This window comes from Centruroides vittatus, unplaced genomic scaffold (genome assembly GCF_030686945.1).
Source record: "Centruroides vittatus isolate TY-2023 unplaced genomic scaffold, ASM3068694v2 contig_374, whole genome shotgun sequence".
Classification (NCBI taxonomy): Eukaryota; Metazoa; Arthropoda; class Arachnida; order Scorpiones; family Buthidae; genus Centruroides; species Centruroides vittatus.
In genome coordinates this window covers 141,160-282,764 of record NW_027122196.1, presented here as the reverse complement: position 1 = coordinate 282,764, position 141,605 = coordinate 141,160, and the positions used below count along the sequence as shown (strand labels likewise).

Here is a 141,605-nt window from a genome sequence, read left to right as displayed (position 1 = left end):
AGCATAATATATAGTTTATATCTTCATATTTTTTAAAGTTAAGTTTGTATTTGTAGGGATTATAAGTTTAATGTTGTCTGCTCTATCATCTTCCAAGTTTATTGTACATTACAGTATATTTTGTTAATTAATATATATATAAAAAAAATAATTTTTTACATCAGTTTATCAAAGTTATATAACTAAGGGCATTATGAATATAGAAAATATATATATTTATATTAAATCTTATTTACAAATAAGTAAATAAATGAATTTTTGAATGAATTCCTTAATGTAAAACTGTATTTTCTGCTGAATTTAATTTTTAAAAATCTCAAAAAGTATAAAAAATACAATTGTATTTTTATTTTAATGCCATTTTTATAGACCTATATGCTTTTAAGTATACGAATTAATGAAATTAAATTGTAAGAAATAATTGAGGCAGACTGTATCATTTAAACAATAAAAAAAATTTATATAGAAATCATAATATTCAAAATAGCATTGATATCAAGTAGGATATCTTTATTAATTAAGAATGAATGAAAAAGTTCCACTGTAAATTGTATGTATGATGTATATTATGACATAAAATATTAAAATGTGCCTGTTATTTGCTAGTATGTAAATTAAATGATCATATAAGGGTATAAATACACACAGTTACTAGTGTGTTGTTCATGTACATTTATTTCGTTTGAAATAAAAGAAAAAATTTATATATATATATATATATCTATATATAGTTTGTATGTATTAAATGAATACAATTTTATAATTTTTAAAAAATAATTATAAAAAATTATATATGAGGTTCCATTGTTTGGAGCTAATTTTAAATTATATATGTAATAAATATATTTTTAAATTATTTTTTATTAAAATTTATATATATATGCTTCAAATATTAATTAAAAATTAATAATAATAATAATAATAATAAATTAAAATTTTATTGTTTGTTTATTAAAAAAATATTTTAAATATATAAATCAATATTATATTTATTGTATTCAATAAAATTCATATAATTAAATTTTATTATTGCAATCAATTAAGTTTAAATGAGTTTTTTATATTAAAAAAAATAAGAAAACTAGTAATTAAAATACATAAATATATTGGGGATGGCCCAATACTCAGTTAGCCAAGATATAAGAAAGTCTCTTGATTCGGTTAACTTACTTTTGAACCATTATTATTTTATACAATTTTATTCATTTATATTATTCGTTTTAATACAGAAAATGAATTTTATAAATGACATTTTATAAAATTAAAAAAAAAAAAATAGTTTGTTTCTTCTACTCGTTAATAAATGAGTGGCCTAAAAGTCAATTGAGAGAATTAACTGACTTTCTTACAGCGTGGTTAGCTGATTTTTGGGCTAACTCGTACATTAATGGAAAGACGAAGTAAACAAGTAAAATTTTTCTTCTATACTGACTGCATACTATGTGACCTACAAGTATAACCCCGCGTTTCTTTATGCAGCGCTCGAGAAGCGCTTTACAGCGAACACACTGAAACTGGTTTCTAATTGGCCAACATTGTTCGTGACGTCATTTCATTACATTCTCGCTGCATAGAGAAACACGGCCTAACAGAATTTACTGATATTTATGTAATGCGTTTAACCGACCTTTCGAGCCATCCTGTGCATTAACGAGTGGAAGAAAAATTTTATTTGTATATTTCTTCTTTCTATTAATGTACGGGTTAGCCCAAAAATCAGTTAAACGAGCTATAAGAAAGTCAATTAATTCTGTTAATTGACTTTTAAAACGCTCCCATATATTAATGAATAGAAAAAAAAATTATTATTATTTTTGTAATTAAATTTTGTAAAATGTAATTTTAAAATTGAATTTATTCTGAAATTATTCAATAAAATAAAGCAAAATTTTTAGGTTTATAATACAAAATAAAAATAACATATCTGGAAAATGATCTACGATTTATATTATTTTTCTTTCTATAAATATATAAAAATAAGTTACTGAATGATAATTATGAAATATATTATTTAAATATTATATTAAAGGTTATTTTTAACTATTTAAAATGTTCGTAAAATATTTAAAAACTGAAATTTTTTATTATTTTTATAATTAACTTATAAAAATTTTACCGTATGTAATTCGAATTACAGTGGACTCTCGATATAGTGAATGGTTTAGTCCCTTGAGAGTTCATTATATCGGGGGGGGGTTTGCGGTCGGTATTCAGTGGTCCTCTATGACCCCATTTTATATTTGTAAAATGTAACAGAAATGAATAAATAAATAATGTACTTTTAATAATTAATACGTAGTAGAAAAAAGTACATAAACTGTGGCTAGGGTCTTCCTGGTCCTTCTATCCTTCCTTTGACGTGGATATATGGATTGAATAAGACAACGTAACATCGTGGGCGATCTGCCAAGGGGAAACCTTATATAAGAAACTGGTCTCTATTTCGCGATTACACACAAAAACCCGTTTTCCGGGTTTTCTTCACGTTTATAACTCCTAAATAGGGGCCACTTTCCTATAAAAAGTCATTCCGGGAGTTATCCTTCCTCGGCAGATCGTCCACGTGTCGCGTTGCCGTATATAAACAAACACGATTTCGACATGGCACTCTACGCTTATTACATTTATTTATCCCGCTTTTTATCCGCTTAAAATCACATAAATTTTATAATTAAATCTTATTAAACGGATTCGGTCTCGGACCCTTCCATATGCTCGGGTACTAGAATTACAGTCTAGTGGTGAGATAAGGCCCGAGCCATTCACAAAGTAGGGAGGATCTCTCTCTCTCCTGTCCACCACATAAATCCAAATATATTATTTTCAGTTATTAAAAAAAAATGTGAAAATATAAATGTAATATTTACGTACTGAACGCAAGAACAGTAACTAAAAAATGCATTCACACTGGGAATTTATAATGTCAGTTCTTATCAACATAGATGCGAATTTCAGCATTAAATCTCCACGTAAATATTAGTCATGTATTTTTCAACAGACAAGTTAGAAAAATACGCGACAGGAATACTGTTTATTCTTTTTCTCCTTTCGTTAGGGAGGGGGGAGAGAGAGAAGTTGACACAAATGTAATTCAACGGCTCTCACGTGAGTCATTTTCGTGTCTCTCTGCTTTCCAGTAACACCTGTCGTGAATTTAAATAAGTTACTTCTTTTATTAAATCATTCATTAAGATTTATTATATGTTATTATAAACGTGAGACACTAATACTATTTTTTTGACAAGTGATACTAGGATCTTATTTTAAATATTAAAAATATATACTTAGTTATGATTCGAATTTTGTGAAATAAATTATCGTTTAATAAAATTTAATTTATATTTTGTAATATAATATATATTCTATATATTTGCAGTGCATTCTCGATATAGAACTCTCAAAGGACTCACAAATCAGCTAAATCACTCGCTGTCAAGGGTTCGTTCGCTACATTCACAAAAGAGAGGTACGACTACAGAATTATTCATTGTATCTGAGGTTCACTATATCGGGTGATTATTATATCGAGTCCACATTTATTATATGTATACAGTCAAACCTCCGATAACGGGCGCCTCTAAAAGGAGGATGTATAAAATTCGAATTATTAAAATTATTCGAATATCGATGCAGATTTTTCTATATACAGTGAATTATACATATAGTGAATGATTTAGCCCTACCGTTCGAAAGTTCGCTATATCGAGAGTCCAATGTTTATAAATGTACTGTACGTGCATGCATACATACGTACGTATGTACATTAGTACAGTACATATACAGCGAAAAATCTGCGTCAATTTTCAAATAATAGATTCCTTTAAATATTTTAAACTGATTCTCTTGAAAGTATTCTTTGGTCTTCCCTTCCTCTTGCCATTGGGGATTCATTTGAGCACTTGTTTCAGCAGTCGATCATCATTCATCCTCATTATGTGTCCACTACAATAATATTAAGAGCAGGATAATTGTGATATTACTTTATAAATATTAGAAATTAATTAAAGGCACAATGATAAATACAAAAGGAAACTTTTCTTGACGACAAAAATCTTATAGCAAACGTTTCCTGACATCAGAATCCAGTCGTGTAATCTTTCAAAACTAAAATTGATTTATTTATTTTGACGTAAGAGTAAAAACAGAGTTCAAAATATAATTATATTGCAGAGATTCAATTTTATTTCAATTACGGAAGATAAAGTTTTGTTTTTCTGCAATAAAATTTATATAAAAATAAATAAATAAAATGAAATATTGGAATTAAACTGTATGAAATGAGGAATATATGAGAGCTGAAAAGGCAGGAAAAGATGGAAAATTGTGACTAATCAAGTAGAAAGCCACATGATTGACTTCTGCTACTTAACCATTCTTTGTACTGACTTACTAACGATGAAGATAACGATGCACTTTTTATATAATAAAAAAAAAATTCAAAAAACAGTTTTCCATTCAGAATTTCGGGAATATTTCAATTTAGAAATACGTTTAGTAAATTTCAAGATGTAACAAATTCTGGCGTGAATAAACCACCCACTGAACACTTATCGTGGGTTCGCGCCTGGACAACGGCAAAGTTTCGGGTTTTCTTCACGTTAATAACACCTAAATAGGGGCCAGTTTCCGATAGAAAGTCCTCCCGTGAGGCATTTCCTTCAGCAGATCGCTTCAGCATCCGGGAGAACCAATGTAATGAAGTTCGTTAATCTGGCCCCTATGGGGACCAGAGTGGTGCCGGATTATCGAAAGTGCCCGCTCACCGGACTTTTGTTTTGTATTTTCCCAAAATCCCATAAGTTATATTCGATCCGAAAGTTGTCGATGCTATGGTACAATACATCTTGTACTAGCGTACACTGTATGCTTCCAATTTATTTGCTCACGCTCTTTACGATACAGAATAAAAATATAAGTTATGGGCAGTGAGATGAGGATCTAAGAAGGCGAGACCCACGCCATAGAGGAGTATGCTTATAAGTTAATGCGGTCCCGGAAATAACACATTACATAAACATTTTGCACACAGTTGCGTACAAAAATCAGATTTGATGTTATCTCTCTGCTGAAAAATCAAAAAATAATCATATTTAATTATATAACAACAAAAATAACTTGCGTATATAAATTTCAATAAACGATAATTAAATCACTTATAGGAAGAGTTATATAATCATCTATCTAATGATGTACTGTACTTGAGAACCTTGAACTTCTGTTGATTTCTTGTGAGATCTTATCCTTGAACTTCTCATCCTCCATTTCCGTATATGCGATCCTTAACAGTTCTGTTAAAAATTAAAAAATGCATATATATTAAACTGAAATGTTTAGAAATACTTATTATATTCTGAAATTCGAATAATTAAAATTATAAACATTTTAAATAAAATAAAGAAATTAATCTTTATATCAATCTACATTTTCTCTTGTTTGCTTTGACAATCATTCTCAAATTTGTTTATAAATCTTCTGAAAATTAATTAAAATTTTCACTTTCTACTTGAAGCTGTGCTCTAATTAATTAAATTTCTTCATTTTGCATCATTTTTTAAGCTTTTAAACGTAGTAAATGACAGAAAATGCTGAGAATAAGAAGAAAGGGAGGTCGGATGGTTTGTGTATTAGGAGAAAATGTTTTTAGAAATTTTCAGGAAAATCAGACCATTGGTTCGGGAGAAATGACCTCAGCTCCTTAATATCTCCCGAACTAATCTGAAGACTTAAAGGTAATGGTAGCAATTATTAGGGTGAAAACAAATAAAGAATGCCGGAAAAGTTTAGCAACAATGTTACTAGCTTCTTTCCATTGAAACTTGAGTTTTTCTTAAAATATTATCTTAATAAAAAACTACCGATATTAAAATTTATTATAATTGTATAAAATTTATATAAAATGTATTAAAATTTAAATAAGTGCATAATTATGTATTTCTTTCTTGTTATAAATCCCAAAATTTTTTATACTGATGAATGGGCACAGATGAATATTTTCCCCCTAATTGCTTAACCTGCAACTAAAGTTAGGCTAAAATACACGTGAAAAAATTGTATCCGCAGTTGTATGTATCCGTTAATAAAATTTAACGAATTTTTCATGGGGATGCGAGAATGCTTTTTAAATTTTAAGAGAATAAAAGATAAACTTTATGTAAAACACAATTTTATCTTCCTAAAATACAATAAATATACAGAATGACTTCAAAAAATAAATATAAAATATAGAAAAGTAACTTGTGCGTGCTGCTTCATGGCGGATAAGTTGTAACACTGTATGAGGTAAGAGAAACACAACGGGTTCGCAAACTCCTGATAAGATCACCTAAGGCGTGAAGGCTACTTACTTTTATCCAGTTATAGCACGTGCACAAATGTAACAGGAGAGGGAGAACACCAGAATTTCCAAGACGACTCAACTCCAGTGAATGAGAAAGTAGAGGAGTATACAGTCGGGTGCTTAATTTCTGTTCATGATTTATACACAGTTGTCAAAAAATTTGGTGGCACTCATGATCATTCCTGATTCTAAATCAAGAATGATCATGAGTACCTCCAAACTCACAAATGGTGAGGAACGAAATCAAACATTACTGCGTCTATTCACTCATTAAATGTCTGAATCGATTGACAGAATTGATTAGAAAGAGAAGCTGGGATTATATCTTAAGAGTCCGAGACCGAATCTGTATAATACAGTGGCGTGCCGTGACATTTGATGACCCGGAAGCTGTGTTTCTGTAAGAAGCCGACTTCCAGGGGCAATCAGTTAATTGCGCGTCAGTGATGGTCTAGGGCAGTGGTTCTTAACCTTTTTATACTCGCCGCCCACCAAATATTTCATAATTTTTTTGTGACCCCCATTTTTTAATAATAATTTATATTTGATAATTTGATAATTTATCTATAATAAATTGATTTTTTATTATTGCTTTATTTTTTATATAATAAATGTAAATCATAACTTTATTATTTCATTATCTATTTAAATAACATTCAAACTTCACAATTAAACATGAAAACTCATTAATTTTTAACAGAAAATAAAATAAGAAACATGTCGATAAATCGATCCAATGTCGATGCTAAAACTAAACTAAAACTAAAACGCCCACTTGTGGTAAGGATTTTGCATATCTTTTGCAAAAATATTTAAATTTTCAAAGCCTACTATTTTTCCTAATTATTTTAAAAATTCCAAGCATTAATAGTTTCTTAAAATTGCTTTGGAATAAAAGAAGTAAATACTGCGGTGTAAGTAGCATATTTACATTTATTTCTTCTGTACTAACAAAGTTGTATGTAGGAAGAAATACAAAATAAATAAATAAAAACTAAATAGGAAAACTTTATCTTTCTTATTTCACTTTTCAATACGATATTCGGATTATACATCAATTTTCTTTTTATTATATTCCGAAGGAAATTTTGCATAATTTGGCGGCCCCCGGCAAACTTCTTATGGACCCCCAGGGGCCGCGGCCCCCTGTTAAGAATCACTGGTCTAGGGTCCATTCGTATTCATTTGTTCGATAAGCCAGTAAAAACTGTAGACTTCTCTAAATGTATTTTTAATATCACAATTACATTCTGAATCGCTAGCCACGATATAAGGGCTAAAATTAAAAATAAATTATAAAAACTTACTCGGTGAAATAAAATGTGCGATGGATATACATACCTGGTACAATGTATTGTTCGATTGTATTATTATACTTTTAAAGAAAATTATAATTAAAATATAGCTTTGTAAAGAAACGTACATAAAAATAACATAAAATATTCTTTACTTTTTAAATCTTAAAACAATCCACTTAGTCAAATATCTTGATACGAGTAGCTAATGGATGGAACTAGTGACGGTCCAGGTAGGTGTGTAGTGAGTGTGTGAGTGCCAAATCCCGAGGGTGCCGATACCGGTCAATGTCAAATGCCTCTTTTGTCGCATCACTAGTATATCTCAAAGGACGCCACAGGGCTGTTGTAAATTTTAAACGTTTCTCACCGTAGCTGTAAAAATCTAACTATGTTAAACTTAATAGTCATTCGTTTTCTAACTAATTCGTTTTAATACCAGGTGTACACGGAAATCAGTTTCCCACTGTACTGAGCGAGTGATTGGTTCTGTTAAGCTTTTGTTGAAGCAAAATTCTGGCTCTTTCAACAGGGTTTTATTTATGTCCCCATTCCCTAATCTCTTAATTATTTAAGTCACTTCTTAAGTGGAAATAAGTCGAAACCAGTTACTTTGTACCTGAATATCTGTAGTCTTGGGAAAACAGTGAAAAGACAAATTTTTATGACAACGGATCGCGATGGTCTAGGGCAGTGGTTCTTAACCTTTTTATACTCGCCGCCCACCAAATATTTCATAATTTTTTGCTCATGATTCACATAATCGGGCGAGGGTGGCCGAATATCTAGCAGGCGGCTAACAGCCCACAACCGCTCCGGGATATAAAATTGGATGCTTTATGCGTGTGTCGCTTCTACCAGCTAAACCGTGACGTTGGTGCTCTGTAAAGCGCATGCGCCAATCGTAAATTTAAGGAAAATAAATTCTAGAGCTTTTTTTTGTACCATTGTATGTACTGTACGTCTCATTCATTAAATTTGGTTGTAAATGATGCTGCCAAAGTAACAGTTAATTTTTAACACTGTACTAGAATTGTACACGTTTTTTCTGCATCCCCTTACAGATGGGACATACTAAATCGTAATATCACCGGTTTAACATTGAAATCCGTAAGTAATATAAGATGGGAGAGCAGAATAAACGCAGAATAAATATATCAAATATTTTAATGGAGTTTTTTTAAACTCCTGTCAACTATACAGAACTATCATAAAAACATGCCAGTAAACTCCTATCGGTTGGGTTGTTCTTGTCTAGAGTGGGCAACCTTTTTTATAACGTGGGCCAGAATAAATTTTGTTTTTTCTGCGAGCCGTAGTAGTTAATTGACGCCTTCTTGTGACTCGTAATTTTTTTAGTCTGCAAATATGAAATAAATAAATAAAAAGTTAATTACTACATTTATTTTTTTTATCGTTTTCGAAAATTACAAAGAATTGGAAAAAATAACTATTAATTAGTTATTTTTCCAATTTAATAATCTATTAAAGATCTCGCGGGCCGGATAGAAACTTTTCGCCAGCCGTAGCTGGCCCGCGGGTTGTCCGCCGTTGATCTAGTCTGCTCATGATTCACATAATCGGGCGAGGGTGGCCGAATATCTAGCAGGCGGCTAACAGCCCACAACCGCTCCGGGATATAAAATTGCGACTCTTTATGCGTGTGTCGCTTCTACCAGCTAAACCGTGACGTTGGTGCTCTGTAAAGCGCATGCGCCAATGCCTATAATCTGGCTGCTTGGAAGTTGACAGGCAGGCGGCTAACAGCTCAGAACCGGTCCGGGTTATAAAGTTGGACTCCGTACGCGTGTGTCGCTTCTACCAGCTAAACCGGGTGAGGTTGGTGCTCTGTAAACCGCATGTGCTAATGCCTATATAATCTGGCTGATTAGAAACTGACCCGGTTTCGACATTCCTTCTGCCACCGAATTATTCGAATATACAATAGCAATCTTATCGTTTTTTTTTTTTTTTTTTCACATGTAGTATAGAAATTTGTAAAAGATACATAATGCAGTTATAATAAAATATTCATTTTAATTAATTCAAAGTACGTTAAAATATGAAAATTTATATTTTATAAAATACAAGGGAAGGTCATTGGAAGGTGGAATCGGCGCTTCCATCGCTTCCAATGACGGCACGCCACTGGTATAATAAAATCTTAATTAGAGTCTAGAAAATCAATTTATGTATTTTCAAGTGCATGAAGGGAGAAGCAATAAGGCCTAGCATTAGTGATTACTCTCCGAGATCATGCCCTGGAATCAGTAGAGGTGCAATATGAATGTCTTGAGTGCGAACCAATAACATTTCCTGATGAAGTGGGAAATAGCACTTAACTTTTTCTGACTCAATCTGCGGGATGATAGTTTTTTCACCATTTAAACAAAGAAACAGAACCTCTAGGGTCAAGGGCGTCGCCGGGGAGGGGGGCAGAGGGGCAACTGCCCTCCTCTAGAAATTCGAAAAAATTATTTAATTGCTAAGTTTTAATTAAAATAATCTTCTTAGGCTTCTTGTAAGTTAAAAAATGTTTTAATTAAGATATTTATTTTCCGGTACATAGTAAATGATTAAAACTTTATGAATCGTTTTTATTTTACCTACATACAATTCATATCCTCTATCAATTTATATCATCCTGCTCTCCCCGGCCCATTGGCTGGCGTCGTCCTTGTCTAGGGTGCTTAACCTCTTAACAGTGGAACAATCAGACGTGGCGCTACCAGTAGTTGTGGAGTAGAAGCGTGGGAAATTTTTTAAGAATTTTCCCACGCGTTTTTCTCGTTTCCGTTTAGGAAAAAAAATTTTTAAACAGTTACGTCTTGTAAAGAAAAAATCGTTCTTTATTGTCACATAATTTTTTTATATATGAATTTTTTTCGCGGTATTTGTTTGCTAAAATTTTTTTTTTCAAATTTATATTAAATTCTTTTTTGATTTTTTATCCGATACGATTTTTTCAAAACTTTTGAATTTATTTTCAATTTTATAAAATTTTTTAAAGTTTTAGGCATTTAAGTAATGACGATTTTTTCCAACCTGCGAATCAAATTCAAGAAAATGTAATTGACAGTTAACGAATTTCATCCACAACAATAGAAGACGTAAAGGTTGTTATGACTACAACTGGCGGCCTTTCCCCCAGACTGAAATGTGGGTGAAGGTCGTCTCGTGTTCTACTTTCTGTAGAAGTGACGTAATCATTGTAAATAAAAGAAAATTTCAGTATATCGTTTATTTAAAATTTTAAAATTCCTTGTTCAAATTTACGCCGAAATATTAAAGCGAATTAAAATATTAGCATTTTGTAAATAAACTTACTTGACATATAATAAATTTAAATAAATTAATCTTTAAGAAACAACAAAACAATAAAAAAATGTAGAAATATTTTTATATTCATCTTCACATTTATAACATATGTTATCGTCATTGACCGATATTTAATTTTAAAAACAATTTTCATCATTGGCATGCATCAGAAATGAAAGCATAACTTCCCTAAAACACTTCACTGAGTGGGTTCGCTTCACTCTGAAAAAGCTGACAGTTTTATCTCAGAAATCCAATGTGTGACCTACTTTCTCGAACATAGTAAAACAAACTAAGTTACAGTACAAAAATACACATAAACGCAAATAAATTAGTAACTCAATAATACATACCTTCATTTATATCCATATGTTATATCCAAAGGTCAGTTATCCCAAATTGTCGAAAAATAAATTATTTTCAACTTTTCTTTCTGAATTTAGAAGTAATTCACAGTAAACTTTATGCCTTAAAATATCCATTGCAATCAACGCAAAATGTATGAATCCACGTAATAAAAAATTATCGCAGTGAACTTCGAAAAAACGAGAAACACAGAATTATTAAACCGCACTTTACGAAATCTGGCGCGAACTGTCGTATACAATAAACAAAACGAAAATGCTCTTGTCCAATGTCATCACGTGACAAAAAGTTTCTAAATAAACGCTAAAAGTTTTAAAGAATTCTTTCACAAAAACCGATGAATTTAATTAATACACAATAACTAAATCTGCTTAATAAAGGTTAATAATTTTCCATTATAATTATGCAAATTAGATATAAAAAAGATCATCGCGCAAATTCTCCCGCGAACCATGGATGACTCTTACGTCATCTGGATTGAAGTTTCCTGCAAAATACTGAAAATTTTTATATAATTATTTTACTAATCCAGCCAAATTTAAATAATATAAAATGTCTAGATCTGTTTAATAAAAATTAGTAATGTACTATCACTAATATGCAAATTAGATATGACAAAGATTACTGTGGAAAAATTCCCGCCAAGATAAAAATAGCTTTCGGTCACGTGATCACCAAGAAATACGCGTTAAATTTAATGTTTGTGTACAAATTAATACATTTTAACTAATGTCATCGTTTAAAATTTAATGTTTCTGTAAAAATTAGTAAATTGTAACAAATTTCATCAAAGACAACAGAATAATTTTCAGCTTATAAAAACTCTACAATAAATGATTATTTCTTCGAAAGACGTCGATATGCACGAATAAATAATAAATATACAATAATGCATTTATCCCTTTTAAGTGGATATTGTAAACATTAAGCTATTTAATTTGTTTGGCTTTTATAATTTAGTTTCCGAATATTTTACTGTGAAATTCCATTTAGTAAACAGAAACAAAGACAAGCTATTAGTTATAAACAGGACAATAGAATAATTTTTACGTAAATTGAGTGAAAATACAGAAAAAAACGAATTATATCAAAGATGGGGACAAACAAGCTTACATCCCCAGAACAGAGCTTATAATTCGTTGTTATTTTCAGCCTGTTTCTACTTCGACTGTTTTTTGTTGGTAAAAAGTTAATGTTTTAAGATGTTCTTAGTGAAGAAACATAAAAGTATCGAAATATAATATTCACACACACAAAAATATTCATGTATGTCGACATTAGAAATTTGAAATCAATTATAGAATGTCCTGGATAGAGATATCGTGTGATTGTCTGTTTCTTCTGTCTTATTTTGTTTTTCTACGTGAAAATAAGATATCTTTTATAACTATTGATAATATAAACATTTTGTTTCTTTATATATTACTTCAATTACAGCTGCAAACTTTAACACATGGAGCATGTGAGAAAGTATTATTGTATAGATTATTACATTTTTATGAATACACCTGAGACTCGTGACAATATAGGCCTATATTAACCTACTTTAAGTGTCAATATTTTATTTAGAATCATTTTAAACGTTATTATTACATCAAATTATGAAATGGAATGTTCCAAGTATAGGAGTAAGAGGGAGGGGAAAGAAGCCATGCGTGGGGAAAAAATGAGTTTTTATCTAAATTATAATAAAATTTACTTATATTTACGAGAAATATCGATAATTTTCTTCTGGAGAAATGTATCTTGATAAAATTAATTATCTATATGAATGAAACTTTCAATAATACATTAGTTACAATGACTGACGTTCCTTTCTTACCCTTTCTGTAGTATGACTTGTGTATTAACATAGTTTCCTAGATTATAGCATAATAATGTGTATAAAAACGGAAAATTCTGTTAATTTGTAAACGCAGATAACTATCACATAACAAGCATACTGTAACCTCTGTATATTTAAAGTCAGTTATTCGCGATTGAATGTTTCTAAATAAGCCTGTTTAATCCGTAATTTATTTGACAGAAAGAAATTGTTTATGACCCGTATTTCATATACCTAATATTTTTCTCGTGATATTATTTCTAATATCAGAAAAAAATATACATTAATAATATGGACATACATCAATATTTTTAATTCTGAATATTATATTTCGATACTTTTATCTTTCTTCACTAAGAACAAAGTACTTCTATTTTGAAAAAATAAGTTTTTACCAACAGAAAACAGTCAAAGTAGGAACAGGCTGAAATTGACAACGAATTATAATCTCTGTTCTGGGGATGTAAGCTTGTTTGTCCCCATCTTTGATATAATTCGTTTTTTTCTGTATTTTCACTCAATTTACGTAAAAATTATTCTATTGTCCTGTTTATAACTAATAGCTTGTCTTTGTTTATGTTTACTAAATGGAATTTCACAGTAAAATATTCGGAAACTAAATTATAAAAGCCAAACAAATTAAATAGCTTAATGTTTACAATATCCACTTAAAATGGATAAAAGCATTATTGTATATTTATTATTTATTCGTGCATATCGACGTCTTTCGAAGAAATAATCATTTATTGTAGAGTTTTTATAAGCTGAAAATTATTCTGTTGTCTTTGATGAAATTTGTTACAATTTACTAATTTTTACAGAAACATTAAATTTTAAACGATGACATTAGTTAAAATGTATTAATTTGTACACAAACATTAAATTTAACGCGTATTTCTTGGTGATCACGTGACCGAAAGCTATTTTTATCTTGGCGGGAATTTTTCCACAGTAATCTTTGTCATATCTAATTTGCATATTAGTGATAGTACATTACTAATTTTTATTAAACAGATCTAGACATTTTATATTATTTAAATTTGGCTGGATTAGTAAAATAATTATATAAAAATTTTCAGTATTTTGCAGGAAACTTCAATCCAGATGACGTAAGAGTCATCCATGGTTCGCGGGAGAATTTGCGCGATGATCTTTTTTATATCTAATTTGCATAATTATAATGGAAAATTATTAACCTTTATTAAGCAGATTTAGTTATTGTGTATTAATTAAATTCATCGGTTTTTGTGAAAGAATTCTTTAAAACTTTTAGCGTTTATTTAGAAACTTTTTGTCACGTGATGACATTGGACAAGAGCATTTTCGTTTTGTTTATTGTATACGACAGTTCGCGCCAGATTTCGTAAAGTGCGGTTTAATAATTCTGTGTTTCTCGTTTTTTCGAAGTTCACTGCGATAATTTTTTATTACGTGGATTCATACATTTTGCGTTGATTGCAATGGATATTTTAAGGCATAAAGTTTACTGTGAATTACTTCTAAATTCAGAAAGAAAAGTTGAAAATAATTTATTTTTCGACAATTTGGGAGAACTGATCTTTGTTTGGATGTAAATGAAGGCATGTAAATTTATTTGTGCATATAATTATCTAGTTCTAATTTCGAAACATTTATGGCATTTAGTGTTTATAAGCGTGTTATTTAGACATGTCTACTAATTTAGTGCTAAAACGTAGAACTACGTCAAAGAAGAATACAAACTTTAATTAGCAAGTAGTATCTTTATTAGAAAACTTATTTGTTGGTAGATTTTTTTACATTTAAAGTGTAATTAGATGAAACTAAATGGATGTGAACATAGAAAGTTGAATATGGCAAGAGTAATAGATAAAACTATTATTACATATTACTCGATCAGAAAAATTTATACTTGAAGAATTTTGTTTTGATAATTATTGCCTAGGGTTTATGTCGAAAATATTTTTCAGTTATATTTGTAATTACAGTTAATTCGAATAGTAATGGCGCTTAAATATTTATAGAATTAATTGAAGTTTTCGAATTTTGTTTTGAGGAAACTGAGGAAGGCAAGAGTATCTACAGTTGTATAATGAACTGAATTTAAGTAAATTAGTTGATTTTGTATGTTTCGATGTAGTTTTTTATAATATTACGATATACGAACTTTCGATTTTGTAAATTGTATTATACTAAAAAATAAAGTTTTTTGTTATTCTCTTACTTAATGATGTATTTATAATGTTTCTGAACTAAATAATACTTATTAAATTGAAATCCAAGCTTTACAAAGTACTATGAATATTAGAGAAGACCGTTTTACTATAAACTACTATGTCTTACTACGGCTTACTCTAATGTTGACTTTACGAAAAGTAGGTCAGACAAGGACCGTTAGACTAATGACATAGGCTGTTTACATTTTCGGTTGCATCGGTGCTCTCGCGATAGCGTCATCTACAGAAGTCACACCTACTTTTTTCTGACGCGAGCCAATTAGGAATATTAATTTTTTTAACCAATCGGATGACGGCGGGAAATTTAAATTCGATTTATGTCGATAGATGGCCGTCTAAAATTTCATATTAATTTTAATTTTCTCTCTTTTATTGTAATTTCTCGAGAACTAAAGGATATTCCAAAACAAAGTTGGAGAACCCAACTACTCGTGAAAATTCTACGACTTCACGAAATGGTCCAGGTATTTTATAAAAATTTTTTAACGACTATAGTCGTCCTTCACCACTGCCACTCGATCGCCTTGGACGACTATTCTCGTCCTTCACTGTTAAGAGGTTAATGAATACCGACGATGTAATCTCGAAATATCTTTAGATAAAGTAGAAAATGGCGCAGCGAGGTATTAATGAAGTACAGTAGAGAGTCGAAAGTCGGAATCAATTGGGGACTGGGGTTGTTCAGATTAGTGATTTGTTCCGATTACCGATTATGTACGAAAAAATATATTAACCTGTCCGATGTTCAAATTTTTCTCCGTTGCGTGTCGCTTCGTGTTGAATTTTCGTCGATTTTAAGCCTAACGAAAATTTTTATAATAATAATCGAGGCTATCGTATCGTTAAAAATTATTTCTTCATTTTGTACAAACAAAATAAATATATTGAAGAATATAAAAACATAAAAATTATACTTTAGAAGTAAATCTAGTATCAAAAACGTTCGATTCAGCACGACACAGTCTGACTGAAAATCGTTCCGATAACCGGCGATTCCGATTACCGGGGTTTCGATTACGACTCTCTACTGTAATACGATAATATATTGCACTGAAGAAAAATAATCTATCTTAAATAACTGTAAATGATGCAAAATTTTAATAAGAATGAACAATAAAAGAATTAAAAAACCTCTAGCAACGATTTGCGTAACTTTCCCGGCTGCTATGAGATTTTATATTAGAAAATAAGTTTTATGATATCAAATATTATAAGTAAATAAAACTCTGTAACGACCGCCATCGTTATGGGATTTCGTTATAAAGAACTTTTTATATTATTAATTATTATAAAATGGTATAAATCTTAATTTAAAGGTAGTGGTGAGTTTTATAAAAAAATTGAAAATGCTAAAAATGCTAAAACCGTGTTAATTTCTCTCGGGATTTGGCTGTAATTCCCTTCATTTGTCCACCACCTCGACATTTACTCACTTTACTTTTCAAAATCTAATAGCATCAATCGATAACATGAATAATTAGAGAAGTATTAGAATTTTGCAAATCTCCACAAAATAACTTTTATATTATTAAACATAATAAATAAAATTGCATGTGGCACCATCTATTATGAAATTTTGTTATGAAAACGTTTTATATTTTTAATTAACTGCACACGAACTTCCATTCTGGACCGGAAGTCAGATAATTTAGTTTTAAATTAAAAGATTATTAAAAATTTCAGCTCGGCATTGTGATGATGTCACGATAAATAATTTCTTGTTTCATTGTATTTACTCTACCCTGTGAGCACTAAGAAGGCAATTTTCAAGTACGAAAAAAGGCCCTTTTGAAAACACAAGAAACCCATGGGTTTGTCATCATTCCATACTCATCATTAGGGCCAGGTCCACAATGGAAGTGGTGATAAAGGACAAGATTCACGCATATTACGTTTTTCAGGTTAAGATTAATATCTCACCTTTCAATATGCAAAAGTTAAATTAAAGAATATCAATTTAGCAAGCACGCAGAGGAATGACTATACAAATGGACTAGTTAAATAAATGTTTGATTCTCCTCATCCCATTTATTTTTTAATGAGATACATTTCGAATCATGAAAGTTTTTCGGGTCTTATTTACATTAAAAAATAAACCTTGATAAAGATTTGTTTAAATTTTATTGCAAATTAAATAAAAATGGAATATTTTAATATTAATTCTTAAAATTTGTCATCAAAATCTCAATGGAAATTCTTAAACCATCGATTACAGATTGAAAACGTCGACAATTTACGTTCCGAAATATCGATTCAAGATGTAAATAATTGAAAATTCCGATATTAGAAATGTGAAAATTTTGATAATTTGAATGGATTTCTTATTTATATTCCTCTATTTATAATATTAATTAAAATTGATTAAGAAGTTACAAGTAGTAATAATGACGAACGTTTTCGTGCATAGTTTGTAAATTTTCCAAGTAGTTATCAATTTGATATCATTTTACTTGAATTTAAAACAAATTTAATAATTGAAATTGTTATTAAGACGAAATTAAATAATTACAAAAGTGTAAATTTATATGATTTGTTTAATCACCCCATTTAATTAAATCGTTTATCTTCATAAATATTCTTAAGAGTTAATTTTATATTTTCGTTCGATATTATTGTAATTAAGAGTAAATTTATCGGATTTCATTAATGCAAAAATAAATTTACATATATTGAAATGGTTATAATTAGCCATTAATTTCTTTTTCGTTCCTTCCTTCTACTCTTCTATTTTTTCTTTTTTCTTATCTATTCGCTTCCTTCTCCATCCCCACTTCCTATTCTTCTCTTCTTTTCTCCACAGCCACTTCTTTTCGCCTGCTCCTCCTCCTCTTCTTCTTTTTCTATTTCTCCTCCTCATTTTCGTCTTCTTCGTCTCCTACTCCTTCTCCTATCCTCCTCTTCTATATCGTCTTCTTCTTTTCCTCCTCCCTCTTCTCCTCCTAATCTTCCTTTCCTTTTCTTATTCTCCTTCTCACAACTGTCGATTTAAATTATGAATTATTTATATCTCTTGAATATCCGAAAACATTAAATATCACATAATATAGTTTCATTTTATTCAATATTTCTCCAACAGTGAACTAGCTAAATAATTCATAATTCATTATATGTCCACTTTATTATGCATATTCTATAACTTTAATGAAAATAAATTGATCAAAGTCACCCTTGACATTTACAATGTATCAATTAAAGTTGTCAGTTTAGAAATTATTATCCAAAATGGATTTCTAATCGTGGAAAATAGTTTCAGAATGGCAATATCGTATTAAATTATTAAAAATAAACAAAATAAAATCTCATTTTAACATTATATTTTTTAAACTAAAAAATAATTTAAATACATTTTATAAATCAAAATTTATTTTTATCTTTTTAAAATTAATTACAGCTACAGTTGAAGCTGTCTATCTCGAAATTATTTTCCGAGATAGACAGCTTCAACTGTAGCTGTATCTGAAATTTATTTATCTCAAATAATTTTCTCCCAAAATGTTTTATTTATATCTAATACAGGTAATAACTGCACTTTCTGTTGTATTAATAAAATATCGCGCCTAATCACGCCTAATGGCGCCTATCTAATCAAACCTAATGCTGTTTACTGTGTAGGAACCTCTGTATCTCGAAAGCCTGTCTATCTCGATTTTTTTTCCTTGTTCCCGTGAGATTCGAGATAGACAGGTTCAACTGTATATAATATTATATACAGTTGAACCTGTCTTTATTATAATAACTTATAATAAAAGTACAGCAGAAAAAGTAAATGAGATACAGTTTAAGACCAATACTACGAAGCACTACGTAAGGCCTTGTATTTCTAAATGTAATTTTATTTGATGGAGAGGAAGAGCATCTTACACGTTACAGTTTAATGCTACATTGTCAAGGACTCGGCGGCGGACCTAGGATTTGTAAGGTCATTTTTAAAAACATTAGAGAGATTGAGGCCAAAGTTTTAAACGCGAAAACGTGTACGTCGGACGTTCAGTGCAATGACGTTTAAATTAAACGCCATTGTCAAACTTCTAGGCTTACAGGAAAGCGGCGCTGAACGTCCGACGTACACGTTTTCGCGTTTAAAACTTTGGCCTCAACCTCGCTATTTTCCGTCTTCTAGATGTTAAGAAAGCCTTTTTAGCATGCCCATTATGGGTTCGTTCGGGTCCACAGTGGGGTAATGAGAGACGGGACCCGACATATCCGGACAGATCCGGAAAATTCCTTGGAGTTTTTGACCCGTCCGGATCCGATTCCAGATCTCATGAGCAGTAGGCTGCTACCTTAACTGCTCGGCCATCCGACCGTCATTCGTGAGGTCTTAGACAAAATTTATTTTTAAAGCCTATTGAAAGAGCGATAGCGGTAGAGAGTGAATGTAGTAGGTCTACTTAGGTCTACAATAATATGAATATTTTAAATACAGAATCAAACAACAGAACATACGATAAACTAATAAAAATGCGCACGACAGTTTTAGAATGAATTGGAAAATTTTATAGGTGTACACAAATTCACCTGCAAAACTAGGCCTACTACTGTTTTTAACATTCCTGAATTCCCCAATTACAAGGAAAAAACGACTTGTTACCGAAATTACAGAAATCTCAAGTAGCATGTCTCCATAGATTAGTCTCAGGTATATTTTTGAAAAGGCTTTGCGATTACTAGCGGCGGCCCTACCCTATCCACAATAGTCTCATATCTCAATTAATTTCATCTCAAGCTTACAGAGAACTGAGATTAATTTCTGGTGTTCAAGTATCCGAGAATTTTTTGTGACTTATAACTCTCAAACGGACGACGGCTTGAGAGTAATCTCGAGATTTAATCACAAGTGTACACTTAATTTTAGACACTAGTAAACTCATATGATAACGTTAGTCACTATTTTAAAAATCTTTAGCACCATCTAGTGTCGACAAATCAAACTACATTTTAACAAACGAATAAATAAATAAAATAAAATAATCATAATTATAAGAATTTACTTGATATCTATGTTATAAGTACATTGCATACTTCTTTCTTCTCTTCATTTTTAAATTTTTATTTTAAACTTTACTTTCCCAGTTGTTATGTATAGATAACATGGGAAAGTAATATTGGAATCGTGACAAATTTGACAAATCTCCACGTTTTGAGACCTCTGAACCCCTCCAAAGTCAAAAAATTGGGAAAAAATCCATAAAGTACGTGTTGGCATCTATTTCGTTTAATATCACAAAATGAGATAAAGGTTAAGAAACCAAATTTGGCTTGGTAGCTTGAATATAAGGGGACAAGGGCGCTATTAAATTTTGGTGGGTAAAAGTTGAAGGGCTGGGGAGCTAGAGAGGTATTGTATCTTACAAATTCTAACATTTTCAACTCTCTTTCATTTACGGCATTTAAGAAAATAAAAACACGTTATTTATTTCCTTGAAAGCGAGGGCAAGTCTTCTTCACCTTTTTGAAATGGTTACTTAATAATTTTTCAATTTGCAAACAAAATTTTTATGCTATCGAGAAAGATAAATAAAAATAATTATATTTAAATATACCTAGAATCCACATATGACAGAAAGAGGATTGCCATATTGTGAGAATGAACAACAAATGGAGTTTTGGACATTGACACGTTTAGAAAATTTGGCTAATCATCAATGTTGTCACTAGGAATGGCTTCTCCGGCACACTTCCAGTGACACATTGGCATCATTGCGAGATCAGTAACGGTGGCAAAAGGTTAGTAGGTTGTTCTACCGTTTACAAGCTTTTTTTTTTTGTTTTGTTACTTTTTCTGCGAGAAAAGAAAACGAGAATGCCGAATAAATGTTTGTGACGGGTGTAAATCTGACTACTGCAAATCTGGTGAGGAGTGGCATATTTTTACACCACTTTCAAACCATTATCTGTCGACTCTGATTTTATCCATTTGGTTGGTAGAGAGTTTTGCTGTTTTCAAGTAGTTTTGTAATTTTTTCTACTGTTTTGTCAAGAAAGGTCTTATTCGTAATTACATTTTTAAACTTTTATATCATGTATAAAGAAAGAAAAAGTATATTTGATTTTAAGAAAAATTTAATAGATAATTTCAAATTACAGATGAGGATGTAGCTAAATCGAAAGTAATTATATTTTCGATTTAATTTATCCAGGTTTTAAATAGAGATCTGTTTAAAACTTATATTGCTACATATTGTGAATGAAAGTTTTGTACACAATGTTCTGTGTATAATATATCTATTTAATAAATAGATAATGATAAAATAAGTAAATAAATTTGCATTTTTCTGTTTTATTTTATTACATATGTATGAAAATGTAATTAGGAAAACCATAGCTTATTCTCTGATACATTTAAATAGCCATAGAAATTTAATCTAGATAAAGACAAACTACAGCATATTTTTAAATAGTTTATTAACTTTAACACTACATAAAGTGTACTATACAATTTTACTTGATTTAGTATAGTGAGAAATAGTATTTGGGATAGAATAGTTTTGTATTTTTGACATGAAAAATTACATTTCTTATGACACAAACGCCTATCAGAATACGGCTACAATGAATAGGGCTTATCGCATCAAGACGAGAAAGAACTAGACTCAAATTGTTCAAATAATTCTAATTAAGTACGCTTCTAGCCCAAAATTTCATTTAATTTAATTTTTGGCTAGAAGCGTACTTAATTTAGTCGCTTAAAATATTTGCAAAATAAAATATTTTTAGTCACCAATTAAAATCATGGTTTCACGATAGACTCTTTTTAAGTAATTTGCAAAAAATAAATAAGGATTGGTCTGCTACGTGAGCAGTTGAAACACGTTTGTTTATAGTACTATCGTAAGGCGGCCATAATGTTTTTGATGACAGAATATGGAAGCTTGCACAGATGTCAGTCTAAAAATACAAGGTTAGGATTAGATACCGTGATAAATTGCGGCAGTTACCATATTGGTTCCTTTTGGTAGTGTATATGGTTTCAATAATAATGAGCAATTAAGCAATTTTGGTCATTTTAAATCTTTATTCTTTTAAAAATTCTTTTAAAAAATTTTTAAATGTGTAAATAATCCTTGGGCCGATAATTAGTGTATATGGTGTTTGAAGAGCGAAATTGGCTCCCTTTTTTTTTTTGTCTTTTATTTCAGTTAGCTGGATTTTTTGTCATTTAATTTTGTTTTAAATGGTTTGGTGTTCTGCACGGAATTGTAAAAATTCTTCAGTAAAACATGTAAGACTGTCCGGGCAACGAGTTGTGTAACTTTCCCGGCGAAAAATATGTTTATGAAAAACATTAACAGTTAAAAATTGTGTTTGGCGCCATCTGTTATGAGAGTTTATTAAAAATTAACTTATATTATTAACGAACAATTATTTATTGTGAGATCGTCACAATGCCGTCCTACAATTTTTTATCATGTTTTTAATTTAAAATATATGCTCTCCAATTCAAATTAGTACTGTAGTGATCCTGTACATCATACTTTTCCTTTAACAATAGAGTCGTCTGGTCTTCTATTAACTACTTTCAGGAGAAAAGTCTTGAACTGAAATAGCGTAACATCCAGTTTACATCGGAAGTTCATATACAGTTAATCGGGGCTTCCTGCTCCTATGATTTCCATACCCGTCTCGTCTATCTAACTCCGTTCTCGAGAAAGACAAACGGACAGACGGTTTAAGGAAAGACAAACGAACAGACGGTTTAAGGAAAGACAAACGAACAGACGGTTGGAGGGACGACAGTGGGAATTTATAGACCTACAATTTTTTTTAAATTGCAGCCCAATTATAATGAAAAGGAAAAACGGCCTGATTTTGAGGATAGAAAGTTTTTAAAAATGCTGTAAATACCAATAACGATTTAGTTGTGCCCACGGTTTGCGTACCACCGCGAGGGAATATTTCCTTAATGAACCGAAGTTATGTCATGTAAATTGTGCGAACATGCATTTGTATACCTCACCTTCAGTGTGTGTTAAATGTTCAATAAGCTATCCTGTTTATCTTGTGAGTAGTCTCGTTTTTAGATACGATTCAACTCTACGATTTCGTCAACCCAAGATTTGGAAATTCTTAACTGCCACATCGCCACTAAGAAAAGATGTGGCAGTTTTTTGTTGGACTAATTTTTGTTTTCCAGCAATGTACCAAGTTTCATCAGTTAGATGTAATATGTCAGTTAGAACCAGTCCCAGTGGGCTTTGAGTAGAGTCGGTTTAATTAAAACCATTCTATTCAGTTATATGAAGGAACAAGCCCAGGGTAATGCCAACAAAACTATTTGATCTGGTCTCAAACGCAGAGAAGTCCCAAAATTTAATCTTATATATATAGCATAATAAAACGTACTTTTTCATAGCTTTCAGAGAAATGTGTGAATCTTCCACATTTGTAATTTTCTCACCATTCTCGGGTTGTCCGATAATAATATGTGAGGTCCCCGAAGCGCGCTTATCGACAGGGTGTCGAACATGAGAATAATCCTTTAAATGCAAAAGTAGCACATTCAAAAGCACGAGAGAGAAGCTCTCCGCCCCCCCCCCGAATTCGAATTTTTATAGCTTTTGTTTTGGGTCCCAGATCGAACATTTCGATAGATTGATTCCGACTCGTCTCCGCTTTCCGATTGGTCCTCATTCGCTACAAAACGTCACGAGATCAGAACCCAGGTCGCGGGATGAGTCAACACCGACTGACAATTCGATCTTAGGACTTACATTATTCTTTTGTCTTAATTTGAGAAGTACGTTTTTGTAAGAATTTTCTTCAAACATGCCCTTTTATGGACATGAAATTTTCCATTTTCCCTTTGTTTTTTGCCGATTTTTACAAAATATAATTATTATTATTTGTTTTTCCTTTTACACAAAGAACAAAATTTAATTTTTCTGTGTGTGGTCCCGGCCACTTAGGGAGCCTCGTAAATGTATATTGTTGCTATGAAATTATGTAGTTTCTTTTGTTGGTTTATAATGATCTAGTGCATGTATTTCCCGTGTCATTTAAAACTGTGCAATTAGGAAAATTCCTTCTTTACGAACAATGAAGTCGTTACGTTCTATAGCATTGGTATAGAACGTAACGATGTATAGAGTATACTGTAATTGACGTAGAAGAGTAAAAGTAATGCTTTTAAAACGGACAAATATGTGAAGTATAGTTTGTTAAGTGTGTCAAAGTACTGGTATATACAAATGGGTATAGAAATTAAGAACCTGTTGCGTTACGAATTTGTTCAGTCAAATTAAATTCAGAAAAAAAATCTCGTTTTGAGACCTCATGAACCAAATAAATAAATAAATAAATAAATAATAATAATAATAAACACAAGGATAAAATGCGTGTGTGTTGGCATCTATTTTGTCTAATATCTCAGGATGGAATAAAGATTAATAAATCGAAGTTTGACGTGGTAACTAGTTTTTAGGAGGTATTGATGCAATTAAATTTTGATGGTTAAAGTTCGAGGGGTTAGGAAGATTGGGGAAAGTGCAGGATAAGTTTCATCACCCCAAAAAATGTGCTCCCTTATATACACCTTGTTTTGCAGGACTATAAGACTGCCTCAATTGAAGCAGACTTATAGCTCAGCATAACAAGTCATATATTGAACACGTGGTGTAAAATAACGTTCTGCTTTATTGACTTTTTATGTTTCTCGTTCTTAAAGCGCCATATTTTCGCCTAGTGGCGAAAATTTGAACTTATTTTTGTTTTTCAGAAATCTATTTCCCATGGTGTGAATAGCATAGGGTGCATTCCAAGCAAAGCGTGTACACAAGCACGCTGCTCTTGCGAAGCATGTTTGTGGTAGAAAAGCATTTTCTCCACTTGACGGTTACGTGTCTGCCTTTTAGAAAGTTGTTGATCCAGATGAGTGAATTGCGATTTAGGCCTTTGGCGATGTCTTTGTGGATGAGAAGGTGATAGTTAACTGTTTCATAAGCTTTATAAATGTTCAGGGTTAGGATGTTGAAGCAGATTTATAGCTCAGCATAGCAAGTCATATATTGATGCTTGTAACATGAGGCCAAATCTTCTGGGTCCCTTTTTCCGATGACGAAAGTTCAAAGAGGAAAGTTCTCCGATGTTTTCTCAGGAGTCGACGGCTCCGGGGCGTAGCTAGAAAGTTTGAAGAGGACATTTAGTCCGCAATGAGAATAATCCTTTAAAGGCAGGAGTAGCACATTCAAAAGCTCGAAAAAGAAGAGCTCTTCCCTCCCCCCTAAATTCGGATTTTTATAGCTTTTGTCTTGGGTCCCAGATCGAACATTCCAATACACATTCACATCCTAAATTTAGGATGTGAACGTGAATTATCATATGAGTGAGGAGGTCTCTTTTTCTCTTGTTTGGCAGGCCTCCCATGTGGTTGTGAATGAACCAATGGTGAAGGTGGACCAATCTTATCCACCGCTTAAGGATCATACGTTCTAGCGTTTTGGATATGGTAGAGGTGAGAGCAATAGGGTGGTAGTTGGTGATGTCTGTTGACTCTTTATTAGGCTTGCGAATAGAAACAATGATTGTCTTGTTCATGTCAGAGGAAAATGTGCCTATAGTCCAGGTGTCGTTGAGTGTTGTTAGGTGATGATGCCTGGCTTGGGTATTGAAGGATGACGGTGGTAATGCCGTCTAGCCCGGGAGCTGTATCTTGCCTTTTTTGTATTGCTTTGTTGAGTTCGCTTGTGTCGAAACGCCTGTTGTATTCGACAGGAGTAGCGTCAATTGTGACGGTCTTACAGATATTGATGGTCTGAGACGTGGATTGGGAATGAAGTGATGTAGTCGTGCCTCGGCTTGACTTTTGTAATGTCTCTTTCTTTTGCTTGAAAACGAGATGGTTGTTGGTAGTTGCGGCAGTATTGAGAAGTCTCCGCATAATCCTCCACAGGTTGTTTTTGTATTTTGAGTTGTTGGTCATGTGTTGCCAGAATAACCTCTTTCGTTCTGTTATCGTTCGCTGAAGGGCAATTTTCCTTGGTTATGTTTCTAAGAAATCTATGGTAGGATTGGCGTTTGACAGCTAGCTTTCTTTGGCTTCCACCAAGGTGGGTTGTTTCTTGTTTGTTGGGGATCCGTTTGATGTGATCAGTTCTTAGTGTGTTGTATTTGGTAACAAGGTCATTATAGGTTCACGGTGCCTGAGAGGTCCTCGTGCAGATTGTCTGTATCTGGTTGGCTTTTGCTGATTTGTTGGTGCGGTTCTTTGACATTGTGGAGTCTCTCTTGATATTGGTGATGTCGATTTCCAGCATGCGGTGATGGCTGCCGTAGTTTATTGGTAGAAACTTCTAATGAGCATGTGTGGCAATGTCGTTGGAGACAAAGATTAGGTCGTGAATGTCAATAACGAGCCATTCGGGTTGGCCAGCCCCTTAGGCTGACTGTTTTTGAATGAGGGATGCTGGAATGTTATGGTTTATGAAGGTGATGAGGCCACCGCCTTGACTACCTATGCGATGGTGATAAGAGCCTGTAAAACCAGGAAGGTTGATGGTGTTTTGAGGTATGAACCAGCTCTCTTGTATGTTGAGGATGTCGTAATGTTGGTATATCTTCTCAGCCTTGATTTGTTGGATTTTGTTTGTGGTGCTTGTGGCATTCCATTGGAGGATTTTCATTTTCGTTTTGGAGGTTGTGGTTGTCCTGGATCTGGGAGGCTGTAGTGAGAATTTCTTTGCGTGTGGGTCGTAAGGGCTGATGGGACTGTCTTGGTATCATCTGGTTTCACGATCTTAGTTTCTGTTTTTTTCTCGGTGAGGCTGACTGTTTCTTCAAAGAGGCCGTTCCTGTCTTGTTGGCGTTGTCTTGGAAAGGTATTTTCCTTTTGCTGATTTATTTGTTTGTTCAACTGGGGGGGTCGATTGGTGTAGTAGGTGTGTTGTCTATCAGCATAGTTGTGAGGTTGGGCTCTTCGCTATATGGTACCTGGTGTTTGGGAAGTTGTCTTTGGACGTCGTATTTATCGGTTACTGTCGGTGTTACTTCTGATATTCCCTGTTGATAATTTGTTGTATTATTTTCCAGGGTGTATGTCATGGTTTTTTCTATCATATGCTTGATGACTTCGTTTTATTTGGTTATTGCTTAGTGGATAACTTTTTGTTCTTCTGAGGTGTTACATGTGTTGTGCAGATCATTGCTTAAGCTTGGTTTAGGATGTTGAAGTTGTTTTCATTCTTCATTTTCTGTAAGCTGTAGCTGTAGGACTTGGTTGGTGCTTGGCGTGGTGTGGCAATAGTTTGTCGTGCTTCTTGCAGGAAGCAGTTGTGAAGTAGTTGATATTTTATGATTTGGGTTTTCCTGACATATTCTGGGCATTCTGGAGAGGAATAAAGGTGGTGTCCGGAGCAATTTATACAAATGAGTTGAGCTTCAGAGCGTTTGTTTTCAGCGTGGAGTTTCCACGTTGTTTGCATTTGTCAATGTTCTTGCAGAAGTATTTGGAATGACCTAGATGGCCACATCAGTGACATATCCTCGGTCGTGGAATGTAGTCTTCTGTGCGATATGCCGTAAGGAAGAGGCGAATCTGTTGGAGGATGATTTGTCGCATGGTATCAGCGTCCTCTAATAACGGTTGTGTAGACACTCGTTCATTACCAGATTATATCGACCATTACTAGCATGTTTCTTTTTTCTTTTAAACTGATAGCATCCTAATGAGGATATGTTTATTTAACATTTGCAGGCTCTATGATAACGTTTTTAACGTTAGAAAAGCGATTAAATCAGAGTTGTTTTTAAGTTTTTTAAATAAATTATTCTTTCTCAAGGACTATAGTTTCTTAACTCCTCCTAGTTACGCCAGTGCTCCTTATTTATCACGTCATCGATAACTCCACTAACACAATAGATGATACTTGAAGTTCGATGATATTCAAAGCTGAATTATTGTTGACTGCATTCTTACTCGCTTTGTATCTTCTGCTCTCTGAGAGACTAAACAAAGAAACTTTCAAACGAAATCAATAACAGGATGCCACGAATTGTTATCCATAAATTGAATATTTTACCTTTTTAATTTAATTAACTCTGTAAACTTTAAATCCCTATATTTTGAGTTTATAAAAATTATTTATATCAACGGTTAATTAAAAATTACATTAATAAAGATTAATAATGCAAAATTTTCTAATTAATTGCTTAATAAAAAAGTTGTGAAGTTTTTGCTAAATTTATTTAATTATATAGAATAATTTTGACATAAATATAGTCAAACCTCTAAATAACGGAAACGTAAAAGGCCGTTGTTTGGAAGTTATTTTGTATGCATTGAAAAAATAAATAAAGAAATGACCGCTGTTTAGAGGTGGTCGCTGTTGCAGATTCGACTTTACAAGATATTTATGTAATTCTTTCCATTTTTCGGTTCTTAATTAAAATCTAAAAATCCTTTACGAGTTGCGTAATTTTACTCCATGACAAGTGACCACCTCTATTCCCCATCCCATCGAACTTTAATCAGAAAAATTTAATAGCACCGATCCCCAATAAACAAACCTCCCTGAAAAATATCGGAAAATTTCGACCAAAGGTACTGGAGTTATTAAACTTCAAAGTGGTGAACAAAATCGTGCCAACACACACGAACATCCTTAAATACAGAAAAATCCTCAATTTTTGAGTTTCTCGACGTTTCAAGGTCCCCTGGGTCCAAAAATGTAAAAATCTTGGGGTCATATTTTGTCCGATCGCTATACTTTCCCTCTGTTATTTATAACAGCCAGGAAAATTAAAATAAATTGGAGAGCAATATTAGTTGCAGTGTAGTCCAGCAGACAGATACGTACACATACAGCGCGTTTTTTCTAAAGTACTTTTGTACTGTGGGTAAAAGAAAACTTAATATTTGGATTAAATCGATGAAAGAGAAATCTGAAGTTGATTGGATTAATGTATAAGGCAACGCAGCTGGGCTATCTGCCAAAGCAGATATCTCCTGGGTTAACATTCTATGGGAAATGGCTCTTAAATTGGGAGCCATTTATCCGTAGAATGTTATCCCAGGATAATATGTAAGTAAAGAAAACTCGGAAAACTCTACGTGGGCAGCCAGCAAACCTGAAACCAACGATCAGCGGCTTTATTCACTCGTAATCGATGGATCCTACGATGGACACGTAAAAAGACCTTAGTGCCTGCAGGACAAAAATATTTAAAATATATTTCAATACGCAGTACGTTTAATTATTTTTATAAACAAACTTTCATACATCATGCGATACTACGCAGTCACATATAATTCAATTTTATTTGAAGGTTAAAAATAAATATTAATTGTTTATTCAAAACATCCGCTAAGAGGATGAAATGAGATGATTTAGAATCCGAATTTCATTCTTTATTCGGAATACTAAATCTATGTATGTACAGAATTGAATTTTATGTTCTCTAATTAAGAATATAAAAAATGAGGTTGGTTTCTATATTTATATTCTTTTTTCCATACTAACATATATTATATTGTTTTATTAATTTAATTTTTTAGGTGGTTGATTCTGTTACATACACTTTCTGGATTATTCGGATTATCTATATTAAGTGTCATCTCAAATGATATATCAGGTAAGATGATTTTACAATAGAAAGGTTGTGGTGGTAAAGGCAGCAGCCTGCCTCTTTGAAGATCCGGATTCGAGTGCGAGTCAGACATTTTCGTAGTTTATTCGGATATGTTGGATCATTAGTCATTATTTAGTTTTATCTATTGTGGATCTGCTGAATACATGATGAGTTTGTACTATGTAAAGACCTTTTAATGGCCGCAAAGCAGAAAGCGTTTTAAAAAACACATCTACTGTATATTCGGGGTACTTCAAGTAATTTAAAATAAACAATATACTGTATCCTGAATTTCTTAGGAAACACCATTAGGATTCAAATTAGATGGATTGAATGTGTCAACTAACCAGATTATAGTCCGTATATAGATTCAATTTTGTCTATTGTGAGAGGATAACATGTAAAATAGGGTCTGTTAGTAATATGCTATTGAGCAATTCAAATTGAAATATAAGAATTTTTGAAACTCTTCCTGCACTTATAAGACTTGTGACGAGTTCTGTAGATATTCCACGAGAAGATAGCTGAGTGGTTGAGGTGGCAGCCTACCGCTCTGAGAATGCAGACGATCAAAAACCTCAGGAATTTTTCGTGGAAAGTCCGTCCGGGTATGTCGGATCTGTTCCTCACCCCTGGCTGCCTCATTGTGGGCATGGCATAATGGGCTTGTTAAAAATCTTCTTGGTGCCCATAGGGTAGCAAGAAAATCTTTTATTACGAAAAAGCCCAGGAAAGTTAGAAAAAAGGGAAAACCGAATTCTAGCCAGCTCAGAAATTACCATGCGTGAGCTGATTCTGATATTTCCTGCCACCTCGCTCACCACTCAATCTTTATCATTATAGACCTAAATAAATCAATCCATGAAGGACCATGATGGCCTGATGGATACGATAAAGACTCTGTGAGAACAGGATGGAGATTTAAATGTATATTTTGATGTAAATATTTTTCAGAAATTTTGAACTTCGATAGTTTATTATTTATGAAGATTTATAATATTTTTTAAGTTTATAAATAGACATGATTATGTAATCTGCTTTTTAAGGAAAATTACATCAAACCGACAACATAATAGAAGTATTCTTTCACGTTCCGAATTACTCGCTATTAGCAATCACATCGAAAATATTTGATTTCTCCAGTGTTATAGACGAGTAAGTTCTTTTATTATTGACTTAAATATGTATTTTATTATTAATTTAAAAATATTTTCAGATTATTAAAAAACTCTAAATTTTTGGGAAAGTTCAACAACATATCGGAAATTACTGAAAAGAATTTTAAAAAAATCTTAGAAGAATTTGGTTTGAGTTTTTCAAAGAATACGCAATTTGAATTCATTTACTGCAATATTTCATCTAAATTCAGAACAATCGACGGTTCCTGTAATAATATACTTAAGCCTTTTTTAGGTAAAACTAACGAAGTTTTCGATAGATTAATCCCTGCAACATACGAAGATGGTAAGAAATATTATAAATATTTCAAAATTGTTATTGTTATTATTTAATATCAGTAGATTCCTATGCATTTCGATAAGACGGTTGAATGGTAGGATCTAAGGCATCAGTCTACTGCTCTGTGGATCTGGGATAGAATGTAGGCGAGCATTCCTCAGGAATTTTTCGTGGACGGTTAGTCCCTTAGATATATCGGCCCGTTTGTCACTGTCCGGTCGCCTTTATAACGAGGCCCGCCTTTTTTATTCAGAACTAACCACCAGTGGCCGAATGGATAAAACCATAATAGTTAGAAGAAAAAATAAATGTATACGATCGATGTAAAGAGAAGGTTAAGACACAGTTTAATGTAAAATATGATGGTTTCTTTTTCATAGTAAAGAAGGTAAGAATATATCAAACTGAATAGTACAAAATCACCAAAATTTGCATAAAGATTTGAACGCGTTGCAGGAGGAAGAGCAACTGTATAAGTTTTCCCTAGAATTAATTGAGGCGCACGGAGTAATTAGTTATGGCGCTCCGTGGCCCCCCGCTATGGTATGACATTACTCCTTTAGACTTCTTCCTGTGAAGATGTGAAGGACAGGGTTTATACTGACACTAAAATCAATGAACTCAACGAACTTTGTGTACTTATACAGGACGCTGTTGCTTGTTACGCCGCAGATTTTTCAGAAAAAATGTCAGGAAATTGAATATCATTTAAATATTCTCCGTGCAACGGGAAAACATTTCTAGATATTCTAACTTTGTGTAAAAAAAAAGTAAAAATAGAACTGTGGGTGAACCTTGGTGAGTTTTCTTCAAATGCATTCTTATACAACTCTTAATAAATCGTATTACTGCAATATTTAAGTCTTCATGGTAAATAAATGCTTTCTTCCAGTTAACTTATTACTCTTATACTCATTGCCATATATAAACAAATCAAATAGCAGTGGGATTTTTTTTATTAGTAGACAATGTATTAAATTAAACTGAAAAATTATCATCACCTTTATCAGAGCGAAATATAAGATATGTTAAGTTTAAAATATAGGATAGGCCTATATTATAACAGATGTACAAAATGAGAACTAATCAAATGCATTATTTTCAACGAAGGCAAAAAATATGATAATTGAGATAAGATAATTGATATTTGAGTAATGATTTTGTAATTAAATATTGTTATTATATACCAAATAGTATATAAAGTATGCTTACTAATTGGACATGATACGAAAATATAATTGCTGTATTCAGAGCACAATGATCGATAATTATTTTAAACGTATTTAATATATAAATTTGTTTTTAATTTATAATACACAACTTGTTTCGAATAAAACTCAATTGTTATTATTTTAGACATTTCTAAATTAAAAATTTACAAGAAATTTATTTACTAGTCAACAGTGCCCACGGGTAGAGAAAAAAGATTTCTTTTTAATTCTAAATTTTTCTTTGTTTTTTTTAAAAATAATATTGTATAAAGCAAAGGCCTTTTGTAGGAGTAAAATTTATTTTAATAGTCGTTACAATCAATCAACTATAATCCGCAAGCGACGTGAAAACTCCTACTTTGTCGCTTGTATATGACAATACCACACGTGGGCGATCTGCCGAGGGTGGGTGCTTCCCGGGAGAATTTTTTAATGCTAAACTGGCGCTTATTTAGGTGTTATATATCAAAATCGGAGCCAGTTTCTTGTAGAAACTCCTCCTCGGAGGCGTCCTCATTTGTCAGATCGTCCACTTGTTGCGTTCTCCTATTCAATTCATCCTGGAATAAAATCCTGAGAGCCCACTTATTACTCTTATAACTGGAGTAAATGTACAAAACTTTTCAAAATAAATTTCTGATTATACGATAGGTCTTTTCTGATTAGAACAGGTATTCTAATCAGCGCAATCAAAAGATTAATGGAGTTACAACTTTTTAACGTGTTGAGATCGAAATTTTTAATTTCTCTCAACGAATATATTTGGCAAACAAGACAATGCAATTTAACATTCTATCCTTTATTATATATTAATATATTTTATTATCCACACACGACTCGATTTTACGTATGTTTGAACAAAACTATGAATCAGTTAAAAGCGTGAATAATGAGTTCGCATATTTTTTGCTCGACTTAGCGTGACTCGCAGCCGTTTTCCTTAAGTAACCTACCTCTATTGTGTAAATAGGCAAAGGGGAAGCATGCTAATCAGTGTGGAACGTAAAACTGTTAGAATCTGTTAGAATCGTAATCATATATTTTTTCTATAATACAGTAATTAAATAATGATTTATATTATCAAACAATGCTCTTTTTATGAAGAAGGACAACCTCTTTGTTCCAAGTTCGAAAAAAAGAAAAAATATTGTCTACAAATTCTAAAAATTCAGCAACGAGTTTCGTAACTTTTCCTGACAAATGTTAAAATTGTGTGGCACCATCTGTTATGATATTTTATTTTAAAAACGTTTTATATTATTAGTTATCATAAAATGGCAAAAAGCTTAATTTTGAGTGTATAGATGAGTTTTATAAAAAAAAAAGAAAGAAAGAAAGAAAGAAAATGCTAATAACGAGTAAAATCTTCATTAAGTTCGATCCCATTCGAGATATGACACGTGATCCCTGTATCTTTTCCACCCACTTGACCTTTAACCACCAAACCACCTTTTACCATGTATAGCCTACAGTGTGTCGTCAATGTGTAAAATGCTAAAACGTAAAAACATAAGAAGAGAACGTTTCAAACGAATGTCTAAACAATCGTACAACCAATTTGATGTGAATAAATCATATCTTATAGCTGATTCATATGTGCTGGTGGAACAGACCTTAATCTGTTTTGTCATAAATACTATGGATATTTGCCAAAAGCAATGACTGCTATTATTACACTCCTCTTTGAGAGGTCAAAGAGGTCAAGTTCCGCTTCTTTGAAAGGTCAAAGAGGCAGAACGTCAATATAATAATGGCATTAGAGCGTTTCGTTGTATCAAAGGTCCTGCCAATGCATAGCTATTTCGAAGTTTCATCGAAGATAATGTACTGTACACATAATTAAAAGTAATATCATTGATTTCATTTTCATGTGGCTAGCGTACGTTTCCATCACAGTGCCATTGACTAATTATCAGAAGAACAAATACAGTTGAAATATCTTCCTCCGTATTCGTCTCAACCAAATTCAATTGGAGAAGTGTTTCGTGTGTTTAAAACTGATACTACAATTTTCGACCATGCCCAGTAACACTAACTTTCTATTCTCGTTTAGAACCAACCATGAATAACGAATTAACTTATACTCCATTTTATGAGCGCACGCGACTTTTGCAAGCAGCGTACAATGGCTCTCGTTTACTATAAAGCATGAACAAATAGCCAATTAACACATTTGCAAGACAGTATGTAATGCTGAATTTTTTGTGAAACGTAATTACAATGCATCAAAGTTTCTGCACATAATTGTATAAAGTGTTTGTTATTGTTTATGCAATACATAATAACCAAGTTAAAGAAATAACTTCTTTGGAGCTTTCGAGTGATACCCAAGTATATTGAATTTGTTAACGAGTATAATTTATTTCCACTTTAATTCCGTCTCTCAGAAGTAGTGAAAAATATGTAATGCTATGACATTGCATAGCACATAATGCATTTTGACTTTGATTTTCGAAATAAAAATTAATCTAGTGTAATGTTTGTAAACTTTGTAAATTTTTTTTTTTTTTTTTTTTTTTTTTTTTATTTTGGCTCCTAATCTCGAAGCCCAGGAATGCCGAGTGGATAAAACCACTGAACACCGGTATTTGGTCGTGGGTTTGAGCCTCACCAACAGACTGGTGGGTTTTGTTCACGTTGTAACATCTAAATCGGGACTATTTTCCCATAGAAAGTCCTCCTAGAAGACATCCCCGTCGACAAATCACCCTTTTGTTACGTTGCCATATACGAATAAAACCAAACCAAAACCTAGTTTCGCATTTCATTAAACTTGTTACATGCGTTAACGCTATTTCGTGATAAGTTGCTGTTATTTTCTGCAATCCTTTGCTTAAATAGGGATAAAGAGTGTGATTAAAACTCTCGGAAAACGCCTCAGCGCTTTAGCGAGGCGCGAACCCACGACTAACTAAAAATTAATATTACAATGTTAATTATGAAATAAGGTCTAAAATAACATCCACGAACAGTGTACATAAGGTATAGAATTGACTGTAAGTATGGTTACGGTGTCTAGTAATTTAACATCAATTATTATGAATGTTTTTTATAGTTATTTTTATAATGTACTGTACGTGGAAAATTTTTTGTATTAGTGGAATCAATATTGTTAAATTTTAGCGTTTAAGGTCGAGGGGTAAAGAGATAGAGATGGTTATGTGTCATATCTCGAGTGGGTCGGAATTAAAAAAAATTTTCTACGAGAATTTCGTATCATACCCATTGAGAACCACTATTGAAGCCTACATCCGCGTTATTCAGAAAATTTATTAGAAATATAATTCTGTTGAAATTCTCATATATGGATTATCTTATTTAAGGTATAAATACTGTAAGAAAAATGAAAAATGGCGAAGACTTACCTAATCCTCTTCTGGTTAGTCGTATTTTGACTTCTGACGAGTATGATAGTAAAATTGATGCATATATTTCTCATAACTCATTGTTCGTCAACTGGGGACAATTCCTCTCTCACGATTTAACATTTACTTCTACATTTTCCAGGTCGAATGGTTTCAGAGGTAAATTTTTATAATTACATGAAAACAGCACGTAGACTATAATTAATTCACCATTTCGTATTTCCATATAGCGAGATGCTGCGAAGGTAACAAGCATCCAGAATGCATACCATTAGCTATGAGATTTGAAAATAATTACGTAGATAGTAACTACTGTTTCAATTTTATGAGATCAGTCAGTGCTCTCAGGAAGAAAGTTGATAATCCTCTAGGTAAGTTACTAAGATATAAGATAGAGAATTTATTTTAAGGCCGATTGCAACCTCTTCGGGTTATCGTCCTGCACGCGTTTTACCACGACCTGCTGGAGATCGCGTGAATAACTCAGAGTTTACAATCAGCCTTCAGAAATAATAATTTGCTTTGAATTATAAAATATTTTATTCTGAAACAGAATCTCAACGTGAACAATTAAACAAGCTGACAGCCTTTATAGATGCTTCAAATGTTTATGGAACCACTGTAGAAGAACTACGATTTCTTAGAGATTTAAACGGACATAGAGGTAAACTTATGAGTATTTTCTTAAAATTAAGTCTAAATAGTTTTAATTAAAATATTTAATTATTAAATGAGTAAACATCGCTGTAAATAATATTTTTACTTCGAAGAAATAAGGTAATGAGCCGTCGTTTTCGTAGAATAAATAATTTATTTTCAAATTGGCATACGATAATATGTAGTCTAGCTAGGAATAGTGACATTGTGGAGCATTTAGTGCTCCACAATGTCACTATTGCTCCATCTCTTGCTTCAAATTATCATACAGCAAATTGGAAAAGTGAGATAACAGGGAGAGCCTGGAACAGGGAGTTTTAATCTGAAATTGGCATATTGTAACATATATCAAGGAATGAAAGCGATGTGGGACATTTGTGATACCTCTTGTTACAGGTTATCATATGCCAATTTAGAAATAAACCTCCATTTTTCTCGAACGGCAGCTTGTTACATTATAACTTTTCTGAATTTTCAGCCATGTTGAAATCTGAAAGGACTACATACGAAATACCCATTCGTTCAGGAATATCGTGCAAAACTTCTGTTCCAAACTGTGAAAAATAAATGTTTACTATTAGGTAATAATATTTTTTCTTTTATTAATGCAAGCGTAACAGTAAAATTAATAAAATATATGTATATTCATTAGGAGAACAAAGATCATCAGTAACATCAGCCTTAATGGGTATTCACACTTTATGGCTTCGAGAACACAACAGATTGGTGAAAAAATTACAAAATAAATTTTTGAATAAAGAAATATTATTTCAAGAAGTAAGAAAAATTATTGGAGCCATGATGCAGCATATAATATACAACGAATATTTACCACTGCTTCTTGATCATGAGACAATGAAGAGCATGGAGTTAAATGTTCCAACTAAGGACTACAAATATGATGCTTCAATATCGCCAAACATTTTAAATAGTTTTTCTACAGTTGCTTTTCGATTTGGTCACAGCATGGTTAATCGAAGAGTCATAAATGCATTCTCTAAAAGTACAGGCAGACGTCTAGTAACAGATTTCTTTAACGTCAATGACTTTTGCAACAGTACAATTGATCCCGTTCAAAATATTTTAATTGGATTATTGCAACAGAGAGCAAATTTAGTTGATAACGTGTTTACAAAAGAAGTAAGAAAATTAATAATTATATTATTAATATAAATGTTAAAAACAAACAGTGGCATGATTTAACACTGTTTGCTTATAGCAACGCGATACGTGGGCGATCTTCCAAGGGGATACCTTCCAGCAAGACTTTCCATGAAAAACTGGCCCCTATTTAGATGTTACAATCGTGAAGAAAACCCGAAATACTTCGTATGACCAGCCGGTTGGCGAGACTCCAACTACCACGACCAACCACCAGTGTTCAGTGGTTTTATCATTCGGTCACTGGTAAATCTGCAAATGAGGATGCAAAATATATCGCTTTAGTTTGCTGTTTCTGTAAGCAAATGTGCATATAGGACAGTTTAAATCATGATTTGAAATAAATATTTACATATATTCGGGGGCGGATTAGAGGGTGCGCAGGAAAGGATCCTTCTGAGGGTTTTTCCGAGTAAAGCCAGATATCTCAGGTAGTAAAAAATTTTATGAGGAATATTATTTGCTTTTTGCACCTCCTAAAGATTTCTGGATCCGCTATTGGATATATTCAATAAAAAATGTCAGAATATATTAATTCTACATCTTCACTTAGATTATTGTTTGGATTTGTATTAAAATTTTATGTTTATTTAAAGAAAGATTGAAGTTTGGGGGAAAAAACAGCACTATTAGGTTGCTGAAATAACATTTTAATATTGATGTTAGTTATAACGATTTAAACTGAAGTCAATATTATTACTGTAATACCTGATGTTCTGTCTATTTGACTGTAATGATTTAGTGCACGCGAGGTATATGGCTGACCACAACTATCCCATTATAAGCTAACCCATGCTGTCGTGACTCACAACAGAGTCATCCAGTATAGATGAAAAATGGAAAGCGATACCCAAATTCATACAGGTTATTCATAATAAATTATGAAGGGAAATGGGTTGCTGTAGGCTATTCGTGAATAGCAAATAAATTACACAAGAAAATTAAAAGATAATTTGTATAATTATTCGCATTTCTAATAATCTATCAAATTGCAGCTTACTCATTATTTGTTTGCAAATTCTGAGAATTCCCCCGGACACGATTTGGTAGCCTTCGACATTTTAAGAGGACGAGATCATGGATTAGCTCCATACAATTCTTGGAGAAAAAGATGTAATCTTTCTTCTGCAACGAGTTATGACGACATGGAGCTATTTATAAAAACAAATGCAATAAATAAAATTAAAACAATATATAAGTAAGTTTAATTAAATATGATAATTTATTGCATAAAAATTTCGGTACTAATTGAATAACTTTTAATAGAGATCACAGAGATGTGGAATTATTTGTTGGAGGAATAAGTGAAAAACCAGTCCCAGGTAGCATTGTAGGACCAACTTTTGGATGTATTATAGCGGAACAGTTTCGAAGACTTAAATTTGGAGATCGATTCTGGTACGAAAATACGAAAACTCCGGGATCTTTCACGCAAGGTCTGTTGTATATAAAAGTTAATAATTTAATTTTAATTTTATGACATAGTAGGCCTATATAGAAATATCAACGACAGAAAGTAAGAAAAATTGACTCATTGACTGTTTAAAGCACATTTAGGCTATATGATCGGCTGAAATATATTTAAGAATAAAGATTAACGTTTGATCTAGCTGCCACAGAGAATTAATCTGTAATTATTCTGCAACTGTAGAAAATTAGATATAATTTCATGATGTTAATTCTTAGTTGACTAATTAAATTTATATTGAAAGGACTACCATAAGGACAGGTTAAACAAGTCATTTTTCTTTTCATTCCAGAACAAATACGTGAAATCAGAAAAACTACAGTAGCTTCACTAATTTGCAGAAACACTAATGTAGAAGTAATCCTTCCAAATGCATTTTTAAGTTACAGGTAATTATTTATTTATTTTTTCTCCTTATTTTAAAATTTAAAAAAATATTTTTTTATTTTACAGTTTAACCAATAAGCCCACAACTTGTAAATATATCAACGAAATTGCTAATATGGACCTCAGCTATTGGTGAAATGAGATTCATTATTAATTAATCCCGAAATTGTGATTTAATTTACTGCATTTTAATTGGCCTATTGACCGAACGCATAATGGACTTGATAAAAGAGTCCATTTTAGTATCCACAGGGCGGAAAGCTAAGAAAATAAAAAAAATGACGTGTTATATGAAAATAAAATTTAAAATAGAATGAATTTTGCCGAATTATTTCTTAGCATGGGAAAAAATCTGTTAAATCTTTAAACACATTAGATATAATTTATAGAGTACACCTGAAATATCAGTCAACCATGTATGACTAATCTATACCTTATAATTTACACAACTGTACAGTACAGTTCGGGTCGAGGTATAGGGACCTGAGCCAGTATTTGTACGATAAAATTTTAATTATGAAGCAGGAAAAAAATTGTGAACGAAGGAAAGAAAAAATGATAAACCGAGGTCGTTCCGTCAGAATAAGGCTTAGAGAGGTTCGGAGGGCCTTATCACGATGATCTGTAAACGCTCTTCACCTTCCTGCGAGACATTATTTCATTCTCTCATTCATTTGATCGATCCTTTGTGAGTCCTCTTATAATGAACACAAATAAGAATCACCTGTTACATCCCTCATCCGTGTGATAGACATCATGAATCAGGATTGTTCATAATGAGCAAACGCGTGTTGATAATTGAATAAATTTTGAGGAATTGTGGCAATATAATTTGTTAATCCGCTCATGATCTCATCTATGCTATCGATTCCGTTGAAGTTATGTTTCTTGCATAATTGGCAAAATTAAGAATGGCCTTGTAGAATACATGCTCATTAATATTCATTAAATCAAACGATAAAGAAATCCGATTTATATATATGTATACAGTATTTACACACCGTATTAGGACCAAAACCCGAATTCTGGCTAGTGCACGAAACTTTCATTTCTACATTTGTCAGCTTATTTTTTTAACTCTCTTAATCTTGTGGACACTAAGAGGATCCATTTTCAACAAGCCTATTAAGAGTTCGGCCAGGCCCACAACGGAGCGGCCGGCTGGTCAGGCACAGGACCGACTTGCCTGGAGTTTTTCGACCCGTCCGGATTCGATCCCAAATTTCCCAACAAATCTACCCTCCGGCCGCCACGTTTTGAACTTGCCCAGTAAATTCGACTTGCCCAGTAAATTCTAGTACCGGTCAAAAAATGTTGCCCAATGTTAAAAGTTTGCTATTTTTCTTACAGAAGATTTTTTTAATTTTATTCATTCACTTAAATGCCATTTTTAGTAGCTAAATTTTATTCAATTTAGATGTATATAAATTTTGCCCAATGAAAAAATAATTTTTAACAAAAATCGACACAAGTCACGGAATAGTATTATTTTCTGGATACTGTATGGACAAATTCCACATAGTTAATGAGGCCATCGTTATCGGGATCAGCCTCGCGTATCATCTCTTCTACTTCGTCGGGAGTCAATTTCTCACCCAGATTGAGCATGGCATCGCGAAGTTCATCAGCTTTGATGATACCATTTCCATCTTTATCGAACACTCTGAAAGCTTCGATAATTTCATCTTCGCATTCGATATTTTTTAAATTTTTAGCCATCAGAGACAAAAATTCGGGAAAGTAAACCATACCCGTGCCTTTACTGTCCACTTCTTTTATCATTTCTTGCAGTTCGGCCTCTGTCGGATTCAGGCCTAAAGATTTTATTACCATGGCCAATTCTTTAGTGGTAATTTGCCCACTTCCTTCTTTGTCAAAGAGTGAAAAGGCCTCTTTAAATTCAGCAACTTGTTCTTCTGTCAATTCTTCGGCCATTTTGACTATAAATTAAAAATGCTGGACCTTTTTAAATAGCGTGAACTTTGACAATAGATACTTTGTTGTAGAGTAACAATAAATTGCTTAAAATTAATTATGATGATTTTATTCTTCAGAAAGAAATTTAAATTGTAAAATTTTGCTGTTAACTTTTGATATTAAAGAAGAGACTACCACATTAGGAAAATTTTGGACGGATGGCCGAGGCGTTAAAGCTGGTTGCTCTGGAGGATTCGGATTAGAGTTTGGGTTGGCTAAGAAATTTGCATAGCTTTCCCCGGATATTTCGGGACCTGGCCTTCAGCATCCAGCTACCGTGGCTAATTGGTGTCATGGGATCGGCTACAATCATTGTGATGTCTGGTTCGACTCATAATAGATATAAAAGAAGGTTTTTTAGTATCGACAGGGCATAAAGGATTTAGAAATCGATGGTTTGATGGGCGATCTGAAAGTGGTATTTTCTGGGAGACTTTTAAGAGGAACTGATCCCTATTTAGTTGTTAAGCACGTGAAGAATACTCGGAAAACCCACGTTGCCAGTCCGTTGATCAGGCGCTAATCCACGACCAGTGGTTTTATCTACTTCGCTACCGACGGGTTTTAAATTTTAAATTAAATTGATTAAATTACTTTATAAAGTTTATATGAACTTATTATTAAATATTATTTAATAATAAAATTAAATATTATAATAACTATAATTCGACTTCACAGGCGGTTTATTCTGGATATATCAGGCCTCCCTGTTCAGTTTGTGGGTCTGGCCGAACCTATCTATAATGAACACCGAGAAAAGCTCTTAGTGCCCACAGGCAGAGTGAAAGAAAAACCCCATCATTCTGTTGATTCTATATTAAAAATATTAATTTATAATCAAATTTTTACATTTTTAAAAATAAATTTACCAAATTCTATCAAATTTAAAGTTAGCCACAGATAGAGGAAGCGTATAAGGTCATTGAGGGGCCTCAAAATTTTATTTTTTGTAAAAATAATATATTAAAGTATTAAAAATTAAATTTTCATTTGATAATTGCTAAAACATCTATTGTATTGATTTTAATCGTGTATTTTTATGACTTTCGAACAGCAACACAGAACAACAGTATCACGGGCCCGATAGTATAAACATTATTTATACTATCGTACTTCGTTAAGTTGATTAAACGATCGGGACTCCAAAAGCCGGATTCTCGAGTACTACGCCGCCTGCATCCTAGTTAAATCTTCCACTGATTTTCGAAAGGAATGAATTGTTTGTTTGTTTGTATACACGTAAGCGATCTGCCGAGGTGGATGCCTCACGGGAGTCAATTTATAGGTCAATTTATCATACAAGATGTAGATGCATAGGTCAATTTATCATACAAGATGTATGATAAATTGACCTATATTTAGGTGTTATGAACGTGAAGAAAATCCGGAAAACTCCACGTAGCCAGCCGGTTGGCTGGCGTGAACCCACGACCAGTGTTCAATAGTTTTATTCACTCTGCCAGTGACGGACCGGAAAGGAGTGGAAACCTGAATTTGTGACTATCGGAGCACCATCAAGCCCTGTTTAATATAAAGATATTTAAAATTGTCTAAAAGTGTTAGAATTAATTTTCATGTGAATTCTGCGATCATTCGGGCCAGAGTCACTATAATAAAAGTTATTTATTATAGTCACTCTGACACTATGACTTTTCTGGAATGATTTTTCCTCTTGGTACAGTAAACAGGAATTCCATCGATTTAATTTCCGGTACATCTATCGTCTTTTATTTTCTCTTTTGATATCTTCAATATTACATCTAATTGACTACAACATCTTTTCTAATAACATTTTCTAACTAATCTCACCCGAAATGAAGACATCGAGACAGAAATTTTGTTTACAGGAGTCTAATTCTCGATTACAAGTTACTTCTTTTTTCTCTGTTGTAGACAGTTTTTTTTAACCTTCTTCAATGGATGTTTGTTAAAAGCATGTTTTTAAAATTTAAAATAAAATTTTTCAAAAGCTTTTAAAGATTGTTGAAGTATACCTTTCAAAACGACATCAATATTTTATTATATAACACAATTATTAAATAATATATAATCGATAAAATGGACCGAGAAAATATTTTAGGAGAAGTGAGTTGTAAACAGATAATACAAACATTTATATCGTAGAAATATAGAGAAAAAACCTACCAAAAAGGATCCAGTACAAAATGAAATCCTGCCAAAATGGTTTTCTGCCCGGTGGAAAAAACCTGTCATGAAGGGACCCTCTTCAAAACGACAAATTCTGGACAGATTAAGATAAGTTTTATTGAAAATTTATTTTACAATCTCCAATAAGAGTTCCGATAGCTGATGGAAACTTTCTGAAGTCTCCGGATCAAGAGAGATCTTGTCATTTACCTTCATGAAGCCTGTTACATTAAAAATCTTATGGATGATCTACCAAAGTGGGTAATGCCTTCCGAGGGGCCTTTCTGCTTAGAAACTTATCCCTATTTAAGTGTTAGACAAGTGAAAAAAATCTTGGAAACACCATCTGGCTAGCCCACTGAGACTCGAACCCGCGACCTGCTACCAGTATTCATTAGTTTTATCTGCTAGGCCACATGTGTGATACGTTAAGAATACTACAGCATTAAATAATTGTATTATATTATTTAAATACTTTCAAAATAGGGTTTTTTTTCCTTAATAGATAAGAAATAAACAGAATGAACAGTTTGTAATAAAAGTTTTAGTGGGCCTCATAAGGATGAGTTTGGATCAAACGAACCTTATTTTTATATTTTTATTTTATTTATTAAGGTATATAATATATTTCGATATTAATTAAGATGATTTATGTGTTGTAAACGTGAAGAAAATCCGAGAAACTCCACGCACGAACCCACGACCACTGTTCAGTGGTTTTATCTAGTCAGTCACATATAACCTAAGAATTCACACCTGTTCATACGTTTACAAGAAAATAAAATTAAATAAATATATATATGAAAATATTATTTACATTATTTTTTAAAATATATTCACTAAAGATTTTCGATAATTTCGCAGCTTGAATAGCCTATCTTTAACTTGTTCATGATTTAACTATTCGTAATTAATTAGCTTACCTTTAATTAATGTATCGGTGAAGAAGGCATAAAAGTTCCTTCCGTTCATTGATGTATATTTTCTAATGAACCAGGTAAGCTCTCATTTTAATACGATAATTACATGAATAATTAGTGCAGAAATATAAGAAGCGAATTTTGTTCGACTGCATAAAAACGGATAATTAAAGCTGTTAATGATAAAATAACTTTTAAAAACCTGTTACGATATATAGGAATTCCAATAGGGCCATTTGGGATAGGCCTAGATCCAGAAGGGCCTAAAAATTTAATGATTTATGTAGGAAACAGGGTAGGAAAAAGCGCTGTTTTAATTTGATGTATTAATTTCATATGTTTTTATGGCTTTCGAAAGGTGGGCGAGGCCCCTACATTTATGATTAGGCCGGATTATTCTTATCTTTCTTACTCCCAATCTTTAATTACTAATTAATTTAAGTGGATTTTAATTAGGTTTATATAATTTTATACCTTGTTAGAGCGGCGAGTCTCTTCACACCAGCTTTTATCTCAATTCTCTTGTGAATGATAAATAGGAGAATCCTATTTATCATTCACAAGAGATTTCTTACAAATTATCATTAAATAAATAGATTTCATTAGAACTGGATAGGCCACAAATGCGGGCCTCACTCCTATCCGAAAGCCATAAAATAAATAAGAGTAAATTTTAGAGCCTACGAGGCCCTAAAATTCTTACAATATCTACACAATAATGTATAAAAATTATTAAATGAAATAAAGATTCTTCTTTCTTTATTAAATGTTCTTAAAGAAATAGGATTTAAAAAATGAATAATTTTAAATTAAACAAATATTAAAAAATGAAATTTTGCATTTTAATTTAATAAAATGTAAATCTACGTCAATCATTATTACGTACTTAAATAAAATAAAAATAAATCCGTTCACCGATCCTCAATCCACCTAGTAATTTATCGACCTCCAAATAAATCGATTGACCTCTACAGGGGTTACTAGTCCTAATTTTGAACCCTTACTTTAAAATATTTAAAAAATATTAAAAATAACCTAACCAGAACTGTAATTACCCGACAATATTAATTGCATGCTTGATAGGTTTTTGTTTCTGTTTTTTATATGTAATTTTATTGTTAATTTATATACAAAAGCATCGATGGCCTAGGAATTTCTCATGAATTTCTCGTCCTTCATTACCCAGCTGTGTAACCCGGCAGAACCCAATATAGGCTTGCTACGTCCCTCACCCTGTGGGCCTGGTCGAAAATATAATGGTCTTTCTAAAAAAGGCCCCCCTCTTAGAGCTCACAGGGTGTTAAAAAAAAGTATAAATACAAAATATATTTTGATAAATAACATTACATATAAGATAATAACGGCTTTTTTCCTGTATAAAATATAACAAAGAAAAGTTACGTTGAGTGAGAAAAGTTTGAATTATTATATAACTTATGACTTGACCTTTTCTAAACTTTGACCATTTGGCTGGCAGAACGTGGCTGACGTTTGTCTGCCAAATTGGCACGACAACTATTCGCTTGACCGATTCTATCTTCACAGATTCTAAAACGGAAAATAAATTGTTTTTCAGATTCGATTTTTCTTACAAGTGAGTGTCAATAGCCTTTTTATACGTCTCGAGTTAAAAGTCAAAATGTCAAAAAGTATTCTGGCACGTAATTTCATTTAAAAACTTCTTTTAAAAGTGGATATAATAATAATAATAATACATTATTGTTTCGTATTTATTTAAGTATTAAAATGTTTTGTATGTCTGCCCGTTTAATAGATGCTATTTCGCAGAGTTCGAGATAATATGAAAAAAGTTCGTAAAATTTAAATATTTTGTATAATTTATGAAATAAATTATAAATTATTTAATTCTTTTCAAATTTAATATTTTTATATATTAAGTTTCTTATCCTTATATACACGTATAGCCTATATGAAAACATCTTTATACAAGACCAGAGAGAAAATGAAAATGCCACGTTTGAAAATGGCCCAGATTTTCAAATGTGGCACCTTCATTTACATGAAATAGTCTAGAAACATTTATTTATATCACTTTCATAGTATGTTTTCTGCATAAAACACTAAATTTTAGGGTCAGAATTATGTACCCTGATTGGTTTGATGGGATACGACAACGCAACACATGGGCGATCTGCCAAGGGGAGACACTTCTAAGGAGAACTTTCAATAAGAAACTGGCTTCTATTTAGGTGTTAGACACGTGAAAACAACTCGGAAAATTGTACGATACATAGGTGCGAACCCGTTATCAACTACCAATGTTCAGTAACTGGTGAACCCTGCCCATGAAACCTTACTGGCACCTTTTCTTTTTGGATCTGATTATTATAAATGCTTAATTACAGTTTCTGAGGATCGTAGAATCAAATGTTAACATTATTTATTCATTGTATTCACATATCTTGATGTACACTATAGTTTAAAAATAGAAATTTCTTAAAAATAATAATAATACACTGCTTTCAGACCAATGAACTTTTTATAATGAATTCTTTTTCAGGTATATTTTCCTTTACAAATGTTCTTTTCTTAGGAATTTGTTGCTTTTTTCTTTGGTTAATTTTACACAACATTACTCTTTGACAACATTATTTATTGTTTCAATAAAAAGTTATTAAAACAACAAAAATTTGCTGTTTAATAAATTTAAAAAATTAATGTTTAAATGTTATTTATTGTTTCACTACACTTTATTCTGTCGCAATATTTTTATTAATTTCTTTAATTTAATTAAAGAAAATTAATTTTATCAGAAAATTTTCTTTTAAAATTAAACAAATTATCCGTATAGAAAGTAAAAAACATCATAATTTATAAATTCATCTCCAATCGTAAACAGTTAATAAATTATATACTGTACACGGCACACCAGTGACCAAGTGAATAAAACCACTGAACATTGGTTGATCGTGAATTCGAGTCTTGCCAACGAGCTGGCCACGTAGACTTTTTCGTGCTTTCTTCACGTTTCTAACACCTAAATAGGAGCCAGTTTCCCGTAGAAAGTGTTCCAGGGAGGCATTCCCCCTCGGCAGATCGCCTTTATGTCGCATTGCCATAAACAAATAAACCAAACCAAACCAATCGAAAAAAGCGAGGATCCAAAAATAAAATCTCGCACAGAGAATACGAAAGCCTTGTTACGGCATAGGCTAATAGACTATTGTCTGTATTTCTCTACACACTTCTAAACTCTGGGACCGATACAGACCAAATCTTTTGTAGTTACTTTCTAGATCCAGCGTGAAATATAGACTAAAACAAAACTTTCCACTCGTCCTCCTCCTTTCATCCCCTACGAGGCTCTAAACTATAGCCTCATAGCCTGAGACTAAGCGTGGTCAACCTATGTATGAATTCGACCCTGAAAGGAAAAGTTTTCTTTTATCTTGCAACTGTATCAGGTAGAATAATGGATGTATATAAGCTTGTTTAGGCCTACTTCTGCTTAATTATATATTTTGTAAAGTGCAGATAATTAAATTTTCATATTATCAACAAAATTAATTATGTACATAATGTATAGGTATATTAAACTACATAAATATAATAAGCATAGTTTGACTTTGGAGTTGGAGTAAATAAAGATAAAGCGAGTTTCTGATGGAAAATATCTGAATCATAAAAATATGCAGATGATTAAATATACGTGTTTAACTAGCTGGAGGGATACATGTAAGTAAATATGAAATAAATATCCGTTTTAAATCTACAGAATTACATTCTTTATACCGTATCAACAATGCTTACTATCAATTTACTTACATGACTTTTTCAAACAAATAATAATTTCATTGACGTTATTTACAACGATTGAAAGTAAAAAATAACATTAAACCGCCATTAAAGCTTATTAAGTCCCTATCAATCTAGCAATCTTCGTGGATATACCATTAACAACTTATTATACGTAGTCTTAAATGGATGAGGATATCCGCAACGTTTTCACGAAGGATTTTTAACTCTTTTCGCTTCGGTGATTTAGAGGGTTCCATGTTCGAAAATTGGTTAGTGAGGTGGGAAATTGACGTATGTGGCTTATTATTCTGGGAGAACTCGAATGTGACTACTCCAGAATAGGGGGTAGGTATCACAAAGCCGAATGATCCAGGTAGTAATGGTGCTAGTCTGCCTTTCGAGGAGATGCGGGTTTAAGTCTGAATCAAGAACTTCAGGAATTCTTCATAGGCGTTGTGTTTCGATTTTAGGAACAGACTGTCCATGGACTCGCCCTTTACCACCCGGTCTTCTTTATCGTGGGTATGGCCGAATCCACGGAAAATATAGATCCACGGAAACTCATCATGGATTCGGTCAGATGCACAGCGAAATCGAAACTTTTCCGTTCTGTGGGCACTCTTTACGCAAGTGTCTTTACTACCTCGGTCATCTAACATCAGTTTTGTAATTATAAATTAAATTACTCTGGAATTACACTTGAGAAAATACATCATTCATTCTGCACAACTCGTGTAATCTATGTAATAATACATTCTATTTAAATACGAATTTTTACAGCTATTCCAGATCATATTTTAGATATTTTTATAACCAAATATTAGCATTTTATTCAATAAACAAGGTAAAAAAATCAATAAAATATTTTTAGTTTTATGAATAAAATAAATATTTTTTGACATCTCCATATTTTCTCGATCCATAGATTAATGGTAAATTAAAAATACAATAAAAATATTTGTTATAAATTTATAATTTTTGTTTACATCAATAAAAATTCATTATTTTACAAATAATTTTAATAATTATTCTCTAATTTATTTTTAAATTATCAAATGGGATAGAGTGTTACAATAAACTTTTCAATCACCCTGCAAAGTCAAATAATGGAGCCATAACTATTCTCTTTCAGTTTCATAGTTGTTAACAATAATAAAACTAAAGGATGATAAAATAATCCAACATCTTGGTCCATTACTCGTGATGTGCCTATAGATGTAAGCGAACATTTCTTCCTTATATTCTTTTTTATACTTTCTCTGTACGGGTCTCCCCTCAAATGGTATCTCAAATAGTAGAGCTGATAGCCATTGAACTGAACTGTATCTATAATGGTTATTACAGCTACTGCACACATAGATTCAGCTATAGTTGGTTGGAATTAAATAAATGGCTCCTAATAATTGCACTAAATTAAAGGTCGTGAACTCCTATAGCATATATTTATTGCTCATTATTTTCTATCACTAAGTGGGATGATTATCATCTTTCAAATCGTTTATAAAGAGACTAAAGTTTATAATTCTTTGTTGTATTTTGCGATTACTTTTTTGTTACATTTATTACACAGAGGATCCAAAAGTCAATTAATCATCGTAAAGACTAAATGCCTATCTTATTCAAATTCTTTATAAAGAAACGGGCTTCTACTTGATCAACAAACAAATCCATCTTACGACTCGTACGCACGCGGATAACTGACTTTTTCGTCACCCTTTTAATAAATACAGTATTAAAATGCATCGTTTAAATTGAATATTTAAATACAGCGTGTGCTATAAAATATTTATTACATTGTAATGGAATGCAACGTGATACCAAGCGCAAGATAAACACCTGTCACAATAAAAAAAAGTATTCATATTTGATTTTTATATTTATGTTTTATTACATAGTATCACGTTGTCGTTGTATTATATTTCTATACAAGCAAAAGCTAAAGTAAATTCGGAGCGGCCGAGTAGATGAAACCACTGAACACTAGCAGTTGGTTGTAGGTTCGCGTCCAGCTAAAGGGCTGGTCACGTGGAGTTTTTCGGATTTCTTCACATTTATTAGAAAAATTTAACAGAAGAAATATAAATATATGGAAGAATGAATTTCAAAAGTATATACAGGGCCTTTTAAAGGAAGAATCCAGTGCACTCCATTTAGGAGGGATGAATCCAGATGCTCGAGGTTGAAAGCCAAAAATTGAATGAAATTTTAAATAAAAGTAAACCCTTACTCTAAAATTACTCTTGTCTCCCTACAGGCAAAGGTAATAAGTAGAAGGCCCTTGCACCAAGCCTCCCTAAAATCTTTGCATGCTCCCTCTGTTTATTATTATTATTATTAGAGATCAAGGCTAGAGAGTGAGGAGATGAGAAGATCTCAGTAAATAGGAAATTTGTTGATAAATATTTACATAGTATTGTAGTTGTAATTACATTAAGCAGCAGCATCACTATAAAGATGTAGTAGGACAGAGTATTATATTTTGTGTAGTTTATAATGAGAAAAATGAAGATTATTTGCACAAAAGTTATCTTTTATATTATAATCTAGAAAAAATTACATCAAATTTTATGTTCTTCCTTTGAAAATATTTACTTTCAGTTATTTATTTATGGGAAACTTTATGTAATTTCCAAAGATATAACATAAACTTGGTCTATATGTACCAAGTTTACTTAAGTATATTCATTGATTCAATAGTCAAATAAATAAATAAATTTAATTCTAAATTCTAGAAAGTTATTTAAATATTTATTATAAAATATAATAAAATTTTATCAATTTTAAAATTAAATTCTATTAAATAAATTAACTAATTAATGAAAAAGAGGCATAAACACTGATAAATAATAATCTCAAATTAAATTAACTAATAATTAAAAAAGTAAAATATATATATATATATATAAATTCCTGGTAATTATAAAGTTAATTAAAATTTTAAAAAATAATTTATTTATTGAACCCCCTCAGACTCTGGTAAGGCCAACCCACTCCTACTAAAGTTGATCTAGCTAAGCCCTTGACATATAGGCCCTGAGTTAAGGTCTCTTTAGTCACATTAGTTACTATTTTAACATAAAATACTATATTTTGGGATTTCCTGTGTATCTGAGGCCCCCAAAATAGGGTCTTGGCATATAGAGACACAGGTGAAGAGTGTAAGGAAGATAAATTAGTCCTACTTTCTTTTTCTTCATCTATATATATAAATTAAAATTTTAATTAATTAGTTGAAATTTTCTAACTTTCATTTAACATTTACAATTTTTAAATTTTATAATTAATTATTTTTAAAATTTATTTTTATAAAGTATAAAAATATCTAAAAATTCTATGCAGGTCTATACTATAAAATAATGAAAATATTTTGGCTATAATTATATAATATAATGTAATAATTTATAATGTATATTTTTTAAAATAATAAAATTTTAAGACAATATTATATTAACTTATATCACATGTTAAACAATAACTTATAAACCGATATAGCCATTATATATGGCCATAAGGTAAAATATTATCTTAAAAAATTAATTTTTAAGTTAAAATAAAATCCATTATTTTAATATATTTTACATGACCTTAGTAAAAAAATAAAATAACTTTAATATTGTCAACCAGGTAGAGGTATCTTAACGTTAAACACGATTCACCGCCTACATATAATAATTAATTAATATTGTCAAGAGAAATTTATTATTTCTTCTAAATTTATTTGTTATTTAAGTAAATTCGACTCGAAAAATAACTTTTAATAAACTTTTACATTAAATAAAGATTATTTTTACTTTCCTCATTGTTATAAGGTGTATATAACAGAGGGAAAGTATGAAGTATGACCCACCAAATTTTGTTCACCAATTTGAAGCTTAATAACTCCTGTTCTTTTTGTCGAAAATTTATGGAATTTTGCAGGGAGGTTTATTTATTAGAGGAATTGATGCTACTAAATTTTGGTAGTTAAAGGTCAAGGGGGTGGGAAGATAAAGAGGGTCGCGTGTATCTCCAGTTAGATCAGACTTAATGATTTGACTCGTTATTACCATTTACAATATTTATAAAACCCATCCCTACCCCGAAAATTAAACGTTTTACCATATTATAATAAACAATATTATAAAAACAGTTTTTAAATAGAATATCATAACAGATGGCGCCACAAGCACTTTTAAATGTTATTGTCCGGGAAAGTTAAGCAACTGATTGCTAAATTATTCTCTTGAAAAATATAAAATAAAATGATTTAATTATCAATTTAATGCATTGTTAAATGTATATAATCATTTCTGTTGTAATTATTAATACCATTTAAGATATTATACAGGTTATAAATGCATTTTAATGTAAAAATAGTAACTAAATAGCAGGATAAACAGGTTATAAGTACTGACAAACATATAAGACATTATTTTTAGATGGAGTATATAGTTCCGATAACCTCCTTCTTATATATTTAGATACTTCTTATATATGAAAGTTATGTTAGCATACTTCTTATAAGATATAAGTATGTTAACAGTAATATACAACTGTACACAGTGTAAAATATGCAGTAAAAGTGCGTATGTTATACAGTATGTCGTATATACTTTTTCTATTCTTATTTAAAATATAGGATCTATTACAAATAATATGATTTATATAGGATCATATTATTTGTAATAGATCCTATAAACATTATGAAATTTAATAAAAATCAGAAAATATTTATGTATTTTATTATGTATTACGTAAAATATTCAATAAATCATACATAATAAATCATATATGACAGTTAACATGCTTCTTACGTGCTGTGTGTTAATAGTTAAATATAAACTGTTTACTGTATATATATATATATATATATATATATATATATATATATATAAACCATTATTAACTGTTTACTGTAAATTCGTTAAAATATATACAAGATAGTGTACAATGTACAGCACATTGCAGAAACGTGTCTGTTGCTGAGCGGTTCGATTGTTAAAAAGCCAAAATTTATATAACAATAATTAAAAATAATTTTTATATACTAAAATTCATTAAATTATTACTAATTGTTTTTAAAATAAAAATTTAAATAATTCTTATAGAAATATTTGAAAAAGTTTAAAAAGAATACCCATTGAAGTTATTTTATATTTAAAATATGTAAAAATTTAGTCAAGTTACGGAAGGAAGATGGAGAGTTTATCCATAAATAAACAGGTATTGAATTAGTTATAAAGATCTTTACTGATCCTATCGACAGTTACAAAAAAAAAAAAAAAACACAAAATAAAATGTAAGAAACTACTTTTACATTCCTGAATAATATATTATTCGACGATAAGATTAAATTACTTTCACAAATTCCTGGAAACTTTTTTTTTCCTCTGATGCCTTCATCTGTGTATTGGCATCCAGGTAAGGATTTAATTTGCATAAAAATCCGGTTCACCTGTTCCGTGGACGAATACGAGGAAGTCTAAACACCCCCAACTTCCTATTAAAATACGTCATAATGTTCTTCGCTTACATCACAAATCGTTAGTAATTGATTTAAATTACAATCATGATAACGGTTTAAAGCAGCATTGGCTTTATTAAAGAATGCCGCGTATAACGCGCAGGGGAACTATATCTACGAGCGGAACGATCGAAATTTTGCCCGTTTGCCGTCTAGTAGAATCAATGGCGGTCGGTGTAGTTGGGAGGTAGCGGCTAGGATCGCTACCTAGTTACAAAATATAATTATTATATATTATTTTTTTTGTTAAAATTTAGCGGTAAGTTTAAGGCCGCAATGGGCAACTGTTTCAGTCGTTCGGCCAACAAGAACGTGAAAAAGAGTGATACACTCCCTCCGACCGAAAGGCCGACTGACAATGGTCCTTCTACTGTCGTCGTTTCTGTTCAGCCGACGACAGTGGATCCGATATCAATCGTCCAGCATCCGGATCAAAGAAGCAATAGCAATTTGCCTCCTGTTCCTTCGGATGGCGAAAGTGGATCGGGTTCGAGTTCGAAGGTATTCGTCGCTCTATACGATTACGATGCACGAACGGACGAAGACCTGAGTTTCAAGAAGGGCGAACACCTCGAGATATTGAACGACACCCAGGGAGATTGGTGGTTCGCAAAGTCAAAAACAACGAAACAAGAAGGTTACATCCCGTCCAACTATGTGGCTAAACTCAAATCTATCGAAGCTGAACCGTAAGTAGCAGATTTATTTACTTTATTTATCAATACACGCTATTAAAAAATAAATAAATGAACTTCCTCTCTTTCTGTTAAGTAGTGATTTATCTGCATTCTGTTGACAGTTTGAGCATTGGTGTTTTTGAGGTCTCCTCCTATAGTATTGTTTTTAACACAGTAATGTATAATTTTTGAGTGGCCGGAGGTTCTGCGGGGCCTGGGGGAAAAGTTATTAATGAGGCCTCAAAATACTTGCAAAAAATAATTGTTTTCTTTATTATCGGGCCTCAGACGAATGGGCCGGACCTACTAATCCTGCAACTTTTTAGTAGTAATATAGTATATTTTAAGAACAATACCTGTAATTTCCAATAGTTTTAACTGTTGTAGACACAATAAGTATATTAATATTTTCCAAGAGAATTTTAATAATTAAAAAGTAAATAACTTAGAAATGATAATAACAATGAAAATAAGCGTTACTTAGCACATTTTCTGGCGTTTTTCTAAAGATAAAATTACTTAAATCAGCACATAAAAATGACAAAATATACAGATTTATAGAGGACTTAGAATCAAAGGAAGACCAGGAGCAAATTATGTGACGCGGTAATTTTTTATTGAATTTTTAAAAATATATTTTATAACTATTATTTTCGAGAGACAATGAAACTCTTGTTAGCAATAAGAAAGCCTAAGAGAGGGGGAGGATCTTCTCGCCCATTTTACATTCACCCTGACTAAAATATTTTACGAAGAATTTTTATAAATAAAATTTCTAGAATAAAAGTCAACGAACTTCTTTCATTTGTTAGATTCACCCAAATTTTTAAAATAGGATTTTGGGCAAGAAAATAATTTTAATTTATTTATTAATATTTATTTTTAAATCTTACAAAAGTAGATTCCGTAACTCGAGCCAGTAAATATTATTGAAGTGAATATTCTGCACACGTCATTAATATCATCCTGCTACCAAATGTCGAACTGTGATTAACTTCAAGCGAGGTTTAGAGGCCTACTGCCCATAACCGGAATACTTTATACGTATTTATTTTTTTGCGAGTTTGGTAGTACAAGGATAATTTTTATCTTTAAAAAGAAAAGAAAAATAAAAAGAAAACTATTACTTTTGATTTCTGAAAGAATGTTGTTTGTTCTACAGGATTTTTACCGAGTTACAATACAAATAATTGAAAAATAACTCAGATGCCGTGTTACAAAGGTTGAAGAAATCAGGCCAAGTCGTTATTTTGCCTACGTAATTTTTTTTCCTCCCCCCTCTCTCTCTGAAACCGGATTCTACTTGATATCCCACGTTTCTATTTTATTAAGTATGTATATATACATATTTTATGTACGAAAGAATTGGAAAAACAAATTTGTAATCATCCATTTAGGAGCGGAAGATAAAAGGTTTATCGTTGACAAATAACATTGCGTTACCTTGAGTGCAAGCTTCGTTGACCTACTTCTGATGTGTCGTATGCCACAAGACATCCAGACGACCTTCCAGATAACTGCAAAAAGCATCCATTCAAGGTCAATTCCTCGAGATGTTGTGGTCGTGACACCTGGTACAAAAATTATAGAGAGGAGATTGAGCGAAAATCTGGGGAAAAGGCGAATGCACTTTCACGAATACCATTCGATTATGCCAATGGATTTTAATAAATGGCACCTAATTTAGGTAACTACTTTGCTATACGGTGGAGGGCTTTCACGGTGTCGACGCTAAATAATTGACTACCACCCCATTAGCGGTACGTGATAAAAAAAAACAAACATAAATTCAACTAAAGTAGGTTATTGTTATATCCGAGATAAATTGCAGAAGGATTCGATCTTACATAATGGAGTGTAATGTTTGGTTCCCGTTCTTCGCCATTTTATATCTTATTTTTATGACACGAAAGGTTAACGTCCTCTGTGACATTACGAACTGTTTCGTGATCGTTACGGTTTTTCTCTCCCTACCCGACAACGACTTTTAAATGCTTGGAATCTAAATTGAGCTAATTATAATAACCGATGGCTTACTGGAGAAATAATAATTAGCTATAAATCTTTCATTTCTATACGTCTGGTTGATTTTCAAAAGACTGATCTGAAGCAGGAAGTGTGTGTATGTCTGAGTTTCCATACGCGATCGATAAAATTTGGCGCGAGTATCTCGTTGGATCTTCAGAAAAGGAAAGATGAGGAACGATCAATTCAAATCACGAATCGCCGCGCTGTTTAGTTAAATGTTAAAGAACCTATAATTCGTTGTAAGACCTTCCGAGTATGGTATGCGATGGGAGGGATTTAGCCCATTGAAGGCACTATCTCATCTGCTTCTCTCCCCTCGTTCGACCTTGACTGCGTTTGTTGGCTTCTACAACAGACTAGTTTTGTTTCGCCCGTCATTTATGAAACAACACCTACACTAGCCATTCTCCCTCCTCACGAAAGGATTTATTTTATTTTATTTCTTTTTATAAAGAATGCGCTTCGCATTCATTATGTTTCTCGAAATAAAGGGTATTATTTGACTATAAAATTCATTGCGTGAATTAATGGATGCCTGCATTTTATTCAATGATTACTGTATGAAAAAATAATAAAAGAAAATCGCATTTAAAATATTATTATTATTAATCTCTTTAGAAAATTGGATTTATTCACAACTGTTTTTATGCATTATTACTGTATATATATTATTTTATTTTACTGAATAGGCCTTCTTATATTTACGAAGAATAATACATTTATATTAGATTAACGTGCTTATTTTTTGTATGTTTTTTTGTAGGTGGTTTTGATTGATTTATGAATTTTGTTTGTTATAACCTCTCGAATTCACAAATACAATGGGGAAAAATTCTGTATGGAATGACAGATCGGCTTTAAAAAGTTTTTTTTAAAATAATAGATCTAATTTTAAAAATGTAGGGGTGGCTCGAAACTCAGGTTAACCGTCGCTCAATTGAATTACTCTCTTCAAATACTTTAATATTAGTTTTATTAAAAGCGCTTTGGTCAAAATATTGTACACTTTTTTAAAATCAAATTTGATATCATTTTTACACTTTCTCGTTATAAAAATGGAGGAATGATGTCAAATCCGTGTGTTAACTGATCCGAAGAATGTACTGTACCTTTCTTCTAGTGTACGCAGGTGCATTCGTCGTGTCAAATTATCGTAAAAGTTTAAACTTCGAGGAAAATTTGACATATCATTCCCGCATTTTTATAATGAGAAAGTGTAAAAATGGCGAAGGCTCTTGACAAAGTTAAGCGAATACTTCTTGCTTAGCGCTTCGGCACACTTTAAAATTCTTTTTCCTGGTTTATTCTAACAATTATAAGTTCAATTTTAACTGATTTTTGGGCCACCGTATGTAACATTTTATACAAAATTTCTCGAAAGATTTTTCTCTTAAATCTGAATTCAATTCTTTGCAAACCTCGCCGTAAAATTATGTTCTTAGAACCAATTTAAATGATCTTATTCCTGTTTTTAACAATGTTCCAGTTGTTAAAAAGTTACTGGATGATATTTTTTTCCTGATAAAGGAAAACTTTCTCATGTAATTAAAGTTTTTTTTTTAAATTTGTGTTGCACTTTCCGCTCCGTAAGCAGAAAAATAATGATTATGTAATCTCTATTTATTGATAGGATAATGGTATTTATCAACACTTATACACTTTGTTCTCATTTTACATAGATAGAGCGTGAAGATTAGACTATAGAAAAGTCATTTCACTAAAAATAAAAAAAAAATCCGTGTTGTTGATTCAATCGACCGACAGACCGACACTTTTTTTTCTAGATTAAACTTAAGGCTTTGAAACCAGTAACTGATATCTTCAGGAAGATTATTAATGAAATTGCATAGGATTAATATTGTCTATGACTATTATTGCTTAATTAATAGCGCATTAGTAAGACAGATAAAAACATTTAATTGATTAGAGTACAAATTAGAAAATATATCGAGTCATTCATTTCTTCCCGAGGAAGGAATGACACGATATATTTTCTAATTTGTAATATCCTCTTGTAAAACGTTTTATGAATTAGGAACAGAAATTCTGTTCTAATGATCTCGAACTTGTACAGGATGTTTTGACTCCATACTTGATAATAACCCCCCCCTCATTTAAGTCAGCCGTGTAACTCTATCCTTTATAATTAAAAAAAAAAAAAAAAAAAAAAAAAAGAGAGGAGAGAAAGAAAACTGCGAATCAAACGACCCGAAAGTGAACAATAAAGTGAAAGAACGATCCTACAAAAATTGCTTTAACAATGCAATTTACCGATGTCCCAATTCTGCAGGAATTGGTAAAATGGGATTCAGTTTTCGAGTGAAGTTGCAATTGTTTAATTTTTTTTTTCCAGATTTTTTTAAAGTAATTTTCTGTATTGTTTGACAATGATTGTAAGACAATACAACTGTAATAATCTGATTCAAAGATACTAGATCAATATATTCAAATTAAGCGCGAGGGGAGTTCAATTCTCGTCATTAAAATGCTTCAATAACAATTTGTTCCCTCCCATCTATCATCAAAATGATAAATTTATGGGTTGCTTAGGGTTTATTATCGATGAGGAAAGAGGCCGACAGTACTACTATTTTCCGTGTGTTGCTTTGTTAATGTAGCATTTGTAAACAGCGCAAACACTATAAATTCATCAAGATGAGAATTTTTTCATTGCTAAATTGCTTTACAGTAAATAGAATAAATTTTCCTTCAAAAAAGAAAAAAACCCTTATTTTTATTAATAAAATAGTTTTATACAGGAAACTAGATTTCTTTTTAAGTTTATGTTCTTGGTTCGTAGAATAATAATTTAACAATTATCAATAGCTGCTCCATCGATTGATCTGTTTTGCTAGCAGCCATTATCAATAAGTTATTGTGCTTATCGTCAAATTCCACCGACTAAATAACAAAATCCGATAGAAGTGACAAGGTTAAAGTTAAATGGTTAATATAAGTCAAATAGTTTAGAATTTATATCAGATGGAGTGAAAATATTTCAAGATATAGGCCGTATTTGGTACTTTGAAAAGGAAGTGACTTCTCCAGTTGAATTAATTGAAAAATGTGATAAATTCTTATCTTTTTATCACGGTAATTAGATAAAATTGTGGTTTTTCAACCGGTTTTTCCTCTATTAACGACTCTTCTATGCTGGAATTCGTGAGAAGAGAGCATGTACACCCAATGAGAATCGAACCCGGTATCTCTTCCTGATAGATTGTTTTTCGTGTTGACATTCTAAAATAAATTTTTGCACCTTATTTCTATTTTTTCCTTATCAAACAAAACGAAATGCTATAAACTAATTACATTTTCTTTTAGTTAGGCAGAGCATATTACTTCTCAAGTATCCTTTTTTTCCTCTCTTTTTGGTAAGTGGCCTTAAGTGCTTACTGCCCCACTTTCGCGGCCTCTATAGTACATTAATTTGTTTACCAACGAAGCGATATCTGCGGTATCTCTGGCAAGCATATATTATTACGTGTAAATATTTCATTACTCGTCCGTAACTTATTCTTTCATTCATTATGAGGAGTAAAAAGGAAGAGAAGAACAGAGTAGATATGAATTATGCCTAAGGGACATCGTGCCCGATTTCTAATGGCTCATCAACATAATCTTTCTAAGTTAACCAAAGAATAATGTGTCTTATTATTCGTGTACATTGATAAAGGGGGGAACTTCATTCTGTACGAATTAGGGGATAATTTCGTTCAATATTGATTCACACTGGATGAAAGTTTCCTCAGTCATTCCATACAGAATGAAGTTTCCCCCTTTTTTTATCAATAAAAACTAGGTTAAAAACTTGATGTTTTGTCCGTTCGATTTGTCTGTATTCAATAAATCTCGAAAACCGTTCGAGTAGAACATTTTAAAATAGTTTTAGCTTACTTTAACGCCAATTTTACCGAAATCAGAAGGATTCTTGTACAAAATTTTAAAGAGAGAAGGGGAAAAAACGACAGAAAATCAATTATTATATTCTTAAATTGTTTTTTAAAATATATTTTCTATATTAATGATTTTCATTTTTGTAATTGCACCATTTTAACGTAATTCGAGAGCAATTAATTGTATCGACTTGTTTAAATTGGATGAAGGGATCAATATGAAATTTCAACTTAGTGTTGTTATTATGAAAGCCATTACATTTGTTATTTCATCTGTAAAGAAATAAATGAGAATTTCCCATTTCTCTTCCTTTTTCCCCCTCATAAATCAAGTTTTCTAATTAATTAACTCGCAAATATAACGCGTTGTTTAGTTATATAATAATAATACTTTTACATAATTTGTTCCGTAGCGTTAACAATTTTCATAATAATTTTAGAGGAAACTAGCAAAATATTGAAACAAAAACCGCTTGTTATCCAATTCTCTTGAGTAATATGCAGAGAAAAACGTATTTTTTTTCCCAGTTTTCTCTACATATGTCATAGTAATTGATTAGGGTGCAATAGTTGCAGATAAATTTATTTTACAGGAACCTTATCAAAAAATAACGCGATTTTAGGTGATAAAATATGTAAGGAGAGGACCTAATTAACATTGAAGTAAATCAATATCTTCCGTTGGTAAATATGACAATGTTATCAGTAATATACTTCACTTCCAAATACAGTGGAACCTCCAACAGTGGTCGTTTTATTATATTCTCGCCGGTGTCCGTTGTTTAGAGGTTAACTGTATTTACAGAGATGTTACAAAAAACATCCGAAGATGTTGCATAAACCTGTTTTTAAACGCCCATTTAAAAAAAAACCTAACATTTTAAGTACGTTTTTATAGAAGTTTATATTTCATCTTTCTAGTTTTAAATGGAAATAAATATTTAATTGATGTTTTCGGATCGATTTAATGTCGGAAGTTGGTATAATAAATGGAGGGAGTGATCGGGATTAGAAAGAATATTGGGCGTTGGTCGCAAGAACGAAAGGGAGGAGGCTTTGCTCTTCCTTCCACTTGGAAAGTTTTAATGTATTTCCGTTTTGTATAATTGGATGGTAAAGCTTACATCATGAAGGAGACACATTTTCTCGAAGTTTTTATACTGGCTACTTGGACGATTTATGAGTAATTTCATATATATATGCTAACAGGGTGCTGCAAGAAATTTTTTGTTTCTCATCACTGAGTGCAGCTTTTTGTACCACTATGTAACTAGTTTTTTAAAATAAGTTATAGAAACAGAATATTACTTTTTAAGATTTACCCTCTCTTCTTTCCACAGACCTATTTCATTTATTAGTTTTATCATCTGTTCACTCCCAAATTTACTATATTCAATCAACATGTGCCACATGTTCATAAAGAAAATGTTCTTATGAATAACTGTAAAGCATTAGTTTAGAACAGTGATTCTGATCCTTGAGCTAAGTGACACACCAAAGAAATGGTGTCATCAAAGATGCTCTTGTATGCAGTGTTCTTTTTCTAGAAAAATTATAGCTGGTACACACATATTGTGACTGAACATATACAATTGTTTTTACTGAGCTAACTGGCTATCGATACGTCTTATGCCATCTGCCATTATGGCATATTGGCACATTCCAGTTGAAAAATATCCTTGCTTATATGTATATATGAAAAGTGATGTTGAAAACTTGCAGTTTTTTTAATATAAAAAATATACAAATATTAGAAAGTAGAGAAATTATTACCATTTTTCTTGAATTTTATAGCATTCCCATATAAGAAGCTCTTCACACTGGTTGAGAACCACTGGTTTAAAACAAATGAAAGAAACTTGAATTGATACTTGTCAAATTTATAAATTTATCTTTAAAATAGCTTTTATTTCTGCTGATCCTTTTTTTTTTCTTCTTTACATTTGTTAAGAAATTTCATACCATTCAAATTTAGTATGCACCATCTGACAAGTCACAGAAATTTAATCAGATGTCATCCATCTAATATAATTTAAAGTACTTTTTAAAATAACAAAGCTAAAATTTAATTTATTCATATGCCATCCAAGATTTATAAGCAATAAAACAAAATTAATAATTGTAAGATAACAATTTCATAAAGATGACATTTCTTTTAAAAATTAATAAAATATAATTTGTATTTTTACGTCTTGTTTTGAAAAAGAATTTTTAATTAAAATCAACACAGGAATGTATAACTATAAACACTAAGAGGAAAGTTTACATGGCTTTAAGTTGTGTTAATTAATAACTGAATTTACATACATAATTTTTTAAAATAGTCTTTATTCTAAAAATAATTGTTATCAACTTAGCTTCATTCTTCTTCTGACAGAGTAACTTTCCTCAGATAATTATTTCTTTCATAGCTAGTTTAATATCTTTAAATTTTAGCATCTGCAATATTAGAAATTTGTAAGAGAGAGGAATTATTTGACATAAATTGTGTGTAGTTTCATAGCATATATTATCTTAAACTCTGTCAGATCAATACTTAACTTTGGACATCTGAAGGAGATAAAATATAGAAAGTTTTTAGATGCGGTAAAACCTTGTAAAATAATCAGTAGCATCAAAAATTTATTCTACTGATATTTGGAATAAAGTTGCAGCTTCTTTGTTTCAAAATGTATTGGTATGTTGATGAAGTTCCTATTGTAATGAAGATTAATTGAAAATATTTGTTTCTGCATTAGAATTAATTAGAAAGTTTAAACTATTTTTATATAAAAACTTATGATGGTGAGAAAACATTTTCTAACCACTACAGTAATAATGATTTTAAAATGAAATATCCTTATTAATATTATTATATTCATCTAAGTATTTATGTCTTCTGGCTCTTTGTAAACAGCAAACAAGAACAAAATTTAAAAACTTTGATGGCATATTCCTTTTATCAGAGACTTCTCCATCAACTTTCTGTTTATAATAAATAGTTTAAGAAGTTTAAAAACAGAATTCTTAATCAATCTCATTGTATTATTTATCTGTAATAAATTAAGAAAATTATAAAAACTATTTTTTTCCCTTTCCTTAAAATTTTTTTCTCTTATCAAAGTCTTTGTATTTATTGATCTTACCTCCTCCATCTACTTCTAAATTTATTGTATTTGCTTATTGTATTCTATGTATTATATAATTAGAAGAATTGATAAAGTAGAAAACATTAATATTATTAGATTGTAGATAAGTTTATCAAAACTAAAACTTACTTTTAAATGTTACCAAACTATTGCAGAAATAAAGTATTTCATTAATAACCAAGTACAGTACAAACTGTAATGAGCTAAATGAAGAGGATGGTATTCAAGGTTGCAGAAATATTTTGTTTAATTTTAAGATGTTTACTGTAATTACAATTTATGAGGAATTCAGATTATGATCTTGTTAATGCTTTTAACAGTAAGAGAGGGTATAAACTTGCTAATTGTCATAGATAAAGCAAACAAATAAAATTATTATTAGAATAGAGATCAACAATTTATAGTTATTCTAAACATAGCTAAAATATTTGTAATGATAAAAATTTATATGTAAATACTATAAATCACATTCTGAAGCTTTTTTCTTTCTTTTCTTTTTCCTCAAAAATTAACACACTGTTCTTTAATATTTGTGTAGTAGTAATTTTTGATGGCCAGATGGCCAAGTGATTAAGTGTCGGCATACTGTTTTGGGGATTTGGGAACAAATCTAGATGGATCAAAAACCCCAGGAATTTTCAGGGATGGTCTATCTCAGATATGTCTGGTCTCATTCCTTTGACTCAGCTACCCCATTATGGGCCTGGCTGAACCCAACATGGGCTTGATAAAAAGGTCCTGTTAGTGTTCATAGGACAAAAAGAGTAATAAAAAAATAATTGATAATATGAGCTTTATAATTTTATAAATTAAGATTATTTTTAAACCTTATTAATCGATATTAAAGAAATGAAAAAAACAAACTCCAGCAAAAATGAAAAATATTTAATGATAAGCAAATACAGTATATAACATATTTAACCTGATGATGATAGCTAAAGTTAATGTTTGTTTATCATTAAATATTTTTTGTTTTAGTTTTTTCATGTTTTAGTTTCTTTAATATTATTTTAAAAAATTAGATCTGATCATTTCAATAACCTAGTTCCTTGGAATGGACTAATTTTATTGCTTTATTGCCTTGTTACTGTACTTAGAAATTTAAGTACAGTAACAAGACAATAAAGTAGATAGTCATATTTTAATATTATTATTATCAAATTTCTGCATTGTTTATATGTTTATTAATAGATGTACTTTACAACTTTTTCCTAATATATATATATATATATTTTAAATATGGATCTGATTTATCAAACAGATAGACATCAAACCAAAATTCTAATATACAGAAACCTTAATAAAGCCTTAGTCTAATTATAATGGCTGTGATACAAGTCTAGTTGTGTAATGATTCACTTACTCTTTGCTGAATAAATTTATGCAGCAGAATTATAAGGCATTGTTTCTTATCTCTTAAGAGTCTAAATACTGCTTCAGAATGTGAATGTTTGTGTTAATTGAAATTGTTGTTTGGGGAGACACTGTAGCTAAGATGGTTTGTAACAATAAGCTTAGCATTCCATGAAATAAAAATGAATTAGTTTTATTTCATAATTGTAAGGAGCTGGAGTTAATTACAAAATTTAAATATTAGAAATTCATTGTTTTTTTTTTAAATTTTAGGAGTTAAATCTTCATTATCACTATTAAATTTCAAGCTAAAGATATTAAAATAAAATAGCAAAATAGTAAATTTTAGTTATTATTAGGTAATGATTTGTTTTTTAAATTTTTGAAATTTATGACTGTGTTTTTATAAGAATTTTTAAAATTGAACATTTCACTTTGATATGATACACAAGAATTTAACATATTAGAATAACAAGAACAACTATGATATGATGCACAACAAATATAATTTAATTATTAGAATAATTGTCATGGAAGTTTTTGAATATAGCATTAGCATTGGAAAGTTATTTAAATATCTTGTTAAAATTTTCAAAATGAATATAATTTTGAAAGATTAATTTATAAAATTATAAAACTAAAAATCTAATAAATTTTTTTAACTGTGTGTAAAAATTTTAAATTCAAAATAAATATATTCATCACTAGATTAGAATGTAAGCATTTGAAATTTTAGTTAGTACATAAGTATGATTTTGCAGAAAATTATAAAATTTTTTATTATTTTATAAAAAATAAACTGTTTTCTTTTTACATCTTTTTTCCCTCCCTCAAAAAGTAAAAAAAAAAAATTTTGAATATTTTTAATATAAGAAAAGCCCAAATTTAATTTCTAATTATTATATTAAAATTAAATGCAAGTCTAAGCACATATCCTTGATCTAAACTAATAAATTTATTGTAGACTAGAAATAGTCCATTTACATAGACTCAAATTGATTTTTTTTATTTTGCATTTTTAAAAATACATTGCTTAAAATGATTTTCATCCATACATTAAAGATAAAACTTATTTTAGTTTCTAGAATTTTTAAACTATATTATGTAATAAATTAATTTTGTTTAAGAATTTTTTTTCATATTATTAATTTAGAAATAATTAATAATAGTATAATTAAAATACTTAACAAATAGATTTTAATTAATTCTCTACTCTTCAATTAAAGAGTCCTTGTAAATCAAGCTTCTTAATTGGTTCTAAAACTATGTAATGGATGTTTTTTCTTATACATTTAACTTTTTTTACATGTTTAATAACCATCTTATCTTTGCATTTATATAATTTGTCAATATGATTTCATAAAATTTTCTTGATAAAGCTTTATTATTGCTTTTTAGATACACCATTATTTTTAAATATTCTCAGGAAAAATCAGATGATAGCTGGAAGTATGATAAATATTATTCAAAACAATTTTTAATAGAAAGCAGAAACATTAATAATATATTTAAAATAATGTTTACTTTATATTTTCTGTTAATTATACAAGAAATTTTATAATTTTAATTAGCCATATATACACTTTTGAGAGTGATCAAGAATATCCACAATTTTTAAGATGCATCTTAACTTTGATTTGAAGATGTGCTGTTTTTCATACATTTTCCAAATTTAAAGTGATATAGCATATTCAATAACTGTGTTTTAAGAACTCTTAGATAAATATTTGATCAAAATGTTCAGTACCATTATTCTTGATTTATACATACTTAGTTAAACAAAATCAATATATATTTTTTATTAAAATAAAATTTATCATAATGTATAGTAATTTGTTATTTATTTAATATTTAACTGTTTAATGTAATAATTTTTAAAAGATTTTTGAAAATTTTAAATTTAACGAGTATTCAAAAAGCTTTGTGTTCGATTGTAGAACAGTATTTTCCTGAGGATGGCCTATAAAAAATAGGCTGAAAGTGAAGTACTGTATTTGAATTTTTATCTGTTATTTACTTAAGTAAACATTTATCTTTCTGTGCATTTTTTTTATTATCATAGCTGTTTTTTTTAACTTTAAAATATTAAATCCTAATTATATTTAAAGCCAAAATGACAATATGTGCCATTAGTTTATTACTTCTTAAATGAGGATGAAAGTAGCTATATATATATAAATGCAAGTTTTTTTCTTTTATCATCATACAATTTAGAAGCAGAATATCATTATAATATATTATAGATTTTTAAAATTTAACATAATTATAAAATTATAACAATTTCTTCATAAGATTTTAAAATTTCTATAATCCTTTTATTGTTTAGTAATCTTTTAATTCAAAATTTCTTAAATGAAAAAACTTAATAGTTCTTAAATTACATGCTACATTATTTAACAATTAAAAAAATTGCATGCAAGCAATGTCAATAAAATTCTGAACTTTTAAAAGAAATTTTTGTTTAATTTTACTTTTTCTTCATTCCTCTAATTGTTCACTATGGATTATTCTTTTATAGATTTGATTTGTAAATTTTAAAAATGAATCCAACTTTTTCAAATATTTTTTAATGAAAGTTTTGAGCAATCCCATTCAATCAGTTTCAGTTGCTTCTTTGACAGACAAATGCATGTTCAGATGACAGGTGGATTTATTGACAATCTAGCAGCGATGCTTGAAGCATCTATTAATGTGTCTGAATAAAATAAAATGTCATTATAATCTGACACACACAAAATTTATTTCTGCATTAATTTATTTTATGCAATTACATGTAATGTCTGATTTAATGTTTAATCTATAATCTCTAATATATATCTTTAATATCTTCGTGTATTATTTTAATGTCTATTTTGGAAACTTTTTAAGAAGTTTTTCATATTTTTAAGAATATATTATTCTTATTAATTATTCTTCATAATTAAACTGCTGCTTTGTTTTTATAACTATGAAATCAGAATCTTGGCTGCTAACCATTTTGCTCTCTGATTTAAAAATAATGTTGAGCCAGTCTATAACCAGAATTATACAGAATAGATGAATTTTTTTTGACTTTTTTAAAATTATTATGTAGCTTTTTTGGAATAAAAATAAAATTATGCAAATGCTAAATTGCACAAAATGAAGTTTTATTAATATGAAAAGTTTAATATTATTTATTGATTTTTTATTTTTTCATGTAAATTAACTGAAACATTCCAAGTATGCAATATTGAACAATTGTTGTTAATTAGTTGCTGCTTTTTTAATTTTTTAACTCTAACTTTAAAACACATTTACATTGGAGTAGCAAGAAATTTTAAAAATGTATTTTTTTTTATTGTGAAACTCCATAACCACACTTTGTGTTTATAAGTTTAATATTTTTATAGATTAATCATAATATGAACAGTCATTAGTTATATTTTATATTTAAAGCTCTTTCTATTGCAAATTTTACTCTAATATGTAGAAAAATGTTAAAACATTAAATGCTGAAGAAGTACAGATACAATAATACTTTGAATTGTTTAATGTAGCAGAAGGTTAAAATTTATATGCTAGATCCTCTTGCCTTCTATCATTGTTAAGTATTGTTATTCTCTTATTTTTGAAGAAACTTAAGTAATAATAAAACTGTGTGTGTTTTTTCTCTGAAAACAGATGTCTTATTTTGCTCATTTCTATTTTTACTAGGAATTTAGTATTGAAAAATGTAAGTATTATTATATTTTGAATTTATCAGTTTGTACAAAGTGATTATAGGAGCGGTTTAATGTGAGAAGTATCTCACATAAGTATATCACATATATTTTGTCTTATTACATGTATTTTCAAACATTAAAGTTCAAATAAAAATACAGTACTTTCATTTTATATATATATGTTACATCTAAAACATCTTGTACACTGTGAAATACAAATATCCCATGTATAACAAGTTGATAGAAAAAATTTGACAGGTTGGAAATATCAATTTGTTAAAACATAAGCAACATAAGGAATGTTACAAAATTAATTTTTTTTTAATTGTTGGAATGCATTAATAATTATGTTAAAATCTTAATTGATTTTCCCTGAAATATTTTCATTTTGATACTTTTATTCTGTTTGTTTGTAAGATTGTTTCATATATCTGAAGATGGTTTTCCAATTTAATAAAATGAATTTATCTGATGACTTTGTGGTTTTCAATCAAACTTTATTGATTTTAAGTAAAAATTTTTACAATGGGGGAGAACAAAAATAATTGTAACAATAAATAAAAATTTTATTAATATTGAATTTATATCTTAAATAGATTAATGAGGGTAATTTTAAACATCAATTTAGAGAAATAGTTTCTGAACTTCTCACCATTTGACAGATTTTGGATGCTCAAAATGAGCATCCAAAATTTGATCCCTAAGATGGACCAAGGATCAGGCAAGAAACAAAATAATGAGTTAATAATGGATTATCATTAGTATCACAGTAAGGTCAGGTTGATATTAAGGATATGTTTATAATGACCTTTAAATAAGATAAGAAATTTATTTAATTACAGCCAAATCTTTAATCATTGAACTGTATTCAGATTCAGCGTAGTTTCTTGTTTATAGTTCATTGATGATTTTTTACCTTTTTAAAATTATTATTTCTTTTAAGAAGTTCTTAATTTCAATGGAAAAATGAATTTTGAATACAAAGGAATTCTTTAAGCTATCTAATATGATTTTGATAGATGATCAAGTTAGTCTTCCTAAATCTCTGATTTTAAATTAACATACAATTATAAATGTAAATTATAAAATCTTGTGGGAGTTTCAGAGATAATCTAGTTTTGATTCATTTTTAATGTTGAAATAACAGTAACAATTTGTATTTCCAAAGTAAAATATTATTCATGCAAATAGACAAAATTATTTGTCTTTTTCTCACTACAGATTACATTGCTGCACATATATCATCAGCAGAATTGAGGTTAAAGTTATTCCTCCTATCAAAATTTAAAAATTACTTAGGCCTACTCTCTGAATGTTTTTTTTTTCTTAATTTGATTTATATATGATTAAATTCTTCAATAATTTATTAGTTAACAGAATTTTGTTTGTATAATGTCTTACTCTCTAAACTAATTGAAAAGTTAAATATAAACTATTAATTTTTTAATATAGTTGATGATGTTATATATAAAATTCATTATAAACAACTTTTTATTAGCATTCTATTTTGATTTTGCTATAAGTGTATTTATTAATGAAACAATTTTATATTTTCAGATGGTATTTTGGAAAAATTAAGAGGATAGAAGCTGAGAAAAAGCTTCTTTTGCCTGAAAATGAACATGGTGCTTTCTTAATTCGAGATAGTGAAAGCAGACGAAATGATTACTCATTATCTGGTAACTTTCAATTTTTTTTATTTAGCCCTAGTTTACTAAAGTATCATGATGATGATGATGATACTAAATAGTAGTCTAATGCACTACACGTTTTATTTAATTACCACCTACTACATTGGGTGCATTCATAGTTGAAGACTGGTTTGACCAAGTCACCTGGAGACTGGATCACCCTGCTCAAGGTTAAAGCTTGAGTACCTTGCAGCATTCAGAGAATGAGTCAATGTCATTATGTAGTCATGATCTGATCCAGTCTGTGTGTATCAATTTCTTGTGTTGAGGTTGAAAGTCTCCATAAACCATGTGACCAAGACAATGAAAATTAAAATTTTGCAAATGTCTGGCACATGCAACAGTTCTGAGGAAATGCAGGCTCTTATTCTGTAGATACACAAGACAGATTATTAGTAAAAATGATATAGCCTACATCCTATTAATCACTATCCCAAAACTAAAAACTTTGAGTGTATAGATGCTAATATCGAAATAAAAAATCATCATCAGAACTGGTCTCATCTTTATTTAAGGACCTTTTTGAGCAAAAAAAAATGAACACAACAACCTGCCTCCTGTCTGCCATGTATTTTAGCCCAGAGATCAATCTTTTCTGATTACAGGTGATGATTACCAATGGATGGCATACTCCACAACCAGTGTCATCACAAATCACTCAAATAGATTGCCCAATCCTAACCCAGACTACATCTCATAATGCCCCAATATGATTAAAAAATAAAATTCTGAATTCAAAATGACACTGACCCTATCAATTTTTCTTATGTCCTTTTAGTTCAGATATGTGTTTCACACTCTTCATACACCCCCCCTTTTTTTTTATGTTTCCAAACATTTTACATGAACAGTATCTTCAGTTTTATCATATATCATCATAGCCACAGCTTTGCTGGCCAGAAAGTGCAGATCTTCCACTTTCCTTTCTGTTGAACTTCAGTGAAGACTGAGGCATATCTACATTGATAATATTCCCAATTATGGCTTTTTGAGGTTGCCTAAGTGTAGGAACTTTCAGGAACTGGACCAGTTACGGTCTCATGAGCTCTTAGTGCAGATCTTTTGCATAAGATGGCTTGTGGTGTTTTTATTTTCTTAATTTGTTATAGCAATATGACACATACATACCCATTCACTAGTGTCATATTGAACATGCTATACAAAATGCTTAGAGACCATTATTGGGTTTTCTTGCTGCATGATGTCTTTATTTATTTTATCAAATATGTAACAGCACCTTTTTTGAGTTTTAAACTCAACAAAATGGAATCATATCTTCATTTAAGAATTTATTTTTATCTGAAATAGAAAAGTTTTGTGCTGGAAATTATCTTAACAATAAACATTAATCTCTTGAAACATACAATATTCATAGCTGAAGATTCAAAGACTTTTCTCTCAACAATAATATACACAGTACTATCTTTGATACAATAAATGAAATAGCAAAGTGGTCACAAATGTCCCCTGACCAGAAGTTTGAAAAATGTGCAATTCTGACTGCTCATGTCATCCAGCAGATGAAAGATCAACTATCTAGGGTTAAATTGAATAAATTTTAGCTATTTATTCAAGTTTTAATGAATAGATTAGTTTGATACTGATGTTGAAAATCCATTTAAGTATAAGCAAAATATATATAATGAATGATTTTCAAACATGCATAGAATATTTTGAGATTTAAATAATAATAAAATTTTAACATGTGTAATAAATTTTATAAATATGTCCATATATGTATTTTAAGAAATTTAAAGATTATTTAGTAAAAATAGCTCTGTAATAACTACCAATTCTTTCATAGCATATATAGAAATGTTGATTTGATGTTTAAAATTTCTAAATTTTTATTATTAAATTTAAATTTATAACTACTTTTTAAATATTTATTTTATAAAATATTTAACAGACACTTTCAATCAATAATTCAACAATCATTCTACCATTGTTAAGATTGTTTTATTTGTTACTTTTAGTAATTCTCAAAATAAGATAAATAAAGAAACCAGAAAAGAAGTTGTAAGAACTAAAAGATACTGTATTTTTTAGAGCTGCTCAAAAATTTTATATAAAATATACATCCAAATCTTTTTACAAAAGAATTTTAAGAATTTATTCTTTCACATCTTTCTACAAAATTAGATATAAAATATCATCTAACAAAAACATGAAATGAAAATAAAGTCTGAAATATCTAACACTTCTTTGTGTCTATAAAATAGTTTAAATAGTCAAAAATTTTGTAACAAATTACATTTACATAAAAACAGATCATTAAATTGCTCCAGAAATTAAAAGAAATATTATTTATTATTAACAAAATAAAAGAAATTAATAATAATTACTATTTATATAAGTTTAAATTTATTATAATAGTTCTTCAACAGTTTCGTAATGTAAACTGGCATATCCAGAAATTTGAAATTTTACATCTGTCTATATTTTTAATGTATTATTAACATTTCTTTGCTCAGTCAAAAGTAAAAGTATTTGAATTTGTTGTGTAGCATTATCAATAAAAAATACATATTAGAATAAAAAAAGTTCTTAGCCAGCAATATATTTATCTGCATTTTTACATATTTTGAGGTTTTAATACTGCATTGTTCTATTTCCCTATCTATTTTTATTTAAGTCCATTTTTATTCATCTCTGCTATCAATTTCACTAGAGCATGAAGAATTTTATTTGGCATATTCATCTGATGGTTCTCCTTAAATTTTCAAAACACATTTTTTTAGCTTACTAAAGTGGAGGTAGTAGAGTGAAACTGGTTTTTGGCCAGTGATATATAATTCATTAAATGAAGTAAATTATAATGCACATAGATACACTCATCTAGTAAATTACTTTTTTTTATCTTTATCTTACAAATTAAGTTAGTAGTTAATTATTGATATAATTGTTAAATATGGGAAAGGTGGTAGTTGGGCATCTAGATTTAAACTACTAATCTAGAAAACAAGAAAACAACTGGTGCTCTGTCAGCTAATTTGACCTGATCTGGCCAGTGCTGATGAAATTAATATTTACCTATTTCTAAATCAAATTTAACAGTTTATATCTAACTATCTCTCTCTTTTAACTTATAGCATGCTATATTTGTAGCACAATTTTGTTATTTTAAATCATAGATTATTCAAATAAGAATTAGAACTTAATACAATGGTAAATTATCATTTTATTTAGGAAATGAATAGATCTAAACAGAAAATTTAAGCCATCAAGTTGAGTGATATTAAATTAACTCTTATTTTATTATATTCTGAAAATAGAAAATTACAGCACTTACTCTTACAAACTATTATTATATAATTATATAATATTAGCTAATTTCTCCAAGTTAAATATGACCTCAGTCTTTGTCAATTTATTTCTTAACTCTATTATACTGATATATCAAAAGAAAAAGTATGAAAAATGTTTATTTTATAAACTAGTAGTAAATAAAATAAAATTTATGTAAATTCTTAAATATAAAATTGTAAATTAAAATTAAAAGATATTAAATTAATATAATATAAAAGAAATTCACACAACTTGATTACAGTAATGTATATAGGCCTAAATTCTAGTTTGTACAGAATAGTTTTTTTTTTTTTTTTTCTGAATTTTGAGAATTTTTTTTCTTACTTAAAGTGAATAATTATATAATACTATCTCTTTTTCTGCCACTGTTATTGAGATTAAAAACAATTTTTATAATTAATAAGTAACTCTAACATTATTTTCAAAGTTCATTAGATAACAGATTCTTATAAAATGACTAAAATTAGCATTATTGTCTACATTTTAATATCATTCAGACACTTAAATTCCTGATATGATAATTTATCTTGTTATGAATTTTGTTATAAAATTAACTCAAAACAAAATTGTACATTTTTACATTCTTTGATATGCAAGTTTACACTACTGTATACTATTGGCAAGCGCCAAATCCGACAGAGGGCGCTCAAAATGGCTGCCGAAACAGGTAAGAAGCCGACAGGAAACGTTGTCTTGTAGAAGGTGAAACCGTTTTGGATGCTGGACACATCGTATTTTGTGGATTAAACTCTAACAACAACACTGAACATAGTTTTATTTATCATAATAGTTATGTTTTTATATTAGAACATGGTGTATACTGCTTAAAATATTTAAACACTTCTCACCTGTTACACGTTAACAGGTGAGAAGTGTTTTAATTCTACACACGATGGTCTTTTATTTTATTTTTAAATAATAATTCTTATGTAGTCATGACGTAGCGGTAATATTCCTATTCAAGTTTGAAAATTATTCTCTTGAAAATCTGAAGCCGTCCACATAAAAAGAAAAAAATGTCTAATTTTTTTTTGTAAATGGACATGCCTGTCGAAAAATTGTTTTTGTACGCAGATCGGAAAGAAAATAGGTAAATTTTCTATCTTCATATACATATGTCGAGATAACTTTCCAGTCAAATTTTTAAAAATATTCTTAATTGAAAATATAAGTTAATTTACGTTTTTTGTTTTCATTTTAGTATTATGCTCGGCTATCACATGTTTACGAAAACCAGACAGCCCCGCTTTGCACGCGCATTCTCCCATAATCGAGACGTATTAAAACGACAATATCTGAGATTGCAACACTAAAGCAACAACATGAACTTTCAGTGTTGTTGTTAGAGTTTAATCCACAAAATACAATGTGTTCAGCATCCAAAACGGCTTCACCTTCTACAAGACAACGTTTCCTGTCGCCGATACAGTCTAGAATTTGACATAAATTCAATGTATTTAATAAATATATAAAAATGTAAATACGACTATACAGAGATAAAACTTGCTTCTGAAAGACAGAAGCAAAGTTTTATCTTTGTATAGTCGTATTTATATTTTTATATATTTATTAAATGTAAATAACGCCGGCCATGTACTTTTTATTAATTATTTACTTTATAAATTCAATGATTTGTTCTCCATTTGATCATCGCAGTAGTCGTTACCGATGGAAACTGAATCGGCTCAGGCATTGAACAAACACATGGTCGGTTCCTTACCTGTTTCGGCAGCCATCTTGAGCGCCTCTGTCGGATTTGGCGCTTGCCTATTAATAGTTATAGATAACTTTTACACTACTATGTACAGAAGGTATTCCCAACCTTTTTCATGGATTGACCTCTTTTAAGAAACTTTTAATATTATGTATTACTAAGGTGACCAACCGTTCTCCTTTTGTAAGTTCTGTCCTCCCTTGACACCCGACTGTGAAAAAATAAGTCACGAAATAAACCTTGACAGCACACTTTAACATTAAGTCATAGAAAGTTCGACCGACTGAACAACCCATGACTAAAAAAAAAAAAATAAGAAACAAAGGTCAACGGATTCACGCTAGTCAATATAAACCTATGTGATGATGATATCGCTTATTCGATATAGCATTCAAGTTTGCTCAAGTGCAGGCATATTACAATTCAATAATCCGATACTGTTTTATAAAACAGTTAAGGAGGATGACACCCACGGTATGACTTGAGGTGACAGGTGACACCACTATATCCACCCCGGGTGTCACCCATGCTAGCTATGCCACTGTGCATGCAGTAGAGATTATTATAGTGTATTATTATTATTGCAATGAATAAAATGTTTCTTTTATTTACAATATTTTTTCCTTCAATTTATGTGTCCTCCTTTTCATTATAAAAAAGTTGGTCACCTTAGTATTACAGTATATATATGTGTAATAGCCCTCATACATAATTCTTTAATTTATTTGAAAGCAACAAATTGTGTAATATTTTTAACATTTCAACCATAGGATAGTCAGGTATGGTGCTACCCCAAGGTAGTGGAGAATAAACGTGGGAAATTTTTAAGTATTTTTGACACGTTTTTTTCTCATTACTGTTTCGGAAAAAGATTTTCTAAACAGTTATGTCTAGTAAAGAAAAATCTTTTTTTATAGTTATATAATTTATTTTTTATGTGAATTTTTTTTCACGGTAGTTTTTGGTGATACCCCCAAAAGAATTTAACATATATATATGTTTCTCACTGCTGAGTGGTTAATATGCATTTTATATTTGAAAAGGATTATTGACCCCCACTCAAATTTTCAACTCTTAAGGAATCGATACCAACCCCATTTGGAAGCTCTAATGTATAATAACTTCAGTACTCTTCATTGATTAGTAAGATTTATTTAATATAGTAAGAAACTATTCGACCTGGTTCTCATTGTATTTTTTTTTAAATATTTTTGTGTATGTTTTGTTCAAACTGCTATTTTGATATCTTTTTACTTGAAAATTAAGAAATAATTTTAAAATTATTTTTAGTGCGAGATGGAGACACTGTTAAACATTACCGCATTCGACAGTTAGATGAAGGAGGTTTCTTTATAGCACGAAGAACAACATTTAGAACATTACAAGAATTAGTAGAACACTATAGTAAAAATGCTGATGGACTGTGTGTTAATCTTCGTAAACCTTGCATACAGGTAATCATTTTTATAGTTTATGCAAGTATATAGTTTGGCAATGTAATTAATATTATAATTTATTATTATTATCTATATACATTATTGAAAACATTTTAATAATCATAACATTATTTGATGAACATTATTCTACTGGAAACAATACATACACTTTTTTGGAAAATTTTGAGAATAAAAACATTGCATACATCATCTATCCTGATATTTCCTAGGAATCTATTTTAGTACTTTTTAATGAATGGTTAACCATATGAGAATATTTTGATATTAATCTGGTCTTTCATTCCTGGCTAATCAATAATTACCAGATTGAGTAAGATAACCCTAACAGACTTTGAATTTCTTGATTTTTCTCAAATTTGAGGGAAACTCAAAGACTCTGCTTTTAAGTACATTCTTTTCAGCATGCATTTCTAACCTATTTATTAATATAAAATTGAAAGAGATTGTCTATATAGATGATCAAATTATTAAGTCAAAGCCCTTCAATTTTACAATCCAATCTTAATATATTATCATCAGTATTCTCCAAATCTAATTAAAAATTCAAAAAACAGTAGTAATATGCTATTCACTTATTCATAATCCATATCTTTCTCCAATTTAATATAAAAGGACGTGTATTAAGTTATGTTAACACATATAAAGATCTTGGAATATTGGTTAAACATCAATTTACTATCAAATATCATCTTGAAAAGATAGGTAAATCCCTTTCATTTGCCTTGGGATATTATTATTCTGCAAAACAATATCTTCCAAAATTGTCCTAAGAAGTATATAGTCTTCACAAATTTTCATTCTGTAATAGACTAGTGATATAGTCAATGATTGCTCCATCTCTTGTTAATAAAGCTAGCAAGGAAATTCCTATGGTCTATTTCCTGTTAAATAAATTTAGCAACTTGCCATATACTACTAATCCAGATGTAGCTTGTGTTAGACTAGGTTTACCAGAACTAAAAAAAGGAATAAAAATATTTTGATTGTATATTATACAGTGGAACCTCTATATTTGTCATTAATCTGTTCCTAAGGACCTAACAAATATGGAACATGACAAATATAGAAACAATTTTTCTCATAATAAATAATCAATATTCAATTAATTTGTTCCCATCCTGGAAAAAAAGGTACAAGAATAAAAATTATGTTGTTTGTAAAACTTTATTTTTATTGTACTAAATAAATACAGTATAGTGGTAGAAGGGGAAGAACAGTATTATTAATATAGTATTATTGTTTAGAAGAGGACATCAATTAAAACATTTAGGTAATTCCAATTATGATCATGGGGTCTGTTTTGCCAATGATTCAGTAGCACTTGATTTAATAAAGAACTTGTCCAGTGTTAATCTTTGTAAACCTTGCATACAGGGTTGAGCTGACTCTAGTCTGTTGAGCTTGACTCTAGTCTGACTCTGTGAAGAGACATGAGAGGTGTAGCATAAGTGGGAGGCCCTCCTCGGGGTCGCCGTTGAAATACCACTACTTTCATCGTTTCTTTACTGACTCGGTGAAGCGGAGAGCGGACGTTCGCGTCCACCGTTCTAGCCCTAAGCTCGGTCGCACGACGACTGCAGCGATCTGCCCCGAGGACAGTGTCAGGCGGGGAGTTTAACTGGGGCGGTATATCTGTCAAAAGGTAACGCAGGTGTCCTAAGGCGAGCTCAGCGAGGACAGAAACCTCGCGTAGAGCAAAAGGGCAAAAGCTGGCTTGATCTTGATTTTCAGTACGAATACAGACCGCGAAAGCGGGGCGCGAAAGCACAAAATTGTTGTGTGGTTTTTGTCTGCTTTTTAAAACTTTTCTGAAGTAGACAATTACATTATCATTGAATGAATGTATTTGTATTTTGGTTGACTATAGCAACATTTGGTGCCACTTTGGAGCAATTGAAACTTTGTTTCTCACATTGATTATTTTTTAATAACTCAACAACACACATGACGACCGCACAAAGCAGACAGCTAGCTAACCTGGCTAGCTGATCGGCGTGGGCTTGTGATTGTAGTGCCACTTCCAGTGTTGGGAATGACGATGAATACAGAAATTACTGACGAATATGGAAAAATAAAAAAGTCATCAAAATGTGACGAATATCAAATATTACGAATATAGAGGTTCTGCTGTATTTTAAGTATTTTAATGGTCTAATACATAATTACTGGTTTTAATCTAAAAATATCCAATAGGAGAAAATGTAGTGCAACATGTCTACACACTTCTCATTACTATAGCAATATCCCACAGATTATACTTTTACCATAATGCTTTACATGCCAGTCCAGTAAAACATATTACATTACAATTTCTTACAATATAAAAGAACATATAAATGTATTTTATATAATTGATCAGTAATATAGTATGCTTTATTAATTCTTTTTATTTTTTAAATTTTCAGTATCTTAAATTTAAGAAATATATATATATTAAAAGTTATCAAATATTTAAAAATAGTAGATATTATATTTTTATATTATTTGATATTATTATTTATGTCTCCTTTTTATGTAATTAATTGTTTGTGTTTATCTATATTTTATCATTTATAACTTTTTTATACATGTATATTTGTTAATTTTGATTAGATCTATTATATTATTATAAAGTGCATGTTAATTGTTATTATGGGGGATTTCATTGTCATAACATTAGACTTATTTATTTTACATATAATTGTAAGTCTATTTATTTATTTAAAGTTTTCTGATGAATTTAGCTTCCAGCTAAATGCATCATAAATTCTTAAATTTTGCCAGAAGTTTATATAATTAAATAATTGTTAATATATTATGTAATAATGAAAACTTTCAAATAAATATGAAATATTACAAACAAGACAGAAAGAAATGAAAAAAAGTATGTTTAGACTGAACATTTCATTCTTTTCCAATGACTAAAGTTAAATTTAAACCTAGAATATAAAATTAATGAAGTAGAAAGTTACCAAGGCCGTTCCACATTTTTTCCCCAAGGGCTACATTTAAATGCTTAAAATTTCAAATATAATTTTAGTTTTCAACGAAAATAACATGACAATAGAATATATGAGTAAATAAAATAAGTGTAATTTTAAGAATATTTTATAACATAAAATTAGTTTTCTTTTTTTAATTTGCACTCCTTGACAAAAATAGTTACACAGCAAGGTGTTGGAATTGAATGAAACTTTTTAGTGGGAATCTATATTGATGATTATAAGTCATTTACAATATTATAGCAAAGAGAAATTAGCCCACTCTTGACACTTTGAGGGCAGTTTGTATTTTAGTTGCTTAAAACATCTCAATATATTAATTATTTCAGTAATTCTATAGCTTATTGAATGGATGTGGCATGAATTGATTTTATTTATTTTTTCAATAGTATGGTGTTAAATGTATAAACTTTACAATTTAAAAAAGATAAGATGTTAAATTTTTGAATTAATGTGCTTATTGAAAGAACATTATTATTATTTAAGAATATTTAAATAATCTTTCAATAAAATAAGTACATTAGGTCAAATTTACATTAAATGAAAAGCTTTCTGTAAATAATATAAAATATTATTATATGCTTTGTTTAAATTGTGCAATGTAAAGAGTATTTATTTATCTAAATGCTTTCTGATTTAATTGTAAATAAATTTTTAAAAAATTTTGAATTTTAAGTATACTCCTTACATTTTAAAATTAATACTGAAGCATACTGCTATAATTTATTAAAGATAATTTGTATTCAAAGTGCCGTACATTTTACTAAACTTTTCATTAGCTATTTTCATGCTTGATTTTAATTATACTATTAAAAGCACAATTAATATTATCATATGTTAAACCTTATAGTTTATGACCTGAATTCATATTGTGTTAATCTTCTTCCAATGTTCCCACAAATTTAATTACAGAAATTTTTTCAAAAGTCCATTAATCGTGTTTATTTCCGAATGAAAGTTTTAGACCTGACAATACACAAGCGAACCTTAAATATCTCCAGCAATGAACTTTAATATAAGCAAGAATATGGATAAATGTTTTTGATCTGTAAATAAGGTTTGCATCAGGTCTCATCAGTGTTCTAAATTGGAATGCAAGAAAACACATGATGTTTTTCAAATTTTGAATATATTTAAAAATATAAAATATAAATATTACATAATTGCACAAAGATTGCTACACAAATGATTTTTATTTTCTTTCAATCTTTCTATAACAATCTGGAATTTACACAAACATACTAAGTTTCATTATTTTATATTATTTGTGTATTTTGTACAAGTGCAAGTATTTTTTGTTGTTTTTAAACAATATTTGCAAATTATTGTAGAAGCTAACTACAAATACAAATTAGAAAACTAATTTGTATAATTGTGTAATTTTTATATATTACATATTTGAATATGTTTGGAATTTGAAATACATTGTGTTTTCTTTCATTCCAATTTGGAACATCAGTGAGATCTGACACAGGTCTTATTTACAGATCAAAAATATTTGTCCATACTCTTTTTTGTAATTGAGATGATTCTTTTAGGTTTTGAAAATATTTTTATATTCAAGTATAATCCAAACATTTGAAAATGGAAACTTGTTTTGTGGTATTATTTTAATGTAGTTTCTTTATTTGAATGTTTTTGCTTATAAAATATGTATTTTTAAATTTTTTTTTTGTACATATACTTTATATGTAATTTGTGGGTCTGCTTTCTTCCTTCAGTTAATTTTGATTCAATAAACAGCAGTGATATCAAATTTCTGGCAAATATCCAGAACCAGATTTTAAATTTGAAAATATTATATTCTGTTTGCTATATTTGAAAATGCTTTCTCATAGTAAATTTCTTGTATTTCTCAATTTACATTCTTATTGTAAAATAATTATGAATCAAAGAATAGAATATAGTTCAAAATATAGTTTTTGGAATTTTACTGTGATAATGCTTGAATCTATATTATATCCTAAATTTAACAAACATATGAGGAATTATAACTATCAAATAATATATATATTGATGATTTCAATTCTCTAAAATCTTATTATGTCAAACTTTTATTTAGAAAAATTATGTCATAAATTACTTAAATTATGTCATAAAATTAAAATAACTATTAACAAATTTCTTTATTAATAGCATCTTCAAGAGCTCAATAAACATGTCAGATATGTTTGATGATAATCTGTTACATCAAATTTTAGTGTTTACCAAATTATTAAAATTATTATTGACTGTTATATTGTCTAACAGACAATATAACAGTCAATAATAATTTTTGACTGAAATTTTTAAGGATTGTGGTTTTTGTGTGTCCCAAGTGTGACATTACATTAGCATGTGCTACTCAAACCCATCATCTGTTATCATCTGTTTTATAATTTTGATAATTATACAATTTGGAGTAAATATAGAAAACAATCTGGCAAAACAATTGACTAATCCAGGATTATGCAACCTATGGCATGTGTGCCAAATGTGGCATGTTGGATGATTTTCAGTGGCGCACTAATTGTATAGAAATGTAGTAATAATTTATATTTTAATTATTAATTACACATTTAAATGGAAGTCATATTTCAGTGTAGACCATGGTACATTAAAAATGAATCTCTTGCTTGTATATTTATATTATAGTGCATGTGTTTACATGTTGCCATCTATGTATTGTGTATTTGCTTCACATGTAAGAACATAATTCAATTAACTCAACTTCAAAATTATATATTTTTGAAGTCCACAATTTTGATAATATATATAATAAAACTGTAGTCATGTCAACACTGGAATAATACCATAACTTAGGTTCAGTACAATACCACAGAAAGATTACCAACCCCTGGATCAAACCTGCAATTCTTACTCAAATGCATTGCTCTGATAGAGAATGTTAGATGGCTCACATCTAAGTTATCTTGATGTCAAATATCTTGTTTCAAGTTAGCCATGAAGGAAGCTTCCATTGTTTCAATATCTGTAGTCCATCGTGGTGTTACATTTTACTTGACCAATAGTGTGTATATGTATCTTTTGTTAGCAAAATGGTGTTATCTGTTATGTTAAAATCATTAAATTACAGATAGAAATTAAATCTTTATAAACTATAATTTTTGAACTAGGGATAGAATATTTTCTCTCTTTCTGCTTATTTTATCTCTGCTTAATAGTTTTTTTATCAGTTTAGATAAAATAAAATAGAAAAGTTCTATAATTATTTTTTAAAATGTCTTTGAAAAAAAAATTTCACAAAAATGTGTTTTAATATTTTTAACAAATATGATTAAGTTTGACGAATATTTCAAACTTGAAATTTAAAGTATTTTCACTACAATCAACTCAATTTTCTGTAAATGATTTCCATTCTGAACTTTAACGTTAAAAATTTTAAGCAGAATTAATAAATATTTTTTCTAAATTTCTGTGTAGAGGCTTTTTCACTTTCTAAGACTTTTGTAAAGAAATGTTGCCAAATAACATTTGTTTTGTAGCCATAAATAAATGTTCATTAGCATTCCAAACTTCAAATAACACATGTAAAAGCATTCCAGAATGTTCAATTTTGTTGTTTTTTGAATTTTTTTGTAAAATTTTGTTTTCATGAGGTTATTTTTTGATGTAAGAGAAGTGTGGAAATACAAACTATCATTTATTTTAGTTTGACTTAAAGCACTATTTGTGTTGATATAGAATTTGTTCAAAAGAATAAATAAGTTAAAACACTTATTCCGTATGCTGTAGATAGAAGTTTTCACTGAAAAACAGTTTGGATTGTATTGGTATAAATACAATCTAACAAAATAAAATATTTAAGTATTTAATTACTGTTTTATAATATTGAAATCCTTAAATATCATTTTAGATATTATTCATAACTATTTTATTATTTAACACAGTTTTATTAAAAATTATTTTATTTATTTAAAATCTCTTAAAATTAGAGAAATTCCTAAAATCTTTAATTAAAATGAGATATACAGATTAAATTGTTAGTGTAAGGACCACAAGAGAAAATCACACTAAACAACGTTTTTACTTTCCACCACAATTATTTAATGTTTTGACAAGCATTTTTGAATTGCTTTACAGACATACTTCAGGCTTACATATACATTTAATGTATCTTTTTGTTCTATTTCTGGAACATTAGAATATTCCAAAATATGCTCACAACAATTTTTAAATTTAAAAATCATTGTGAACATATTTTGAAATTTTTGAGAATTATGGTTTTATGTGTCCCAAGTGTGACATTACATTAGTATGTGCTACTCAACCCCATTTACATACATACTTACTAACAATTACTTATATTTCTTTGCAATCTATTTCCAACAAGAGTCATTCTAATATTTCCATAAATTTATTTGCTGCATTTTTTAAATCCTTAATTGCAATGTTTTTTTAAATTAATTGCAAGAGACATAAATATAGAAATTGTTTGTGTTGTTTTGTGCAAAAGATAATCAAATTTACTAAAAAAATTAAAATAAATATAATTTTATTAATTGTTGTTTTAAAAAAATTTGCCTGCTTTTTAAAAAAATTTTTTAAAATTTTAATTATAAGCGAGTTAACATTGATTGAACTATCGGACTACCTAGTTTCAAATTAAGCCCTATAGTCGACAAAAAATATAAGTGGTGGCAAAACAGTTTAAAATATAAACAAAATTATATTCTGATTTGAAAAATATTATATAAAATAATTTTTAATATTTAATGTTTATTTAGAATAATAGACTTACACAAAAAAATATATAAATTTTTTATAGAGTCTTTTCTTTCCCTGTTTCACAGACTAAATTAGAAGTAATAGTTAATTGGCTTGAAGAAATAAAAAAAATCTTCTTAAGACAGCAAAAAAATAGAATATTAAAAATTACAACTATTTATTACCACTATATTAAATTACCACTGTAGAATATTAAAATGACTTTCTCATTATAATTATGAAATGTTTATGTTCATATTATGTTTTTGTTATGATTTGTAGATGATGCTGTGATACATTAAATTTTCAAATGCAATTTGCATGATTCTAAATGAAAATACAGTAGAGAACCGAAAATCTGAATCAATTGGGGACTGGGGTTGTTCAGATTAGTCATTTGTTCCGATTACGGTCTATGTACGAAAAAAATATATTAACCTGTCTGATGTTCAAACTTTTCTCCGTTGCGTATCGCTTCGTGTTGAATTTTCGTCAATTTTAAGCCTAACGAAAATTTTTATAATAATAATCGAGGCTATCGTATCGTTAAAAATTATTTCTTTATTTTGTACAAACAAAATAAATATATTGAAGAATATAAAAACATGAAAATTATACTTTAGAAGTAAATTTAGTATCAAAAACGTTCGATTCAGCACGACACAGTCCGACTGAAAATCATACCGATTACCGGCGATTTCGATTACCAGGGTGCCGATTTACGACTCTCTACTGTACTGGTTTGTGCTAAGTCTATTGCCATTTTGAGTTTTAAAAATTGATTTTTCAAGACGAGTCAGTCCTGACATTTGTGGCTCAAGTGAACAAATTCAAAAATTTTGTTAACTTATGACAATATTTGTTTGGCTCATTTGCGATCATCATTTATTGTTAAATATGATGGAATTAAAGCATTTGAGACATTCCAATTGCGAGAAGCATGAAAAAAGAAGTGCATCTTCTCGTTTACCTTCAGTCATCATGTCTGCTGACAAATCAGTTTCCAAAGATTGTAACTCTAGATATGATATTGGATAGTTCTTTGAGTAAAAGGAAATTAATTAGTCATAATTTCTTTAAGGGTAGTGCTGCAATATTAACTTTATCTGAAATAAGATTACACATTAGTTTTGTAGTACTCAATAAAAGCAGGTTTATCTACACAAATGGAGAGTTTTTGGATTTCTTTTGAAAGGTTGATTCTGAATTTCCCAATTGTTTTCCATTATTAAGCTTGATGTTTATTAACTAATGAATGTACATTGCTTACAATGTAAATCGTTAATTTTTCTAAACTAAAATAAACTTTAGAAAGTGTTCAAGAGTCTGAATCAGGAGAAATTTTGGTGTTGTCCCATCATTAATCATAATTTAAAAGTTGCAAAAATATAAATTTTAAGTAAAATTTTTTCCTAGATAGTTGAATATTATTGTTGCAATATTTTAGATTGAAAAACCGACTACCAGTGGATTGTCTCATAACACACGTGATCAATGGGAAATTGACAGAAATTCTCTTAAGTTTGTTCGTAAATTGGGACAAGGACAGTTTGGTGAAGTTTGGGAAGGTTTATGGAACAATACAACACCTGTAGCTATCAAGACGCTCAAAACAGGTAATTTAAGAAGCTAATTTCTTTATGAAAATTTTTAAATTTAAATAGCAATGTAAAAATGTAAATGTTCTTAGAAATTTTATTTTGTAATCTGGAAATTGTTTTATCTCAGGTACAATGGATCCTAAGGACTTTTTAGCTGAAGCACAAATTATGAAAAAATTGAGACATTCCAAATTGGTTCAATTATATGCTGTATGCACATTAGAAGAACCTATATACATAATAACTGAACTAATGAAAAATGGTAGCCTGTTGGAGTATTTACAAGGTAAATTTATTGAAATTTTTTAATTGAAAAATTGGTAAAAATTTAATTTGACAAATTTTAGTAACTGATAAATCTAAACTAAAAACAGTTATTGATTTCTCTTAACAATATTACAAAATTATTATTATCTGCATTTATTTTGAATATAGTTTCTGTAATGATAGTTATTGTATAAAATTTTAAAACTTTCAACTTTTGGAGAGGTATCTATTGTTTTTATGATTTATAAAATAAGTTTTAAATGACTTTGTTATATAGATTTTATATATATATATTTTTTTTAATTGTAGCAATAACATAAAATAATCATTTCAGTTTAAAATTAATTTCAAAATATTAGTTTAAAGTAGGTTATCAATAATATGTTGAAACAAAGGCATATGCTTGGGTAGTGTGTGGTACCACTGGCAATATCTGTGCATTGACTTTTACATTGAAAACTACACTAAGTTCCTCAAGAATGGAAGTTAAAGAAATTTATGTTGAAATATTTATATGAATCTGAATCAGTTCATTTTGATAATCATCCCAGATTTTTTAATTTCAACTAATTCTTATATTAAATAGTAATAATTTTAAAAAATTAAATAAATTTTTGTATTTTTTTAATACTGTTGTCAAAAAGATTTTATAAAAAATTGAAATCATAATGATAATTTATGATATTAATATTTGATTTAAGCTATATTGAATAAATTATCAATAAAATTAAATTAAATGATTAGTCAGATAAAAAGTACTATTTTTAAATGTGAACAATTTGAAAAAGTAAGAAAAGAATGTCACTAAGGAGAAGCACAAATGCTAAGAAGATTGACCAAATAAAAAGCTCTGATTTCTATAAATGTTTTTCAGGACCCAAAAAGTTTTAAATCATAAATTTGAATGAGAACACCCATATATTTTCATTTAGCATTCTGGAGGAATTTAAAAACTAGAACAGTTTTCTTTTTTATCAAAAGAAAATTTTTGATTTAAAACATCCCTATGTAAAATATCAGTTTTTAAAAGTAAATGTCATCAGTTTTATGAAATAACATTTGTAACAGTAATATAGGGCAAAAGAATAAAAATGAAGTAAAATAAAATGTAATAATAATAAAATAAAAAATAAAATAAGCAAAAACAAGATAAAATAAATTAAAAAAACACAATTATAATAATATATAAAATGTTTGGAAAGTTTTTTAGCTCAGTTAAATCTTTAAGGGAGTGAAAGTTCAGATTACCAAGGAATTGGTAACATACCCTGATGATCTGAACTTTTCCAAAGAACTGTAGTCCCAAAAACTGCTAATCCAAATATAAAGCTTTGACTTCTGTATTCTTCTTAGCAAATGTTTTTCTTCTGATTATTACATGGAGTTGACATACTTTAAAACTTGTTAGCTAGCCAAATTAAGTCAGAAAGCTATCATAAAATTAGTATGGAAGAAAGAACATTTTCTTGAACTAATGTAAATTGAATGAAGGCTGCCAAAAAGCATTCACATAACTTGTCTCTCCTTAGACTACCTAGAAGCAAAAGATCTTGAAACTGGAAATCAGAAAAGGAACACAGAGTTTAAACTTAGTAATTATCAAGCTAGATCCAATTGACACGATAAATGGGTTTGAATTTTAAATGATTTAATTGGAGACAGAAAGAAGATAGATCTAGATATCTGAATATAAAATGGATTTTTAAACATCAGATACCATCTGCTAATGCCTCCAAAAACTCCTTGAAGCTCAAGAAGGAATTTTGGCTCCACAAGAAGTGTTTGAGCTACTCACCAGTGGCCACAAATATGTAGCATCAAAAGGAGCAGATGCAAACATGATAAGGACCTGTTTGGAATTTGACAAAGATTGTCTGATGCTGGCAATGAGGTCCAACAGGCTACCAAATAGGCACTATCAAATGAACTAAAGGAAGCTATCCAAATAAAACAGTTACCTAGCAAATTCAGCTTTGACAAATCATTTGGTGTCCTGGTTAAAAAGAGGGGAGGGGAATGGTGAGATGAGAACTAGATTATTACATTCTCAGACAAAGGGAACACACCAGCTATTACAAAAGGAACAGTAACTTTACAGTGGAGATGTTTGACTTTCCCTGCAGTCTGATCTACAGTCTGTCCAATAACACCTAATTTTACATACTATAGAAAGCACATAAAACTTTAAAGTGGAATGTACAAGATACCTATTATAGATAATAACAGTCTTTTTACCTGGATGTGCTATCCAGGTAAAAAGACTGTTGTTATTATCTGTAACCTTGCAACTAGATTTAAAAACTCAAGGAGGATTTAAAGAAAGGACATGTATTAATGGTCTTTTTGGCCCAACTAGCCAAAGATATATGACCAGCTAGCATGCTACCTCCTGAAACAGGAAGCTGAGATCATGATATTGGACACAAGATTTCTTCCTATGAAAATGGTTCTACAGCTTTTTATAGCAAGGTCCACTCTACTTCTGCTGAACAAATAAAGAGAAAGTAATGATGTGGACACATGGGTATAGTTAGTTTCATTCTTTCACTTTCGTTTTATTATTATTAATCTTTATTTTATTTTAATGTTTCTAAAACACTTTCTATGTTGCATTCTTAATAAAACATTTTTCATCTTTTTTGAAATGAGTTTTTTGCCAAGTACTGTATTTGAATTCTAGTGAAGTTTAGGGTACACTTTCAGATTGGATGTATTTGCTGTGATGCAAGAGTATGTTTATCTGACTTGTCTCCAAACAACCAAAAGAAATTTGACCTTACAAAGATTCACATAATAATTGAATTATTATTTATTTTCTAAACAGGTGGTTTTTATGATTAATATGAAATAAGTTGTTGCAAGATAATTTAATATAATTTGTGATACATATTAATATAAGTTATTATATAAAATATTTTCATTTTAATCATGGAAATGGTTTCATTTTCAGGCAGGGGTCGTTCTTTAAAATTAGCTCAGCTGATTGACATGTCAGCTCAGATTGCAGCAGGAATGGCTTACCTCGAATCACAGAACTACATTCATAGAGATTTAGCTGCAAGAAATATTCTTGTTGGAGATAATAATATTGTTAAAATTGCTGACTTTGGATTAGCTAGACTTATTAAGGTAAATATTTATCATTAATTTATTTTTTGATAAATATGAACAAGTAATTGATGTAATACTTAACAGTTAATTCAGTTTGTGACACTTGTTGAAATACTTTTTTAGAAACAAAAACAAATGATTTATCAGTTTAAATACATGATATATTGATTATATCAAAATTATGCAAACTTGAAGAATCTTCTTTTCTTTAAACATTTTGAATTTTCAGTAAAATATACAGGAATATATATGATGCAAACTTCTTTAAATTAAAATCATGATAAACTAATTTACATTACCAATTTATATATAAAATAATTTATCTACAAGTAAATAGTGGCTAGTGAATATAGTCATCAAAGATTTAACATAACAATGTACAGTACATTAAAATAAAATTTATAACAATTGTTTATGTAATTCTTAAAATAAAAAGAAAAATCAAAATAAGTTGTAATTCAGAATTTTCCTGCACACTGTAACAGTAGCAGTGTTGTATTGTACAGCTTGGATTTCATTCAGGTAGTCATCCATACTCTATCCCATGAACTTTTTCTACTTATACAATAAATCGTTATTTATACAAATAGAATATTTGCTTACATTTTTATTGTATTATGTCATGAGGTACTTCCTGAATTCAAAGATTTGAAATGGAATATTTAACAGGCAAGTGTCAACATGTTAGCTAACATTGTGGATGAGCAATTGTAAAGCAAACTAGCCTGGCCTACAATTATTTGTAGTATCTTTTAAACATTAGTCATACTCCAAAGAAATTAATGTTAAAAATACCGGTAGAAGAAAATACAGTACAATCTTGGTAATCTGTACATTCACTAATTTGGTGCATCTAGCAATTCAACACTAGTCAACTCTTGGATATTATCATACTGTTGCCAATTCCCACTAGTTCAAACTCCAGTTCTCACCATTTTTGAATATCTTTTGATTAAATGTTACATGATATCAGTTCTGAGCTTGAACACTCAAGCTTGGGCATAATATTAAACATTATTATGCTCACATCTTAAGTTGAGTAAAAAGTACTCCATACAGTATCATGTTATAAGGTAAATATTGATATAAAAATCAACCCCCTGAAATTTCCTACCAAAAATACTGTATCTCCCACTAAATTTTCCACAGTTGTTTTAATTTCCTAATAAATTTAAATGGAATCCAGAATGAATTGGTGTAGAGAATTCAATCTTCTTCTGACAGTTAAGTGTAAATACACATTACCTTAGTCATCTTCAATAAGACAGAATTCTTACTAAGTCTAGTTTTTTTGTCCTGAACTTGTTTGTAATTCCTTCCAAACTCTGCCCACACACACACACACACACACACACGATGGTGTAAGGAATACACACATGCACACACACAACTCCTGCAATTTTTTGTCTAATCCAGATAAAACTTTGGTTATATTTGTTTTATGTTCTGGTGGAAAGTATAAGCTACTTATTTTGCAGAAATATTAGCTGTAGCATAAACGTTTTATCAATTTTGGATTGGTGATCACATTTGCATTGCAGTGACATCAGTGACCTCATTTAGTCCATGCTTGGCAATGGAATTGTCCTTAAGTTGCTTTTTTAAATATTTGGCAAATGTTATATTTTAAACGTACTTCATTAAATTTAAATTTAAAAAAAAAAAAAAGATAGCTGCATCGTGTCACTTCAACAAATGTTTTAAAAAGTCTTTCCATAGTGACAGCATGTTCTGTTATCCAATCAGAAATATCAGTCTAATGAGCCTGTATTTTAAAATGTATTATTGCACTTTAATTATATTTTGATGGCAGTATAATTTGTAGAAATACTAGTTACTCTTCCTGAATTTCTTGAAATCTATACTCTTCTCAATTCTTCAATCTCTATTTTCTCATATATGTCTACCAACTAGCTTCTTATCCTCTTTTTATTAATTAGTTCTCAAATACTCAATTAGATATAAAAAAAGAAAAAAAAGTGGCAAGAGTCTTCAGTACTGTTTAATGTAAAACTTTTAATGGATAGAAAGTTTTAATGTTGTTCACACAAAACATGTGTGTTTAAAAAATTGAGGAAATTTTAATGTCAAAGTTTTTTAAAAAGGTTTAGGCTAAACATTGTAAATCATATTAATTACAGTTTTTTAAAATGGAAGTATACTGTTTATGTAGTAGTGGGTAACTGTAGACAGTGAACAATATATATATATATATATATATATATATATTGTTCACTGTGTATATATATATATATATATATATATATAATATAATATCTAAAATCATACATCTCTATATATATGTAGTTGCAAGAATTGTGTAAAACTCAGATAAGAAATCTAACTGAAGAGGGCACAACAAAAAAGTGCCAAAATGCATTTTAGATGTCAGAGTTGAGTGCTGTATATTATAATGGATAGTTTTGCAATAAAATAATGGTCTTAAGTCTCTTTGTGTGATAACCCCTAAAATAACTGGAATATAACAGTAATTGAGAACTAACACTATTTTCTCATAGAAAGTAGTCTGTCATACTTGACAGGAAAATTTCTAGTGTATATATGTATAGTGTATTTAATATAATCCTTAATTTTTTTTATCAGGAAGATGAATATGAAGCTAGAGTTGGTGCTCGCTTCCCAATCAAATGGACTGCACCAGAAGCCGCAAATTACAGTAAATTTTCTATCAAATCTGATGTATGGTCATTTGGTATCCTCCTAACAGAACTTGTCACATATGGCAGAATACCATATCCAGGTAACATTTTAAACAATTTTTTTTATTTGATTTATTGAGAAAATTTCTAATACTTAAGCAAATTTCAGTTTGTTTTGAATATTATGTCCCTGACATTTAATGAAAATCGTACAGGTCTTGATACAAAATTTATGAAAATTAAAATTTGTATGTTCAGTCTTTAATTTTTTGAATAGTCACCTGAATAGAAATTACATTTGTTTTCAAAATAATAATAATAATAATAATAATGGCAGGATTATCAAACAATAAAAGTTTAACAGTTTATCTTTATATAAATGTTCTTATTAAATCTTGGAGTTACTCCATCTTTTCATTCAACTGTTTCATTTTGTTTTAAATCTCTTTAAAAACTAGCAAAAAGAAAAACAGAAAATCTTTTTTTTCAAATGCTTCTTCATAATTATTTGTTAAGCATTTCCTCTTCTGTGAAGTATAATTCTAAAAGTCTTTGGACATGTTCCAAATTATAGTGTTGATCAGCATACATGCAAGACTGAACCAAATACTAACTTGATATCATTTCATGTACATCTTGAGGGTTATAATTATATAAAATTGCATGTAATAGCAAAAAAACAAAACTATTAATTCAGACATGGTGATAATACTAATTTGTCTTAGTTGTTACTAATTATGTTGAACCAAAATTGAAAAAACTTTTTCCTCTGGAAAACAAAAAATAAAGTTCCTTTAAACTTCCTTTGCTTTTCTTGGGCTGAAAATTTCAATTCCAAAAGCTCTTATTTCATCCATACAACAGTTCTGAATTTACTATTTATCAACATTCATACAAAGGAATAGAAATTTGTCTACTGAAAACAGTCCAAATCAATGTGACAATTATGCAGGATATAGTCCAAGGTCTCAAAATGCTGGTAAAAATCTCTCCTGGATCTTCTTACCACTGTTAATTATCTGTGGTTATTCTATCCAATCAAGTTGTTCTTACAAGTAATATCAGATTCTTTTTCAGTAACTTCACCAAAGTGTATGAAATGACAGATTGTCATTTATCTGACTGTTGCAAATGAAATGAAACATATTAAATTTAATATCTGACTCCTCTATTTCAGTCTGTTTGATAAAGAAATTATGAAATAAATCTTTAATTTCTAAATTCTTTTTTAAAGTTAGGGTTAATTTAAAACTAAGTTTTTCAAAAATTAATGTCTATACACAAACTGTAATGCATGCTTATGAATGTGTGCACACATACAGGAATTAGTAAATAATAAAAATCGGATGTTAAATATGACTCCTTGTTTGATTGCCAGTTTCATTTGACAGATTTTAATAGGTTTTATTATTTAGGAAGAGTAGTTGTAGCTGCTTATGAAAGTCCGTAGCATTGTTCTTTATTAAAATACATCATTTAAATGTCAAGTTGATGTGTATTTAATGACCAGTAATTTATTACATCAAGTAATGTGTAATAAATTACTAGTCATTAAATAAACATTGGGTCATGGGGAAAAAACATTGATATGAATTAAATTAAGTTAAAATTACTAATAATTGATATATTTAATTTAATTGAAAATAATTATTTCTCGTTTGTAATTAATGTTGTAACAGTCTTTTGTGACTATTTTTAAGCAGAATTTGGTTCTTGTAATGTATTTTCTTGACATCTATGATCTTTAAGATGTTTCTGTTTGTTAAAAGAATCTAGTAATCAGTCTAAAGATTATTATATTCTCAAGTAGGAAATAATGTCCATTAAAAATACAAACACTTCTGATTATGTTTGTAATTGAATTCATCATTTATGAGATTAGAAACAAATGCAGCAATAGATGATTTCTCAGATAATGAAAAATTGATTATATAGCTGTTGAAATAATCAAAATTATAATCATATTTTTCTATAACCTGTTGCTATTGATTCAATCCACAGCTAATCTTGTTCAAGAAGCAAAGATTTGGTATTTTTTGTTTTACTGCAGCTTTTCACATAAGATAGAGGAATTGATTATACACTTGTTATATTTTATTATGATACTTTAGATTTTTTATTAAATTTGGTGGTATTTACACGAGATAAGTGTATCCATAAGTCGTCATAAATAAGTATGCATGGAATTTTTTTCACATTAGATCACTAAACACAATAATAATAAATGCAACTATTTTTAGCTAATGAGAGATATATCACATTCCTGTTTGTCCCCAAATATGTCGTTGTAACAGAAATGCTTGGTTTTGAAACTTCTCTGTAGTAGACTGCTTTTTATTTTCTAATGACATGAAAAAATGTCCTGCAGAAAGGGATGGATGAAATAAAGCAGACAACAGTTGGATAATCTAATAACAATCAGGGGCCAATTTCCATAGTTCTGTCAGGACTTTCTATGGAAATTGGCCCTGTTTGAGTGTTTTGCAATTGATCTGGAAAACCCCATGAAGATGGCCTGTTGGTCAAGTGCAATTTCATGACCAACTACGTGTTTAGTAGTTTTTATCAAATCTGTTATTAAGTCCCTAAATTAAAAATTACATTTTTTAGTTTTAGAATTTTTGTAGTAATAGTGAAGAGTTAAGTTAAGATTCTACAAAGTTTTGTGTTTGTGTAGAAACAGATGACTAGAAATAAAATTACAACTAACAGTTTGATAACCACTAAGAAACCTTTGTGTTGGAGTATGTTTTGATTTTATAAACAAGATCTAATAACATTTCTACACTATAGTTGAAAAAATAAATATGTAAATGCAAAAATAAATTAAATACTTAATTGTTTTTCCAGGCTAGGTTTTCAATATTTTTTTTTCCTTTTTTTAATTTTTTTGGTAGAATTTTTGACTAAATTATTACCCTAAATTCTTATTTTTATAGATCTTTATTTATTTATAATGAATAATTTATATATGAATATTCTTAGCAGATTTTTGAAATTTGAAATAAAAGAATAATTTTATTTTAAATATTTTTGTTTACTTAGGAATGACAAATGCTGAAGTTCTTCATCAAGTAGAACATGGATATCGAATGCCATGTCCACCAGGTTGTCCACCTGCTCTATACGAGATCATGCTGGAATGCTGGCATAAAGATCCCATGAAGAGGCCCACATTTGAAACTCTTCAATGGAAATTGGAAGACTTTTTTACCCTAGAAGGATCTGAATATAAAGAAGCATCAATTGCATATTAATAATTAATTTCAGATAATGTTAAATATTAAAAGAAAACATGTTTATCAGTGTATGAATTTGGTACGTGAAAATCAAACATTTAATGTCACAAATACGAATGCTCAATTTGTTCTTCTGAAGTCGAAGATTTTGTTTATTCCCATTTGTATTTGTTTCAATCTAGTAATTGTGTTTTTTGAAATTTCTTTCCAAAGTTCATTTGCAATTTTTTTTATATATATATAAATTGTATTTTGTAATAATAACTTTTTTCTTATGCAGAGAAAGAGACTTTATTTTTTTATGTAAGATATTTTAATAATCATTCCTATTTTTAATGTTTTTTGTGAGGAATTTATTTAATTGTTCTTTTTCATATTGCTCGTTGTTTCGTAGTATAATACATACAAGGAATTGTTGATAATTGTTAATGTGATTTTTGAAAACTAGAATACTGCCAGTATAAAAGAATTTTTTTATATATATAAAACAAGTTTGTCTTCTTCATTTTTTGACAAAACCTCAAATTTTCAGAAAGTGCGTCTTTCTCTGAAAAAAAAACCAGAAAATACAATCATGCTTTTTTAATTCCCTCGAGTACCTGATCTTCTGCATCTCTGTCTGCGTAAAATCTGTTATTTTGAATTTATATTTTACTTTTTAACAATTCTTTATAGAATTTTTTTTGTATTTATACTGGAAGAGAAAGTTAGAAAAACCGAAATGGATTTTCAAACAATTTTTCTGTATTGTAACTAATGTCTTGTTACATCATTCTGCTGTTTCTAAATTCTAGGTATCGTAAGTTTACACACTCAGAAATTTGTCATCAAACTATAACCGATGATGACAATGATAATATTGATGATTTTCCAAATAATCTTCTCTGAGTCTTCTTCTATACAGTACAGTGGCACTTTTTAGATTTAATATTTTCTTCATATTGTATACACTGCATATTATCACAAGTATGAAGGAAAACCAGTCGAAGTTGCACTTAGTCTACTTAGTACACAGTATCTAAATACAGATATATTAAATGTAATTCTATAAAATAAGTAGTAGTACTGTTAAGTTTACCATTCATCCACCTTCTCATCTACTATAGTTCTTAGCATGTTCCGCTTTAAAATAGACCAAAAAAAGGGATGGTTACGCAGACTAATAGTCGAATTATTTGATATAAACCTTTTTCGACAGCTTTCCAATAGAACATTGAGTAACATATCAATATTTATACTTTTAAACATTTTTGTATTTGTGTTTTTCTTCGAACTGGTATTGTTAAATAAATGTTTCACTGTTGACAGAATATATCCACTCAAAGTAAAGAAAGAAATGTTTATAAAATTAAAAGATAAATAAAGTTACAATCATTCATGCATTTGTTAAATAAAAGAAAGGAAATTTCTATTAAAATGATAGAATCTAAAGTTATGGTACAGTTGAAACATTTTGATGATTGTTGCTTATTCTTGTAAATTATATACAATATATACATATATTATATATAAATATATATATATATATTATGCCTGTGTGTACTTTAATAATTATTATAGCCAAATGTAAAAAAGATTTAAGATTTTATTGTTGTCCTAAAGTTGTAATTAGGATGATTTGTTATATACAGATATTATTATTTCAGTTGCATTTCCATTTGTGATTGGAAAAAAATAAGGTGATTTGTACAAAATGCTTAAAAAATTAATAATGCATTCTTTAGTAAATAGTTTGTTTTGTCATAATCATCATCATTTTAATAAGTGATGTTTAAATAAACATTTCATTCCAAAAGTAATAGCATCTTAATATTTCTTATATTTTTACATACAACTTTAAAAAAACACACACAGGAAATTCTAATATTATATTTTGTTGTTTTAATTTATAAAAAAAATATATGCATTTTTGTTAAATGAGAATGTCACGGGGAAATTAACAAAAGTTGTGTGTTTTCCCGCATGAGCATTGAAATATACTTTAAATAGCAACGTCATCGATGATTGTGTCATGATGTCTAATGACACAGGCGACTCGGCGCCACTAACTCAAGGTATATAGAGATAAGGTAGCGCAACTCGCTCTAGCGAGGAAAACGCCACTGCGCATGACGTCACCATCGAGAAACTTGATTCACTACCGCTCGGTAACATGTTGCTGTTTATGTCAGAAACGCAATCTTAGAGAAACGAATGCCCCGCAAAACTCAAACAACGGTTAATAAACTTGTACGATTGTTAATATGATGCTATTCAAAATCAAATTAATTAATTAAATTACGCCTGTAAACTTATTCTACATAACACGCCACAATTCACTCGTATGAGAAAACTAATTAGCCTCTTGGGATGCCGTGTGTCGTATATGACACAATTTTCCTTCCAAAGAATGAGAAGCAGCTCTTGTTTTTTGCTTCTTAAACAATTATATTTGTTATTAATTTCATCAGTAAAGTTTAGTGAAGCTTATTAGACTACATGCATCCCACTGTGATAAAAAGAAAGGAAAATATGAGTGATTGTCTGAGCACATGTTTTTGGAAGTGATCACAAGTATGACTGTTTCATGTAAGTATTCATTTTTCTCTATTACTATTGATTATAATTTTACAATTTAAACGTGATTTTGTTCAGGAGACTTATAAGATTATATAAGAGTATTTTTTAAAAACTATATTAATAACAGTATTTCATGAGATGAGCTAACTTTTGAATGTGTCGTATATGACACGTTGGTTCTTAATGTTACAATAATTACATTACAGCCTATGAACTGTTTTCATATTGGCAAGTTATTTACTTTTATAGTTATTTTGTCATTTAGTCAGCAATATGTATTCTATTATTTATTTTCATTTTTTATTAAATTAATTTATTAATAAAAATAAATAATTAAATTAATTTCTGTGATTTGTTTTTGTATAGTTATTTATCTAGTCTGCAGGATTTTGTTTGTTAAGAATTTATAAATTATTAATATGATAAATCATATATTAAAACTAAATCATTGACATTTATTATAAATTTTTTAGTGTCAACAGATGAAATAAGGAAGGAACATGATAGGACACTTGATATTGATAGAAATTTGTGTGGACTGGAAGGCAGGTCCAGTGATGAAGACAGTGACCAAACATTTAAACCAGTCAGAACATTTATCAACCAAATTGTCCTGAAGAATGTAAGTCATTAGATGATACATTTGACGATGATGAAAATGATGCTTCAGCTATGTACATAGAGGAAGATTTCTTGACATCAGTGCAGTAACAGACTCCACCATGGCACCATACAAATAGATTTAAGCCCTTGCTACCAGCTCCTGCATTTCAGGAAGAACCCTGAAAGGGTAAGGAGTGTGAGTCTGAAGAATATTTCTTGATTTATATTCCTGAAAATCTCTTTGATGTCAGTGCTTGATGATGACATGCACAAATCAAATATCACTGATTCACCTGGAAAAACTTTTGAACTTTACTGCTGATGAAATGAAAACAATTTTTGGATAGTCTACAGAAGAGATAGCAGAGCAATAAAACAGAAGAAGAATAACCCACTTCAATATTTGAAATTAAAGTAAAAGTGTCAAAATGGCTATTACATTCAGATAGTACAGAAAATAAAAAAAATGAATAGTGAAGATGACGAAGAAAAGGAAAATAATGAAATACTCCAACTTTACATCCCAGAAAAATACAATGCAAAAGTGGAGCAAAACACATGCCAGAAATCATTACAAATGGCAAAAATCACTGCAGCCAAATGCACTGATATCAAAGTGTATGAGATACAGTGTACTGTATCAAATGCAAAATCCACCTGTGCCTTGTGACAAATAAAAAGTGCTTCAAAGCATGTCATATGTAAATATAAAATGTCAATTATTGTATAAAAACAGTCAAATAAACCATTTTTACATGAACAGAACAGTTTGCATTTTGTACAGGTAGAGATCCATTGTGTCATATATGACACATACCATTTTTTAATGACCGAATACAAAAAAATTGAAAAAAATGATAATTTACTAACAAGTGACACCCAAAGGTCAATAATATAACAAAACTTGAATAAAAAAAGAATTTTTTTTAGTAGTGGATCTCAAGAGGTTAGAGAAAAAGTATTCTATAAGCAATTAAATTGTTACTTTATCTCATGGCTACTCTTCAGGCAAATAAACATGAAACAATAAAAAATAAATGTTTTTCCGTGATATTTCCCGAGTAAAGAATAAAATTTTTTTTGTTATAAATATGTTTCTTATATAAAACTAAAGTTTAAAAAAAATAATACTAATGCTTCAAGTAACAAAATACATTTTTGCTTTTTTATTCAATACAAAATGAATGTCTACAATAGATGAATGAATACAATAGATCTAGATATCTTTTTTTTTTTTTTGTATTATCTGTTTCTGCTTCAATATCTGGTTCTGTTTCTCCTTCTGGACCACATTCATATATCATATCTTCTTCTGCAATTTGAGCAGCTCTGTTATTAGATTGGCAAATTAATGGTGATAAGTCCATTCCTGCCATATCCTTTCCTTCTTGCTGTTCTACTTTCTAATTCATCTTGATTGGAAGAAAAAGGCTCACTCTTTTCAGCTTTTTCTGAAGAATTCTCACTAATTTCAGAATTTCTTCCAATTCCATTTGCTTGAGAAATTGAAATTGGTTCAATTTTTGCACGTTTATTGTAAGTTCGTTTTCTTACTGCTCCTGTGGCAGCGGCCACAGAAGGCACAACTTCAGTTTCTTCTTTAGGCTGAGAAAATGCATAAGTTAGATGCTCTTCATGCATTTCTTTTGAAGGAAACTGACCAGATAATGTTAACTGTGTTGATATACTTTCAGAATTATCAATAAAAGCATCTGACTGTTCTCTTTTAACTGCTTGAATTAAATCTATCCTTATTCTTTATAGGATTATCTTCTTGACTGGAAGACATATGTTGACTACTTGATAAAGCTTGCTGAGAATCTAATCTTAAGTGTTTCAATTTCTTCAGAAAATCTAACAAAAATTCTGGTTGATCATCAGCTTGAGATATTATTTTTGAGACTTCTGCATAAACTGATTCTTGCATAGTACTAGTATTCACAACATTTTTTGATTCAACTTCTCTAGCTCTTGTATTGGAAGATGATGGTATTGCAGAATTACTAATATCTGAAAAAATTGATATATTTGCACTAGCAATTGGACGATCATCAATTTTAGGGATTCTTGAATTGAGGATGTCAAAAGTATCGTTTACAAGTTTTACAAAATCAGAAATTTCCTGGTCATCAGGTAGAAGGAAAGATATTGCTTGAGCGACACGATTAGAAAATAACTGGCAAGCTAGATTAACTTTTTGACGTTCTCTTCCATGCACATCCACATGAGCTTGTGTCAGTTTTGGACATAGCTTCATTTCCCCATTATCCAAGGATAATATTTTCAGAAAAACATCTTTATTCACATGTTTTCCTCCTGGTAAAATAATGCCTTCATCTAGTACATGATTCCTCAAAAGTTTAATCAAATGTGGCACATCTGAATAGACCCATATGTGCTTTCCTGGATGTGTAGGATTTTCAAAGCATGTATTTTCATGGTCAACTTTGAGATAGTTCCATACCTTTGAATTTTTTCCTCCCCGATCACACACAACAGCAACAACTATAAATCCTGCACTCTGAACTTTAGTTATTATTTCTTTCAATAATTCACCTGTCATAGTGGTATCAAAGTCATAATAAACAGGCTGTTTCCAATTCCCACACAGCCACGAGCCATTACTACCTGTACCTGACTGTGAGGTCCAAAAACTTTCTCCATCTCTTGGTCATAACAGAGTCTGGAGTCAACATTCATTTCATCAAAGCTTAGAATGCAGAGAGATTCTATAACTGTGAGACTTTCAGATTTCATCTTCATTATTTGCAAAACATCATGCAGTACTCCTGGATAGCAATGAAAAGATGAAGAAACCCATCTCCTTAAAGTAGAAAGTGCAGGTAAAGGGATTCCAAGGCTTTTTCTCATATACATATAACACTTCTTAGACAAAGAACGCAGGGTCAGTGCTTTTGCTATATCTTCTTTTGTCCAATGTGGCTTCATTTTTTGTGTTATAAGACAATCTATTTGTGTTTTGGTAAATATTTTTTTCAAAATATTATTTATTTTCTCATTCACTTCTTCATGTTTTTTACTTTCTAATAATTTTAATTTTTGATTTTTCTCAGTAAGAGCCAAATGTAATAATTTATTTTTTCTTTTCAGAGTAAATATTTCCCTCTTCAAGTGATCAATTTTAGCATTTGCTAAATCCAGTTTTTTTGCTAATTTCACTTCCAGAGAAGGCTCACTTATAGGTTCAGTTTCAGTACCTATGTCAATTTTATTCTTTTTTGGTGAAAGATGGGACAGTCTGTTCAGTGCACGTTTCCGATTTTCTCGCTGTGTATATCTTATTGTTCTGTCATGCATTTTCTCTACTATCTCTGATGTACATGGGACATCCGAAGATCTAACAGGAGCTAGATTTAAAGATGGCACAGCATCAGGTTTTAAGCGTCTCTTGGAAGGTATATTTAATAGTTCTGCCTTTAGATCTCTCTCATAATCGTCTTTAAGGAAGTGTGCACTGCAAACTGTTGCATTTTCAACATTGACTTTGTCCTCTCGTTTGCAGGCATGAATCCACTTACTTCTAAGAGTAGGATGCTTTGGGAAAGAATGATAAATTACATTACTTCCTTTAGTCTTTTGATTGTAATTTTCACACACTGCCACGCAACAGTTTGGCATTATTCAACTTGATCAATGAACAATAACTAAAAAATTCACACGTCAACACACTACTATTTAACAGATACTTTAAAAATATTAAATTTCACCTTATACTTGTATTCCGAACACCCATCAAAACTTAATTTCAAATATAAACGAACAAAGATCACCACGATATGTCGAAAGCTAACGTGTTTCTCGGAGCGTGTTTCTCGATGGTGACGTCATGTGCACAACGATTAAAAGAGAAACCTACTGCGCACGCAAAATGAGCACCCCCTGGGTCCGACTAGTAGTAAAAGCATTCACACTGAGTACGATAATGTCGATGGCCGACTCGTAAGGACCAATCGGAACGCGTGTTACAGATCAAAACACTAGCCAATCATGGTAAGTTTTTCAATTTACACAGAAAACATGGCCGTCATGGAAAGCGATCGTGCATTTCGAATTGTTTTAAGACATTTCATTCCTACCCAGAAATTGTAGTTCTGAATAGAGTCCGAGCGCAAGTTACTCGCGCGCCGCCCTGGTGGCAAATATTTACATAACATATAGGAGTTCGCTAAATAATGTATATGCGTTATATCTGAGACATTTCGAAAACCTTACCTAGTTCAGTAAATCGCTTATTGTTTTTTAATTTGTATTTGAGTTATAATATTAAAAATGGGTAAATCAAATGTAAATTGTTGTGTTTGGACGTTCTAATACACTAGCAAACACGCAACATGTAACGCCGAAAGTTTCATTTTATTGTTTTCTGGCAGGTCTACACCTTAAACAGAAACGCCAAATTTAGATAAATTTTGCTAAAAGACAAAAGGAAAAAAATACAAAATTTATTGTTAATTTTAAAAAAATTGACACGAATAATTTTATAAAAATATCCTTGTAAATTTAGTAAAAACGGATCACAGGGCTACCCGCTAAATTAGCACGGATATGCAGTATGCATTTTATAGATGGGGAAAAATGAAGATCCAAGATGTCCAAATTATAATCCAACAATCTATCCCGAAAAAAGAAGAAACGAAGAAAATTGTCGACACGAACAGTCAATGAAGAGATATAAACGCCTAATGAACAGAAGAAATATTTTATTTGAAGAAGCAGGAAGACACCTTTGATGTAGCAATTGAAAACAATTTTTTAGACCCTAAACAAAAACAAAAACGTGATTTTGGAACTCAAACAGAGGTTACAAACGAACGGTTTGGAGACTTAAAAATTTTTTATTTGCATGACTAGTAACAATGTTTCTGAAACTCGAGTTTCCCATATTAAAATGATTTCAAAAGAATGTGGAGAAAATCATAGGTCGTGTCATTTTAGTGGTGTAGCAAATTTTCATGATGATCAATCTTTAAAAGATCTAATATCAGTAGGATTCGATGTTTTCAATTTACTTTTAGACACGCTTCCAAACAGTCCTGTTAGAATTTATGAATTGTCTTGGGAAAATAAGTTACTAATTTTTCTAATGAAGTTAAAGTTGGGTTTGTGCTATTCGGCATTAGGTGCATTGTTTGGAATTCATAGAACCACCATTAAAACATAGTTTTTACAAATTTTAGAAATTATTTTTGTTGCAACAGAAGATTGGATTATTTGGCCAACAAAATTATCTGTTAAGGCTACATTACCTCAATCATTTAAAGAAAATTATCCCGAAACAAGAGTAATCATCGATTGTACAGAAATTAAAACTGAGAAGCCATCATCAGTTCGACATCAAATTCAGTTTTATTTCTACTATAAATCTGCTTGTACTGTAAAATATTTAATTGGAATTGCCCCATCAGGACATAACTTTTCTTTCTAGTGGGTATGAAGGAAGAAGTACAGATTCGTTTATAACAAATGATTGTGATATTCTACAAAAACTGGAGGAGGGAGATATTGTTATAGCTGATAGAGGGTTTCCTCAAATTAAATCGGGTGTCGAAAATAAAAATTTTATTTTAATTATGCCTCCTTTTTCAAAACCAAATCAAAATCAGTTTAGTGCTAATGAAATGGACGAAACATACAAAATTGCTCGTGTAAGAATTCACGTTGAGAGAACCATTGGTAGAATTAAAATTTTTGAAATATTGAACTGTAGATTACCCATTTCACTTCTTCCATATGCAGATAAAATAATGTTTGTTTGTGCAGTATTAGTAAATCTGCAGCCACCAATTATAAATGAGTGAAATTTTTTTATTGTGAAAACACTGAAACTTAATACTATTTACAATTGCAGGTAAATAATAATTAAAGTAGAACATTTGCATCTTCTCTAATGGTGAATAAATGAACGTCTCATTTTTTTCCACTTTAAGTATTACATTTTGTACAGTACATCATTATAGATAAATAAATAAGAAAATTGAATATTTGTTACATATAAAGCTAATTGCATTTGTGTATAATATATGCTATTTTCTTTTAAATAAAGTTTAGAACTTTTAAACTCTAAATATTTTACAAATATCTCATTTGTCCCGAAATCAACAATTTTTTAAAAAATCTTTACACGTGTAAGGGCGTTTAATTTCGAGTAAGCTAAACTAAAACTAAAAGCTAAATTAAAAAAACAATAAGCGATTTACTGAACTAGGTACGGTTTTCGAAATGTCTCAGATATAACGCATATGCACTCTTTAGCGAACTCCTATGTGTTATGTAAATATTTTCCACCAGGGCGGCGCGCGAGTAACTTGCGCTCGGACTCTATATGTTACAATTTATCGTCAGGCCATATCTTTGGCAACAATATCTATTGGAATGTTTTATAGTCAGTCACGTACCTTCAACGTTTAGTTTCTTGGAAATCTCCGTCCAAGAATTATTATTATTATTTTTTTTAAAGTTGTCTTTATAATCGGCTTGCCGAATATCATAAAGCCACGGATATTTTCTGACTTCGTTTATTAAAGCTTCCGAGAAAACTGTACCTTCCGCCATTTTCTAACTTCGGATAAATCTAAACTCTGATTGGTTATAGCTTCGAAGCTCTCATTGGCTGCAGCTCACCGACTGCTCCGACCCGACTACAAATATTTAACTTTTTAAATCTGTCCGACTGGAACGACCAGTCGGTCAGCCGACTGCTGTTGCCATAGCAACACGACTTGGAGTAGGTCCAGTCGGTCATAGTGTGAAACAGCCCTTACGCGTTTAAAACTTCGGCCTCAACCTCGCTAATATTGGATTCGGGAACTTGAAACGTCGAGAAATGTAAAAAAATTGGTTTTTTTTTCTGTATGTATGGATGTTTTAGTGTGTGTTTGTGGCACGATTTTGTTCACCCTGTTTGAAGCTTAATAATTCCTGTGCTGTTTGTCGAAAATTTCTGAAATTTTGCAGAAGGTTTGTGTATTAGATAGATTGATGCTGTTAAATTTTCGTGGTTAATTGTTGAGAGGGTGGAGAGATAAAAGGGATCGTGTGTAATATCGCGAGTAGGGTCCGACTTAATTACGATTTTATTCGTTAATAGCATTTACAATGTTTTATTATTATTATTTTTATAAAATAGATAGATTAGTAGAGATAGATTTTATTAAAAAATCTATCTCTACCTTCGAAATTAAGATTATTGCCATTTTATAATAGCACCATCATAAGATTTTTAACAAACTATTATTAACTATCTGTTAAAAATATAAAATGTTGCCAGAAAGTTAAACAACTCGTTGCTGGATTTTTAAAAAAATTTTTCCTCCGATGTTAATAACGTATTTATCAAAAGGTCACTTCTGGGTAGCTGTGTCACATACGGTAAAAAGTGGAAATTCGTGCAAGAAGGCTTCGGTAGAGAAGAGGTTTGTTTTTCCAGCAGCAAAACAGCCTTTTTCCACCAAGGCCTTTTACGCTCGACGGATTCTTCTACCATTTCTTCGGATTCCTTTCTGACTCTCGTCTCACGTGAACGTGTCTCCACCGTCCATTCCGGAACTTCGGAGTATCGCCGCTCCAGATAATGGACGAGAGACGAAGCGCTGTCGTTCAGAGTTATGACGACCACCTGTTTGACATCGGATGTATGCGACTTCTCCTCTGCATCTTTAGCACCCGTATTACACGAGGCGCCATCCTCGGGCTGGGCATGGCCGAGGTGTTCCACTCCTTTAATTCTTTGAAATTGGCTCATTTTTCTTTGCAGAATGGATAATGTTGTGAAAACAGAACTTGCATTAATTAAGGAATATTCCTATTCTAGTCTGAATAGTAAATTTCTAATGCAAAAATGATTGTTTTAATTCCTTCAAAGTCAGAAATGCATGTTGTAATAAAATCTCTATTTATTGTATTAATACTTTTAATCTTTTTGACGATTTTTAATGTTCAATAGAGAAATTAATTTATAAAAAATCGTACTATTCTGTTGACTGCGTTAACACAAAACAGCTGTGAAAAGAGAAGAAACAAGACGACGAATGAACTCAAATTATTCTAATTAATTAAAGTTTAAAGTATAGCGGTGCGAATTTCATATGGAATATATTATGTATATAAACCATACCGAGGAATAACAATTTAATGTATTTATTAATTTCCATTTTGCTTTAACAATTACAAATCTATAACACTTCGATTGGATTTGGGCTAAACGAAAATTAACAATAAAAAGGGTGAAGGGGGATCTCCCAAAATAAGTGGAAAGACCCCATTTGTCGTTTCTGTGACGAAACCGATCGATTGTTACCTAAATGGAGCTTTGTCGGTAAATCATTGCCACTAATTGTGATATTCGGCTCAACAATGTTGAAAAATACGTAAATTTAGAAAGTTCATGGTCTGAACTTACCAATCAAATCGCTGCAAATGATGCAAAACTAAAAAAAAAAAAAAAAAAACACATGAAATCAATCACTTTTAACAGCACGAACTGAAAATCCAACCGTTCGCCGCAACAATAATCGACCACTCGCGACAAATTGTCGGGTCGCCACGAAATTTAATGTAAAACGTTTGGATTTTTCATCGAATTTCCTGACATTTTCGCCTTTCTGTTGCTGAAGAGACGGATTGTCGCGGATCATTCCTTGCATATACATTCACGTTAACAGTAATAGCGAGGTTGAGGCCGAAGTTTTAGGCCAGAAACACACATGCGTAAAATTGTTTGGCAGAAAACTGAATCAGAAATCAGCTTTCAGTCAGTTTCTGTTTTACGCTTTTATGCCAGAACACACATAAGTAAAAATTCTGACCGAATAGGAAACACCAACTGCCACTATCAGTGCTAATTTTATTAATTTTTTCCTCTCATATATCTATCCCTTTGTACCTTTTACTTTTTCTTCGCTTCCTCTGCTATAATAAAGAAAATTTAAATTAATACACTTGTATTCCGACTTTAAATAAAGAACGTGTGATCTAAATACTAGGCCTATATATCGATTCTACTAGACCTACCTGTTATTTGAAATTTTGCACCTACAGCCATCCATAAACGTCGTTTAAATACAGTGTCTTTATACATGGCACTGACGTGGTCGAACGGATTCAATAAACCCCTCTATTTAATTTATTTTTTGTTTTTAAGAGACCGTCACAATTATAGGGTTAACCCTCATTGCCCCCATTGTTAGAATAAAAACCACGTGTCTACTTTGACGTCACAGAAAAGACTTCTCTTTATTAGAGGAATTTTGGCGTAAAAATTCTACGGCGTAAAAAGTAGAGACATGCTCTACACTTTTTTCAGTTCTGTTTCAGCCAAAATTTCAGAAAAATTTTTACGCTTTCTGTTATATACTAGATTTTACGCCGAATTTTACGCATGTGTGTTCCTGGCCTAAAGATGAATAAAAATTTCGATATTATGATGATCCTTCGAATCGAAAAAAAATAGACTTTAAGTCTAAGGTGACCAGATTTTAACATTGGTAAAGCGGAACAAAATTCACAGGGAGAGAGAGGGGTTGTCTTGCAGTGGCGTGCCGTCATTGGAAGCGGTAGAAGCGCCGCTTCCACCTTCCAATGACTTTCCCTTGTAGTTTCTAAAATATAAATTTTCATATTTTAACGTACTTTGAATTAATTAAAATTAATATCTTATTATAACTGCATTATCTATCTTATTACAAATTTCTATACTACATGTGAAAAAAACGATAAGATTGCTATTGTATATTCGAATATCAGTGGCGGAATGGAAGCGCTTACGAGACAGCTTCCACGGCGAGAATAACTGAATAGTGTAAAGCAGCCAGAGGGCATTGGCGCATGCGCTTTACAGAGCACCAACCTCAGCCGGTTTAGCTGGTGGAAGCTACAGATTAGATAAGGAGTCGGTCAATCGGATCGGACGCTTTTCTCTTGTCTCCGCTTTGTTTATGGTTTCTTGCGCTTCCAGCCCGCTGACCTAGCACGCTTTCGACGGCCAGTAGAGTTAGTTTCCTCGCTTCCGTCCTCGCCCCCGCGACAGTCAGTGCAGGTAGGAGTTTTCTTTTCTTTTTCGGCTTTTGCTCAGCGTGGAGGTATTGCAGGCCTCGGGAGAGGAGCCGACATCGCCGGCCGCGGTGCCGAGCCCCGTCCACGCTGATTTTCGGTTCTTTCCTCCGCTCTCAGAGCTGGACAAACTCAGATCCATTCGTCCAGACTTTCTCCCGGACCACCTCTATACCGTCTTTTTGGAGGGACACGATCCCCTCCATCGCCTACGTCCGGCGGACTTGCATGCGGCGCTCCAACCGCATTTCCCCCACCCAGACCTACTCACAGACGTCAGATACTCCCGAGGGGGATTTCTCATCCTGAAGACACGGGACTCCCACACCGCCGAGGCGGCTCTTCAAATCGACACCCTCGCCGGATCCCCTGTCCGCAGTCGTCTGGCCTCGGACTCAGCCCTCACGGCATACCTCCTCCGGGGGGTCGACCCCTCAATTACAGTACAGGAAATATACGAGGCCCTCACAGCGGCCAATCACCCGGTCATCGAAATTCGCCGTTTCACGCGAACTGAGGACACCACTACCCTCCCAAGTCCCACCGTCTACGTGTCGGTGCCAGAGCTGCCCCGATCGACTACATGACAATATATTATCAGCGCTACCCATGTACGCGCTACATCCCCCGGCCGCGCATGTGTGGACGTTGTCTATCCTTCGGCCACTCCGCCTCGTACTTGCCGGGGACGTCGCCGCTGTCCCAACTGCGGGGCTGACCACGACCCAACCAACTGCTCCACTACAGACAGTGGGTGCATGCGCTGTGGGGGGAAACACAGCGTCGATTCCCCAAACTGCCCGATCTATCGCCATGAAGCACAACTTCTAAAATTCAGTGCCCTACAGCGCGTATCATACGCCGAGGCTAAGCGAACCCAACGCGGTCCCCCTGCACCTTCGCTCAGGCGGCATCCGCCGCCACCAAAAATGCGCGAGAGGTTGGTGGCCAGCCTCCTTGCCGGGACAGCGATACAACCGGTTCCACCAATGGCTTGCAGGGGGACCTAACGACCCTCCTACATCGAGTTAGCCAACTCGAGTCCACCGTGGAAGCTCTCCGAGCGGAGATTCGGAATCTCTGTCAACTCGCCTACCCACGACCACAAACGCCCATCTCGACATCGTCCCCTCCTGAACGACCTCTAGGTCCGGAACAGGAAACGGCCACACCAATACCAAACAAACGCCCTTCCCTCACGGCGGAAACAACAGCAGACACACAGCGAAGCAAAAAGAAGAAAGGGACCAAACACAACCCACCAACCACAACAACGAAGCCCGACACGGATGACCCATGGTCGGACATGGAATCCCAATCGACTCCAGGTCCATCCCATGCCCCTTCCCACGAGAACCTCAATGCGCCCACACCAGCTGAGTCTGCTAAACTCCGTCGTCGCCAACAAAAGACACAACACACAAATGGCTAATTCTCCGAACTATCAACACACTCTCCGTATCGTACAATGGAACGCGCGGGGGGTTTGCTCAAAACGCGACCTTCTCCTAACCGCAGAGTGGTACCGTGACGCGGATATCATCATTATCCAGGAACCCTTCCTGGCGCCAAATATCCCATTTTCACTCCCGGGGTTCACTCTGTTTCGGGCAGACCGCACCTCGGCCCAGGGAGGCGGTCTATTTACAGCTATAGCCCACTGTTGGCCAGTCCGATACCGCTCGCAAAACCCCACCATCCAGGGCCTCGAATACCAAAAAGCACTGATCTACGTAACAAGGACGCCTCTCTCCGTCATCAACGTTTATGCCCCTCACGGGGACCTTACTGAGGATATGCTAGATGCTCTCACATACAACCATCATCGGCCGCGCATCATCGGCGGAGACTGGAACGCTCATCATCCCCTATGGGACGAAGAGCGCGGGCGCCCCGACGGGGCGGGCCGAGCCTTATTCAACTGGCTTATGACAGCCGATTTCAGTTGCCTTAATACGGGGGAACCCACCCATTTTCGCCAAGGTGGTGCCTCAGCCATTGACATAACCCTATGCTCACCAGATATTATGGAGACAATTGCCTGGAGCACCAGCGCCGATACACTCACCAGCGACCACGCTCCGGTGCTGCTTAATATGTCTATACCAGGCACCATCGGCACCCCGGCCGTTTCTCGGATACGCTGGCACACGAATTGGGACAAATATGCTACCAAAATCAGCCAAAGCTGGACGGAGGGGGAGCCTCACCCCAACGACTACCACTCGCTGATCAATAAGATTCGCGCGGCGCTCACAGACTCTACCGAAGGTCGCGCAGCCCCTCCCAGGGGACTACCCCCTTGGTGGACCCCAGCATGCAGCCGCCTACGGGCCAAGAAACGCCGCGCCTTTAGGCAGGCCCGTCAGTTAGCATCGATCACTTGGTGGAATACCTACAAAAAACTGGGGGCCGAGCTTCGTCGCAAGGTCCGCCATTCCCGCCGCGAGTGGTGGAACAGCATATGTGCGTCCCCTCCCTCTCACTCTACACTTTTTCGGATCTTCCGCCGGCTGCGAAGCCCACCTACAACAGCGGATACCCAGAACATCATCCAGTCCCCCACCACCCTCCTAACACCGCTTCAACAGGCGGAGGCACTGGCCGACTTCTTCGGGAGGAATCGCCCAATTGGAGCTTTCGCTCCCCTCTCGGCACCCCACCAGCCCACAGCGATAAGCGACGACCGTCCTTTTCACATCCAGGAACTGGTCCACGCACTCCGCCGGATTCGCAACACCATGCCCGGCCCGGACGGCATCAGCGCCCGAGCTTTAAGGGCGCTCCCGATCGCCGGCCTCCGCTCCCTTTTAGACCTCTTCAACGAGTTCTGGATTTCCGGGACTTGTCCCCAAGACTGGAAAACGGCTACAATCATCCCCATCGCAAAACCGGGCCGGCCCGCCACGAGCTGCGGCTCGTATAGGCTAATATCCCTGACGTCTCATCTCGCCAAGATCTTTGAACACCTTGTCTTTCACCGCCTCCAGGCTCATGCCATGCACACAAACCACTTCCATCCACACCATTTCGGCTTCTTACCCTATCGCGGCGTCCAGGAAGCGCTGATCTCCATACATCACCACATTGCTGTAGCTTGGGCACAGCGCCGTTGGACGTACCTGATCGCCCTCGATCTGGAGGGAACATATGACTCTGTCTGCCACCATGGTCTTCTGGCAAAGCTGTCTTCCATGGGCGTCGGCGGCCGGACGTTGCACTGGCTTTCCTCTTTCCTGCTCCAGCGCACTTTCCGGGTCCGCTGGAGAGGCGCGCTGTCCTCATTCCACACTCTTACGCAGGGCGTCCCGCAGGGCAGCGTTCTTGCGCCCTTCCTGTTCACCTGCTACATGGCTGACCTTTGGGAGGACTTTCCTCCGGGCGTCAGGGCAGTCCTATACGCGGACGACCTCTTTCTTATCGTTACGAGTACCAACCCCACTCAGGCCACCATCCGAGCGCAAAACGCGCTTGACCATTTGACCCATTGGGCGGCCAGATGGAGCCTCTCCTTCTCTGCAACAAAAAGCGCTGTCATGGACCTGTCACCCAAACATAACCGTCCGCCAGTGGTGCTGACCCTGCCATCGGGGAGAATTCCGCAACGCACCACCATACGTGTCCTGGGCATGCACTTTTCTCATACGTTCACGTGGACGGCCCACGAGACCTTCACACGCACAAAACTGACCAGAGCGGGATTTTTCCTAAAATTCTTCGCATCCCGCCGTAACGGCGCTCGTACAGCTGAGCTCCTCGGGCTTCTCTTTACGGTTCTCAGTCCTATGGCGGAGTTCGGGGCGCCGCTTCTGGATGGCGCCCCGCCCACGGCCATAAATCGCATTGAGAGACCGCTCCACGCTGCATTACGAATGGCGTCTGGGCGTGCCCAGGACGACCCCTCTCTTATCCCTCTACACAGAGACTGGTTATGTGCCACTACGCACAAGGCTACGCCTCAGAACACTCTCCCATGCGGCGGCTCAAATTTCGAGGGGCAGTTTCAGCCCACTACATGACCTCTACCAAAACGCCTCAAGTTTGGACTTTTATCGTTGGCGCCGACACCAAGAACCATACGTGCACCGGGTCATATTCCCGATACCATCGGGAAGGCCAAATGACGTCACTTATTTATCGCCAGCGCTGCGTGCCACCAAGCACTGCCAGCGTCCATCCACACATCAGTCTAGACGACTACCCCACTTCATCCACCGACCCACCAGTCGTCACGAGCGTCCGTTTCCGGGAGACAGTCGCCGCAAAATGGCCGGGCTGGCTCTGTCTAGGCGCGGATGCATCCAAAACCAGTACGCGGACCGCCATTGGCGTTGTCTTTTCTAACACCAACAAAACAGAGGCCTGGTCCCTGCACAACTACTGTAGCGTCTTCGGGGCAGAAGCCCAGGGCATCCTGCGCGCAATCCACATCAGCACCCCGCTTGCCAAACCCACCGTTATCTTTTCTGACAGCCGCTCGGTCATCCAAGCTATGGCCAACGTCTCGTTCTCTTCACCACCCATCATCATCGATCTCGCGGCTCTCGTCTGCGCCCACACGGCGCCCATCATCATCGCTTGGACACCGGGACATGCCAACATTCCAATTAACGAGGCGGCCGACAAAGCGGCCCGCCGCGACCCGTTCAGTGGATCCATCTGGAAACCCCTCACGCCACGGGACCTCACCCGGGCCATATGGGACACCACCATCGCCACCCTGACGGATGCCTGGTCAGCGGCGCTCTGCAACAAAGGCCGGGACCACCTTCGCCCGTTCGCCCCCTGGAGCTACAGTTGCGCGTCGTCTCGCCACGCGGAGACGCTCTTGGCCCGGCTCCGGACCGAGACGGCCGCGCTAAATGCCTTCCTTCACTTACGACACCTTCACGACTCTCCGGGGTGCCCCCATTGTGGCGCGGCGGAAACTACTCTTCATTACTGGCTACACTGCCCTAAATATGCCTTAGCCCGCAAGGACCTAGGCAACACGATGACCCTAAACATGTCTCTGGTGCGCACGCTGACGCTTATCTACTGGCCGCCGGCCTCCATCACTCCTAGTCACCACGTGGCGGCGCTGGAGCGCTACATTAGCCTCACTGGTCGTTTCGCTTAGCAACTGGCAACGTCGGTCGGAGAAAGAGCCGCAAAGGCTATAATCTCCATATCAAACAAGCGAAAGGAAAGGAAAGGAGTCGGAAAGGTGGAAGCTACATAGGTGTAACTCTTCCAACGATTCTATCCCTTAGCCACTGGTAGAGAGCTATCTGACTAAGTGAATTGTTTGATTTAAAAAGTAAAGAGTATTCAATGTTATTTTTATGTACGTTTTTTTGCAAAGTTATATTTAATTACAGTATAATTAAAAGAAAATTATAATTATATTGACAGATTTTCAGACATAAAATCTTTAGAATTTTTATCACTTTTAGATGTTTTTCATAATATTATAAATTATTAACAATTTTTCCAAGCGTGTTTTAATTCTTTAAATTAAGTAAATTTTATGGGAAAGTTTTTGATTTATCTACATTACGTAGTGAATCGCAATATTTATATTCGTGTTCGACTATATTGACAAGTAACTCTTAGACATAAAACATAATATAATTAATGTCGATCCGAACAAAGACGTACTAAAAGAATTATATGATTTAATATCATTAATTTTTACGGTACCATCTACCGGTGGGTCTGCTGAGCGCAGTTTTTCGACCACGAAGCAAATTCATACATTGGCCAGGAACACTCACTCGGTCGGAGGAAAAATTGTCGTCGCTAGCGTTGCTTTCGATAGAAAAAAAGCTTTTAAATACGTCGATAGAGTCGACGAGCAGCGACTTTTATGATAAAGTAATTAACGACTTTGCGGAAAAAATCGCCGAATAGAGTTAGTTTATAAAAAATTAAAAGAACAAGTTTTTCTATCATTGTTTGTATCGTATCAATTTGTATTATGTATGTATTATTTGTATTTTAGAACTAAAATACATAAATTGTTTATTTTGTCATTTCCAGTATTTGTTTAAAACTTTTATGGAAATGTGAGGTTCCGGACAGGTCTGACCCGTCACGAAAGACGCGAAAAAAACGGTTAATTTAGAGAAAAATTTGTTAGTTTAAAAAAAACATAGGTAAAAGTCGTTTGTACTCGGACACCCATTGTTTATATCAAACTGCCAGGCAGAAATCATAAATCGCGGAAGGAAGTCGTCCTATGATCGGTGGAAGATCGTATTCGTCTTGGATTTTGACTTTTCTCCCGCTCCAGGTAAGAGTCTCGTTACGTTTAATAAGCAGGGACCAACCACTCGGGAAGCGTGATTGAGGGAAAATGACCAATCAAAATGGATGAAAGAAAGAACGAAGATTAATATAATCCTCGACAATCGAGGACACCTGGCACTCGGTTTCCGAATAACCAAACCGCCGTGTGTCAACGCGCAAAAAAACAAAAAAAAAGTTTCTCGTCTATTGTGCCAACCTGTAACCCGTGCCACTTCGGACTTAGACCGTGTCCCCGACGCCAACAGAGGAAGTCTCCACGTGCCCTACAGACTTGTCAACGCCACTGTCCCGGGGCCACCTTCGATCGACCATCGAAGAACCACATCGACGCTCAGGATGTCCGAACGGCTGATGTCCTAAAGCAAACTATTCTGTACATAGTATATGTTTATTTTATGTTTCTTTTTTGTCGGTTTTTATCAGGTACGTCTTTTCCGCCACCACGCACATACGAATGGACCCTAAGCCATCACTGACGCGCAATTAACTGATTGCCCCTGGAAGTCGGCTTCTTACAGAAACACAGCTTCCCCATCATCAAATGGCACGCCACTGTTTTCTTGTTAAAAAAATTGTTCTAGAGCAACAAAATTTTATGAAAAAAACGCATAAATTGCATTGTATATTTTTAATTTCAACATATGTAAAATTTACAAATATAATAAATATATTTATACTATTATATATACTATTATAAATTTTTAAAAACTCTTTATTCTTTTACATATTTCTCATTTGAGTAAATTTTTTTTTAATAAATCGCTGCTGTTGTTTAAAATGTCATAAAATTTTTCACAAGAATTTGTTAAATTATATTTTACATATAATATTGCTTATATAGTCTCAACACTTAATTGTGATTTGTGGGATGTCCACACTTTATTCAGGGCAGAAAAAACGCGTTCAGTTGGAGCATTTGTTTCTGGTAAGGACAGTGTATTCCACAATTTTTAATGCGTTATTGTATGGAACACAGTTTTTTTCAAAATGATGAAATATTTCTAGCCATTTGTTCTCTGTTGTGATTTTTGCCGGTGCTCCCAAGATTTAACCTTTTCCTTATCAATATATTTTTTTAATAATGATACCTCATTAAAAAAATCATTTTCGGAAATATTACTATCTGGAAAATGTTGACTAATGTGATCGAATGATTTTTGCACATCTTCCCAATTAAGTTCTTGTTTAACATGACCCAATGAAAATGTTCAATATCATTGTAATGTCCCAGCAAAGAATGTCCGTTGTTCACACGCACAGCCTTCAGGGTCACATTCCTCTCTTTTGTTCTAAAGGTATTGGTCACAACCACCCAAGTAGGAAGGGTTGAGAAGGAAATTTCTACAAGGGAGAAAATATATATCTAATATGGCGTACAGCCAGTGGTGATATTCGAAATATTTAACAAGGGGTTCGCTAGCAGAAAATTTTTCCCTAACAATCACCGACAAACGAAACGGAAGTTTTAGCTAGAAATAAATACATTATCTTTTCTTGCGATATATCTAACAATCAGTGGCGTATTTGGAACGTAACGAGCCCCGAGTGGAGCCCTGAGTGGAGACCAGGTAACAATAGTATCTTATTGCTATCGACCTGTTTTTTTTTTTTTTTTTTTTTTTTTTTTAAGGCAGAGAAATTCTTTACCGCGAAATGGCACTCCTCGTAATAGATAGATGTCATCATCTCTCGAGATACATTATCCTTTTTATTTCGCTGTCCATAGCCCGACACGTGTTCCACAGTCATCTTATATTATCTCGCGTGCTTGACATTCTGGGATCTCTCTTATGACTGGATCTACTTTCAAGAACTCCCTTGAATCGATCGAGATTAAACCTCGTTTCGGTCGAGATTGAAACGGTCGAGAGAGATCGCGCCAAGGCATAGTCCCCGACCTTGCTCACAATCTAGATTGAAATGCTCGGTGCAAACGGGGTATAAGGCTCTGGTTTAGTAGTATTACAGAGTATAATACGTATATTTTAATATATTTTTTAAAAGAAACAAAACTACTGAGAAATGTTACGTGGGTTTAACAAGGTTCGGGAAACTGAAAATTTTAACAACGGGTTCGGCCGAACCTGTGCGAACCCGCCGAATATCACCACTGCGTACAGCCACAATACGATACGATCTTTACCGAATCTTAAACATAAGACGTAAGTTTATGACACATAATTGACAAAAATTTAATCCTTCCAAAAAGTCGGGACTTTTTTAAAATGCCCCGGGACACGAGACAAATTGTTAAAAATCGGGACTGTTCCGCCAAAAGCGGGACGTCTGGTCACCTTATTTAAGTCTAGTAATTTCCCCTTTTATCTATTTTGTTATGATTGGAAACTTTATTCTAGATGTGTTAAGCTAAGCGTTAGACAAAAGAAAAGAGGAAGTACACTGCTAATACGATTATATTTATATGTTAGTTTTCTAGGAGTATACTTTTTATGTTACGTACACGTGGTTATTTCGTAATAATTCATTGCTAATTTCGTGAGAGGGTCCTTAAGCCTACATATTTAACTGCACAGATTACTGAACACTGGTCGCAGATTAGTGCCTCGCACGTGATGTTTTCCGGGTTTTCTTCACATTAGTACATTAGTAACATCTAAACAGGGGCCAGTTTCCCATAAAAAAACCTCCCGGGGGAATTCGAGTCCGGATGAGTCGAAAACTCCCAGGAATTTTTTAGTGGGTGGTTCATCCGGATATGTTGAAACTTACCCTTTACCATTCGGCCCTTCATTGTGAGCCTGGTCGAACTCATAATGAGCTTACTGAAAAAAGCCTTTGTTAGTGGCCACAAAGCAAAAAGAGTAACTTTAAGAGGAAAAATGCATATTTGATTTTGATTTTATGTAATTAGATTTAGTCTTTTTTAAATGATTCTTGGCATGATGATGATGATAATATTCTTGACTTATACTTCATTTTAATATATTTAACAATCTGAAAAAAAATGCCTTTATTGGTAATTTTTTTGAGATTGGAGGATGGGGATGACAGATGGTCACACCTCCACCGTAAACATCACTACAATGGATTTACACACACACACACACAAATTCTAAATTTCGTTATGTTTATCGGGTTTCGAAATGGGGAAGATGGCGGGTATGAGGTTATTAAATTTAAATTTATATTTTAAAATTTAAATTATTCTTTACTTATAACAGTATTTTTAAGAAATTACTAAATAATGTATTAAAAATATAAGCGCGACCTATTAAACAATCCTTTATAAAAATATAGGTTAAAATGGAACACTAGGAGAGTAATGAGTGTGCTTATTGATATCATATGTTTATGGAGGATAAATTATAATAAAATATCTGTTACTTGCTGAGCAGCTTCTGACCAAAGAAACTTATATTATGAAAAGGACACAGCTGGAAAGTAAAGGCTGAAGACGGAACGGGAGCGAAATTAAGGCAATTTATATGTAGCATTGTATTGATATGTATTGATCAAGGCGGTTAAGACGTCAGAGGGCCCCGGATCAAATATGACTGAGTAATCTAAAAAGTTTTTCATGGAAGATCTGTTCTGGCTACGTCGGTTCTCTTACCCTCACTACCCGGTCGCTCCCATTATGGGCTTGATCGAACCCACAATGGTTTTGCTTTCATTTTGACTCTCTGCTCTGGAAGCACTAAGAGGGCCTTTTTCCAAACCTATTGTGGGCCAGGTTAGGCCCGCAATGAGAATGACAATGCAAAGATGAAGCCTGACAGATTCGAGACAGATCGCACATGAAAAATCTCTGGAGAGTTGCTCGCTAGATTCCAGCTCTACAAAAGCGAAAGTCTGAAGCGTTAGCTGCCTCGGGCATTCGTCCATCCTACACAATCGGTATGAAAAAAGGCCCTTCTAACGCCCACAAGGTTAGAAAGAGCTAAAAATAAAAAAGGCTTTCACATGGACATGAAACAGCCGTGTAATTGGGACCAGATCTGACATATTAGAATTGATTCGTTCTGAAAATTTCTGAACCGATTCAGGTATTTATTCTCAAATTATTCGTGTGGAAACATGAATATATTGAGAATGTAACATGGTATGAACTAGTTTAGTAAAACCATTCACTGAGGAATTTCGTTCCACATGATAAACTATTGGTCCGAAGAATTTGCTGTTCGTCACTGCAAGTTCTTCGGACTCAAATGCTCCAGAGCCACAGGCTAGAGCAGTGTTTCCCAACGTGGGGCCCACGCCCCACAGAAGGGCAATTTGATTGTTAAGGGGGGCAATTTGAAAATGGACTCATCTAGAGTTTAAGTTAACTGTATAGCTGCCTGTATGCCATAGTTATTGTAAATATTGATTTAAGTTACTTTTAATTTTATTTGTTCTTTGTTTCCCTTTCTTTCTAGAACTTCCCGTTATAACCCTTTTCCCTTGGAGTGGGATTAACAATTCTGGGAACCACTGAAAACAAATAGATGAACAAAGCCCTGAGGCCAGTGAAAGAGGAGAAAGGACATTTTTTGCCCAGACCTCAAGGTGGGCAGACGTGAGTTGTGGTGTTCCAGGTCACGTTTGGTGATGACTGGAAAGTGCAAAAGACTGATGAAAGGATTGGGTTTTATTGTGGTTACAATAAAACAGTATGGCAATTAAGTGCAAGAAAAACTTCAACGAACACGACAACGAGATACCTTTCAAAAGAGTTCAACGTATATGTTGGGGGCATAAGAACTTTAGACAGGCTTAGGTGGGGCAGAGCACAAAAAAGATTGGGAAACACTGGGCTAGAGCCTTTACTATTTTGTACTATCAACAACTTTTATTGATATGAATTGTGTCTTAATTCATGACACAAATGAAGAGTTTTAAAAAGTATTTTTTTATTTTCAAAAAGTATCAATTTCTATATAAAATCTATATTTAAACATGACTCAAGCTGTCAAGATACACAATATGATAGAGTATTGATCATATTATTTTTCTGAAATTTAGAATATTTAAACAAAAATGGCACATTCAGTTAATGGCAGCAATAATAAGTTAAAATAATAGATATAAATCCGAATTAATTATATAATTTTAAACAAATAAAATAATATTTTTTGTTCAATACAAATCATAAAAACATATCATTAATACTATTTTAATATTTATAAAAATATTCAAAAATGATTTTTAAAAAAATTAAAATAAAAAATGATGATATTTTATAAATGCGTTGTTTTGGGGATAGATGAATTTACAGGGCATTCTTCGTATGTAAGTGTAGCTGAATCATCTTTCATCGTTGCTTGATGAGATTCCGTTATATAAGGGTGACTGGCATTATCGTACATAGACTGTAAGTCCCTGACTGTCATTTCAGTTAAATTCGGTGCACCCATCTGCCCAATAGGCCTCAAGCTGACGTTAACGGCATCCAATGCGATAGAAGTAGCCATTTTATATATTCTGGGAATAAAAACCGATACTAACACAACAGTAGCGGATGCTACAACTCCTAGGCAAAGACACGGATCCCTCCAACTGTTAGGAAAAATAAAAGAAAGAGACAACCACGTTACCCAGACACACAACGTCAAGACACTAGCAATCTGAAAAGTGAGTCCTTCTCTATAATTTCGGCGACTTCGAACACAGAATGGTGAGATCAATAGCCAAAAGAACAACAATAATGCCGGATACGATATTGAGATGAAAATAATTTGTCTAGATGCTGTACACTGAGGAGGTGCCGACTGAAAATGATTTCCGCAGTTAAGCCACCAATACTGAGCGGACAAACCAGCTTGAACTCCAACTGCGAATAAGTAAAGCGACGATTGAATTAATCCACTGATATGTCCGGGTAATCCACCAGTATCTGAAGTGGCCAACATTAAACATCGAGCTAATATGGGTGCAAATAATGTGGTGTAAGCAGTGCCTATCAATAAACGCAAGGCACATATATTTTCTGAAGGATCAAAGCCATACGGCAAGATAGACACATAACAGCAGATGATACCTAAAAGAATACATAATGCAAATCCTTGATTTCCTTCTATCGTGTCTCTTCGACAAATTCGAATCATAATGTAACAAGCAAAAGCCAGAGCCATAACTGTTCCAGTACAAGACACCGTTACACAAATTGTAATCCATGTTTTATTCCTCCAAGACAGATGAGAGCCTTTTGAATAAATCGAAGATAAATAATTTGCACAAGCGCAGTCTTCGGTGCATTGAAAATCTGGAATTTTATACCATCCAGCACCCATTGGTTGAAGTATATTCATTGTTTGCGAATCTATTTGCAGTTCTCTTCTTAGAAATCTTCCAACCTAAAGATAAAAAAAAATGTAAACAATAAAGGTTCAAATCAAAAGAATATAATTTAAATGGCACCTACCTCTACGAAATTGAAGTAGGAAGCAGAATTTGGTTGATACGACCACAGAGCAATTGTTTTCTCGTCTATAATAACTTCTTTTATAATATTTACATTACCGATATCGAAAGCCATTGAAGGAACAATTTTCCAAAACTTTCTTTCGAACTGCTTCTTTAATGAAGTGCACATAATCCAACTCGAACCACAATACTGTTCTTGTAAATTTTTCAATGTATCTGCCAATTTTAAAATAGTCTTTAGGACAGAATCAATAGCAGAATCTAATATGTGCATTTGCAATAAGCGACAAAGAGGGTTTCTTGACATCGAAGCATTCAATCTGCAATCAGTGGTAAGGGACGTATATTCTTCCATAGCTTTTTGACCTTTAGGAGACAATGGCACATCTTTTCGAATCAATGAAGTTGTTATGAGTGGATAATTATTTTCATAAGGTTGAGCAATAATCATAGCCGATACTGAGCTTGCAATATCTAAATTTGAGAGAGAATGCACAAGTGGTCCAGCTACTAGCCAATACAGACGAGTGAGATTATAAAGTTTGGCAGTTCTCAAGGATTCCAGTAAGTCATTCTCAGTAACTAGAAGCACTAAGACTTTTACTCTCATCTTTTCGATCAGTCGGAACAGGTGATTGAATTTTGTTATATCACTAAAAATATAAAAATTTAGACATTACTAAAATATTCAAAACAATCTAACTTTAAGTTTAATCTAATTAAAATTAAATTTCATTAATAACTACTGCATTGACTTAATTATGAATCTCTATTGAAGAGATGATGCCACATTTCCAACAGGACACTCTACAGTATTTTGTCCTCGGTTAATAAGCATTTCAAAAAGATTCATATTATTTGCTTATTTATTATGGCTGAATAATGCCCTTCCTGGTATCATCCCTTTCTTTAAGGATAGGTTTAAGACATTTTGATATTATGCTGCACAACTAATAGTGGAAGGAATAAAAGACCCTATCTCTCGAGTATCACTAATAGCCCAGAGTATGAGGAAAACAAAAGTTAATGAAGTGAGATCACTTAACAAACTAAACAGATAATTTTTTCTTCTTTTGTAGGTTAGCACAACTTTGTCCTAGCTACGTAATTCACCTTATTGTTACAAAAACAATAAGTTAGTTATGCATATATTTCTATAAACAATGATATTGTGTGCCATATTTTTACCCTATTCACCTTTTGTATTGATTATTTGAATAATTAAGCTATGTAATTTCTATTCTGAATCATTCAACATTTAATTTAGAAAATTTAGATGAATTTATTATTTTCTGCGAAATTTACAATTATATAATAGCAAGAAAACAGAATAGAAACTACTGTAATTTGGATTTTCAAATACAGATTACATAACAATAATACCTTTCCATAATCCGTACCCTGTAACTATGGGAGCAGCCGTTGTTCTACAGGCAAAAGTTCGTATTGCAATGTACCTGTACAATTGATATATAACCTGCTCCATTACATAACGCTTTAAAATTCTTTTAAACACAGATAACCTTCGAATAAATCACACGAAAATACGATAATCATGATGCCGATATGAAAAATAATTTTTTACTTCTTTTCATAGGAAGAGAGTTAGGAAGACTGTTAGAGACCATTCAAGTATTACGTTGGCAGTTTATGAGGAAGGGTTTCGTGTATCTGACCATGGCTGATGTGAGGAGGAAGGGTGAATCTTTGATGGCATGGGATTGCATCCATCATTTACTTTTCTCCCAGTCATTATAAAATTGTCTGAAAGTAGTTCCTGTGTCTTTGCGAACAGTTTTAACTGGCTTAATAATATAATTAGGGGAGGAGGTACTGTACCTTGATTTCTGATGATTGGTGATGATAGAGAGGGGATATCAAAATAGCACAAATTGTTTTGTATTGATATTTACATCAATTATGTAAAATTATTTGAATAAATTTATCTCGTTCAAGAGCTATTTCTATTATCTACAAGTGAGTAATTTATACATAATGCAAACAAAGTAAATAAAAGAATTTATTTCTTTAATTATATGGCGCACACACACACTTTATGAACAATGTAATAAAATATAATAGAATGAATAATAAAAAATGTTTTTATATTTTATATTGTTAAATATTTACCATTCATAATAACTATATTGACTGACTTACTGTAACGTTTTAAAAATAATTTAGCTTTATTAATATTTAATTAATAAAGCTTTAATCGATCGCCGTAATAAAATATGGCGTTTTTAAATCGATCGCCATACTTTATTATGGCGATCGATTAAAAACGGTTTCCCCAAAGTTTTACCCAATTTTAGAGTCAGGAGACCTTGAAGCGTTGAGAAATACAAAAAAAGAAAAAGAAAAAAAGAAAAAGTTGGGGAGTTTTCTGTATGTATGGATATTACTGTGTGGGCGAGTGCGGTTTTATTCGCCCAATTTGAAGCTTAATAACTCCTGTTTTTTTGTCGAAAATTTCTAAAATTTTGCAAGGAGGTTTATGTATTAGGGCATTGATGCTGTAAAATTTTGGTAGCTAAAGGCCTAGGGGATGGGAAAATACAAGAGTCATATCTCGAGCGGAGCAGCCTAAGTCAGACCCTAGAGCACAGCACACTTAGTCAATAATAATAATAATTGTTTTTTAAGATACCATGAAGTGTTGATATTAGACACGACTTTTTCACATTCACTTTATTCTCCTATGTGCTTTACAGTCTTTAAACCAATGCGTGTTTCGGACTGGTGCCCCTCATCTAATGCACGTTCTATACAGCGGTTTCTACTTTATTATTGACATGCATAAAACCATATCCATTATGTACTTGATGTAACTTTTCATTCTTAAATATTTTTACGAGTGAAAAGTTACATCGAACACAGTGGATTTGGCTTTATGAATGTCGACAATAAAATAGAAATCGCTGTAAAGAACAGTGCATCGTCCACCAGCCCGAAACGTAGATGTTGACACCTTAAAAACAAAATAAAATTTTACATAAAAATGCATGAAACAAATTGAACATCAATTTAAATTCTTTATTTTGTGAATTATTCTATAAAAATATAACATTTTTCAACAATATTCATTATATTTTTAATGAAAAAAATACTGTCTACAAGAATTTCCTTTACAGAAAATGAATTGACATGAATAATAATTGAAGTGTTTTTAATTTAGAAAATTGTAACTATATTTTCCTTTATAATTTCCCTATATATAAATTACTTTCAATTTTCCCAAAAAATCGTGCAATAGTCATTTCCGGTTATATGACCTTCGTATATGACACGCAACAACAGTTATGACACATCTTACTCTATCCCCCAGGGCTCTGATAATTTGGATATATGTTATGCCATTTGTTATATCATTATTTAAGTAAATATATTTTGTTTTATAATTAATACGCTTTAAAGGTGCTATTTATTTAAATTTTTCTAAGATTATTTGATGATAAACGTGTTATGCGTCGTTTTCAATTTCGTGAACTTCGTTATCGAGGCTGTGATGAAAATATGTAAATTTGTGCAATAATGTGTAATAGGAATAGTATTTTAAATTGTAGAAGCCCTAGGCATGGGTGGAGCAGGGCGAGGCCCTTTTTTATGTAAGTTTATGTAATTTAACAAAATGCAGAATATATTGCACAAGATTGGCCAGGAACAAGTATCCACGCCCACCAGAGGCCGAGTGGATAAAAACCACTGAACAATGGTTCGCGCCTAGCCAACGGGCTGGCCAAGTGGAGTTTTCCGGATTTTCTACACGCTAGCAATACCTGAATTTTTCTCCTGGGAGACATCTCTCCTTGGCATATCGCCCACGTGTCACGTTACCGTAAACAAATAAACCAAATCAAACAACTATCCACAAGCATATGTTTGTATATGTTTGATGCTCTTAAAAGAGTAGGTCCTAAGAATATATCTACGTCTACAACAACCACTGTATACCAGAGTATACAGATAAAAAAAAATCCTACAATTCAGAATGGAAAATATCGACAAGATACAGCAACGCAATACCTGGACGAACTGCCGAGAGGGAATGCCTCCGGGAAAACTTTTTATGGAAAACTGACACTTATTTACGTGTTAGACAAGTGAAGAAAACCACCAATGTTAAGTGTTTTATCCCCTTGGCTAGAAGAAAGATTTGTATACTAAAAATTAATGTATATACATACAGGAATATCGCTAATTTTTCAGTACTTTTAGTTCCAAAGTCTTAAGGGGTAAAAGGTTTTACAGGAGCAAACAGCCAGAGCCACCGCGAGTGCCAAAAGTTCTTAATTAAATGCACAATTTGAATTATGAAATGGCAAACAATGAAACAAAATATTACTTGAAGAAGCAAAATTGCAAAATTCACAGGTGACATTTGTGTAAATCTGCTGTGCACACAATGTGAGCCATTCAGTATACTTGTATAAACGTTTTAAAATGTCTTCTAATTCCGTCAGGAATCAGAGATGTCGGAAAATCGTCGGTGCATTGTCTTAATTACATTACTGGATTTAATTAGTATTTAAGAATTGAGACAAAAATAAATGTTTTTAACTTACTGTTCATCAACTACTTCAGATGCTGCGACACAAATTCGCGCAGTGACGGCTCTCTGATGAAAATACGTGCGCATACTTTCACTACTCGATAACAGTGCCACTTTTTTCCATTCCAAATGAGAAAGTGCCGAAATCAGTGCCTAATTGAAGAATTCATTAAGATCTACTCAATGAATCTTTTTACGAATGTAAATTAGAATACTTTACCTGAATTTCATACTTGAGTGCTGTTAATTGGAATGGCATATGTGTTATTGTTAAATGGCGTAGAAAATCGGAAACGGATGTTTTGGCAGGATTCAATAAAGGACCGATAAATCCTGTAATTATAACATTTGGGTCCACAATTATTCAAAATTTAACAATTATTGTTGATTAATTTTAATAATTTATTTTATTGACTCACCCAAAATATATTGTGATCTGCATTCTTCCTTCTCCAAGTAACTACTTTCTGAAAGGCCATGCACTGTTAACCTCAGAGTATTTTGAGTATCAGTACACGTATCGTACGCATTAAGACCTAAAGTACAACAAATACATTTAGTCATATCTACTATACTTATATAAAATAATTCTTAAAGAAATACAGCATATAAATTATATTCTAATGTCATGAAAAAAATGCAGTGTGGTCCAAAAGTTAGTTGACCCTGTTTTGTATTTTACACGTATACTTGTGAATCTAAACAGTAAATTAAATCTAGATTGGTGTTATTCGTACACGGCAACGCAACACTTGGGCGATCTGCCGAGGGATGACCCCGGGAGGTCTTTTATGGGAAATTAGCCCCTATTAAGGTATTCGAAGAAAATCCGGAAAACTTCACGTGGTCAACCCTTGATCAAAGGCAAACCCCCGACTAGTGTTTAGTGGTATTACTCACTCGGCCGCTGGTGGGCACTTTTACAGTTAAGTTTTAAAATATTTAACTGACTTTTGGGCCACCTTGTATGTTGAAATATAATAAAGTTTAATAAATATTATTGTTAAATTGCGCACGTTTTGTATGAACTAAACCAGGCCTGCCCAACCCAAATTGTTTCCCGGGCCACTTTGATCATGCGTAACATTACGGTGGGCCACAATTTAGGCAAACATGCTTTTCAAATAGTAAAACAAATACAAAATGAACAAGATTTTATTGTTATACCAAGAGTTCGTACTCTCACTTGCGCATTATAACAAAGACACAGGCAAATTTTCATTTATTTAATTGTTTTGGTATACACATAACGGCAAACAAAACTTTTAATAAATATATAATATCGTTTAGCGGGCCACACAATTTAACGTGACGGGCCACATGGCGGCCCGCGGGCCGCGGATTGGCCAGGCCTGAACTAAACGATCGAGTCAGCCATTTTACTGCGTTTAACTGAATCTTGATGAGTCTTATTTATGCATTAAGGAGCATATTTTAAGGTAAGATAATATAAGCGGCTGAGTTCATACCTCAATAATATAAATCTTTAATTGTTATATCCTTTTAGTGTTTTATTTGTTTTAGAGGTTTCTGTGGGGAAGAGTTTTCGTTATAAAAGCCTCCTTCTAGTGTTAATTCCACTGAAATCTGGCTTTACAATACTACTTTATATATTATAAACGTCGATTTTAATGCTTATTTTCTTTATTTATTTCATTATTACACTTTGAAAAAAATAATCTAAAATGCCTCCTCATCTCATAAACAGACATCTCTTCGAATTGCAAATACAAATAATGCTAACTTATTAACATAAAATCGATAATTTTGATTAAAATTCTTAAAACTGTCAGCTCTTAAAGTCATAAAAAGAATTAAAGAAACATGATCACGGTCGAGAGCAAAAATTAATTGAGACAAATGTAGAAAAGCAAAGGTAAAAACCAAGGTCAACGAGGCAGAAATCACTTCCTGTTGGGCGGTTATTTAATCACACTAACCAAATACAAATTTAATATAATTACAGATACTACAATATCTATTATATAAGCTCAGATTTTGGAGGTTGTTGAACTCGCCTTAAATCGAAATTAATTATAACATAATAGTTGGGTAATATAAACTCAATTGAATAAGTTGAAATCAGTCTTTGTAACGTCTGATAAATTTCGTTAAAGTTAAATTAAGTCTTAAATTACCTTGAAAACGTGTGAAAGCTTCAGACGTGTAACTTATTTTTTTCCTTATATTTTCCTTAAGATTTTGAGGTCATTCTTGAAAGTAGACCACGTTTGCCTCGGGTTATAATATTTCCTGTCTCTTATTGTACGCTAAAGTAATTAATATGATAAACAATGCTACTATAAGTAGGCTCTACGTAAAAATAACATTTATGCAGTAGTTTTGCTATCTTCGGCCTTGATAATACTTTTAAAAAAAACGCTGCGGATTGGCGTTTATTCTTACGTGTTTTTAATGTGTAAAACACAAAAAAATGGGGGAATTTTTCGTGATATAACTTGCCTTTTTGCCAATTGGCTTTTAAGAAAGGGACATTTTGATTATTCTATATATATTTTTATTTTTCTGTTATTTATATGGCTTCCAATTTATTGTCTGTTGTAAGGCTTCGAAGAAAAATACATCCGCAATTTTTCAGATGAAGCCTTCTTATCGATGCGACAACAAATTTGTAATTTAAAATGACAAGCGATATAACACGAAATTTTATTATATTATTATTATTATTATTAACCCCTTTTTTCCTCTCAAATTCTGTAAATTAAAAATTCCTAGTTTTTCTAAAGTTATAAGGCAATAAAATTCAATTTTTTACTGTGTACTGTTTATTATACTGTCTCTACTATGTACTGAGTATTGTATACTATCGTCAATGTATTGGAAGTACTGTACATCTAGTATGCTTGTATAACGCCTATACAGTCCGACATACAATACACAGTAGTATATGGCCAACTTTTTCTATATAATTATATAAAACAATTAAACAATAATTACAAGATAAGATTACAAAATAGTTTTGCCAATCTCCTTATAATTTAAATCGTTTTTAAAAATATAATCGACATAAATCAATTATGAAGAAATTTATATGTAATTTATGCAATTAAGGAATCAGTGAGACTATTTTTAACTATCCGAGTTGAAGATAATGTTCTTAAATTAACATAAGAAGAAATTCTTAAAGCTATTACTTATCTGTATAAATGTATAAATATTAAGCAGACCAATTCGTATTCCTTTGGTGTAGCTTCGATTGTTGAGCCAATCGACGAACCACGCTGCCGAATACATCTGTTCGAATCCTCCTCTATGCAACTTATCACAGCGATTCCCTCGATTGATGTCAAATAATCCTATGAGAAGGACATCACCTGGTCTGGATACATAAGGAGTGACCGACTGACCACAATACTGACAATGACCAATAGATGCCATCGACAGAATTACTAATGTTAACAATAGGATCTTCCTCATCTTTCGAAAACATTAATTTTATAATATTCTGTAAAAATATTGGGATTAACATTATCAGCAGTTGATACTATACTTAAATTTCTCAATAATTTATAATTTCTATTAAAATAGATTAATAAACATTATTTTAATGCTTAAACAACACACTAGGTTCTAAAGAATTAACATAAGAAAATATCCAGCAACGAGTTGCGTAACTTTCCCGGCAAGTTTTAAAATTGTGTATAGCGCCATCTGTTACGATATTTTATTTTAAAAGGCGTTTTATATTATTAATTATTATAAAATGGTAAAAAGCTTAATTTTAGAAAATTGCAAATGCTAATAATAATTAAATTCTTCATTAAATCTGACCTCACTCGAAATATGACACGTGACCCCATCTATCTTCCCATTCCCTCGACCTTTAACCACCAAAATTTAATAGCATAAATCCCGCTAATACGGTCTACATATACATTTAACTCTCTATGCCCTGTGGGCACTAAGAAGGCCTTTTTAAAAAACCTATTACGGGTTTGGTCAGGCCCACAATGGGTGGCCAGGTGGGTGATGAGCGTGTCAAATTACCCACACGGACGACATTTTGTAAGAGAAGCATATCACTTATGAGAGCCATAAGACCCAGAAATCAAGAAAAAATGGGAGGAAGAGTTGAAGAAGGATGCAATGAGATGCGGCGCTAAAGATTGAAATATGAAATTAAGGAATGGAGTTGGTAAAGGCGCCTAATATGCTGCAAAGACTTAGCCAAAGGATGGCGATAGTACATCATAATACTATAATATTCAGAATATTTAATAGAATTAACTATATAACGTTATGACAAATAAAATAATTATTTAGGAAGATAAACTATAATAGACCTATAGGCTATGAAGTTATTCTGTATAAATTTAATCAGTGTAAGAAGGGATTAATGTAGTTCCTGGGATCGAAATTGCATAAAAAGTATCTGAATTTGACAGATTTGTCTCCATTTTTAATTTAATTTAAAATGAAAATCATTGTTAAACTTCATCAGCACATTATGAAGTTCTATTGAGGAGGTTTCTACAATTTCAGTCTTCATTCTATTATTTTCAGTTACTTAATCGTAGATTACTGTTTTGCTCTGCAACTTCATGTAGCAATTTACACGTATTGTATATTATAATATGAAATATACTTTTTAATCGTGTAAGCTGTTGTCTGTTTACTAAACTAAGTAATTTGCTGTATAAACGGTTCGTTTGTATTTTCGTGGTGTTTATTTTGATACCGTGTTACTTAATGGTCAACTACCTCTTGATAACATCGTGATTAGTGAACCACCCTTTAATTCTTGTAATACAAATTTACTTCACGCTCTTTTGTTTGATTAAATTCAATACAAAGTTCCGTTTTACTTTCGTACATTCGATACTCTTAACCCAGTTGAAGATTATTTATACTTGAACTTAAGCAATTAAAAATAAAAAAAGAAAGAAATGCGTAAGAAGGATGGCACGCCTTGTTGTTACAGTAGATCCTCGCTTTACGACTGCTGCAGTATTAAATTTTCTGTAACGATTGTATAAAATGTTGTATCTTTTAGTCCTCTAAATGTAATATTATATAATTAAAGCTATTATAACTAGGAACGTAATCTCAATTTATGACATTGAACTTATGAGAAGTAGGACGGCTCGCTTAACGACGATTTTCTAAATAGGTCATAACATCGAGGGATTTACTTTAATTGTTAAAAATAAATAAAAAGACGAAGCAATTTTACTATAAATTATAATAAATTATACTAATAATTAAATAGAAAATAATCTCTGGATATTTATTACAAATATTACACGCTTATAACTTTTATAGGCTTCATTATAATGTACAGTATAGTACCATGTATAGTCTACAGAACATTTCATTTCATGGTAATTAATTTTATGGTAATTGTTTCTATAATAAAATCCCTCTCTGTCTCTCTTCTACTGTCAAATAGATTAAAATATGATTTATAAGTACTATATTTGTACATAATTTGTATTAAAATCACTCTAAAGATGCTACTAAATTATAATTTGGGTAGCATCCTTAGAGTAACTCTAATAATATAAGGGTGCTATTTAAAGATAAACCATAAATTTAAAAGAAAATATTAAATTAATCTTCTTAAAATAAATCTAAATTAAATATTTCTTTTATTAGAATGAACTTTTATCGCATGAATTCAATCGACCTATCATTTGTATGTTAATGATTATGTGCCGTACTCTTTCAGATAACAGGCTAATGAATATCTTGTTTAATGAGTATAATTAACATATTTACCATTAATTATCTTAATAATATAAAGGATATTCGAAAAGCCTTAAATTATAAGAAAAATCTAATTAATTTACTGCTTTTTTACGCTAATGTTTGGACATTCGTAGCATTAATTGAGATTATCCTCTGTAGGTGGCACATTAAAGCCAAGCCATTACTTGAAAATAATTGAGTTTTTCTGTGATTCTAAGCCTTTCGGACACTGTATGGAGTTTAGTTTACGTTGAGGTCCTACTGTGCAACTGGCAAATGGCAGCAAAGTTTCCAGTTGCGCTTTGCTATTCAACGTGCAACTGAAAGAACTGAAAAACTATTAAAAATTATTTAAAAAGATACAAATTATGTTTGTAAATAATAAAATACTAAATTGTGTCTTTATATATATTTTTTCTAATGTAAAAACTAAATAAAAAGAAATAGAGTTAATTAAGTGCATTTGTTATTGATCCTTAAAGGATTCATTCGATTTACAAACGGAGCAGAACGTGTTTTTATGTAAATTTTTGTATTTTTCTTTGGATAAATAAATATAAGTTAGAAATTATATAGGAATTGTATGCCATACACATAATTTTCGTCATTTTTTAAAAATCAATTTTACATGAGGTAAACCTAAATATAAACTTAAAATTTAAAAATGCAACTATAAAAAAAATCTCTTAAGTTAAATATAAAAATCCTTACGCAATTAAATCTAAATATAAAAAGTTTTAACCTTAAAAACATTTACTTTTTTCTTTTAATAAGTAATAATATATAATTTTATTTTAAAAAATATAATTTAATGAAATTTATAACGATATAGCCTATCTCGTGTAATTTTCATAGCTTTCACACCCCCACATATATATAAATCCTGAAAAAATAACGCTATTAGAATGTTCAACTGTATATAAAATATGCCAGAACCTCTCAGACATCAGCAGAGAACTGAACTATTATCTTTTGAGGCCCCAAATATATTTTTTAAAAATAATAAAGCACCGTTAAAAACTATTTTATTTCTTAAATAACAAAATTTGACAGGAAGTAAAGAAATAAATGAAATGAATAATCTGTAGCAAATGTTTTGAGGTGCTTTTAAATGAAATTTAGTCTAAACTCCAATTTAATTTAATTGATTATAAATAGTTCAATAAACAATAAATGCGAATTTGAACTACAAAAAAAAAGAAAAAAAAAATAAATACAGATATTAAACATACAAGTATTACTTCGAATATAAGACTCATCCTCGCTTCTATAAAAGGATTCTCAGGAATAAATTGGATAATAATTAGTCGCAAATTTATATATATATAACTCAAAATATATGTGTATGTTAGGCAAATGGTTCTATACCGTTCAACGTAGATTATCCGCACCGATTTTGGAATGAATATTTCTTCAAACTTTAGAAAAAATACTGTGGAGTCTCCCAACCATCCCTAAAGCACACCCTCTCTTAACCTAAAACCCGAGCAATTATTATTATCATTGTTTTTGTGTGTGTTTTGCAGTTTCATTATTTTAATTATTCGGGCCAATAAATGTACATTTTAGTTATTAAGACGATCGTTTTTATCGTCTTCTTCCGATTCCACCTCACCAATCCCACACCTCCCCCTCAAAATTCCGAGCAATGTCGAGCACACGCAGGTTTTGTATAATTATAAAAGAAAATTTTCAAATCATCACGAATTTTCGTACAGTTTTACATTTAAATACAAAATTTGGCAGAAAAATATGTATTAATTACTGTTAAGATACGAGAAATTATATTTATAAGTTTATAATGATAATTTACAGTAATTGTTAAGAATCACTATTTTAACGTTAATATCTTAAAAACTTGCAGCTAATTTGCGTAGATTTTATATAATTGTAACGAAGTATTAAGAATGAATGTACGAAATTGTATTATTATTAAACTCTACTTTAAATAATTTTATTGGGCATGTACGACTATTGTTAATGTAGACTATATTTTACAAATCCTGGAGCGAAACAAGAGAAAATAGGGCATTATGACCCGCCGTGGATCGTTTTAGCAATTATTTTTTTGTTGTTCTGTACAACAATACCTTAATTTAATGTCGGTTTTGTAGGGCTTAAATTAGGCGGCTAATAAAAGACATTTTCTATCACCTATATAATAACTAAAGTTCTTTTCTCCAATTAAACAGAAAGAATGGTTATTATTAATGGCAGAAATATACTTTTTTTAAGCGTGAAAGTAAGTGCTAAATCATAATAAAGTGCATAATTTCTGTACTGTATAGTTAAATATCAAAAATATTTTGCTCTACAACTGCAGTAAATTCTCTTCTTGACACTGTAGGGTGGATCATATTTACGCACGAACTCGAGTTATAAGGCTACACTCAAGGCTTCAGGCTTTAAAATTTATTTTTATTAGTAGGACCTGCTATATATTATATCATAGGGTCATAAAACTTCTAAATGCAAACCTGTTAGTAGGTTACAGTTAAGTACAAATTGCTTATTTGTTGTAAACATTGCGTTTCGTAAGATCAATTAAGTCAAATACAATAAAAAATATTGATTTTTCTCGTTAAATAGATGGTTATAAACTGATATTAACCATTACTTAATAAATTCACTAAATTTTTAACTGCCTAGAATATTTTAAATAATGTTTATAGGCAGGAAAAAAGGTAGAAGTTACTTTTAGGTAATCGATTGTCTCTCGGTCGGTATTTATACATAGAAAAATTACCTAAAGTTAACTTCTACTAGAAAAACTTACCTGTTTGATATTGAGGAAAAGAAGAGAAGAGAAAGAAGACGGAACAGTTAGGCAACCACACTTCTTCCTGCCGAGTGATTATAGAACATTTTCCAAGGTACCACGGGAACCACGTGCTCGATCAACACTGCCACCTACCGGTCAAAACAATTATCTAGACACTCGGACGGTCAGTCGGACGTGACAATTCGACGAGATTTCTATCTCGTCTATTGTTTCCGTAACACAATTCAGGCTCCAAGCAAAATATTTCGTCATTTTTACGACTTGATTTACTCTCGTAACAAATTGACAACAATGTAAACTCAATTGCGTATTTTTGAGAAATTTGCTATTAAATTTATCGAATAAGTATAGTTATATTTAATATAATGTAATTTTAAGCGCTAATTTATCATTTTATTTACGTTTTAAATGTCGTACACCTTCATTTTTTCGTTCTGATTCAGACGTCGTAAAGCGAGCCGTTTTTATTTTTGTAAGTTCAGTGTGGTAGATTAATTAAATATACGTTCCTAGAAATAAGTCATTTTAATTCTATAATATCTTCTCTTAACGTCTACAAAGAGGAAAGAGTATAACATAACCATATAATCATGAAATACTACAATTAAGCATGGAATATTATAACTAAACCAGTCGTAAAGCGAAGATCTTTAAATATACCGGTAAGTAGGAAGTAAAATATTTATTTGGTATACATATAATTATTCCTGGAGCTTTTTGGCCCCAGGCCCTAACACTGAGGGTCCCAAAATTTAAGGAATATAAATTAAAGTTTCGTTTTAAGATGAAAAATCTATTTAAGTGGAGAAGAGCTTATAAAGCAAGTTTACTTCTCTGGGTGATTTTCTGTTTTTAGGGATTAAAAAGAACGAATTGTAAAGGCTCCAATTTACCTTCTAGCTACAAATATATTTTTATTACCTTTATTAATTTTATTCTTATATTTTTATGATTTCTAGAGAAGGGTGAGCCCTACGTTCGGATTCTCTCTCAGACCCTGCTTATAAATATATAAATTATTTAATAAAGTGTTTTAATCGGGGCCTCCGGCCCCTAAAGTTTCCATATCTGGTCTCTTCATTTATCTATCTAACTCTGTTCTCGAGATTAGGGAAAGGCAGACGGGCGGACGGACGACAGTGGGAATGTAGGCCTATAATTCTAGTTTTTTCAAATTGCAAATCTAATTAATTAATATTTAATTTGTTTGTATAATTTTATAATTTTCTTGTCTTGGAAAAATATTTGCTTAGAATAAAGCACGGTATTTTATAAATTTTTAATTTTATTTTATAATTTCAGCTACGTTCTGCAATTAAAATTTGCAACACACAAGTGAAAAATCATTATGGTAATTTATAAAGTAGGTTATTACAATTAGAAATTGATGACATAAAAATGTGTGATAAAGGTATGTACTGGTTAACTTTAATAAGCTTTTAATTACAGTCGAACCTTTAAAAACGGCCAACTCTAAACAATGGCCATTTTGTAGGATTTCCATGCTACAATGTCAAAAGAGGAACACAATATGTAACAATACTCATACAGTGGAATATTAATTGTTATTGACAAGCATTACCTTAGAGTTTGGATATCTCTTCTTGTGATCTGAAACAACCTGCAGAAGAAAGTTTTGCTATCATCCTGGGTTACAATCAATATTAATCTTCGACCTGGAGCTTCTGCCGTATTGTTAATGTCAGGTGCACTTTTCCATGTTAATGTATTTACATCAGCAGGCAAGTCACAAGTCGAAACCAGTCACACTTCTTCAGTTTGCACTAGAACTTACAAACTAAGAGTGCACTGTATTGTAAGTTATTTTAATGGTGCAAACAGCGTACTCCAAGAAATAAAGTGCATATGTCAAAACTTGAGTATTCCTCTCCATATTGTTTTAATTATAAAGACAAAAAACATTACATTAAGCCCCATTACCCAACCATGTGGGATAATGGGAACCATCATATAAAAACATTAAAAAAGACCGAAACGTTAGAAATGTTTGAATGTTTGTTCAAAAACTAGAAAATTTGAACTTTTTGCATATGAATTATTAATTTTTTATATATGTATTGTTTTCAAAATAGTTTGTGTGTTTAATGATAAGTTCAAGTACTTTAAATTAAAAACTTTAATCACTCAATACAATAATCACAAATGTAATTATCTGGAGAATCAAACCCACTACATTCAGAATGTGCTCAAGCAGCACAGACGGTACATCTGTACCACAATTGTTTGTTTCTACCAAATTCTCCACAGATGATGCAGGTATTATTAGTATTGCTTGCATCTACGAGTACAAACAGAAAGAATATTGAAGACACGATTCATAAACATTTTTAAAAAATTTTCCTTGCGCCAACAATGGGGACCACCAGTTTGTGAAGAACTGGGCCCCACATAAATTATTGACATAGATTTGGCAGTCTGTTCCAGTGAAATTTAGGAACAGACCTTTCTTGAAATCTTTATGTGAGTTGCCTATTTGTATTCAAACCCGGAAACCCCAGAACATTAGGGAGAAGCCTTAACTGCCTTGGCTATCGGGCCTTGCATATACTGTACTCGCTTTCCTAAATACTGTTTCCTTCGTATAGCGCCAATAATATTTGTGAAGATATCATCCTCATTAATTTTAGAGGACCTTTAATTATTCGTGAACTACGAGTAGTATGTTCGTAAAAGGTTTAAACTTTACTTGATTAACCGGAATGCAGTTTTCTTCTAAAGGGACCATCTGGGTGGGACGCATCCCCTTTAATATATGCCCTATGTGCTACACACGTGAATAAAACAGAGCAAAAGCCACGTCGGTGAAGCCGAATCTATGACGAATCACAATGTTTGGTGGTCTTACAAATTAGCTAGCTGTATTCACGGCCCCCATACAAGCGCTCGACGTCCCCAAACACATGTTCAACTTACTAAAAGTTTTCTTCCACTGCAGGGGATATTTCTCTACATGGGGTGTGACGTGTGACATGCGATGTGATAGAATTAGTAAACACAAACAAACGGCAATGAAGAGGGGCACCCTGAACCAGTAATAGAAGCTACTGTAAATTCTATTGAATGGAAAGAACAGAGCGAAACGAATTTGCTATTATTAACAAAGTAAAGGAAAAAGGAAACATTGAGCACTAAAAATAGTGTTTATTTCCTAGTGTTTAAGTTATCTTCTCGCTAAATGCTTTTCCATTAATGAACATATCTGTTTGAGAATAATATCAATTTAATGTTGATAGGATTCAATTTTTTAAAACTAATTATCTACATTTAAGTCGTAAATATTAAAATTAATAGCCTTTTCTTCTCTATAGAAAATTTCAATATGTCAGATAATTCAAAAACACAATCAGCAATAATAAATCTCGTCGTCAGTCACAAAATTGCCGGAAATAAATGCATGAAATATTTAAATATCTGGAAGATCAAGAATTACTTGACTGTCGTCGAGTGTTTGCCAAATGGCAAGATAACATCTAAATAGGGGCTACGTGGAGATTTTTGGGTTTTCTTTGCGTTTGTAACACTTAAATAGGGGCCAGTTTCTCATGGAAAGTCCTCCCAAGAGACACTCCTTGGCAGATTGACCACGAATTACGTTATCATATACAAACAACAAACATTTAATTTTGAGCTATTTTAAATGTTTAAAATTACAAAATTTTGAGAAAATAATGATTTTTACTTTAATGAATTATCATTTATTATAAAATGTATTTATAGAAATATATTCCCGTTTTTTAAAGACATTCCGAGTACAAGTTTTCGAATTGTAATTACAATAGAGCATCGATTATCCGACTCAATTGGGGACTGGGGTTGGTCGGATAACTGAAAAAACGGATAACCGAAAAGTATGAAAAAATACATTATTAGTATAGTATATTAGTATATCCATGTAATTAGTATATTAGTATATCGCTATTAACCTACTTCGCGTTGAATTTTCATCGATGTTAAGCCTAACAAATTTTTTTTAAAATAATAATCGTCACTATTGTATCATTAAAAATTATTTCTTTATTTTGCACAAAATAAATACAAAAATAAAGGAAAAAGTAGAAAATTAAACCTCGTTTAAATACTGGCCTCCCTTTCATGGTCGAGCCAGCGTTTCCAGCTAAAACACGCAAACATTTAGCAAAAATAATATTAAAGTAGCCAAGACGTAGCCAAATATTGTAGCGCCACATCACTAGAGGACAATTGAATTTGTCAACTAGAACGCGGTCGGTTAACCGATGCGACGGTTGATCGGGGGTCGGATAATCGATGCTCTACTGTACTACAATTTACGTAAGATAAAATTATGTTTTATGATAATTCCAACAGAAATTAAAAAAATTATACTTAATTTTATAGTTTAAAATTAAAAACTATTTATTTGTATATACTTAGCATATCATTATACATACGTGTCCAAAACTTAACGACGAACATTTGTACACGAATAGAGAGAGAACCATAGAGGAATGCAGACAAGAGCCGTCACTCAATGTCTAATACACAACAACTTGTAAGACTTTACAAATCAAACAAATGAACTTAAATCATTAGTGAAAAAGATAAATACAGCAGTTGGAGATAGATGAAGAATAGGAGGAAAGTGCTTAACGATACCCGGCAGAGAGTATTACTGAGTCATCCTGAAAAAGTGCTCGTCACCAAGTAACTTTTTCTAGCTGTCATCGCTAACAATTGTGTTCTTCCTTAAGTTTTGAACACGTACTTATAAGTAATCTTATATATTATCTAATTACGCTATGGTATTTCAAACAAGAAGTTCGGACTTCCTTGCTAAAATCGACATTTATCATTTTCTTGAATATTTCTGTAAGAGAATTTTGAGTACAAAAATTAAACTTAAAAATAACTGAAATATAAACTTCAAAGATATAAATAAATAAATAAAATGCTTGAGTATTTTCATTTGCTCAGTGAGTAGTGAAAATAAATTCTAAAATGTGTAATCAATTTTCAAGTATAAATTACTCATCAATATTATAATTCTTATGTTGTTTATTAGAAACGGTGGTTCGAGGCATTTAACCCCCAAACCTCCAAAAGGGTGATTTGTGAAGGGTATTTCTGAAATAATGCTTTTATGTTTAAAAAATGTTAATTTAAATAATTTTATGTTGGTTAATTTTAACTTTGATACGCGTTTTTAACACAGTAAATATAACGAGCATTTTCTTTTATTCTATGATATAATAAGATACTTTTTTCTTGTTCGAGAGCTCAAGGACACTCCCCATCATATTTGATGACCCCTGGGAGTTTGCGGTTCACAATTTGAAAAAAAAAACTAGTGTTGTGCAAAGTTACTGTTAGTCTGTTGTATTGTAATAAGATAACATCAGTGAATAATTGACAAATTACTTCGTATATCCATAATACAGTAAAAGCTCGATTTAACTGACAAAATTTCCTAACCGTACATGAAAATAAACACCCTGTTAATTATAAAATACTTTTTATACATAATTAAATACAATTAAAATGTATTTTCCAAAAAAAACACTTTATTTATTTAATTCGATATACCGTATTTTACGGACTATAAGACGCACTTTTTTCTTCGAAAAATTGCCTCCAAAATTCAGGTGCGTCTTATAGTCCGTAGCGTCTTATAGGTATTTTTTTTTTTTTTTTTTAAATTGCTTAAAGATTAAGGTGCGTCTTATAGTCCGTAAAATACGGTAGATCGTATAGGCTACAGTCTCAGAACTACGGTGAGTACATAAGCAATAATACATATAGACGACTTTTCTGTGAAATTAAACTTGTCATACGTACTTAATTTTAATTGCACAAACGTAAGTAATAAGAGATAAGCTAACTAATTTGTCAATTTTTAACACGAGCATTCGCAAAATCTACTTTATCACACAACGGACTTTGGGCTTTAACGGTTAAATGAAGTGTTCTTATTTCGTTAGTAATAAAGTATGCTTTAAAACTCAATTATTCTACATTAACTTCAAAGATGGAGCTTATCCACATAATGTAGAAAGGGGTGTTGGTGAAGTTTTTTAAATAAAATATCATAACAGATAGCTCTACGCGCAATTTTAAGTGGTTTTACCGGAAAAGTTATTAAACTCGTTGCTGGATTTTTTAAAATAACGATAACAATTTACTTTATCCATCACTTGTGATTATGTTAGTGAGGGTTTCTTGAGCTCTCAGAAAAAAAGCACGTAATATTTACATGTATTACAAACACTTACTAATGTTTAAATTAAAAATAAATTAACATTATCGTTAATATTACTTGAATATTTCTTCCCAGTCACGATAACTTTATTGAATAATGTCGTTAAAATTTTATTATTGTAATTAATTAGGAAAAAATTAAAGAATGTAATAAATAATTTAATAATTACTAATTTAAATATGACCAAGTCATTGTAGTTTATTTGTAATCAGTTTCTTTTTATCTGTCCAAAGAGGCTCGAATAGCTGTATATAGGTCACAGGAGTCGCATTACTGCATGTGACATGAGGTATTTGAGTAGAGTGTACGGTATAACAAAGAGAGGGAATGTGAGAAATGAACAAGGAAAAGTACGGAATGAAAGAGAATAGGTTGAAAAGGCGGAAAAATGGCCCTATGATAGTTCGGCCATGTTGAGAGAATAAAATGAGAATTGTTGAAGAGAAGATATGGAAAAGGTGGATAGGAAACATGGTAGGAGAAGGCTGAGAAAGTCCTTGGTTGGAACAAGTATATGAGTAGGCTATACGAAAGAACGTAAGGTGTTTAGCCAGGAAGACAATGTGAGGAAGTGTACTAGAAGAGGCACGAATGTGTGTGAAGCAAAGGAAGTGTGTATGGTGGAAAGGAAAGTGTGGAGAAAATTACTGAATGGATAGTTAGTAAGATTGTAATCTTCTTTTGCCTGCTGTTCATCCTTATTGGATTATAAGCATGAAGATATGCATGTACAGTATGTACTTTCTTTTTCTCATAACCAACAGGAAATGTTTTAATTATTTCATGACATTTAGATGAAGTTTCATGCAATGTAAATTTAATGTTTTATAATGTTATTTTTAATTACAATCGCCGTGATCTCATATCTTATATGCGTTGTTATAGAAGTCTTTCTTCCTCCGTGTTACAAGAATCGAATTAGCTCTAATAAACTGCTTCAAGTAGTAAATATAGTAAATACTTGAAGCAGAGATTTAGATTAGTAGAGATGTGTTAAAATACGAT

General features: G+C 31.6%; 5 protein-coding genes across 5 annotated transcripts; 3 read left to right on the top strand and 2 right to left on the bottom strand.

Moving 5' to 3' along the window:
* The first annotated feature begins 26,768 nt into the window (after positions 1–26,768).
* LOC136975543 (eosinophil peroxidase-like) lies at positions 26,769–37,177 on the top strand. Its single transcript, XM_067270617.1, has 8 exons — positions 26,769–27,016; positions 29,846–29,922; positions 30,966–31,074; positions 31,136–31,383; positions 35,912–36,112; positions 36,184–36,324; positions 36,507–36,617; positions 37,089–37,177. The coding sequence occupies exons 1-8, from the start codon at positions 26,769–26,771 to the stop codon at positions 37,175–37,177; spliced, it is 1,224 nt and encodes a 407-aa protein (XP_067126718.1).
* Positions 37,178–37,263: 86 nt separating this feature from the next.
* LOC136975530 (peroxidase-like protein 3) lies at positions 37,264–39,781 on the top strand. The gene is made up of 5 exons (XM_067270599.1): positions 37,264–37,750; positions 38,767–38,969; positions 39,038–39,207; positions 39,532–39,628; positions 39,693–39,781. Exons 1-5 carry the CDS (start codon positions 37,295–37,297, stop codon positions 39,760–39,762), a joined length of 996 nt encoding a protein of 331 aa, XP_067126700.1. The 5' UTR covers positions 37,264–37,294; the 3' UTR covers positions 39,763–39,781.
* Positions 39,782–41,102: 1,321 nt separating this feature from the next.
* On the bottom strand, positions 41,103–41,663 carry LOC136975529 (uncharacterized). Its single transcript, XM_067270598.1, has one exon. It carries the CDS (start codon positions 41,559–41,561, stop codon positions 41,112–41,114), a length of 450 nt encoding a protein of 149 aa, XP_067126699.1. The 5' UTR covers positions 41,562–41,663; the 3' UTR covers positions 41,103–41,111.
* A 12,382-nt stretch (positions 41,664–54,045) lies between these two features.
* LOC136975512 (tyrosine-protein kinase Src42A-like) lies at positions 54,046–97,234 on the top strand. The gene is made up of 8 exons (XM_067270576.1): positions 54,046–54,622; positions 70,256–70,377; positions 76,703–76,866; positions 86,005–86,173; positions 86,286–86,444; positions 89,376–89,554; positions 92,141–92,297; positions 95,242–97,234. Exons 1-8 carry the CDS (start codon positions 54,210–54,212, stop codon positions 95,451–95,453), a joined length of 1,575 nt encoding a protein of 524 aa, XP_067126677.1. The 5' UTR covers positions 54,046–54,209; the 3' UTR covers positions 95,454–97,234.
* A 22,874-nt stretch (positions 97,235–120,108) lies between these two features.
* LOC136975507 (metabotropic glutamate receptor-like) lies at positions 120,109–134,498 on the bottom strand. The gene is made up of 7 exons (XM_067270569.1): positions 134,360–134,498; positions 129,063–129,340; positions 126,294–126,410; positions 126,095–126,207; positions 125,888–126,027; positions 121,321–121,975; positions 120,109–121,252 (listed from the first exon to the last, which is right to left on the bottom strand). Exons 2-7 carry the CDS (start codon positions 129,310–129,312, stop codon positions 120,137–120,139), a joined length of 2,391 nt encoding a protein of 796 aa, XP_067126670.1. The 5' UTR covers positions 129,313–129,340; positions 134,360–134,498; the 3' UTR covers positions 120,109–120,136.
* Between the last annotated feature and the right edge of the window lie 7,107 nt (positions 134,499–141,605).

Excerpts from the sequence above, each read along its gene's own strand:
- LOC136975529 (XM_067270598.1), bottom strand. The coding sequence starts at position 41,561 with ATGGCCGAAGAATTGACAGAAGAACAAGTTGCTGAATTTAAAGAGGCC.
- LOC136975512 (XM_067270576.1), top strand. The coding sequence starts at position 54,210 with ATGGGCAACTGTTTCAGTCGTTCGGCCAACAAGAACGTGAAAAAGAGT. Across the intron at positions 54,623-70,255 it reads AAATCTATCGAAGCTGAACC|ATGGTATTTTGGAAAAATTA; the intron begins GTAAGTAGCAGA and ends TTATATTTTCAG. Across the intron at positions 86,445-89,375 it reads CCTGTTGGAGTATTTACAAG|GCAGGGGTCGTTCTTTAAAA; the intron begins GTAAATTTATTG and ends TTTCATTTTCAG.
- LOC136975530 (XM_067270599.1), top strand. The coding sequence starts at position 37,295 with ATGGGTATTCACACTTTATGGCTTCGAGAACACAACAGATTGGTGAAA. Across the intron at positions 37,751-38,766 it reads ATAACGTGTTTACAAAAGAA|CTTACTCATTATTTGTTTGC; the intron begins GTAAGAAAATTA and ends ATCAAATTGCAG. Across the intron at positions 38,970-39,037 it reads AAAATTAAAACAATATATAA|AGATCACAGAGATGTGGAAT; the intron begins GTAAGTTTAATT and ends AACTTTTAATAG.
- LOC136975507 (XM_067270569.1), bottom strand. The coding sequence starts at position 129,312 with ATGAGGAAGATCCTATTGTTAACATTAGTAATTCTGTCGATGGCATCT. Across the intron at positions 126,028-126,094 it reads CACTCAAGTATGAAATTCAG|GCACTGATTTCGGCACTTTC; the intron begins GTAAAGTATTCT and ends TTCTTCAATTAG. Across the intron at positions 121,976-125,887 it reads TCTGAAGTAGTTGATGAACA|TGATATAACAAAATTCAATC; the intron begins GTAAGTTAAAAA and ends TTATATTTTTAG.
- LOC136975543 (XM_067270617.1), top strand. The coding sequence starts at position 26,769 with ATGGTTTATGAAGGTGATGAGGCCACCGCCTTGACTACCTATGCGATG. Across the intron at positions 29,923-30,965 it reads CATCTCAAATGATATATCAG|GAAAATTACATCAAACCGAC; the intron begins GTAAGATGATTT and ends CTGCTTTTTAAG. Across the intron at positions 31,075-31,135 it reads TTCTCCAGTGTTATAGACGA|ATTATTAAAAAACTCTAAAT; the intron begins GTAAGTTCTTTT and ends AAATATTTTCAG.